General features: G+C 36.6%; 1 long non-coding RNA gene across 1 annotated transcript; it reads right to left on the bottom strand.

Moving 5' to 3' along the window:
- Positions 1 to 30,112: 30,112 nt before the first annotated feature.
- LOC145683480 (uncharacterized) lies at positions 30,113 to 132,647 on the bottom strand. Its single transcript, XR_014131119.1, has 5 exons — positions 132,585 to 132,647; positions 127,328 to 127,409; positions 100,064 to 100,125; positions 51,334 to 51,426; positions 30,113 to 30,259 (listed from the first exon to the last, which is right to left on the bottom strand). It is a non-coding gene; the product is annotated as an uncharacterized LOC145683480 (long non-coding RNA).
- Positions 132,648 to 144,179: the final 11,532 nt, after the last annotated feature.

Raw genomic sequence — 144,179 nt, 5'->3', positions numbered from 1 at the left:
CTAAAGAGGGAATTCCTCTACGGATATAGTATACATGAAGCTGCATCAGTTCCCGAAGTAGCAGGACGCTCATACTTTTAGGGATTATTCATTGAGTATGTACGAACTTACAAAGGGGGTAACAAAGCGACTTGTATTTACTTATCGACTGATACGAAAATAAAAAAGAACGCAACTGTACTTTATATCTGCATTGTAGTGCCCTTGTACTTTATCTATGACTATATGTGTGTGTGTGGGGGGGGGGAATTTACCCCATGTCTTATGCACATGGATACTTCTTACTATTGCACTACGTGGAAAATTTATGGTATTTCATGTAGAATTGGTAATGGAACACAGAACAAACGCAGATCAGGGGTTCTCATGTATACTATTACCTCCTCTACTAGCATTTTAACCAGATATTTCAATCAATACTGGCAATCTCTGTCAACGACAATATAAATATATGATATGTACTATACAAGAAGAAAGCATAGCGGGAAGGCGATTTCTTGAATTTAGTTCATTTTTGGTTTGTTTTCGGAATACTGAGCATTATTTGGCAAACAGGAGCTAATCAGAAAGAGGATAGAAATATACAGGATGTTTCAAAAAAACATCGACAACCTTTGGGAGCTGATTCCTGACACCAAAGGAAGGCAACCTGGGTGCACAAATCCTTCCTTTCGGCGCTATGACCAGCCAAAAATCTGTTTGAAAAATTCCGAAAACAGCCGTAACTCGGGAACAAAATGTCGGATCGAAGTCGGGGGAACGAAATGTATATTATTTTTAGCCATAGCCTCCATTAATGCACAACTCGATATGGTTCAGGGGCAGCACAAAGGTCACCCCAAAAAATTGAAGAATTATTGGGATATTTTATGAAACGTTGACTGAAGCAAGTTAATTACAATTAAATACAGTATTTCAACTAACAGGAATCTTAGAATACAGTGGAAGTTACAAGAACATTGTTAAAATTATAAAAAAGGGAAGATGCACATATTTGATTGATCTACTTTGTCTCAGTATAGAATTGGCTATGGAAGAAGAACTAAAATTATATGATGTCCATAAAGTTTAAATGTTATGCCTTCTAGACTAATAAAGACAGAGAGATCACGCATGGCTATGTGGTAGCGTGTGAGGCTTTCGCATAGGAGACCCGGCTCCGATTCGCGGCGGGAGCACAAGCAGTTCAGATCTCACGTTAATCCGTAGCTCCATGTCTCATGTAAGTTTGCTACAGAAGTGATGCTAAACTGAAATCTGATACAGTAATAGAGAGCGGTAATAGATGGAAGCTATATTTTGAGAAATAATTCGTGAAATGAGAATGTAGGAGAAAACAGGATAATCCCGAGAAATCTCACGGGTACGATGGTATCCACTACGAACTTTTATAGTCAGGGATCGAAGGAGGTCCATCCCGCACCAGAAGTAAGCGCTCTATCACTAAGTCACCCTGCCCGTACTTTGAAGGAAACATTATGATTCTGACTGATGTATCGATATACTAAATATTGTGTGTGATAAACCAACATACAAGAAGTACAAACGGTCAGAATGTGTGATTCGTGGAGTTTCCTTCGTGTGAAAATGGTAAGTACGTTTTTCTATATCAGTTATTCTTAACTGGATGCCCACGCCCCTTAGGGATTGGGGGAGGACACGGTGACTTAGGGGTACCAAACCGTGAAGTTGGACGTGGAAAAGGGGCCCCACTTCACGCTGTCTGCAAGGAGTCCTCCAAACCTTTAGTTGCGCTATAAAGTACCTTCGAAGAAATAGGGACCAATTGTTTGGCCTTCCACTATGCTTTAACAGAGATTTAGACACCAGATATGTTGATTGTCAATTTTACGTACCCAATAAGAATTCTCGCTGCACTAGTAGTGAACGTTGTGCGTGTTGACATCTCCATTACTCTTGAAGGTCACCTCATCAATCCACAGAACGTTCTGGGAAAACATGGGTTCCTAGCGCTTATCCACTGACGAAACTCCACACGGTTATAGAAATGTTCTTGTCGGAATTCCTGATGTAGGTGAACATGGCTAGAATGGAACGCATTATTCTGCAGAATCCTCCAAACCGTCATGTGGCTCATAGCAGCATCCCAAGCTCATCGTCTTTTTTTAAGGCTCAGGCCCGTTTTTCAGAACCGGTATCTGAAAATTGAGACATGCACGGGTTATCATCATTGCCTTTTATCTCTTTCCTTTACTTTTTTTCATTTTGGTATAGGTAAAAGGGGATTTGGATAAAGGAAAGGAAACAAAACCACCAATAGGAAACAAAAAGACAGAAGAAAACAAACAAAACAAAGAATAAACTATGCTAAACTCAACTATCAGATAATATAATTTCGAAAGTACGATAACCATTGAGCTTGACCCCAACATAATCTAATACTAAACTATGCAAAACTCAACTATCGACTAATACAATTTCTAAGGACCCTAGCATATTCTAATACTAAATTGATTACTAATCAAATCAAAATTATCTAAATTCTATCTCATTTACCCAATTATTTCCTACCTCTGTTTGGTATTTTTACTTATTTAATTCTAATCCTAGAAATGTTTAGTTAGTTACTTCTCTCTGCTTCTATTTTTTGGGTATTTATATGTGTCTATATGTTATTATTATTTTTATTAAAGATATTTATACGTTATTTCATTATTTAACTTGGTTGAGTCAATATTTATTGGCTGTGATTATAGATGCATTTCTTCGTTTAATTTTCTTATGCTTCATTTATTTATTCTGTTTCTTATTTATTTTGCTTATTTTTGATTAGATGTTTATGTATTTTTTAATTTTTATTAATTTACTATTTTATTTATTTTGGTGGACCTTTTCTCCTATCTTCAGGTTTTTCCTGTATGAGCTTGGTTTTCACTTTTTTTTCAGATTTCTCTCCTGTAATCATATTTAATTCTTTCATTATTTACACCCTGGTTTTCACCTGTGTATTTTAATTTTGTCCATTTTGCACAGTAAGAGCACTAAGAACACTAAGACACTTAATCCACATTCACCAAACCACACTAGTCTTGACTAATCCTTAAGGCGTTCCTCTTGATAGTCCTTTGGGTCTTAGCTTATTGATTGTTCTCGTGGCTGCAATAGATTTTATCCCAGTAACACAGGTTTGAGGTCCAGGGCCTACTCAGAGTACTTAGTGTGGACCCTGGTCCGTGATATCCTTCCACATGTACCGATGCACAGTGGGGCGAAAACGCAAAAAGCTGGCCAAAAGTGAAAAAAACGAAAGTTAGTAATATAGGATTTTTTTATGTAGTTGGCTAGAGTGATGTTAGAAGGGCCCAAATCCATAAATAGAATAGGGTTTTTACTTTATTCCGACTACCTGAGCCACTCTTAAGTAGACCCTTCAGCAGGTCAAATGCATAGAGAACAATAGAAGAATTGTGACGCGTCCGTTGAAACAGTTGTAACTTTCGAACGCGTTTATAGTTTTTAAATCTGTAAAGTTTTCCTATATCGTACTGATAAGTAGAATAAGTGTATGAAGTGAAAAATTAATAATAATAATGTAATAATTTATAATTTGAATCGCAAGTCAGGCAAAATTTTCACATTGTTTATATATTTTATTAACTTAAAGCGTTGAAAACATTATGTGCATCCTCGTGCACCACGTTCATATTTTGTAGAATGGTAGTATGAATATTAATTAATGCTGTCGACAAAAACGTAGCTGCCAAAACGTGCCAATTACGAAGCGTGTTCATGTTAATTATTCTTCATTTAATGTTACATTGACAAGGCGGTGCAGTTATCATAACGAAATCAAATACGAATAATTTGTGTCATTTAAGCAATAAGACATTTCTAATAAATAAGAACGTAAGTAACAAGTAATTGTTCATAAAAATATGTGAAAAGAGTGTATGTTTTTAAAGATACATTGTGGATATTACGAAGTATGTTGACATTCTTTTCATTCCGCCATTTTGGATCCACCATTTTGTTTTTTTTAAACTTTAGTTGCAGAATCGTAATCAGCAACCTCAATAACCCCTTAATACTAAATTTCATTCAATTTGAATATAGTTATCATATTTTGGCCAGCTTTTTGCGTTTTCGCCCTACTGTTCGATGTAGGGATCAATCTTTATTAACACACCGTAATTGAGACATTACATAAAGTCAAACTTGTCTAATAATGGGACATAGTCACAACCAACATGCATGCGGTGACACCAGATGAACTCGCCACCCAAAGGAAAGACACTTCAGAAAGAAAAAGACTCTAGTGCGTCCGGTTCCGCTCCAAGGCACTTATGCCTGGGAACTAACTAGCACATCCACACTCATCCTCCCCGGCAGATACGGAGTTATTGTATCTTCCACGAGACATCCTGAGGTCTCCGTTCCAGAGGAGATACTGGATTCCATTTATTCTTCCACATTCATTCTTTTCTTCTTTCCTTATATGTTTTTTTCTCTATAGAATTGTTCTTTCTTTAGTTCCAAGTAAAAATCTGTTATTTTCTTTAGGATATTGTAATGTTTCTAATTTCTCACTATGTCAGCTATCGTCTTTTGTCTTATGTCCACTTTTCCTCAAATAACTCGAGCAAGGGACATCAGAGCATATGATGCTCTGGTGTCCCCTCCTTTTTGTATCTTTTTTATTTCAATTCAACTTCTACTATTTCTTTTTTCGTCCTTCACTAATTCTTCTATATCTTTTCCTTCTCTTTTATGTTTAAATATCTTTATTGTTCTACTACTACTGTGTACTTTTCTTTATTGTTTTCGTTCTGTGTTTCTTTCTTTTTTTACTTTATTTTCTACGCTGATCTCTTTACCATATTTGCTTTGGACTTCTCTATCCTATTCTTTTCTTGTATTGTTGTTGATCTCGTATGTATCCCCTGACTCATATTAATGTGTTTCTTTTCTTCTACTGGGTCGTCGGTGTGGCGTCTACAGACCTGATTCCTCTGTTATCGATTTTCATGTTCAAGATTGTCCTGTTTTACCTCTGTTTTGTTTTACTAACTGAGTTCGATTAGTTACCAGTGGGCTAATTTTCTTCCCTGTATTGGCTACCTCAATGGATCTTAATATAAAATAATCCATTGAATTAAAGTTTTGTTCAACTTCTTCATTCGTATTTGCTTCTATGCCATCTAGTTTAGTAAGGATGAAAATCTTATTGTCTTACATCTGAATGTCTTCTTCATAACGTAATTCATAGATTCCTCTTTTGAACCTATTTGTATCCTTTTTTGAACAATATTGTCCAAAATGATTATATTCGTTACAATTCCTATATTGTACGCTGCTAGCTGGACATTGATATCTTAAACGTTGCTTTTCACATGTTACACAGCCATATTGATAAAGTCCATATTTTTCTGGGACATTGTTTTTCAATGAAACCCATTGATTTGGCTGTAGTTGTCTTGGTACGATTTTTGTATATTTCCGTTGATCTGTTGTAGCACACTTGTAGTGGAAAAAATGCTTTTGTGCACTTATTTAACAACGCGCACCGTTTACATATAGCAAATCAGGTAGAATTGCTTGAAAAAGAAGTAACCATATTTTATAAATTGGATTGAAGAGTGGAACAAGTGAATGCTGCAGCTCTGATCGCACTATTAACCTTTATTCGGCCTAATTATTTGTTCCATACTGGCAGCCTGTCGTGAACGAATACTAAAGCGTTGTAAACATAAAGCGTTGACCATGCCTGCTCAGGAATCATAAAACTCATAGTGACGTAACAATACGGAAGGGGGATATAAGAAGAATTGCTTCCCCTAATTTAAGGTAGGGAGTTTCAAGACGCCTAACGTTTTGTTTTGCACAATTTAGTACTGAACTAAAGAGTATAAAGCGTTTTCCGAAAGTAAATCTAGCAAATTAAAATGCGAATATTTTTTGAGATTCTTACAGTTTTCCTATATTGAAGCACGGGTTGTCGGGGAGGGTACTTCCGTTTGCAGATTCTCAAATGGGATACCTGCCACAACATAAACAGTGCTTCATTCCGTCTATGTATTCTGTATTTCTTTTAACGCCTTGATTTTGAAAATTAGTATCGTAAAGTTGGAATAAAATTATGCGCCGACAATATTACGTAGTCATCAATGATTCCTAGGTGCTTTTGGTAGTGTAACAAATGCCACATATTATAAAAACTAATGGGTGTTTATAATATCCATTCCATTTTCATGTCGCATTATTTTGCGGACACAACATTTATAGAGGCAGGCAACAAAAAATACTTACCTACTCATACTTCATTCAAAAAGTTAATATGGCACTGAATACTCGTTTCTGCACAAGGTTGACCCGGAATCTGCAAGTCTTCATATTACACTACATGGGTATGTCCCAGCGTACAGCTTTACCGTGTTTTGCTTCATCATTCTATCCATTAAACTTTATTCGTATGTATCAGTTCATTATGAACCTACGCTTTGTTTTATTACAAATCGCAGGAATTAAAGAAAAAAGTTTTCAGTAAATTACTTATTTTACAATACTACCTCCCAAGAAAACGAGATTTATACCACTTTCCATTTGAAATTTTACAGTTGATCCACCCTAGAGGTATTCCCGCTACGCAACTAGATATGGAAATATTATCCTTTGATTCCTCGCATGTGATTTGGTCATGGATTTTTTTAAGTGTATACGTGCACTACTACCAGAGAAAAATACCTGATCAGTGATCACTACTACTAGCAGAGTGATGAGAGAGTGGTCTGATACACAGTGTATATGTTGCATATGTGCAATTGTTGGAAATGCGTCACCCCTGGAAAATGTATTAGGTATTGTGTGCTGGAAGTAGTTGACCTGACGTGAGCAATGCAGGCACCGTTTGTTTTTCTTCGTCAATACAAGTTGATTGACATATATGTTACATTTGTGCAATCGCTCGAAGTACCCCAAATTAGAAAATCGTATAGCTACCGTGTACCGAAATTGGTTGACCATAAGTGACAAATTCTGGTACCAATCGCTTTCTTTCGTCAATACAATTTGGGAATCGCTGGAAATACCCCAGCGAAAAAATGTATTATTCCCCCATCACCCTCTAATTGTAAGACTTTTCATATTGATAGTGTGTTCTGCTAATCGCTGAAATTTTGGCAATCACTGTTGTACTCGGCTATTGTCTAAGCAGTGGATTTTTAATCCGCATATTGTACACGTGATGGAAAGAGTTGTTTCGAGAGGGTTACAACCATAAACATAATATTTAAAAAAACTCATTTTGCTGGTTTCTTCCCAGCGGGCGAAATGAAAGTCGTTTCCCAGCATTTCGTACTACAACCTTATTTCAAATATGTTAAACAGCAACGACAAGTGGAAAACACAATATGCACACATCTTCCTATCTTACTTTCAATTCCTGACTTCAAGTAATTAACAATTACAATTGATAATTACAAAATTCAACTGCTCAATTGCAATTAACAATTAAATGTTTCAATTGCACTTTTGTGATTAACAATTAACAAGTTTCAATTGACCAATTAACAATTGACGTAAATTTAATTGCAAATTTTATGATTGAATTCAATGAAATTGATATTAATTACAAAGGACAAATTGAAAACAACAGCAATTAATTTCCAGAGAAAATATTTTCAATTGATTGATCAATTGCAATTGATTTTAATTGATTTTGTCCAACACTGGTTCAGCGGAATACGTGAGCTGATAAAAAGTGTTCTAGTTCTGAGAGTCATTTATGCATTTTTGTTCCATGGTGTAATTAACTTTCCTATCACATTTTATTTTATTATTTATTTATTTCGACTTGTTTTACATGTTGAGGTTAAGGCTATATGAAGCCTTATCTACCTCTTAAACATGATACAAAATTCGTAATACAAAGATTATAATTTGCAATAGCAAAAATGTTAGAAATTAAAAAATTACAAAAAACAGACGTTCACTTACACACACACACACATAACACACACAAATGTTATAGTGCTACACTAGAATACATACGTGTTACAATATGTAATAAATGTTAAGTTTTACATCTTCATGACAAGCTTCTCTATTGACTCTTCGGTCTCTGTGTCCACTCAACCCTGCTTCGATAACAATAAATTCTAATCTGCCTTTTGAAAGATGCTACAGAGTTTGACTCACGTACCGAGGTTGACAAAGCATTCCAATCACGACATGGTGAAATTATGTATGACTTCGAGGAATAAGTAGATCTATGAACAGGAATTGCAAGCTGGCTATTAAAACGTGATGTTGTGTCCCTGTCATGGAAATCGCTTAAAAAATTAAGGTGTTTTAGAAGGTAAGAAGGTTCTGTAAAAGTAAGTGTTTCATAGTGAAATACCAACGAGTGCAATTTACGCCCTTGCTGCATCTTCAGCCATTTTAGCTTTTCAAAGAATAGCGTTATATGGTCGGGGAATTTTAAGTTAAAAATAAAACATATGCAAGCACTTTGCACTCGTTGCAAATAGTTTTGTAAATATATATCAGCGTCAGTTAAGGTAGTGTCACAGTACTCCAGATGTGGTTCCATCTAGAATTGGAACAAGAATTTTTTTCAACTGTGTTGTTAAAAAGTTTTTTTAATTTGCTGAGAGAGTGAAGAATTCCAAAAGCCTTCTTGCATGATGCGTTAATTTGATCAGACCAAGTTAAATATTTGTTACGCATGACGCCAAGATTTTTCACAGAGGACGAGAAGGGAATATTTAGCCTTCTAAAATTATATTGGGAACAAGTAAAGCATCTATGAACGTTGTTGCAGTTTGGAAATAATTAAAATTGACTTTGATGTGACTGGATTTATGATCACACAATGATCTGCTGACCATTTAGCCGAATTACCCAAGTCTTTGTTCATCTTGGTTAGACATGTATCTATTTGCCTTGGTGAAGAAGATAGATACAATTGAACATTGTCCGCATACATGTGATAATTACAGTGTTTTGGAGATTGTGGTAAATCATTAACATAAAGACAGAAAAGAAGAGGCCCTTAAACACTAACTTGAGGAACCCAACAAGGGAAGTTACACTGACCAGAAACTAAGTTGGCAACTACCACATACACATTAATTTTGCAAGCTATACACCTGACATTTGATTCAAACACAGGAAGTTTGGAAATTCTGCTGAAAAGGTAAACAAAAGGGGAAGATTTTATCATTATTGCGGGTTTTGCAGGTTAGTAGATAGAGACCCGCGGACTTAGGATTCAAATTTGATAACAATGTATTCCCGAGGTCCTAAACAGTGCCTTGTGAAAATTTCAAACCAAAAAAAGTTTCAAAAAGTTTCCTAAAATTAAGATGAAATTTACTGTCTATGGTACGAGTAGACAAAGTAACCACAGGTCCTTAGTTTAAGTTTAATCATAATGTATTTCTCAGGTTTCAAATAGGGTTTCCCAGAAATCTGAGGACGTAGAAATCTTAAAAATATTATCTATAATTACGATGGAATTTGCTATCTACGGGTGGGGTAGGTAAGAGGGTCGTTGGCTTTTCGATTTAAAATTGATCACAATGTGTTCCTGAAGTCTCGCCAAAACTACATCTACTAGTGTTTATAAAAAAGATCATTCTGCGGAAAACTCCAAAAATTGACGAAACTTACCATTAATTTACCATCTATAGGCAGGATAGATAAAAGGACTCTCGATTATTCGATTTACATTTGATCACTGTGTGTTTCTGAGGACCCAAATAGCGGTTTCAGAAAATTTTAGCCGGCAAACATAAAAATCTTGCCAAAAATGACGATGGTATTTACAGTCTACGGGCGAGAAAAGTAAAAGAGCCCAAATTTGAACACAATGTGTTCTTGTGATCAACCTAAAGCCTAAAACCGGATCTGGGAAACCTAAAACAAATGTCCATAATTACGATTGAATTTACCATCTATAGGTGGGATTCATAAAGGTCTTGAGATTTGTCGATACAAACTTTGATCACAATGTGTTACTGAATTCCCAAGTAATATTTTCGGAAAATTTCTGATCGTGGAAACCTGAAAATGTTGGTCATAATCATAATAAAATTTACCGTCTATAGAAGGGGTAGATAAAAGTGCCCACTACTTTTCTGTTTAAGTTTAACACTATGTATTCCTGAGTTTCCAAGTATATCTTCAGGGAATTTCAGATCGCGAAAAGCTCAAAACGTTTGACCAAATATGTTGGATTTTACTGCCTGTTGGGGAAATAGGTAATTCAATTTCAATTTGATCACAATGTGTTGTTCAGATCTCATTGTGTTTTTGGAAGAATTCTGACCGTGAAAACTCAAAATGCAGAAAATTTGGTAATAATTTATTTTAGATAAAAATTGTTTTAAATCGGACGAAGGTTTATGAAGGTTATCTGCGTTCCTTTCCATGCAATATGATTTTATTTTATATGTGATTTCTACAGCAGTGTTTTCAAACAATATTTTACAGTCGAAATGCAAAATTATGCTTCTAAATATTGGCTCTTGATTATATAACGGATTTTTTCACAAAGAGGAAAATATTAACACAGAAGTACAATGGCAAATACACATACACTGATGCACGAGTTCTCATAATACATCTATAAAACATTTATGTACACATCCATCCTGCAGTGAGTAAGCTATAGTACCATACTATGTGAAAGGAAATTAGTTTGTTTCTTTTCGCCCTGCTGTGGATGGACATGATGATAAATTAAACTAGAGGCTACCCAGGCATCGTATCCATATTCATATCACGTCTGCAGAACATCGATGAATTTTAAGAGGTCGATGATTTATTTGTCGATTACTTAGCGCTATCGATGATTTGGCTGCCGATGTCTTGACTGTCTATCATTTTTTGTCAATAATTAGCTTGTTGATGGATTCGTTGTCAATGTTTCGGTTGTTGATAATTTGGCTGCCAATGTTTTAGTTGTTGGTGATTTCGATATCGAAACTTTCAATGTTGATGTTATGAAACGTCGATGTTATGTACTGATGATAAAATATTGGTCTAGGAATTAATTCGTGCGGTTGGTACGCACACATTGAAGCTGTAGTACAAACACAAAATAAATAAATACTAAGAAAAATATTGTCCATCGCTAGCCACCACTTTCGCCCATCTGTCAGGCAATGTACGGATTCCGTGGCGAAAGAAGTCCTCATCCTTGGAAGCGATCCAGTCAGAGACCCATGTTTCGATATCTTCTGAAGAAGTAAACCGCTGTCCAATCAAATCGTTGTTCATGCAATCGAACAAGTAGTAGTCCGAAGGAGCAACGTCTGGTGAATACGGCGGGTGGGGTAAAACTTCCCATCCGACATTTTCTAAATAGGTTTTGACCGGTTTTGCGACATGTGGGCGAGCGTTATCATGTTGAACAATAAGTTTATCATGTCTGTTCTCCCATTCTGGTCGTGTTTTGGCCAGAGCTTGCTTCAAACGCATTAATTGTCGTCGATAACGTTCTCCATTCATAGTTTCACCCGGTTGCAGCACCTCATAGTACATCACACCTTTCATATCCCACCATATGCACAGCATAACCTTTGCACAGTGAATATCTCGTTTTGGTTGTGATGGACCTAGTTCACCTGGTTTCACCCAGGCCTTTTTTCGTTTAGGGTTCTCGTAATGGATCCACTTCTCATCACCCGTAATAATTCGATGCAGAAACCGCTTTCTGCTCTGTCGTTGAAGCAGCAATTTGCAAATGGTTTTTCGTCTTTCAACGTCTCTGTCTTTCAATTCATGTGGAACCCAATGTGACATCTTTTGAATCATTCCCATGGCTTTCAAGCGTTTGGAGACTGTTGTTTGATCAACGCCTAATGCTGCTGCAAGTTGTTCCTGCGTTTGGCACGAATCCTGCTCGAGCAATGCTGTCAATTCTTCGTCTTGAAATTTTTTTTGGCTGTCCAGCTCGCTCTTGGTCTGCCAAGCCAAAATCACCACTTCTAAACCGTGCAAACCACTTCTGACACGTTCGCTCAGCTAGAGCATGGTCACCATACACTTCCACCAAAATACGATGACTTTCAGTCGCACTTTTCTGCATGTTAAAGTAATGCAGCAGGACACCCCGCAAAAACACTTTGTCAGACACAAATTGCGCCATGTTCACTTAACTACAAACTGGTGTTGTTGACACTTTAACCCACTGGCCTATACTACGAACGATACGCGATGACAGGGGTTTGCAACACATGTGTGGATACACGGAACTGTGGGACGCTCCGTTCGTTGCGCCATCTCTTGTCCACCCGCACGAATTAATTCCTAGACCAAAGATACCGTCGATAAAATGTTATGTAAACATTTCTTGCATCGATATTTCAGTATTCGATGTTATGTTGTCGATGAATTTGCATGAAACCAGTTTCTTAAAGTGTCGAGTCCAATTTTCCGAAAACATCTAGTGGAATTTTTTCAGGGTATTTTCTAGTTTATTTTAACATTAATTTATACCGTCACATGTTGAGTTTTTGTCACCTTACCATAGGGCTTTCACTACACAAAAAGCTCATTCGACATGTGTAATACTGATTGACATGAGTATATACTGAATTATTTTCAACAGTTCTTGTGCATATGCCTCATTGAAAAAGCTCCCTATAATGCAACAATAGTTGCATTATTATCCTTAATATCACGTACTTCAAGAAGAAAAATCATAACACAATGCATTTTCATAGAAACAATTATTACATTTCACTCCCAGAACGTATTGGTAAATGCTGATGCCGTGCGATAGAAAGAGCGAAAAAAATGAAAAGAAGTTGAAGGTAGTAATTTCAATACAAATATATTTAGTTTGTTGGGCTGTGATCCGTAGAATGTATTTTTGTATCTGAGTACTTTGGGAAGCGCCAGGAGATTTGGCAAGTCTAGCAGTTTAACCATTGTATGTATTCAATTTTAAAATATGTTGTAAATTTGAATCTGAATCAAAAATTAATATTCCCTAGTAGTGATGTGGGGTGCCTATCGGCCAGTTCTCCGGAACCGCAGTCAACCACTGGCCCTCCAGGTTGTTGTGCGGGGACAATTACCCGGCACTTAAAATCTGCGATCGACTATAGTACAAAAATACGCCTCGGTTGTGGACTACTTTCCCTGTACGCCAACTTCGCTATGGCCTGTTTCTGATAATTTGTCTTGTAACTTGGAAGACGCATGAACTCGGAGCCATACACACCCACGCCCAACATAATTAGATAGAGTGGTGCCCTAAATGATTGGTGACACTCTTGGGAAGTGTATGGTTCGTAGACGTCATCTGGGGTGGACTAGCACACATCCCGGCCTCCTGGAGTTTGGAAGCCTCGTTGCTACTCAGTCACTGGCACTTACTTTCAGTTTCCCTACATTTCCGGACTACGTGAAGGCTGGTTATAATCGACCTAAAGTGTGATCTATGTCCCCAATCACCTACATTGTTTTAAATGTCCACACTTCGAGCACATTGACACGTCGTAAAATGAGAGAGTCTTTCTGTGTGAATAATGGCGAGAGTAGTCATGGTGTATACCAAACCCTTTTGTGTAAGCTTCAAGAGCAAGCATTCTGCTTGGTCTCAGGAGTTTCCAGCCTTTGAACTTGAGAAGCGTATCTGAGAGCTAATGGTTGCTGAGAAGATCTCTGCTGCTCATGTTCGGCGTCGTTTAAAGAAAGCATCCCTTCCTCGCTTTATATACCATTTACTACTGTTGTAGCTATTTCTTGTAAATCTGTAATAACGCGGACGTTTCCATCCACACAGATCTTGTTCCCTTTCGGGGACCGGTCACATCAACTAACGAATCTCCCAAAATTTCACATATTTCTATTAGTGGTGATCCTCGGCGAACAGCAGCTCATCTCCGTCAATTTTTTGTTGCAGAAATAAAGGTTTTTTAGGATATACGCCGGCTCAATGATACTGTTCTACCAAGTCTTGTCTTCTATATTTTTGACTATACTGTTTATACCTAGGTAGATGTGATAAGCCGTGTGCTCAACGCACTGCTGACAATGTAGCCACATATGTCTCTTTTCCCCTTCATTCTCGACAGATTCACATAGTTTTGTGACAGCAAACTGTTGCGGTCCTCGACAACTTATTATTTCTTTCTTATATATTCCTCAATCTGAAGCCTTTAGGAAGGCCGATCTGATTAAGCTCTATCATTAGCTTAAACTGACAGTCTTGCTTGTGAGAAATCTTAATGCTTATACCGTCTCTGGTGGTCTGTCCGTACTGACGGTTGTGGATATTAGGTAAGAGACTTTCTCGAGGAGAGTAGGTTACTCACCTCCCCACTGCCCATGGTACGTATTCCCGTATCGACCTCTTCATGTGCAGTTTTGGTCTCTTCATCTCATTGACGTGAAGAGTGCATCCTAATGTTTGTAGCAATGACTACCTTCCGTTATTCGTCGAAAAAGTCCCTGTTTTTTCTCAGTTTCTTCTGCGACACTTCAATTTGAAGCATACTGACTAGCCTAACTTTAGTTTGCTCAGTGATTTCCATTGCCGTCATGATCTTATTTTACCTACTGTATCAGAAGCTTTTAAGCAAACTATTTTCATGGTTCCATTCCTTAGTTCTTGCCGTCCAGTTCCTTAGTGGCCTGAGGAAATTCGTGAGACTATCCTAATCGGTGGATTCTTGATACTTGTAATCGTCATCCAACTGACGAAAATCTTCAGCAATTGCGTGTTCTGCGTGCTCGAGTTCAAGGTCTTCTAAAACTCTCGTGCACCAACGGTAGAAAAATTTCGTTGTGTCCTTCAATATTGTCGAACGCCTGTGTCTAGAGTGTAGCATCGTTTTCGCTCTCTGACTGAACATACTTATTCTGTAGGTGCTCTATCTGCAAATGGTTAGAGACAAACTCTTCGGAGGTAGTTAAACTTTTCTCCATCACTTTGCGTATCCCTGAGTCTGCATACTACTCTGCAGTGTTTGCTCGTTTACGGGAAATATAAGATTGGAATCCATTAAACTCCCATACCGCAAACAGGGAGCACTATAATTTCCCATTCACGCTTCTTGAGTTTGATTCTGCTATCCGTGAATCATCCAATACTGCTCCATTTCCTGATCACATCTCTTATAACACCAATCGGCCTTGCGGTACATTGAAGCAATTATACGACTGGGGTATTCGTAAACATATTGCTCATTTCATTGTGAATTTCCTCATGAGCGACATTTTTCATTGCATGTAGGACCTAATTTTTTCAGACGCTTTGCACAAGGAAATGGTGTTTTAGGAGACAGTTTACGTACTTACTGTAGCGTTGTTTACTATCGCCGACAAACTATTCGTCTCGTGTGCGTGGTCTGCTTTATATTGACGGTCTTGTAGTTTATTATCACTTCGGCACCTTCGCTGTATTACTTGACAACTTCAACTGGCTATACTTCGTCTTGTTCGCAGGTTGAACGAGACAGGATTTCGCGTCTGCACTGAGAAATCTCAATATATCAATTTCTGCCACCAACGTACCTTCCTTATTGACTCGGACTTGTATATGGACGGCACTCGTTTGTCGTTCATTGATACAGTCCGTTTTCTGGTTTTCATCTTTTAGTGTCGATTAACGTGGGCACCGCACATTCCTTCCCTTAATTACTGTTAACTCCGCGCTTTGAATCCCCTTCATGTCCTGTCCCACCGCACGTAGGGTGCTGATCTTACTCCTCCGCTTATACTCCCCTAGTCTAATCCGGTCCAAGTTTGATTACGGTTGTCTTGCTTACGCGGCTGCAAATTCTTCTCTGCTGAGACAATTTGACACAGTCCATCGCTTGTGTATTCAGCTACATACTGGCGTAGTCGGTTGCCAGCTTTAATTTGCAGGCCAACCATCTGTAATGTTACGTTGTGAGAGACTCCTACTTATTTCTTATGTACGTTGCATTCCTGACCACGTATGCAGACCTGGTCTCCGTGGTGGGCGAATTTTAGAGTGCTATGCTTCACGTTTTCGTGCTACAGGCTCATGGTAATTTCTGCACGTATGGAGTTTCTCTTCGACGAATTTGAGTGACGATCTAGCTCATTGCTTCAGTTTCGTGCTGTACCCCCTGGCTGATTTGTATACCAGGATTTGACTTGCACTTATCTTTGTATTTGAAACAACATACCATTTCCTAGAGAATCCATCATTATTTAAAATTTTGCAGCATTATTAAAGCAGTACCCCGATTTTAATGTGTTTTATACAAACAGTTCTAAGGATGGAAATTCTGCTGACTTTGCCTCAGCTAGCTATGAGGGCAGCTCAGAATTCAGTTTACATCGCCTGTGTTCAGTATATACTGCTAAATTAACTGCAATTAAGCTTGTACTCTATCATGAGCTTACGCTTTGTTACTTCGTGTTCTGTTTGTACCGACTCTTAGAGCGTAGTTATGAGCCTACATAATATCTTCAGTAAGCACACCCTGGTTCTAAACATTCCTGTGAGACACCATCCCCTACAGGAAACTTATTGTGTTCCCTATTATCTGCTAAGTACCGAGTTACGTCAGCATTGGGAGAAACGAATGTGCTTATAGAGCTGCATTTCACACCACCACCACATCGTGTAATGCAAGAGCTACCATCTGTGCGAATTGTGAACAGGGTAGTCATGGTGCGAAATTTTATATAGCGACTAAACCCTTTCGCGTCAACTCCAAGGGTAGATATTCTTCTTGGTTTCGGGACAGTACAACCTTTTAACGAGAGAAACGTATCCGAGAAGTAACGATATTGAGAAGATCTCTGCTCCCAATACTAAATGTCGCTTGAAGGGCAGCAATCCTTCCTAGCTTTCTATACCCTTCCCTACTGTTGCAACTATTTCTTCTAAATCTGTGACAAGCCAGAAATCCTACGTTTCCATCCAAACAGATCTCGTTCCTAATCAAAGTCTAGAAATTCTGAACTCAATCGCATCGACTAGAGAATCCTCTAAAACCATACTTGTTTCTCTTAGTGGTGCCGAAACTTACCTTGTTTCCGACAAAAGTTCAGAAATCCATACCCCAGTCTGATCTACTAGCGAACCGCCGAAAACCCATAATGTTTCTTTTAGTTGTGGACTTCGGCGAACTCTAGCTCAATAATACGGTTCGTTCCCCGAAAAGAGGGAAAATTTGAACCTGTTATTAAGCCAGCTACAGCTTCTTTGAAATCTGACATACCGGAAGACGACCTGATGGATACTGAATGGACGATAGAAGGTCAATGTGGAAAGGCTTGCCTTAAGCAGTGATTTCTGATTTGCTTTGGTTTTGTACTTTCGTTATTGTTAAATATATCCTCTGTTATTATTCTTACTATTTATTTTTATTGTTATATATTTTCCCTCTTATTACTATTATTAATTTTTATTGTTATTGTTACATATTTACTATTTATCGTTGTTGTTATATATTTGTTACTCACATGTATTTACTGTTTCTTCTTTTTATTTTTCTGCTTTTTATGTATTTTGCAGCAGGTTTTAAATTTCTCTTAGAGTAGTCCATGTTTTTGAGCAGTCGTGTGGGTCGTGACGGGGGCGAAACACCTCGATACTGATGTTAGATTAAAATCAAACCAATTAATCAATCTAATTTTTCTGGTTCACTCATACGACTTCAGTGTTCTCAGAACTCCCTTCATAACATGTCAAAAATCTTAAGTTTTATTTATTTGGACACTTCTTTAAGTTTTTCAAACCTTTTTGCGGACAAGGTTATCTTTCTTTTTACGAGAATTTTATACGATGGGGACAGTTTTAGATGTCACCAAAGAAAATACTCAATCCATATATTTTATTTTTCAATATAACCTTTCAGAACCTCGAACGTGTGTTTCTACTTCCCAACAACAAAGTAGCAGCAACAACTCCATGATATGGACCTCAACCTCATTAAAACACCTGCAGAAACATTCAAACCACTATTAGTTTCCGCACTTGCCAACAAAATGGCCAAATTATCCCTAATGGTCGCACAATCAACCATACGCAACAAAAATAGAGATAGAAGATAATGAAGACCGAAAGAAACAGGAACATCGATAAAAAAAGCCGATTTCATAAGAAAGTAGGGAACGGAAGAAAATCGAAAGACTAATTTACTGAGGACCAAACTGTAGTTTGTGCTGGATGGAGAAAACGGGGACATAGTACTTCAACGTGTTAAAAACAGCAAAAGAAACATGATGATGCCCCTTGATGAGGTTCCCATAGAAGTGAAGCTCCACAACTTCAATACTGGCAACACAAAATCAGTTGATAACAAATCGGGCCACATAATAGTCCTGTCCCCATAGTATACCCCCGTAAAAAATCGAGGTCCAGAGAATTTGATTTTTGATTTGTATTCTCGGATCATTATTGAATTAATTTAGCTTGGGTAGACGTTTCTAATGCGAGCCAATTAGATTCTAAACGTCATTTTAACCCTTTCGATACGGTGTGCTTTTTGATGTTTTCGTCGACGAAATTATGCAGGTACTGCAGATTCCCTAATTATCCTATTGAAACGTTTTATTGTGCGTTGTGTCGGCCAAAAACAAAAGTTTTCAGATGCTGGTATATTTGTTTCAATCTAGCTAATAAGAGGGAAATTATAGAGGGAAAAATGGGATTTTTTTCCCAAAATTTTCACCTAAAGTCGGGAATTAAAATTTTTCATAGCTGGAAACACTGCCAGTAGATAGATGCAACTCATCTTAAAATAAACTTTGGTACACCACTAATATATCCTAGAAATATCATGTCGATATCTAACAAATTAAGGATGTAATTAAAATAAATCACCATTTTCTGGACGTCATTTTTAAGAATGGCGAATATACTTTAATGATGACTTAATATTTCGTGAATCATAAGATCTACATTCAACATTCTTGTGTCAAAACGTTCATTATGAAGGTCAAATATCCTTATAAACACAGGAAATAACCTATTAGAGCAACGTTTATGTCATTTTACAAAATAGCGAATATTTTATAGGAAACTATAATAATGAATGTTATTTTTTGGTTCGTTTTAGTTTAATATTTACGGTTATACCATAGTGGTTAAAGGAATGTGGACCTATTGATTATAGAACTACTTTCTAGTTCAACTCTACACTACCGGGAATCGAACCCGGGACTATTCACTCAAGGCATGTGTGCTAGCAACTAGACTAATTGTAGGTCCAATGGAAAGTTATGATGGAGGCTATAATAAAGAACGAATAGACATATATTGAAATAAATTAATATAAATAGGTTTCAATCCTTTTATTGTGATCGGCAAAGAATGTCTAACGTAAGATCATGAATAGAAATAATGAATACAAGTAGATAAAATACATAGAAATAATGAATACAAGTAGATAAAATACATAAGTTTGCATGTGGGTACACAAGTATACAAATTCAAATTATACAGAATACTCATTATAGGTAATGAATACGTGTATATAAATTTGTTTGATTTACATTTGTATAAAATACGTGTGAAATTTTTCTTAAGCTATATTAATTCAATAATGATGCAAAATTACAAATCAAAAATGAAATTCTGTGAAACATGGTTTCTTTTTTTAGGCGTATATCGTGGAGTCTGGATTTAATTATGTCCACTTTCAATTACGCGTTTTTACAGTTTATTGCATTACATTTGCAGTATGACGAACATTTCGGAAGAGCGTATCGGCAGTAGCATCTTTCCATTGCGCAGGTTTTTGCAGTTATGTTCGTGTAAGTTCACTGGGCTTTAAAAATTTAATAGGTTTAAAAACACCATCAACGTTTTCCCATCCAAACTCACAGGAGTCTTTTGGAACATATGAACGAGTCAAAACATTTACACATCTTCTGAGTAAATAAAATGTTCTTTTAATGTGTCCATGCACGGATGATGACGTTGGCGGTACGTCACTTAGTGGGACTGATCTCTTGAACTCACTGTAGTGAAGTTCATCAAAAGTGTCAACATAACACTTTGTTTTCTACACTCACACAAGATCTTCTCGACGTCTTTAAAGTCACATTCGTCGTCATTCTCAGCAAAGTATTTTAGAAACTTTACTGGTTCAGCGGCTAAAGCTCCCCGCTTAGTTCCGATTTACCTCATAATGTCATCACCTGTGAGAATATCGACCTTGATGAGAACATTGTAAATCTCTGAGTTGAGTCTATGGTACAAAATATGAAGAGGGATGAAGCATCTTTTTTCACCTGTTTCATAACATATCCATAATTCTTCCAATCGAAGTAACAGAATAATTATATCTGTGTCATTCGATAGAACAATTATTCGCTTCAAACCTTTTTGAACTGCCCACTCTACAAGTGGAATGACACAAAGGTCAGCTTCCTCCAATTTGTAGTTCAATTCTTCCACAATATGGCCTGCACCGTTTGAATATATTTGTACCGGCATTAATTCCTCATTAACAATCATTGCACTAGCAATAATTGGAAATTCTGAGTTTGCTGAAGCATCAGCAATATTTCGCCGCATTAGCATCTTCAGCTTAATCTTGCTTGATTTAGATGACCATAATTTATTATGTTGCAAAGGTAGAGGTGTAGAATTTGTTATGCATGCAAGTTAGATCCATCCAGTTGTATACATTCGCCTGAATCTCTCACATTCTTTGAGTGAAAGTTCAAGATAACTGTCAAATATGAATGCAGTTCTTGCAGAGGGCATACTGATTTTGATATTTGTAGAACTCTCTGAACAACCTCTACAAAATTTTTCATGGATGACAACTTGACCGTTTGTAATTGGGACATATAAGTCATAATAACAGCAGTGTTTAGTGCAGAGACTTTTTAGAAATAAAAATCGTCAGGTGAAAGATATTTTTCTAATTTTTCTAACGAGTGTGTGTTTTACTGGTTTTGTCGCAGCATCTTTATCAAATAACGCGTTTGCTGGAAGAAGGTCGCGAGACAGAATGTTCTTGATAGATTCCCCCTTTCTTTTGCACATCTGTCTCTCTGTGGTATTGGGAAAGAATTTTATTTGAGATCACCAGTGGAGCTTTTCTGATTGCTGGTTCTGTTACACTGTTCCAATTAAAGCGTGCAATGTTAGCTTTATTGATTACGTCAAACAACGATTTTACTTTTAATACAAACCTCTCCTGCTTCAGCTGTGTATATAATTCTGACCCATGTGAAGATATATGTAATATTATTATTGTGTCTTTACATCATTATTCACATGGTGTTTTGTTACAAAGCTATGCAGCCGCACAGGCCCAATCATTTCAAACGGATTTCCTCGTTGCTGCATAAAATGAACAAGGCTCTCAACATTTCTATTGAACCGATCTCCTCTCTTCACCATTAACTCATGGTAAGGAACAGTTTCACGGTGGTCCATTAATTTAGAATTAGTCACTCCTCTGAAAACATTACAAATAGAAAGGACTTCGTGGTAAACTAGCTGCCGTTGAACAACATAGTCACTTTTACGTGTTTGACCGACAATTCTCTTGAAGCTTTGACTGTGATCTCTGAGTGGTTTGTTCTAATTTCATATCAGGAGCTACAGCATTGAATCGTCCTTCTATGTCTTTGATCACGAAGTGTCTTTGAACAAATTTGTTGTGAAGGTACTTGTTTTCTACTTCTAGTTTTTTATTCTTACCAAATATCAGGACCCATATCTCACATAGTTTATACAATCTAATTCACGAAACACAGGAATGAGTGACTATTGTTTTCACGTGCAGTTCCCAGTCACCTTTTCTATCAGCATGTACTAGATCCTTCACTGGAACGATTAAAATTACATTTCCTCAGTGTTTGCAAAGCTCTGACTTATCCTCGCACTCTTTGATAAACTCTTCAAACTTGGCTCTTAAGGTTTGTGATATTGAACGAAGTGTAGTGAATGTTGCCTGGCTTTTCATTATGTCCTTAAAATGAAATGCGTCCTGTACCTTGCATGCTTCTTCCATAACATCTGTGAAATCTAATTTGTTATTTTTTCAGAAGGTCATCCAAAGCAATGTTTCTATAGCCTCAGAGATGGTGAGCATATTTTGTAACGATCGAACATAATGAGTTCAGCTCAATATAGATTGCACAGTTTTGGCTCCAAAGATTTCAATCTCAGTGAGTGCATCTTCTATGCCACATCCACTTAGATAACTTCCTACACACCGCAGGGCAACCTTTGTCATGTGAAAAATGCCCACAATTGGATAAAGATCACTAAATTTTTCAGGATTGCTTATACAGATCTAAGCGATAATACGAAAGACACCTTCGTAACAGTATATTGGGAGGATTGGTTGATCTTCAAGCTGAGCACGCACATTTTGGAAAATTTTTAGAGCTGTATATACTGATGAGTAGTTTGTGACAGGAGATGGTATTACTGGTAAAAAGCCAACCTTTTTCAATGAGACGGTACTCTGGGAGATTAGAGCATGAATTCCAGTCCATGGAGGAACTGGCTTGTGCTAATCTTTCAGTCCACACCGAATAAGAGAAATAACAAATTCAGTTTCCTAGGTTTTACAGACTGCAGTATCGAGCACTACATGATGCATGTCCTCAGCCACTTTGAAACTTTCTGGTAAACTGGAACGTGTTTTTGGCTTGTAGAGTTTTGCACACACTGACAAAGTAACTGTGTTGTAAGTTTACAACTACGTTTCTGTATATTTAATGCTGACACTGATTGCTTCCCTGCATGTAACTCATTGGCACGGTCTTGAAAAAGCACCATTTGCCGTATCATGTGTGCAATATGTGGCAGACAAAGAAGAGCTGCCTTCAAAATCAACATTATAAAGGCTGCAATTGTAAATGCTTTGTTAGTAAAGTGACTGGGGAGTGATGTGCTGTAGCGTAAGCTGCTAACAAGTTCCTGCACCGCATTATGTCTTTATAAGTTGTTGATACACCTATCCTATTCATTGAAGTGATAAGCTCTCTACTTTTGCACTTGTTATAGATCGCTTGAGCGGTCATCATGTAGTTGAGTTTTCTACCTTCCGTGATGTAGGTCATAAAACATAATTTGATAAATACAGTACATTTGTACAGCCAGTCCATTTATCGGATTGCTCTGACCATCTTCGCTTATATCATCAAACCCATCATCAGTGTTGTTGACATCTGTTCCTAAGTGAAGTGAATTTGATCTTAATAGTTTTCCTTTACTGATATTAAACAAAACGATATAAATGTCAAGAAAACGTAAGGCATTCTTGTTGACTCCCATGATTTGCAGAGCTCCGATGCATAACAAAATTTGTCCGTAAGTGCAAAATCTATGTCTTTCAGGCTTCTCTTAAAATTCTTCCTGCTGATTTCACTCCATCCTGCGATCTTATATGGCTCTTCAAGGGTCAGGCGGACGAAAACGAATTTTGTTACCGTACACTCTCACTACAAACATTTTAATCTCATTGTTATACACACTTACTGTTTCATGAATGTTGGTTATTAATTCCCTGATATCACTGAGTGTGAATCCGTACCCAACACTCAAGATTGGTTCTAAAACCTCATTTGCTTTTTCAAAAAGTGCGAACTTATCAGACGCCTGGAACCGATGCTTCTGTTGCTGGGAGCTCACGGCACATTCGTACCTTCGAATATATGCACGCATACAATTCCCGTGGGCATACAAATCTGTTGCAAATGACGTCCAGAAAATAGCGATTTTTTAAAAGATAGAATGATATGTTTTTTTTTTTTTGAAAATTTCATGCTTAGTTTGTTAGAAATCGACATGATATTTCTAGAATTTATTAGTGGTATATCAAAGTTTATTTTAAGATGAGTTGCATATATCTACTGACAATGTTTCCAGCCATGAAAAATTTTAATTCCTGATTTTAGGTGAAAATTTTGGGAAAAAATCCCATTTTTCCCTCTTATTAGCTAGAATGAAACAAATATACCAGCATCTGAAAACTTTTGTCTTTGGCTGACACAACGCACAATAGAAAGTTTCAATAGAATAATTAGGGAAGCTGCAGCACCTGCATAACTTCGTCGACGAAAACATTAAAAAGCACACCGTATCGAAAGGGTTAAAACGACGTTCAGAACCTAATCGGCCCGGATTGGAAACGTCTACCTAACCTAAATTAATTCAATAATGATCCGAGAACACAAATAAAAAATCTAATTCTCTGGACCTCGATTTTTAACGGGGTATACTATGGATCCTGGACTAATAATACAAGAAATATGCAATATGGATGACTTACAAACTTCAGTAATGTGGCGCCTCAAAAACGTTAATTTGACCACTGAACAGAATATATTACTTTTACTTTTAAATTAGGAAAACAATGTGCTGTACTGGATACCGGAAGCACAATTTCTGGTTATTGACCAGAAGATTTAAAGATACCAGTTTTAAGATATCAAGAAATTACGGTATGTCACTCGTAGAACCCCGTCACCTACTGAACGTCTCTCGCGGTGTGATGTCATGTTGGGATCTCTTGATCTCCAACGAGTAGGAAATAAATTTGTGAGCTGGCTGGCCAACATGTTGTAGAGGTAGCTCGTATCAAAAGTAGGAAGTCAGATGAATGTGTTCTACTCACAAGGGAAGGGCACGCACTGGCTCCGCTGAGATCCGAACGAAAAAATTTTGTTTGTATTTGACATGTTGCAACTAGACGAATTCCAAAATTATACGTGCCACGGGTCGAGATATCGTGAATTACAACATATTTTGTAATGTAAAAGCTACAAAAAATTAGTGGCAGAATAGTTTTAACCGGGTCATTTGTTCGGAAACGGTTCGGTAGATTGAAAACTCGGCAATCATATGTCTCATCATTTTCAAGGGCACACATTCTGGGATAAAATGTTTCCCTCAGGGTCTCCCGGAGTGTCCTATACAATCCAACTCAAAAGTTTCAAACGTCAAGGGGATTAAGTAGCAAATAGTTTTTGAAACTTGTTGTTAAATAAAAGAAGATGGAGCAAGTCTCGACTCTGTACGACAATCCTGAACAAAAATGACTTTGGGTCAAAATATAAACAAGACCTTAACTTAAAAGTCCATGGTCACTACTATAAATCGGAAGCAGTGATACAAATGTGAAAACAGGAAAGAACGTGTGGAAATATTGTCAAAGGGAAACAATTTAAAGTAAAAGCATCTTGTCCCAGTGCCCCCCAGCAACTTTGGGATTCGTCTAGTTATAACAATAAAAATGCATACAAAATTGTCTCGTTCGAATCTCAGCGGAGCCAGTGCGTGTCCTTCCCTTGTCAGTAAACTATTTCTACTTTCAGTTTGCCTACACTTCCGGGCCACGTGACGGTTGGTTCTTATCGACTTAAAGTTCGTCCCTATATTCCCAGTCCCTTGCATTGTTTCAAATGTAAACGCTTCAGACACACCAGCACTTCGTGTAATGCAATGAATGTTGTTTGTGCAATTTGTAGCCAGAGTACTAATGGCGTGGAATCCTGTACAGCCACCAAGCTCTTCTGTGTCAACTGCAAGAGTGATAATTCTGCTTGTTCTCGACACTGTCTAAGCTTTCAATACGAAAAACGTATACAAGATCTTCGTTTGATAGAAAGCATCACTTCTTCGCTTTGTGCGCCTTGATAGTGTTGCAACTACTTGTAATTTTGTGACAACCCAAAGATCTGACATTTCTATCCAAACCGATATTGTTTCCGGAAAAAATCCAGAAATTTCGACCCCAGTCGCATCGATTAGCGAATCCGACATAACACAACGTGTTCCTATTAATGGTGGTCTTTGGCGAACACCAGCTCATCGCCAGTCACTTTTTGTCACAGGCCTGAAATTTAGTCAGCATATACTCTGGCTCAATGATACAGTTCCTTCCGCAAAAAGACCAAAACCTACACCTGTTCGTAAGGATCCTTCAGTTTCTTTAAAATCTAACATGGTGGAATACAACTTGATGGATATTCAGTGAACGGTATCTAGCCTACGTGGAAAGGTTCGCCCCAAATGTGGATTGGACACCGGAAGTGTCAATGTTCATCTCTGCAACCCGAAAAACTACAGATTCTATACTAATATTGGTTGTTTACGATTACATTGGTCGGCATGGAAATCCTCCCACGAGGGTGAAAGGGTGTACCGGATAGATTTCGAGACGCTGATTACGAATATCTCATCGAGAAAGTTCCAGTACGTAAGTTTTTTTTTCGGCGGGGTACTGTTTCCATAATTGACAGAAAAATCGTATTTTTCGTGTTTAATATTTGTTTCCCGTGCTTGGAGTGCATAATTTTGCATTTTAAATCTTAATCCAAGAACTGTTACTAGGCTATATTCCAGAAACATTCTTTTCTTTAGCTCACGACCGCCCGGAAGCGTACCCCTTCCCGTTGGGTTGCAAAGATTTATTGTCGTTCCACACTGCATACACTAAAACCTAGGCGTTATTGACGGAGAAAGATTTCATAATCAACTTGCGATCATTCGTCGGCTCCCTTTTGTGTAGACGACAGACAGATTGTTGAAAAAAGGCCCCAAGACATACACCACGTTGTCGCATGAAACAAATATTTCCGTTTCGAGTTGATCTTCGTGTTAGAAGGTGGTGTTACGCTCTGTCTGTGTATACCGTAGGTGAAAAATATTTCTGCGTGAAATATTGACGTTTGTGTTAAATGAACATGTCTAGAACTTGCAACAATTCGACAGATTCATTCTGCTACATATGTGGGGAAATGATTTCCAAGAGACAAAGTAGGCCATTGTCACCGTTCCTGAAGACAGCTTAACATCTGTACTTCGAGTGTAAAATCGGCGACCAGGATCGCGTTTGGGCTCCGAAACAAAGTTTTAACTCGTGTGCGCGTACTCTCACAAGATGGTTGAAAGGTGCACATAAATCGATGCCGTTCGCCGTACCTATGGTTTGGCGCGAGCCCCGTGATCGTGTTTCAGACTGTTACTTCTGCCTGACTAATATAAAAGGTTCCTCAAAAAACATGAAGCGTAAAATACAGTATCCTAACTTGGATTCCGCGAGGAGACCTGTGAAACATGATATTTGTCTGCCTGTACCCGTACCACCAGACTCATACACCCTGTGCAGTTTCAGCCGATGAAGAACCTGCTGCTTGTGAGGATGTTGCAAAATCTTCGAGTACACAGTCAGATCCGAATTACGCGGCAGTGCCTGACACTAATGAACCACATGTGATAAGTCAGAAAGAGCTGGATGATTGATTAGAGAATTAAACCTTCCCAAGTCTAAGGCCTTGTTGCTTGCATCATGACTTCAACAATGGAATCTATTAAACCAAGATGTGAATATATCAATGTATAGGAAAAGAGAGGTGACCCTGGTTCCTAATTTTACAAAGGATGGTGATTTTGTGTATTGCGGTGACATTCCATCGCTTATGGGACAATTGAAGTTGAACTACAACACTGAACATTAGAAGCTATTCGTAGATTCCTCTAGGATAAGTCTCAAAGCAGTGTTACTACACAATGGCAACTAAAAGCCAGCCATCCCTACATATGAAAGAAACATTCGGTACCCAGCTGTACATATGAAAGAAACATTCGAGAACATGCTAAACCTATTGCAGAAAATAAAGTACGAACAGTTCCCGTGGTCAGTATGCGCTGACCTTAAGGTTATTGGCATCCTCACCGGTGAGGTTACACAAAGCACTGCTGCTTCTTCTGTCATTGGGATAGTCGAGCCAAAGATCAGTACACCATCACAAAATGGCCCGCCAAGGTAGCAACTGATCCCAGGGGAGATGAACGTGGCTAATAAACGTCTTGCGGATCTGGAGAAAATATTCTTAATACCCCTTCATATCAAATTAGGACTCATGAAGGTCTTCGTCAAGGCCCTGAACCGGGATGGTGAAGCATTTAATCATCTCAGCAAACTATTCCCAAGACTCAGCGACGCCAAGCTCTGCCGTGTCGTGACAAAACGCTGTAACTTTGGCGGAGCAGTTTTGCGAAAAAGAGCCGTAAAGTTTTCGTCCGAAAATGTGATCTGTATCGTGTAGAACCAGTGTAACTAGGCAATAATGGACAAACAATCAATTTTCACCAAATTTAATCACACAACATGCATTTACGTAACATTACATGTAACCACGTGTTTCCAAAGTCAAGATACACTGGTTCTACACGATACAGATCACATTTTCGGATGAAAACTTTACGGCTCTTTTTCGCAAAACTGCTCCGCCAAAGTTACAGCATTTTGTCACGACACGGCAGAGCTGAAAGAAGGTGTTTTTACGGGATCTCAAATCAGAGACGATTTTAAGGATACTACATTTTCTTCTAAGCTTAATGAAGTGGAAAGTGAGGCTTGGGAGGCCTTTCGAGAAGTGTGCAGTAACTTTCTAAGGAATCATAAGTCACTTGATTACAAAGACATTGTGGGCAGCTTAATTACGTCATTTCTTAACATGGGATGTAATATGTCCCTAAAGTTACACTTCCTGCATTGCCACCTGGACTTCTTCCCTGAAATGTACAGCTTGTGGGAGGTCTCTGACGAACACGCGGAAAGATTTCTCCAGCAAATAGCTACCATGGATAGGCGATGCAGTGGTAAATATGTTGGCAGACTTCTGTTGGAATGTGACACGCGAGACACCCTGTAGTAATTATGAGAGGGGTAGTAAAACCAAGTGACAGGTAAGTGTTAAACTTTAACTTTTTATTCAATTTTATCTGCATAATTTATATTGATATTTAAATTATAACGTGCAAATTATTGTGGGTGGAGAATAGCATCTTTGGGCGGATATTGAAACATTCCCCTCCTCCCTGAAAACTGGTACGTCCTGGAGAGAAACGCGTAACGGATTCGAACTCAGGAGCTCGAAACCTATAGGAATCACGTATTTTTGTTCCTGGGAGCGAAAAAAGTTTCATTTTGCCGACCAGTGCTATTTCTATGTGACACACCATCTACTTCTCATTGGTGTGTTCGGGAATCTTACCCTTACTTGGGATTAAGTAGGACTGAAAGACTGCCGGAACTATCACCAATGAATTCATGGACCCTGACAACTATGGATTCGACATTAATATCAGTCCGTTTCGACCATTTATATATGTTTCTTCATTCGTCTCGTAGGTGTATGAGAGCGGTCTTACCCCAAGAATGTATCCTTCCAGACTGCAGATAATATATGTACTAGGGTTAGTAAACATTCCTCCAAATGTTGCAGAGTTAAGCTAAAACATTCACATATATACAAATACAGTGTACATATATATAATGATTATAGTATAATATATGGGTATTATATATTATTTAGAATATTCATAAAAATGTTGAGAAGGAGAATTGTATAAATTCAATAGGTAAAGAACCTAGAATTGTAAAAGTTACTATGAGTAGGGCGGTAATTAAGTAATAGATTATTTGAGAACTCGAAATGCTACTGGTGACAATACAAAAAAGTATGACGTTCGTTAGAAAGTTACAGGGAAAGTGTTTATCTTAGAAGTACACATGCCTTGACTAGTGAAATCAGAAAGAATTAAATTTACTATCTAATTCGCAAAAAATGCATTAATTGAAACCTAACGATGGAATTAATGAATTTTCTAAGGTTACTTTATAGCATTACAGAAAATTAAAATAAATTGTTAGACAACCACTAACTTTTGGGTGATAGATCTGCAGAATAAATGAATATATATAATTGACGCTATCATTATATAGAAAGATCGAGCCAAAAGTCATTAGTTAATTACTGTTTGTTTTATATACACAGTGATAAGTTAGCAGAATTTGATATTTCTTTGCATCAGGGAGAAAATAAATTGGCATTTCTCTCATTAATATTTTATTTAATGGTTTGAATACCATCAATGTCAAATCATTCCATAATCAATTTTTTGCTGTGATTAATTATGTTAATAATTCAAATAATTCTTACCAAAATTGATAATATAACATATTTATTATTCACAACTTTTCAAAGTCAAAATAATACAGTTAATATCCAAATTATAGCGTATACATATAGAATATTTCTATGAAAACAAAAATAGTTTGAGTTACATATTTTGGATAAGAAATTTTATAACACATTAATAATAATATGTTTCAATCTGAGTACCTTATGTGTATGTATCTATCTAATTACTACAATTTATTGATTATTTAGAATTTTTTCTACGAATAAACATTTATTCTCAATCTCTGTCAAGTATTCATTATGTGACACAAAATGCTATACGATTAAAAGCTGTAGATAATATGCATGACTCTTCTACGTAGAGATCATGAATGTAAAAATCACACTGGAAATTCTGGTGAAAAAGAAAAAGGAAACATTAATGCAAATTAAAATAAGTAAAGGAAAGTCACATAGTATATCAAGTTGATATATTGTGTAAATACAATTTGTACGGTGCTTGTTAAGGTGCTTTTTATATCTTATATTTATTTCTGAATATGCCTTGACTAACAATTATGCAGCCCATAATAGTCGACAGTTTTATGGCAAGTGTAAAGGAAACAATCTTATATAATGTAATTCATATTGTTAATAATGGCAATACAAATACTGTGAACGTGAAATCCGTCTTACGGAGTTTCGCGACGGTAAATGAAAGTTAAAATTATGTCTTCCTTATTATTTTCTTACACGATTGTGCACGAATGTCTATGTTATTCAGAATGGACTATTCTGAAGTATAATGAGATATCAACTAGCTTAATTAACTTTTCTGTGTCTTACGAGCCTTCAGGTTTATAGTGCATTTAGTTTTTGTGAATACTTTCTGAAACAACATTCGAATCATTATTACTGTCATAATCAAATCTTGAACCATATATGCTAAATTCTAATATTCCATTCTAACATTAGTTCCTCGTAGTTTCTACATTAGCCTATTGTTCCTGCTATATAATGACTTAGGAGTTACTAATTTATTTCAGCTGGTTAATGAAAAGCTTTTACATTATACTCACGCGTTGAACATAATTATGGTGGCTTCTGTAAAGACGATAACACGTTTCTATAGATTATTGTAGCTTTGAAAACGCAATTTGAACGTGAGCTCCCTCGTAGCTATATGGTACTTTTACACAACATCGACATGGAAGACCGGGATTCGATACTCAACGGATGCTCATGTGTTTCGGATTCCACGTTAAGATGTAGATCAAGTAGTATATAGTTAAAATGTAGCATATAGTCTCGCTGTTGGAAGAGACTGTAGACCTCAAGTCAACACTCAACTATAAAGACGTTAGATATAAAATATATGAAAATATGAAAAAGACTATCTTTCTATATTTCTGTGTTCAGTCTGCCATTTTCGTCCTTCCTTACAAATGAATGATTACCACATATGTAGAATATTAAATAGCCTATGTTCTTGTATCCTAAGTTATTTTTACTTTTCACATTGTTTACTTTAATATAAGTTTGATTTGCCACAACTATCAACTTGTTAGACGTCAGCATAATACATGTAATTTTCAATGGACGTTTACTAGAGTATTTGAAATGAACATTATCTTGAGCGTACTTTGAATTAGTGTTCTGAATTTTCGGATATACGGGTACCCTTCCATCCGCTTGTTACCCGATATATTCGGTTTTACTCGATCCAATGTAAACTCATATCTGGACTTTTCGATCTGTTTGGTCCGTATAATATCTATTTAGCTTCTTTGGCTTTTTGGACTCGTTTGGCCTACATGACCCATTAGAACCGATACCTGTTATAACCCTTAGATCCAATACTCATTCCGAATTAATCTATACACAATACAACAACTTGTGTTATAATAAGACTTACAACTATTTTTTAAAATATTAATGACTGTTTTCATACGAATGTCAAACATAGTATCAACTTGTTTATCGTAAAAAAGAAAAAGGTAAAGAAAGAAAAACATCAAAAATCAAAAGTATATATTTCACTCTTCTTCAAATATCAATGATTTTTAACGGACAGCGTTTCAAAGTAGAAGAATGCCTTCGTGTCTAAGTTACAAAACTGCATGTATGATCTTTGTGTCACTTTGGGTTTGATTTTAGATGGAGAACAAAGCTTTTCTAAAATAAAATTCCTGAGTAGACTTGCCTATGAAACAAGAGTTAATGTGTCCTTTCTCGAAAACATATTATCAAAATGATGTCTTACCTTGGAAGATGTTTCTGTTTCTACTGACAGATCTCTCCTCGTCTCGTCACAGAAATTTTTCCTCCATGTAGGAGACGGTCTTTTTCCAGGCGGAGGTGGAGCCAAGAGGGCAACTTCATTATTCATTCATGTATCACCCTTTATCTGCATGTTATTGCATGTCCTCGCAGCCGCGAATACTGCTACCGGATTCGCTGGTGGTTGGTGGGAGTCAGGGAAGATGAAGGTCAGTGGACGTCTTCCTCCATTTGAGGAGAACGTGCAGCTGCCGGGCCTGCTGTTGTGTGCGTCTAGCGTTTGTGTTGCCCGCTATGTTAAGTCTTTGCAAATATTAAAAAATACTTTTAAAAAAATTAAGAAAGAAAAGCAAAAAATTTAGAAAACAGAAAAATTCAAAATATCCGCACTCTTCTGTTTTATTTTCTTCTGGGCCGGTGGGTGTCTGTCTTTTATTTTTCCGAAATCTTTTTTCATTCCACTACTTCCTTTCTCCAGGAACAAGCGTTTGTATCGACGTGAACAATTTTTGTTGCATCTCATTCCCCTTGACTGCGTCGGCTCCACGCTGCGGGATTGCAAGTGGTGAGGACGTGCTGATGGGATACCCAAGGAAGTAGCGTATGTTATCCCAAACTCCCGAGTGCAAAGTTGCAGCGTTGACACACTTTCTTCTTTCTAAATGTGTACTTCCAAAACTACATTATATGGGTACTAAAACACTAAACATGGGTCCGGGATCACCCTCATATGAAACGTCCAAACCAAACGTGAGTGAGACAACCACTTCGGTTACAGCTAATGTGGAAAGGACAAGTATCGCGATCCCCTTGTCAACCGATATCTTGTAATTACGATAAAGACTCTGATAGTGCCAATGCTAAACTCAACCATCCGGGTGCTATCAAGGACTTGTCAACGTTATTAATGAAGCTATTATCTATATTGCCGTAAATGTTAAAGATATTTAGAAACTTCGAAACGGTACTTTATTGGTAGAAACAGTCGATGAGAAGCAAACAACGAACCTACTTAAATTGACTACAATTAGGACGGTGAACCTCTCAGTGAAATTTCACCGTTTGTTCAACATATTTCGAGGGGTGATATCATGTTGGGACTTCCTCAATTTCACCGATGAGGAGATTAATTATGAGTTTGTTGACCAACATCTTACAGACGTAGCTTGCATTAGAACTAAGAAGTCAGGTGAACTCTTTTCTACTCAGTAACTGATTCTTACTTTGAGTTCGTCCATGCTTCTGGAATACCTCCAGATTGGTTACTACAGTTTAAAAGTTCGTCCATATATTCCTAGTGCCATGCGTTGCTCCATATGTCTTGGGGACAGAAGCACGTTGTCTAATGCAAGTGCTGCTCCTTGTGAGAATTGCGATCAAGTTAGGCATGGTGCGGAACCCTGTAAAGCGACCAAGCCCTTTTCTGTCAACTGCACGAGTGATCTTCTGTGTGGTCTCGAGACTGCCCAGCCTTTTCAAACGTGAAAAACGTATCCGAAAACTCATCGAAAAGATCTCTGGTGTTGATGTTGAGCGTCGCGTCGTTTAAAAGAAAGCATTTCTTCCTTGCTTTCTGAGCCATTTACTACTGTTTCAGCTACTTCTTGAAAGTCTGTGGCAACCAAGACATTTCCACCCAATCGAATTTGTCCCTGTGAATTGTTATCCAACAAAGATTCCAGTTGCGTCAACAAGCGAACCTGTAAAAATTCCACGTGTTTCGGTTAGTAGTGGTATTTCACGTACTCCACCCCATCGCCGATCACCGTATATTGCTGGTCTCAAACTTAGCCTACATATACGCCGGCTAAACGATACGGATCTCTCTACGAAGAGAACAAAATCAACCGTAGTTTGTAAACCACATGCAGTTTCTCTGAAATCTGACATGGTGGAAGACGAACTCATGGATACAGAGTGGACAGTCCTTGGCCCACTGAGAAAGTCCAACTTAAAAGTTGATCTCTTCCATCGTGACGCTTCTTCAATGGAGCCTCAATGGCTTCAGTCGTCACCTTGAGGAATTAACACAACTAATGTCTGAGCACTCGCCAATCCTTAGCTGTTTGCAGGAAACACATTTCACACCTACACAGTCCTCCCTTATTTCTAGGTATACTACTTATAAATGTGATACCCTGGTGAAGGCCGCGCTGCTGGCGGCGTAGCAATATGTGTCTCCGATTCTTCTTATTTTCGGTAAACTCACATAGTTTTCCGACTGCAAGCAGTTACGGTGTGAATTTATTTCCCTCGGGCGCCTAAAATTTGTTCTTTATACATTACTTACTCAGAAGCCTTTACGACTGCTGATCTGCTTCTCAACTCTTCAATCAGCTTAAGCCGACAGTCATGCTTGTAGGTCTTAATGAGTAGCACTTTGTGTGTATGACCCTGTCCGCGATAAAGATCGTGGGCGACATGTCACGGAATTCCTTGAGGAGAGTGGATTGCTCATCCTTAACCATGTCAGTCCTACTAATTTCTTCACTGCTCATGGTACTTACTCATGTATTGACCTCTCCACGTGCAGTGCTGCTCTCTTCTTCATTGACATGGATAATGCGGCAGTGATTACTTTCCGTTGTTTTTCGATTGTCTTCCTATTACACCTGTTCCTTTCCCGTAGCTTCAATCTGAAGCGCACTGATTGCCATAAATTTCGTCACTTCAGCAAGTTTCAGTGTCGTCCTGATCTCACTGTCGCTGCTGTAGCAGCGGCTCTTTCATATACTGTCCTCGATGCTGATCGTGGTTTCATTTCAGAATGCGGTGACGATTATCAACACAGGAAAGTTCCCTGGTGGTCTCCGTACATCCGTGAAGCTATCCTGGCTGTTGCCAATTTTCGTCGTCATCCAGGTGACAACACTCTCCAATAATTTCATATTCTATGTGCTCAGACTCAGCGTCTTGTCAAGTTCTCGAAGCGCCAAATCTAGCATAATTACTGCTTGTCCCTAAGTAGTCGAACATGAATGTCTACTTTGTGGCGTAGGGTGCGCTCTCTTACTGGCACAACTTCTGGTCTTGGTGTGCCCGTTTTTACTGTGAATGATGTTTGTTTCATAAACTACCCTTCAAAGAAAGCTAACATTTTGAGTCATTCCTTTGTGTTTATCTCCAAACACTGCACACTACTCTCCAGCAAAGGTGCCCGAACTCATGGGGTGGGTGGTCATGAGATCCGAACTCACGCTCACTGACCTCACCCTCACGAAGTGAGCGTCAGTCACGTGACGTGATGTCGAAATTATGTTTTGAGCGTGAATTTGAGTAAGCTTGATGTTGAAAGGATGTTGTGAGTGTAAGGTCGGATTAGCATGATTTCGAAATTATGATGTGAGCGTGAGTTCGAGTGAGCGTTGTGTCGAAAAGATGTGATCCTGAGGTCGAGTGAGTGTGATATCGAAATGATGTTATGAGTGTGAGTTCGAGTGAGCGAGATGTCGAAATGATGTGAGCGTGAGTTCGAGGGGGCATGAAGTTGCAAGGATGTTGTGATTGTGAGGTCGAGTGAGCGTGATGTCGAAGGGATGTTGTGAGCGTGATGTCAAGATTATGACGTGAGTGTGAGGTTGAGTAAGCGTGATGTGCAAATGGTGTTGTGAGCGTGAGGTGGAGTGAGAGTAATGTTGAGATGATGTTGTGAGTTGAGTTCGAGTGCGTGTGATGTCAAAAGGATGTTGTGAGCGTGATGTCGAGATCATAATGTGACCGTGGGGTTGAGTGCTATAAGTTGTCTATGTAGCATTGAAGAGAATTGATTCACTTTGCCCTCAACAGAGTGGAAGAAAGGTAATAGCATTAAAGTTTATGTTTTAATTCTAGTTGATGGGTTGATTATAGCTTACCAACACTTTCCAGCACCGACTCTGTACAACTGCTTAAAGTGGGATTGTAGATTTGGACTTTTATCCTACGTTTCATATACTCATGGGCTATGGTGTGCGCCAGTAGATTTTCAGGCTTAAATTCCCTTTCACCAAGAAAATATGCAAAAATAAATATTTACAATATTAAGAATGTACACAAACACGAGGAATTATGTAAACTTGAGAGTTTGAAATCCGCTTAACAATTAAAACACAATATGGTTTAAATATGTGCACACCACTACTCATGGAATCGAACCTGCAAACACATGCATAGAAAGCACAATTGTGGCAGTCACTTGTTCATGAAATGATATCCAAAGGACAATAATTCTACAATACAGAATCATTTTTCATTTCATACCAAATTTATTTTCAGGCTATCGACATGAGACCGAGATCGAAACGACAATTTTCGACACGGGACGAGTCTATTTTTCAATTAAGACGAGAACAAGATCAAGTAAAAAACAAATAACAATTTCAATAAGTTCACATAGGATCGAAGTACAGATTCTTTGATCAGGTATAAAGCTTTTACCATTTAACCCTGATATAGGGATTGTCTCAAAAATGGAACATAATGGTCTTTTCAGAATAAAATCGGTTGTTTGAACAAAGTTAGCAAAGCGAGTGCATAATACATTTAACTAACACAAGAATAAAATCCTACAATCCTACAATTTTAAAATCCTAAATATAGTCTTACAACAATAAAAATTGTCAAATAATGATTGCTTGTTTCTACAGGTTCTTTATTAGGTGAGACGGTATTTAATTTTCCTCATAAGTCTCTTCATGAATACTAGTTTTCCCATCGAGATGAGAAATTTCTCGTCTCGAAAATTAGACGAGAAGCACATTTTAAAATTCGAGAGAAGTTGAGAAATGTCTCGAGTCTCGCGGTGAACACTACGTACTTCAACCAAATTTTACATCTCAATCCCTGTTTTAGTGTTACATAGTTCATAGATTGGAAATAACGAACTTTAAATTGACAAAGCGATTCTACAAACATAACGAAGAGCATTTATCAATATTTAATCATCCGCAAGCCATTATACAATATATTTCAATAATTAATATGGTTTAAATGTTATTATATTACACTCTTCGTGAAGTTCTCGTAACGTGGAAGATTCTCGAAACTTCTAGATGAAATTACAAAGAAAATCAGGGAATGATGAATTTACAAAATGAAACGAGAAACATAGTTTCGAGAAGAGAGACGAGACTAAAAAGAATTTAAAAATCGAGACGAGAATTCGCCAAACAATACGAGACGAGACGACCTTATTTTTCATCTCGTCTTGTCTCATCTCCTGGGCAACAATAATGAATACTTTTGGAAATTTAAGACTTAGAAACTAAAATTAGGAATGATTCAGAAATAAGTTTATGCGGAAATAAATTCGTAACTAAGATAATTTCAGATTGTAACATTGGATATTTTATGTAATGATGTTCACACTTGAAATGAAAATTACGCAATAAGTAATGCAAACTTGAAAATAAATTTCAATAACAAAGTTTTCTCCTCTTTTTGTACTCCATCCAATAAATCAAAGAAAAATATATATTCAAAAATATTATGAGCCTATAAAAGGAATTTTCCTAATCTAATTGACATAATCATCAAGAAAATTAAATTCAAAAATAAATTTACCATCCCTGCAAATGGATTATTCTTTGCATTGAAGCTTGAAGATGTGAAAATGACTTCCAAAAGTTCGAAGTCCCAATGATGATGTATGCGTAAGATTAAGTGAAGGTGAGTTCGTAATGAGGTCGACGTAAGTTTGAGTGTGTGTAATTTCGGATTACCGTGAGGTTAGTTCGAGTGAGCGTGGTGTCGGATTAGTAATATGAGCGTGAGGTTGAGTGAGTGCGATTTCGAAAAGATGTTGTGAGCGTGAGGTTGAGTGATTATGACGTTGGGTTGGTGATGTGAGTGTGATGTCGAAATGATGTTGTGAGTGTGAGTTCGAGTGAGCGTGAGCGTGAGGTCGAAAGGATGTTGTGATCGTGAGTTTGAGTGAGCGTGATTTCAAAATGATGTTTTGAGCGTGAGGTCGAGTCTGTGTAAGGTCGAAAAGATTTATGTGAGGCTGAGTCGAGTGAGTGTGAAATCGAAAAGATTATGTAAGCCTGAGGTCGAGTGTGCGTGATGTCAAAAATGTGTTTTGAGTGTGAGGTCGAGTTAGTGTGATGTCGAAATGATGTGAGTGTGAGTTCGGGTGAGCGTGATGTCGAAAGATGTGATCGTGAGGTCAAGTGAGCGTGAGGTCGAAAAGATGTTGTGACTGTGAGTTTAAGTCAGGCTAGACTAAAGTGGGTACCTTTGATCTCCACCGTTTGATTGTCTTCTCCTTCAGCTAGTTGGAACCCGTTAAATTTCCTTATCGAGAACAGAGAGCATTATAATGCCCCTTTCACGCTGTTTGAATTCGATTCTGCTGTTTGTGACTTATCCCACACAGCTTCCGGTCTTAACCTGATCTTTTACGAAATGTTGCGCAACCTGTCCCGCGATACTCAGCTTGCTTTATTGCAACTGAATAATCGCATCTAGGTAGATGAGTTTTCTCACCCGCTTGTTGTGAGGATTTGGTTTTTCCAATCTGGAAGCCAGGGAAAATCGCTACCAGCCCCATGAGGCTTAGACCCATTGCCCTCACGAGCTGCGTCTGTAAGCGCTTGGTGTGGTATTTGGAATGCAATTCACTTTTAAGTCAATATCAAAGTGGATTTTGCTCTCTCCGATCCACTACTGACAATCTCGCCTTTCTCGAGGGGAAAATTTGCGGCGCCTTTCTCAATGGCGAACATATTGTAGATAGCTTTTTCAACTTAGAGAAGGCGTATGATACACATAGTGTTACAGTATCTTAAAACAATTATATGACTAGGGTTTTCGTGGGCAAACGGCTCAATTAATAGTAAATTTTCTTGACGAGTGGAATTCTTGTCTTTTCGAGCGTTTTGTGCAAGAAAATGGTGTTCCACATGGCAGTCATGTGACACGTTATTTTCTATCGCCGTCAACTGTATTCTTTCGCAGGTCCAGTTTCCTGTCTATGGTTTCCTTTATGTTGAAGACCTTGTCACTTTCTGTCGTTCCCGACACCATCGCGTCATTACTTGATAGGTTCAGTTAACTCTCAATCGTTTTGTTCGCTTATTGAACAGGATAGGGTTTCGATTTTCCATCGAGAAATTTCAATGTGTCCACTTCTGTAGCCAACGCACTTGCATCGTTGACCCGGATTTGTATCTGGATGGCACTTGTTGATACAGTCCGTTTTTTAGGTCCCATCTTTGTAGATTGTAGTGGGTACTGCACATTCGATTTTTTAAATACTTTTGTCTCTGCACTCTGAATCTACTCCGTGCCCTTTTCCACCGAACGTGGGTTGCTGGTCGTGCCGTTCTTCAACGTTTATATTATAGTCTAATCCGGTGCAGGTTAGACTATGAATATGGTTAGAGTATGGTATTTTTTATGCATCTGCTCGCTCTTCTCTGCTGAGACAACTTGACTCTGTACACCACCTGTAATTCGAGTAGCTACTGCGCTTTCCGTACTAGTCCCGTTGGCAGACTTTATGTTGAGCCAACGAACCTTCGTTAACATTTCTTCGTTACAGACTCCTGCTTAATTATTCTGCGTACGTGTGCTGCATTCTTGAACAATTCTGTAGACTTTGCCTTGGATGAGGATGGATTTACGAGTTCTATGCGGCACGTCCTCGTGCTACACACCCATGATAAATCTGTGCGTGTAAGAGTTTTCTTTTCTGACGACTTCGTGCGTCAATTGTGCGCTATCCCATCATGTCTTCATCTACCAACACTTAATTTCCGCCTGTCTCTCATTCGAAGCAGAATAGGAGTTCCCAGGTATACCACCAGGTGTTTGCAACCTTATTACATCAGTATTCCGATTTTAATTTGTTTTATACAGACGATTCGAAAGATGGAAATTCTGTTGGCGGTGTCTTTGTCACCGATGAGGGCAGCTGAGAATTCTTATTGTATCGTCTGTGTTCAGTATTTACTGCTAAAATAACTGCTGTTAAGCTTACCCTCGAAACGCTATTACCCTTTCGTTACGTCGTATGCTGATCAGCACCAATTTTCATGACGTAGTCCAGAGCCTACAAAATGTCTTCAGTAAGCACCCTCTTGTTCAGGACATTCTTGTGAGATGCCATCAGCTACACCTACAGGACTGTGTCGTCGTTGTTTGCTGGATGCCGAGTCATATCGACATTCGAGGAAACGAAATTGCTGACACATTTGCCAAGAACGCCACTTACGCCGTGGTTACATTGGTGCATAGTCTTCCTTGCTTCTATCTTTGTAAGCATTTTTGCACCCCAAGGCGCTCTCATTTCCAAGTACACTAGGACAACGCTACTGACAATAAATTTCAAACAGTGAAGCTGCTCCTGTCCTAGTCGTCGAGATGAAGTGCTGGCACGTCTGCGTAACGCACACTCTCACCTAACGCACAGTCATTTGCTACGTAGATTGAACCGTCCGTATTGTGAAAACTATATTGTCCCACTGTGTATTTCTTATCGAATGTCCAGAATACTTAGAACTCTGAGAACTTCAGAGACTGCCTCGAACTCTAGATAGTGCCTTGGTGGATGATCCATGTGATGCACCTCCTAACACGATATTGCCTTTGCTCACGTTACCTGAGCATCTTAATATGTCGTTTTCTTTTATCCTTTTTTCATATTTTATCTCTTGAGTTTGATTCTAACATTTTATTGCCTTGTTAGTCCTTATTCTTTCTTATATTTTATCTTTTATATTCTATCCCACATTTTACTGTTGTTTGTCATTTATTGTTGTCGAGTGAATTTCATTTTTATATTTATTCTTTTATCTTATCTTTTTTCTTTTTCATTTTCTTGTGCAATGTTTTATTATTCTATTTTCCTTTCTACGTTTTAATATTTTTCTGAGAGTTATCCGTATGCAAGCAGGTTTATTGATCGTGACTTGAACACATAGCGTAGTTGCTAACGTCTAAATTAACACACATACATACATATATCACCACACAAATTTTTGTCTAATCTCGCTTCGTGGGCAATTCGTAGGTACAGTTAAGCATCATTTATGTATAGCCTCGGTGTTAAAAGAAGCGTTGTCATTAGGACCTACTCACTCTACTAACGACTCTTCACAATACAGTGAAACATTACTAAACACCCCTTAACGAGCACCTCTAAGTAGAGGACAAGCTCATAATCCGGCTAAATATTTTTGTGTCGGTAAATATATATTATGGGAAACAACCATTGCCTATACGGACTTCTCAGATACAGAGACGCACTCTACTTTTATCCCCAACTTTTAGTAACCTCTTCATAACAGACAGGAATTATCTTCAGCTCAGACTTACTCAGATCAGAGGGAATATTATGACCACCTACCTACTATCGATATCAAGCCGTCCAAGCCTTAGCAGCGTCACCTGACGAGGAATGACTGTTAGACACACGTACAGTGCATATATGTAGTATCAGTAAGGCCGTGGGTAGAATGGGGGAAGGCGCGCGGTCTATCTGAATTTGACCCAGGGCAGATTGCAATGTCCTGGAGCTTGTACTTGCATTAAGAAAACTGCACGATTTGTCGGGTTTTCGAGGAGTGTTGTGGTGAGTGTCTTCAACAAGTGATGAAACCAAATTGAAACATCTAAACGTCGAGAAGTTGGACAGCGTTCCCTCTTAGAACGTCGTAGGCTCCGCAGACTGGTAAAACAGGACAGGCTGCCAACTGTGGCGGAATTAACATCAGACTTTAATGATGAGCAGAGTACAAGTGTGTCTGAACACACAGTGCACCGAACACTACTAACGATGGACCTCCACGGTCGACGACCCATCCATGTGCCAATGTTAACACAACATCGGCAACTACGACTGAAATGAGCATGTGACCATCGCCACTGGACTTTGGTGTAGTGGCACAGCATGGCATGGTCTGACGAATCCTGACACCTTTTTCGTCATGTCGATGGGAGCAGGCACGTAGCCAGGGGGGTCCGGGGGGTCCGGACCCCCCCCTTTGAGACCAGAAATGAAAAAAATTAAGGAAGGATAAAACAAAATGAAATGACAAAAAGAAGGATCAGCGTTAAAAATTGAAAAGAAAACGGTGGCGAGGTAAGCGAGGTATTCTGGAAGAGTCAGGGAATTTGAAATTTCAAGAAAAGTTATGGAAATCTCAGAATTCCTGCTACTAGTCAGGGAGATTTCAATCTTTCGAAAGCATAAGTGCCGTTGTGTAACAGCGTGGACATTTTTAATCATAACTTTTCGTCATCGCATCCTTGCAGTATCAAACATGTTATTTCAAGGACAACTTTTTGTTGCTCCTTTAACCTGTCATTTGGAACCGACAATAGTTGACGGAATAATAAAGACAAAAAATTATGTTGAAAGAAGGTTCTGTTAGCATTTGATTCAACGGGGAAAAAACACATATATTGTAAAACTAGTTGAATATACACATGCTTCACACAGGGGCTGTATTTGAAAGTCAACGCCTGTGGGAGTATCACCATTGATCTCAGCGACCGCGAAAACTATGGATTTGATACTAATATCCGTCATTTTGGGCTATTTTTTAAATGTCTCCTTATCCACCCCCCGGTGACTCTCTGCCCGCATACTTGCAACTCATCGCTAATGGAAGTGTTGCCATTGATTTCAGCGACCGCGAAAACTATGTATTTGACACTAATATCGGTCATTTTGGATTACTTTCATATGTCTTGGTATCTCACCCCCCTCCGGTGACCCCCGGCCCAGAGCCGAATAGCGTGAATTTGGAAGTTAATGCGACTGGAGTTTCACCATTAATTTCAGTGACCGCGAAAATATGAATTCGACACTAATAGTTCAAGTGGTAGAGCGTTGGCATCGCATTCGGGAGGTCGTGGCTTCGAATCTCGCTGCCTACCATCCTGACTGACGTTTTCCAGGGTTTTCCTCAGTCCTACCAGGCAAATGTCGGGATGGCACCTACTAAACAGGCCCTGGCCGATACCTTCCCAAATCCTTTCCATTGTTAATGTTGTTGGATATCCAATGTAAAATGGCCTCTGAGCTGTATCTCGTGATTGTTAAATAAATAAATATCTGTCATTTTCTACTACTTTAACATGTCCCGGTAAACGCTCCCCTGAGACTCCCCTGGTTCGAATTTCGACAAAAACGTTTAACTCTGGTCTGGAGCCTGGACCAAGGTATTCGTAATTAAAATTTGGTAACTCTCGGTCAATTTGTCTGGTTCCCAAGCCGGTTCCGGTAAACGCCCCCCTGAGACCCTACTGTTTCGAAATTTAAAAAAATGCTTCGTCTTGATCTGGGGCCTGGGCCAAGGAACCCCTGACCAAAATTTGGTAACTCTCGGTCACTCGTCTGGTCCCCAGGCCGCACACAGACAGACAGACAGACAAACACACAAACAAATTCTTTATTTTAATTTATATTAGAAGATAGTTTACAAGACAGTTTTCAGTATGTACTTTCTATAATAATTGAGGTCATAACGAAAGGAAAATTGTGATATTTGAATAAACAGGAGAAGGACGTAAATATTGCAAAATCTTTTTTCAATACTTATTTTTATTATTTTGCTCGAAAAATCTTCATAGTTTGTTATTAAAATACTTGCCAACATATCCTCATTTTATTGTCCTAACAAACCAATATATGTTTTTAGTAAAGTAATTTAGATTGATCGAGCTCCTGGGCCTTCAGAATTTCATGTCACTCCCCCCCCCCCCGGTACGAAATCCTGGCTAAACGAACCAATAGGCCTATAAGTTTCAGTAAAATAGTTTAGAGTGATCGAGCCCCTTGATGTTATGACACAGTTTTTCATGTCACGGACCCCCCCCCTTTCACGAAATCCTGGCTACGTGCCTGATGGGAGGGTGCAAATTCGGTGTCTTCCAGAGGAGCAGCTCAGCTCCTTGATACCTGTACTGCGGGGCGGAGACAAGATTGCAGCGGCTCAATTATGCTCTGAGGAATATTCACGTGGGCATCCATTGGTCCAGTGGAGCTCGTGCAAGATACCATGACGGCCGACGCGTATCGTACACTTGGTGCAACACATACACTCTTTCATGACGACCATGTATTCCAACCGCAGTACCATTTTTCAACAAGATAATGCGCCATGTCACAAGTCAGGAGTATGATGGAGTGATTCGTGGAACACAGTGGCGTGTTACAATTGATGTGCTGCCCCCCCCCCAACTTGCCGGATCTGAACCCCATCCAATACTTCTGGAATGTGATTGCACATTGCGTCAGAGCGCATCGCTCCCCTCTCCAGAATTTACAAGAATTAGGTGACCTGTGTGTGTGCATATGTGGTGCCAACTTCCTCCAGCGACCTATCAAGAGCTCATTGTTTCCATGCCAAAACGCGTGGCCCCTGTTGTTCGTGCCAAAGGTGTACATACCGACTATTAAGTAGGTTGTCATAATATTCTGGCTAATCAGTGTATTCAGCATAGAAAGTACTTTTTGTAATATAAAAATAAATTTCCAATTGATGATATTAACTAATGCAATAATTACAAGCAATTTTGATAGGAAAATGATTTCCGCAGAATTATTCCGCAGTCAATTATTGCAGATTATTTTTCTCAAGAAATTCATAAACCATCAAGAATTATTAGTTCGATCTACATTCGATCCGCATCAAAATGTAAGGGGGGCCCGATAGAATTTAGTGGGACCTGATCCAACCATATTATAGTTCATCAATATATTTTTGTTCCTTTGCAAGCCTATCGTGAAAAATTTAGGGGTCTGGTAAAAATTCAGGGTGACCTTGTCCTCCTAGACCCTCCTTGGATACGGGCCTATTTCTACTACCTTCTACTTTCCTCCAGGATATCCAACAGTAGATTACATTTCGATATTAGCCTGTACTTGCATTTAGGCCAACAACTAATGTACTGTACACCGCATAAAATTATCACTTGAGCTGAACCTCTCTATGACATAAACCTCTGATTCACAAATATTCATCTCCCATTATCCCGTCCAAGTAGCGGACCGTTATCGACAGGGAAGGGGCGGAGCTGAGATGGCGGTTTTATTTCTCACCGATGCATCTTCATATTCTCGTATGGTCTGTCAAAAGCGAATACTGCTACTCGATTCGCGGATAGTTGGTGTGAATCTTGGAAAATGGTTTGTCTGTTGTCTGCCTCCATCTCTTGTGGTCGTCCACCAATCCCAGTCTGCTACTGTATACGTACAGTGTTTGTTTATCCAGGGTCAAAGTCTTTGAAAATATTTTTAAAAATTAAAGAATATATCAAAAGAGAAAAACGTTAAAAATAATGTAAGCACAGGAAGAACAAATCCACACATTTTATTCTCTTGCGGGGTAGTGTAGTCTATTTTTTCGTTGCAAACGTTGTATCTTTTAGATCTAGTTCTTTTTCCGGGACCATGCGTTTCTTTACACATGCATTCCCTCTTACTGCGTCGGCCCCACATTCATCTGCGGTGTGGGTGTGCATATGGAATAGCCAAGGGAGTAGTGTAAATTCTCCTTGAAAGTGCCTGGGTGTCAAGTTGTGGCGTTCACATATATTTTCTGTTTATAAATGTCTACTTAAACCAACATTTTATGAGTACTAAACTATGAAGTCCGACCTTACCCTATAGCAAAAAGCCTAAACCAAACTACAGCGAGAGAAACTTCCAAGTCGTAAATATTGTGGAAAAGACTAGTATCGTGATCATGTAATCTGATATCTAGTAATTAAAGATGCTGATAGTGCCAATGATGAAGCAAATCGTAAGAGTGCTATTAAGAGATCCCCTTTCCTCATTAATAAAGTTACTACTTATAACGTTGGACAGGTTAAAGATATCAAGAAATTACGGAATTGGCACTTTAGTGGTGGAAATGTTCCACGAGAAGGAAATAGCGAAACTACCAAATTGACTACCATTAGACAAGTTAGCGTCATGAGAATCCGATTGTCCACTGAGCGTCTGTCGCAGTGTGATATCATGTTGGGACCTCAAGAATGTCACCGAAGAAAAGATTAAATTGCAGCTGGCTGGCCAACATGCTGTAGAGGTAGCTTGCGTCTAAAGTGAGAAGTCAGGTGAACTTGTTGCTACTCAGTCACTAATTCTCCTTTTTCAATTTGAACACACTTTCGGACTACGTAAAGACGGGTTATTATCGACTTAAGAACCGTCCTTATCTTCCCAGTTCCCTGTGTTCTTTCAAATGTCAACCCCTCGGGCATACCAGCACATCGTACAATGTGAGTGCTAGTCTTGGTGCAAATTGTGGCTATTATAGTCATGGTGTGCAACCCTGTAGAGCGGGCATTCTGCTTGCTCTCGGGTCTGTCAACGTGAAAACTGTATCAGAGAGGGTTGTGAATAAGATCTCTACTGCTGATAGTGAGCGTTTCTTAAAAGAAATCACCCCTTCTTCGGTTTTTGTTACTGTTACAGCTACTTCTTGTAGATCTGTAGCAACGCAGACGTTCAACGTTTCCACCTAAATTGATCTTGTTCCCAGTGAAAATCCAGAAATTCAAACCCCAGTCGCATCTTCTAGCAAACCCCACAAAATCTTACGTGTTTCTATTAATGGCCGTATTCAGTTAACAAAAGCTCATCTCCGCCAACCTTTTGTCACTCGCTGACCCCCTATGGCACTTGGTCCATGTGAAAAGGTGCACCCAAAGGTTGATTTCTGATTTTTTATTGTTATTGCTATTGTTATTGTTATATACAATTTCTCATTACTACTATCACTATTTCTTGTTATTGTTATATGTTTATTATTTTCTCTTTTTTAGGTTTTTATATTTCTTTTTGCAGCATTGTTTCTTATATTTTAATATATTCGTTTCCAAATTTTATTTACTTAATTACTGTTTTTGATCAGCCGTGTTGATCATGATGGGTACAAATAGCCTTGATACTGAAGTTCGCATTAAAAGTCAATCAGTCAATCAATACATGTGGTTTGAGTGCAAGGAGGTTCCATGTTACGCACTACAACACGCATTTTACCTCTAAATTCCCTTGTACTCGTTCCTAGCTCATATTCTACAGCTTTTAGCACACATTCATCCATAACAAGTATTTGTACACTACGGGGTTGACTACCATCCACATGTGCAAGTAGTATAGTTTCACATGTTCCGGAAAATTGATTCAAACATTCTGTATGGTGGCTGGTGGATGTTAAGAAAACGCTCCTAATTCAGTCCTGCCGCTTTACGTCCACTGCCACCTGCACGACCGTTAATACGTAACACATCGGCCTGTTCGTGGTTTGAATAGCGGATCGTGTTTTAGTAGCACTGCCACTTTTCCTATTCAACACTCGCTACAGAATAACCACACTCCTGTACTATAGCGGCTTCAACACAAGCACCATCTGTCTGTGTGAACCCAGCAACTATATATTGAACACCAGGGCCACCTCTAGACTTTCTAGACCGCCACCTCTAAGTTTTGAACTTTTTCTCATCCTGCTTTCAACATTCCCTATCATACTCTCTCTCTCTTCTCTCTCTCTCTCTCTCTCTTTCTCTTTCTCTTGTTTTCCTCTATCATCTATATAGAGACTAACTAGTCGGGGGATTGTCTGGTGCTGGTTTGCACTTTATGGTGGTCTAGCACCGGACAATCTCCCGACTAGTTATTCATCCTTAGTACGTATGCTTTCTAAATTGAGTATTCCTTTGTATTTGAGATTTGTCTGATTCCTTTTCAGCGTCGAGGGATGCTAAACTACACTACACTAACTAACTAACTCTACGGCCTATGGAACCCGGAGGTTCAATGCGGCGTTCACAAAAGCTCTCAACTGACTTCTATCCTTAGCCGATTGGATCCAGTTTCTACTTTGGATTTCTACTTCTGCGAGATCCATCTTAATATTGTCCTGCCATCTGCGCCTAGGTCTTCCAGTTAAAACTGAAAGCGTTTTTACTTTCTTCCATTCTAGCTACATGACCTGCCCACCTAAGCTTCCTAGACTTGATGACACTAACAATGTTCGCTAAACCGTATAAATTATGTAGTACCTCATTATAAAGTTTTCGCCATTCCCGTTCCTCTTGGGTCCGAATATTTGTCTCAGGATCTTGTTCGCAAACACTTTCAGTCTATGTTCTTCCCTCAGAGTAAGCGACCATGTTTCGCAACCATACAGAACAACTTTCATGATTATTCTTTTACATATTTTAAGTTTCAAATTCCTCGACAGAATTCGCGACGACAAAGGATTTTGAACCGTATAACACGAAATCCCAGCTTTTAGTCGACATTTAATTTGTTCGTAAATATGATTTTGGTCTTTGAAACTATCCACTTTATCAAAAGTATTATTTAATATTTTAACGCATCTATAACTTGCCGTATTACGGTCCCGACGCAGTTCCATGTATTTAGTTTTCGCTGCATTTACTTCTAAACCCATGTCCTTGCAAACGTTTAATAAGACCTCTGCATTTCTTTCTATGGAGGGATGCTAAACAGTACTTAGAAATTTACCACGAGGCGAGAGTAGACAGGATATTCATGACGAGATGAGAGAAGATCTTTCAATAGATGCAGACAAAATTTCGAAGACGAGACAGTCTTACATGGTACCTTTTTCAGAAGAGACAGCCTAAACTCTATGTTCTTGGGCAAGTCTACACTGAAACTCAATTTGCGGCTTTATACACAATCTAAATTCAAACTCGGGGTGACGCGCAGATGATGCACACAGTTTTGCAGGTCAGCCGTGAAGGTACTCTGGGACACTATCCGTTAGAAAAGTATTGATATTTGAAGAAGAATATATGTTCTTTTGATTTTCATAGTTTTTCTTTATTTTTTTCGTTTTTATGCACAAACAAATCGACAGTATGAAAAAATGATTTGTCATTAATCTAAAGAAAACCTGTTTCAAGTGATTATTATAAAACGAATTGTTATATTTTGTATGTGTGGATTTATAATGAGTCTATTGTGTCTAAAGGTTACAACAGACATTGGTTCTAATTAGTTTGTCGGTCTTAATGAGCCGAATGAGTCATGCGGGACAAACGAATAAAATGAATCAAACGGGTCACACAGGCTAAATTAATCGAACGGTCTGGATCTGAGCTCGCATTGGATTGGATGAAACCGAATGCATCGAGTAACGAGCAGGCGGGTAGACATTCGTTTACCTGAAAGTTCCGAGCACTAAGATGAACAGTTTATAAAATTTTCGGTTGGTTGCGAATAAGATAAAATATATCAAAATTCAGAGAAATATTTTCTCTATATTGTTAGCAGATTTGTTTATAAATATTACGTATGAGACAGAGTTAATGATATTTGCCAGTTTTTAAAAGTTGGTGAAGTTTTACTTTGCAAAACTTCAGAAAATACAAACCTTAGAAAAAGTAATTAAGGTATTGTGTGGCTATTTGCTCCAGGATTGTCTTCGAAGTACTATTTTGTACCATATATTCAATAGAACTTGGCATTTACGATAATTCTGAGCCCCAAGCAACCCTCCATTTGGTTAGAAAACTCTAAGTTAAGAACACTTTATAAGAAAGTTGAATTTCACGAATAAAGACAATGAAAATTAAAAAGGGGAATTACTATCAACTTTGATATACTTTCACCTCAAACTTATACAAGACTATACTATATAGCAAAACTCACATATCCTTAATCCCTTTTCTGACAGTCTGTCAGCAGGAATATATATATATGAGAAGTGTTCAGCAATTATTTTCCCTGATAGAGAAGGCATTTTCCGAAAACGATGAAATTGTATATGCAGTATAATATATCCTTTGAATGTTTAGAACAAAGTTTCAGGCATGTTGGATGTATAATGTTAAGGTTCCACTTTGTTTTACAGATTAAGCTGAGTGATGATTGAGAAAATGGACAAATCTGAACAAAGAGCCGTCATTAAATATTTCCAGGGAAAGATATTAACACCCAAAGAGACATTGAAGACATGATGAATGTATTAGGGAATGGCACCCCAAACCTTCACCAAATCATCAAGAACTGGTCACACGACTTCCGGTGGGGCAGGGAGAACTTTGAACATGCATCAGATGCAGGACCATCATTACCAGTGTTCACACCAGAAAACATTAACATAGTTCACGACCTGATAATGGTCGGGAGAGGGAAGGTGGGGAGGTAAGCTGAGGTTGCTAGCTTGTTACTCGGTTCAATAGACACAATTTCACACTAACACCTGGAAGAGCACGAGGTATCAGCCCAAAGGATACCACGAATGTTTACCATTAATCAAAAGCGTGAACGAGTCCGTTGTTAAAAGACAAATTTGGCCTTGCTTAAGAAAGTCTCTGGTACCGGTACCTGTATTGTTAAATGTTACATCGCCGATGAAACCTGGGTACATAATTATGATCCAGAATCCAGGCAACAGAGAATGCAGTGTCGGCACCATGATTCTCAGCCCCTCAAGAAATTCAAGACAATGTCATCGACTGGAAAGTTTATGATCACGATTTATTTTAGATAGTAAGGGCTCACTGTGCATTGGTTGTCTCCAGGCCCAAACGATAATTACTATCATTGACTATTTAATCCAAAAGTTAGGGAGAAAATCAAGGAGAAACGAAGAGTGATGCTACAAGGGCTCACTGTGCATTGGTTGTCTCCAGGCCCAAACGATAATTACTATCATTGACTATTTAATCCAAAAGTTAGGGAGAAAATCAAGGAGAAACGAAGAGTGATGCTACACGGGAAAGTACTGCTGCAGCAGAACAATACTTCTGCTCACAGAAGTCACCTTATCGCCGCTGCTATTGCTGATGCCGGGTTCGAAATACTTAAGCATCCTCACCTTCCATATCTTGCCCCAAGTGACTTACACTTGTTCCCCAATCTTAAGCAGCAAATGTGAATGAAAGTTTGCGAATGATAAACATATTATGCAGGCTGTCGAAGAATGGCTTCTAACAAAGCCATCAATTATTTTTGAAACTTATTCGTGCTCTAGAACATAGGTTGTAGAAATGTATGGCAGTGAGCGTGGAGTATGTGAAAAAATGAAGGATCTTCTATGTCGGGGACAATATTGTTGAACATCCTACAATAGATTTTAGTATTATGTGAACTAAAATCAGAGAATTACAATATCAAATGAAATTTGGGTATATTACCGAAAACAACCATAAGTTTATTTGAAGAGTGATGATAACGGCGCAATAAAGAAGGAAACTATTACGTGATGATCTTTTACCACAATAGTTAGAACTTACCTAATAAACTGACTTCATGTGATGTCTGCATTTTCCACAATGACATCACGCTGGTTCAGCCATGTTTCACCAATCCAAGGCAATGCCCGTGAGCTATGAAAAACCTAGTTTATTACTGGTTCGTAATAATGATCTGTATTTATGCTAAACCTAGTGTATTACACAGTAAGAATACGCCTTCAACTTTTCATTCAGTATATTTCATTAAATGTACTAAACATAATATAAATTTATACAAATATTGCGATTCTTTACTTCTTTCACTTCTTAATCGTAATCTGTACTAACATATTTTCTACATTAACTATTTTCAAACATTGTAAGTGTAACGAAATTAAAATATATCTAAAGTGCTTATAACACAAAAAATTTAGAAGTTTTATAAACTATGTTTACTAGCTATTTTCACAACTTATACAAAACTGGAAACATGGATTACTTGTAAATTATTAATTTCTATTACTGTTGCCCCTTGCTTATTTGAACAGATGTTAATAAGTACTATTTGTGTTGCTAGGAAACAGGAATTGAATTAAAATTTTATACTTTTTACTTTATAATTTAGGGTTGTAGGCTGGTACATATGCTTCGAATAACTTACTAACTAACTCTATGGCCTATTGAACCCGGAGGTTTAATGACGCGTTTACAAAAGCTCTCCACTGACTTCTATCCTAAACCAATTGGAGGCAGTTTCTACTTTGCATTCCTATCTCTGCGAGATCCATATTAATATTGTCCTCCCATCTGCGCCTAGGCCTACCTAATGGTCGTTTTCCGATTGGTGTTCCAGTCAAGACTTTGAAAGCGTTTCTACTTTCTTCCATTCTAGCTACATGACCCGCCCACCTAAGCCTCCTAGACTTGACGACCCTAAGAATGTTGGGTAAACCGTATAAATTATGTAGTTCCTCGTTATGAAGTTTCCGCCATCCCCAATTCTCGTTCCTCTTGGGTACGAATATTCGTCTCAGGATCTTGTTCTCAAATACTTTCAGTCTATGATCTTCCCTCAGAGTAAGCAACCATGTTTCACAACCATACAGAACAACAGGCATGATTATCGTTTTATATATTTTAAGCTTCAAATTCTTCGACAGAATTCGCGACGACAAGAGATTTTGAACCGAATAGTGACGCGAATTCCCTGCTTTTAGTCGACATTTAACTTCTTCGTGAGTAAGATTTCCGTCTGTTAATATTGATCCTAAATATTTGAAAATATCCACTTTAGCAAAATTATTATTTAATATTTTAACCCATCCATAATTTGCCATATTACGGTCCCGACACACTTCCATGTTTAGTTTTCTCTGCATTTACTTCTAAACCCATGTCTCTGCAAGCGTTTAATAAGATCTCTGCATTTCTTTCTATTGTTCTCCTATCATCCTCTATTAAATTTACATCATCAGCATATGCCATAACCTGGTGAATACCGTTCAACTCTAGGCCCTGGTTGCTATCTTTGATTTTTCTTATAGCGTATGCTTCGAATGTATGCTTCGAATATATCTTGAAATTAAGAATTTATTGCTAAAAAATCCTTTCCTTTAATGAGATATTTGTAAGGTTTTCAAGATAGTATTTACTACATTATGTACAGCCACTAGTATACGTCTCTTTTGAGTGTTCAAACACCCTTATTTGGGGCCCCTTTTCAGTTGTGATAACACCTGGACAATACAACCAAACTTACACGAAAGTTTTCTTGGCACTTAGAGCAGTTGGTAGCACCGAGCAAGGAATTTAAACAAATAAAACTGTAGAGTAGGTTACTAACGAAATAGTTCTCCATTATAAGATGAATCTCTATGGTTCGGAGCGTGTTGTCCAATAAACAAGATATATTAACCTCAATATTACTGTGCATGTAATATTTCAGTATTACTGTGTGTTCAGACAAGTAAAAACACTGACCATGAATCAGAAAATCCTTGAAAGTAGATGAAAATATCAAATGTAGAACAATTGCAGGAAATAACTTCGTATTTCATTGTCTCCATTGACAGAAGTTCTTCAATTCACCTCATTCAAACATCTTTTTTTGTTTCTGGTGAAGAGAAGATCTTCTTTGTTACACTGAGTGTCAAATTGAAAAATTTGAAAAAGCTTGAACCTCCCTGGGATTTGAACATGAATGCGCCGAATAGAAGTTCCTTACTCTAACCACTTATCTGCGGCGTCACTTTATTTTTCAGTCAAACTATTAGCTAGTTAACATTGTTTCATGCCTGACTATATAAAACATACTAATGCTCGTATAAGGAGATGTTCTTTATGTGAGTGTTAGAATGACTTACTGTAGATTTCCTTCTTTCACTCAAAAACAAGTTATATAGCCTTTAATCAATGAGAAAAATATCACGAAACGTTCTTCAAGTTGAGGCTATCTCATGGTTTTTAACGATGTTCCCGATTTACATTACAATATTTCCTTTCCTTAACTTCTAATTTCCAAAGAAGAAAAGACGGTAACCATTATTCTCGCGTTCTTTGAAATGTATAAACACCAGTAGAAATAGAAAGTTTTATTTTTACCTTTCGTAACTACTAGTTTATTTTTTTACCTTCGCATGAACAATTTGTGGCAGAACGGTAAAGCAGGAAAATCCTATCCCAGAGATCCGGATTCCAATACAATCGTGGCATCTTTTCTTTATTGGAAAGTATTGTTTACGTAGTTGGCATTGTAAATATGGTATTATTACTGCATAGTCGAGGATTTTTTACATATCATGTTCTTTTTTAATTGTTTGCTAGATGCAAGCTAAACCAAGCCTAGATACTACACTTCATTTTTCTATATCTACGGTAAATTCGCTAAAGGTTTTGATGGTCATAAGAGAGTAAGTGAATGAATGACTAAGTCAATGAACTTCGCGTATTAACAACACCGAAAGTATCAGCTTGTCGGAAAAAGTCATGACGTATTTTGTTAAAAGATGACAAATGATGATTTGTGGATATACTAGAGTTATTCGCATCCATGGAATTGTTGCGTCATGAATAGCTAGGAAGTTGTTTGTTTTTTATTAATATTGCTCTTTGTTTGCTTTGGTTTTAGAGATTTGATAAGACATAGAAGATGGAAGACCAACAATTGCGTTTTCAGCATATTTTATTGTTTCACTTGAAGACAGATAAGAGCACGCGAAAAGTATTTGCGATTTTAACTGTCCTCAATGTTTCTGTGCTTTTGTCCGTGTTCTTAAATAGTTAATAGGAAAACTGTAAAAGTGAATGAAACGAGTAAAAATAGGAAACATAAGGTGTTGAGAAAGGATCGTTAAATTAGCTAACTTTTAAAAAAATAATCTAGTGCTCTAAACTCTAGAATCCAATCAAGAGGAATGCTTGTTAAAGGTTCGAAGCCCTGTAAAAGCTAATTCCTCCTAATGTACTTATGTGTTTTTTATGTCTTTTTTCAATTTAAAGTTACATTCTCTTCACTATCCTTTCCACGTAACACTTTACTATTTATCATGTGATTTCGTCACAGTGCTTCGTCATAATTATAACACTGGAATCGTAATAGTGTGCAATTTGCTGAATTCACTGCACATCCAGTTTTTTCCTTCTTCCTCAATAATGATGTCTTAGAGTAGTGACTAAGGCCTCGGTTTCACAATCTTGGATTCGATTCGCACTGAGGAAATTAAGAAATTTTTTAACATTTGCAATATTCATACTTCTGATTTATACTAACATGAAAAACATTCAATTTCTTTGTTTCCCAGAGTTGAGACGATTTTCGTCACAGGCAAAATACCAACCACACGAAATTACGTCACCCGTATCAACCTTGATTCGTACTGTCCGGGAAAGTTACGTAATTAGTCAACAATTGATGAATACACAAAGTTCATCCTAACTGTTAGTATTGGCCAAAAATGTGAACGTTCAAGAACAAACGTTGTTCCTTCCTCTCAATTGTGGAATTGTTCCTAACTGTGAACAAATACTAAATAGTGAAGAAACTTGAAATTCTAGTCACAAGAACGATCCTATTTAAGATTTCAACTTTCTACCTAGATGAAGGGATACAAAATTCATTACTGTTATCAGGTAACAAATATTTATACTCTACTTCTTGTTGACATAAAACGATAAGTCTATCTCTAAATCCATAACGTGATATTATTATTGCGTTCATGTGTAAACCCAATTAACATCTGACATATTTTCTATTTCTATCAATAGCTTCGAATATGTGATATCTCTTTTCTTCTTTAGTCGTAATAATAATAATAATAATAATAATAATAATAATAATAATAATAATAATAATAATAATAATAAAATTAACAATATTTTCGTCAAAAAGCCGTGATTTTAAGATCTATAGTGTAGAGCAGTGATCGTCAAACTTATAAAGTTTCTGAGTTATCTTACAGTTTTTAAATCCTACTGTAAGTTATCAACCAAATCAACTAACTTTTTTTAAAACTTACATTTGTTTACTGCCTACAAACTTACATTTGAATGTTAGCCAACCGAAGAGTTATCGCGATCTTCCAAAAATGTTCCCTAGAACTACAAGTTGCTCGCAATCGGTGATTTGGCAAACACTGGAGTAGACTTTTATCGACGATAACACGCTGGACAATGTTTATCCAAAAAAAGGAGCGAAAAACACTATTCAATAATTCATTGCCAACAATTGTTCTACAAGAAATGATAATATATCTTCACGTTAATCTGCGTACCAAAGTGGAATGTTTTCTTTGTACACAACTTGCTTTTTTCGTTTGACTGGATAATTAAAAAAAAACGTTTATTGTGATAAACACAACAAAACATACTGCTTGGAAAGGAATCAATCGGATTTAGGATTTGGATTTCTGAGATTTCGGCATCAAAGGCCATTTAGCCTGTCAAGATTTGACGGATGACGTCACTCGGCGAGCACACGATCCTGGGAAAGGGAAGGAAGCGGCTATAAGTTAGGTACTACGCCGGCATTTGCCTCGTGTAAATTAGGAAAACCTAGGAAAACCTCACTCAGGGTGGCTGATCTGTAAAAGCGTGTTATACTTTTTGACTGAGTGACCCCACCGGGAATCAAACCCGGACAAGGTACTTCTTATCGAATAGTTTTCCTTGTTTCGTTTCTATTGGTCACAAACCAGCCAGGGATTTTGTTGGAAATTCCCTCCAAAAAGTAGTTTAGAAGATTTTTTGTTTCAACTTGCTATTTGTGTATAGAGATACAGAAACAGGAACTGCACTAAAATACAGTTTTATGTCTACTTAATAAATAATGTTAATTTCATGTGAATCGCTCAATTCTATCTAGAGATATAAAATATTGTGTCTATTTATAGGTAATAAAGAGTATATTATGCAAGACTTTTACCAAACACAAAAACCTAACGTTGACGTATTATTGTCGTAACGTTGACTTATTATTACACATAGATGGATACTCAAATACAAGCAGAAATACACGCATGCTTTCTGTGGAAAATAATTCATTTTTTAATATTTTGATCTGGCAACAATGCATAAAAAGATTGATGACTCACGTAGCCTGATGACTGTTAGTAGCGTTGAGTGACGGTCCAAGCTGGACGTGTTTTAGATGTGGCCACGTGTAAGTTGAAGTGTTTGTGCATTTTAGAGTTCGAATAGATTGTGTTGTGTGGTGATGCATTGAGTTAGATTACGTTTGTGCTGCTTCATGATTGATGGAGTGTAGATTCGTGTGTGTATATGTGTGTGATACCTTACAGGATACAAGATGCCGATGAAGTATAAATCACCCGGACAATTTCTGTTATGTATGTGGGGAGCTGACATTTAATTCGCAACGTCGATATTTTACTCCACTTGTGAGGTAGTGTTATCAGTTATATTTTGGTTACTGTGTAGGAGACCAAGATAAGAATTGGACTCCTCACTACATTTGTTGTACTTGCGTTAAACGTCTGACTGGGTGGGCAAATCGTGAAAGAAACATGAATTTCGCAGTACCAATGATCTGGAGGGAAGCAAAAGATCATTCTTCAGACTACTACTTTTGTATGACACAGATAAAAGGTATAACCAGTAAATCTAAGCACATAGTACAATATCCTAATTTGCCAGCAGAAATTAGGCCAGTTCCACACAGTGCAGAATTACTTGTACCAGTACCTCCTGCTCATCTTACGGTAAATGAGGATTACATACTTGAGGCAAATATCGAAGTTCCAAATGAAGAAGATGATCCTACTTACGTAGGAAGCACATCTACATTGGATCCCCATCTGATAACTGAGGGTGAACTAAATGACCGCGTACGGGATTTAAAACTCTCCAAGATACAGGCAGAACTTCTTGCTTGTAGACTTAAAGGCTGGAATCTGCTTCATCGTGACACTAAAGTGTGTATTTTTCGAAATGTCATACAGAGTTTTAAAACTACTATTCTCAAGAAAATGATTTAGTGTATTATAATAATGTCTGTGCTGTGATGGATACACTTGGACATGCACATATAAGTACAGAGTGAAGATTGTTTATTGACTCTTCCAAAACTTGTTTTAAGTCTGCCCTTTTGCACAATGGCAACAAATTTCCTTCAGCGACTTTGGCTTATGCAACTAATATGAAGGAAACCTATGAAAACATCAAACTAGTGTTAGAAAGAATTCAGTATGAGAAATACAAGTTTACCGTTTGCTGTGATTTAAAAGTAATTTCTTTGTTAATGGGTTTGCAGCCCGGTTGTACGAATTATTGTTGTCTCTGCGAATGGGACAGCAGAAACAAAGCGGAACATTACATCAAGAAGGAATGGCCAAAGCGTGTATTAATTCCTGGACAGAAGAATGTTTCTCCCTCACTGGTGAGCCCTGATAAGATAATTCTACCTCCTCTTCACATAAAGTTGGGTCTCTTCAGAGACTTTGTTAAGGCAATAGACAAAAGTAATGCACGATTTTGTTACCTCAAGGAAACATTTCCTCAAGTTATTGACGCTAAAATCAAGGAAGAGATTTTTGTAGGCCCCAAATAAAATGTTTGATTCATGACCAAAAATTTGAGGATCTCTTAACTCCGGTTGAGAAAGCAGCTTGGTGTTTTTAATTTAATGTTTAACAGATAATTTTTTAGGAAACCAGAAAACCCCAAATTACCGTGAAATTGTGAGTGATTTCCTGCAATCATTTAAAGAAATGGGTTGCAACATGTCCCTTAAAGTTTACTTTCTAAACTTCTACCATGGTTTCTTTCCGGAAAACCTTGGTGCTGTTTTTGATGAGCATGGGGAACGTTTTCATCAGGATATTTCCTCCATGGAGAAGAGATACCAGGGACAGTGGAGTTCACATGCTAGCTTATTACTGTTTGACACTCAAAAGAGATGTTCCAGAAGCCAAACCCAGAAGAAAGTCGACAACTAAAACATTTTAGTTGAGGTAAGTAAGTGTTCATTTATTAAGAAGATACCACTCACTTCTTTTGTATTATTTATTAAGTAGACATAATGAGTCCTGGCCTCATTTCAGTAAAAAACAATGTCTACTATTAGGGGACCTAGAAATAATATATATTCGTACATTATTGTCAGATTTGTCAATATTGTCCCCTTAATTTATTTGTCGTGTATGGAACAGGCCCAGAAGCATAACTAACGAGGCCGCAGACTTTGCTAAGCGGGAAGGCCCACTGGCTCCGGGAGCCCATAAAGAGTAAGAGAAGTGTGGAAAGAGAGGGCCCAAGAATTAGGAAAACGACCTTTGCTAGGGGCGCAAATACGCGTATTACTGCATGCCCCTCCCCAAAAAAATAAGTTATAGCGCTGCCACGACGGGATTCAAACTCGTGTCTCTGCCACACGAGTTTCATAATTTGCCAATCTAGCACAAATTCCTCATACAAAGATAAAACAATAAAATAGTACTTACGGAAGATAAAAACAAAACTTTCTTTCTCTACACGTGTTGATGCAATTCAAAGATGCGAAAATAATGTTTGCTGCAGGCACGTAGCCAAGGGGTTGGTCCAGGGGTCCGAACCTTCCGTCTTCGAGACAAGAAATGATAAGAATAAAGTAAAGATGAAACAAAGAGAATCGAGGAAAAGAAGAGTTAGCGTTAAAAATATACAACTACAGGAAGTGCTTGGTTACACTTTCTTATGAGGAGTTTTGTGTGGGGGAAACACTGGGAGAGTCAAGTTAAAAATGGATATTATTGTAACGGAGCTTTCTGAATTCCATCTAGCTCCATGCTAATCCTATGGAGTACAAATGACGATCACATAGACTCTCAGGTAGAACTTAAGAAATATTAATAATCCCCAATAATATAAGCCTGGCAACATAGACTCCAGTGACACTTGTTAAAGAAATTTTCAAATTCGTGGCAACACTAATCCATTTCGCGGCAAGATGTTTTCACCGCCGAAAGAGATCTCGTTGCTAGCCTTAACGGCATTAAACGAAGACAAGAAAAAGAAGAAGAAAACAAGAAAAACCGAGTTCGAAAGACCTCAAAAGACTATATCTTTTCCAATTTTTAAATATCCTTTTACTCGAGATTTCTCCTCATTTTATTGTCCTAACAAACCAATATGGGTACGTTGCCAGTAAAACAGTTTAGTTTGATCGAGCCTCTTGTGGGTAACCACACTATTTCATGTCACGCGCCTCCTTCATTACAAAATCATGGCTAAACGAACCAAAATATTTTACCAGTAAAATAGTTTAGAATGATCCAGCCCCTGGTGTGATAACCTCATATTTCATCACGGACCCCCGCTATTACAAAATCCTGGCTACGTGCATGTGTGTCGGATTCATTTTCGCGGATTCCAAGAATTTCTGATATCCTCTGTCTTATTGACCGATAGAGATAGGACATTAATAATCTTAACCTTCATATAGTGGAAATTAAGGCCAACTGCTGTCGGCCCTCGTGGCCGACCGTACTAAAGCAACACTCTAGTAATGAAAATAGTTTTTGGAGTAGGTTCGAACCCTGCCCAAGTATTCTTTAAATTTTCATAACACTTTTTTCATTAAAATAAACTTACAGGTTTACTATACGGATCAATAGTAAAGGTAATAATAATAATAATATTGACCGATAGAGATAGGACATTAATAATCTTAACCTTCATATAGTGGAAATTAAGGCCAACTGCTGTCGGCCCTCGTGGCCGACCGTACTAAAGCAACACTCTAGTAATGAAAATAGTTTTTGGAGTAGGTTCGAACCCTGCCCAAGTATTCTTTAAATTTTCATAACACTTTTTTCATTAAAATAAACTTACAGGTTTACTATACGGATCAATAGTAAAGGTAATAATAATAATAATAGCGGTAATAATAATAGTAATAGTAGTAGTAGTAGTAGTAGTAGTAGTAGTAGCAGAAGGAACTAGTAAGAAGCCCCGCACAGGTTGGCTAGGTTCTGTTCTCTTGCTCAAAATTTTCCTGTAAATTTTACGTTACCAACTTCAAACACTTGGCTAGGGTAACGTGCGAATATTGAAACTCTTGGGATTGGAGTAAATTCTGTGGGCTTTTCTTCTTTGGAAATTAGAAGTTACGAAGAGGAAGAATAGTAGTAATATAAATCGGGAGCAGTTAAAACGATGAGGTAGCCTCAACTTGAAGAACATTTCGTGATATTTTCCTCATTGACGAAGGTCTATCTAACTTGTTTTTGGGTTAAAGAAGGAAATCTCGAGTAAGTCATTTTGACAGTCATAAGGAACGTCTTCTTCTACGAGCATTAGTATTTTGTATAGTATTACATGCAACAATTTTAATTAGCTAAAAGTTTAGATAAAAGATGAAGTGACGCGGTAGGTAAGTGGTTAGCGTATTGAACTTCTGTTCGGCGGAACAGGCTTCGAATCCTGGCCAGGTTGAAACTTTTTCAAATGTTTCAATTCCAATACATACTCAGTGTGACAAGAAAGATCGTCTCTCCTCCAGAAAGAATATGATGTTGGAATGAGAAGAGTTCGAGAAGGTCTCTCAATGGAGGCAATCATTTACAAACTTCTTTCCAGCAGTTGTTCTAGATTTGATATCTTCAGCTACTTTCAAGCATTTCCTGATGAATGCATGGTAAGTAATTTCATTCCTCTAAACATACAATATATGGAGAAATAATGCATTACATACACAGCAATATTGAGATTAATATATGGTGTTCTTTGGAAAACACGATCTGAACCATAGAAGTTCATCTTAGAATGGAGAACTGTTTCATTAGTCACCCTCTGTACAATTTTACCTAAACATCTGAATAAGGTCAACTAACTGCTGTCAGTGTCGACAGAAGTTACGTGTAAGTTCGGTTGCATCTGTCTAGGCGTTCGGTTATTGGATTTCGGTATTTGCCGAAGGTAAGCACATACCAAATTTGAGCCCCCTAGCTGTTATAGGTAAAAAGTTATCTTGTTCACCCCATTTGTGAATTCGTATCGCTCGTACAACGCCATACTATGTATATCATGCCTATAACTTCTTATCAAATTCATCTTCTTATAATAGTCCCTTTGGTTGAACAAACAGACTTTATACTGTTTATATGTATGTTCTTTGAACACAACACTCTTTTCTACATTTTTGACTTTCTTACAACACTTTTCCTTATCGAACTCACATTTAAATTCTTTGTCTGTTAGATCCATTTGAGGTGCTTTTATTTAGTACATCTTAAATCTTAAACCTACAAACCCTTCTATAATGGTACCTTTAACCTTGTCTTTGATCTTACCAAAGAGTTTCTCATTGATCTGGAGTTCTTGTATCAGTTATCTATAGAGTAATCACTTGTGTCGAAGTAATCAATATACTTTCTCATGTCCTCGTACACATGTTTTGTTTGAATATCGTTATATACCGGCAGTGGTGCTATTCTAATCTTTTAACAACCGGTTCTCTCTCTCCCTCTCTCTCTACACACACACACACACACACACATATATATATATATATATATATATATATATATATGTGTGTGTGTGTGTGTGTGTGTGTGTGTGAGAGAGAGAGAGACAGATTTTAAATGGATAGGTAGGTATTTAGATAGATCGATGTGACTCTCTTAGGAAACAAACCATGCAAGGTAGACAAAGCAAATATTTTACTGAATACCACAAAAGGCAAATAGTGACCTACAGACAGCAAATAGTGCCCTAAATACAAATTGGTGTGACGAAATTAGGTAGCACTGCGAACATCTTGGAAACAAATTATCCAAGATAGATGGTTGCCAAAAAGTATTGGAAAGACTAATAAAGTAATGAATAGACAATCGTTGATAATGGTTACAAATATAAATAACCGTCATCATTACACTCATGTAATCTCAGTTCTCATTCTTGATATCCGAGCATTTGAGATTAAGAAAAAAAACGTTTATACCTGAGAGATCATATGTTTAACCCTATAAAAAATTTTAAAAGCAAAGATAGTTGAACTAAAATTTACTGTCCTTGGTATAACTGGGTAAAATTTACTGTTATGTCTGGGTAAAACAAACGGTTCTGCGAACTCGAAATATTTTAACAACCGGTTCTACCGAACCGGAGCGAACCGGCTGAATAGCACCACTGAGTATCTGTAGAACATACTTCCATTTTGTCTTAATATTTGGGCTTCATCACATTATAATGGAAGTCATACATTAAATACTTTGGTAGATCTAAGATACTTATTCCAACATTATTGGTTTATTGAAAGTCAATTTGGTTTTATTATATTATGATTGCACATACAACAGATTTCAGATGAGAAGCGGCATGGCCTTGAGTTGGCTTTACGCGGCGTCCAATTGGCTTTGAGCGGTGTTGACAATTCGCGACAAGCAGTTCTGCACGCTGACTTCTCGCGCTACTGCGAATCTTGGCAGTAGCAGAGGCGCTTATTAGAAATATTGTATTAGCACATTAACTGCTCACTTTACGAAGTAGAGAAAAGAATTACGAACACATACGTGAAAACTACATCTTTTTATGATAACTGGTTGTCATGATACACGCTTTGAAAGGTTTCCATATAAAACAATTAGTAAAACGAGCGTTGAGTTCCGTCTAATTTCCAGTGGATTTTTCTTCGATTTGGAAATGGAGCTCAACTTTTATTAAAGGATAATCAGGGGTGTAACCAACAGGTTGTTCTAGGGGAACATTACTTTCAGGGGGAGGAAAGCTTTTCACAAATTAAAAACAGAACAAATGACCTCTTTCAGAATATGAAAGCATTTTAACTCACCATGTATACTATACACATATTATGTTTCCTCGATGCTACCTTAACAAAAGACGGATCTTAACAGTACTTTAGTTGAAAAGCGGATTGTAAGAGATAAATCAATAAGCTATTCATAAGAAAACAAATGCTGTTTCTAGCAGTCTGTTTATCCGACTTTGTGTTTATGTAGGTTAAAATACTAAAAGGAAAAAACTCGAAAAAATATCAACTCAGATATTATTATGCAATAATATAGTAGTGAGAGATCCTGGGGGGACTGAGGGAGCCAGGGCCCCTCATTTTATTTGTAAATGTGCAATATTAGGCATAATTTGAATGCAATTTGTCTTAGAATTATCATATATGCTTTCTGCATCTGAATGCACCCCCCCTCCCAATTTACAGAGAAATCAGCGTCCTTGTAATTAGGTACAGAAACTGTATTGATGATGTTTTCTTTTTCTTTTTTCTTTTTTTAAAAATCTTATTTTATTATAAACGTTCCTAATTTGCATTAATTATTAAATAAGTTTACTAAACATATACTAGATGAACCTCATTTCGGGGCTGGAAATAGTTTGGAAAGTCAAGGCCCGCTTTTCCCCCGTTTCTACACCCTTGAGAATAGTAAGCGATCGAATTAAATAACAAGCCTCTGCAATTTGATTCATATATATATATATATATATATATATATATATATATATATATATATATATATATTCGATTCCCGGCGGGAGCTCATGTGGAAGAACAGAAGGTATGGGACATTCGTAATATTGTTTTGAAATTGCCTTCATGCAAGATTCTTCCTTATTCGACAGAAAAAACGCAGTATGACTTTTTTTTCCTCCTTTCAATACCTTACGTATGTGTGGCCAATTACGTACTCCTTCTTTACTCCTCTAGCAGGGACGCAAAAGCACCAGGCGTCTGAGTGGTGTCATAAATTATTGTAACCCAAAACAAACTCGACCATATCGTGTTGCTTACGAATCAGATGGATTGTTGTTGTGAGACCTACATCAAGTATAAGAGTATGTTATTACATGGAAGCAAAGGAGCTGATTGTGTGTGTAGGAACGCAACTTCTCTTCTTCTAGCATAAACAGAATTCATCAGTGTCTAGGTTGCTTTCTTTCGTGGTAGTTCATTTGTTCTCCAAAATTATAGTTGACAATGTCTTTAAGGAAACCGAGTACAAGTGCGGAATTTTCTTTTAAAAAAAAAAGTGCTACGAAGTGAAGCTCGAAGAATTATTTTTTGTGTTTACAATTTTTGGAACTCATAATAAAAAATTTACAAGAGTCAGATTCAGACAATGGCGAAATATTAATTGACATAGACGATAGTGAAAGTAGTGTTGAAGACGAACGTTTAGCAGTTCCACTGGAATAAGTTAATAGGTAGGTTATTCAGTTGCTATATATACTTCTAGGATACACAGCCAAAATCTTTGAGTTTGCTGGAATAGTATATTTACATTGTGAATAATGTTGCCAATGTATGTGTAATAATCTCAACTAGAGGAAGAGCGAGAAGGGAAAGGGGAGTCCGAAATCCGGCAACACCGCGCGGAATATCGCACAGCATTGGCTACTGCCCGTGATGCTTTACATCTGAAAAACACAATAGATTCTCAGTATTAATAATTCTATCTTTAAAATTCTGTTTAGCAATTAGTTTTTCTACTCTTGCTCGGTCACATTCCATTTTTATAGGTTTACATCTCTTTCTAATATTTTCCATTGTCTTCCCAAAGGCTGAGTTATTCATGAGCTTATAAAAGTCGTTCTTAAAATAATTGGTTGATTTAGTTCTCATCTGTGTTTTTAAATCTATGCAATCCTTTAACGAATGTGATTGTTCGAACTCTATTACCTTAGGTAAGTTTCAATCCAAGTGATATTGATTCATAGCTCTAAGTACATGATATAAGAAACTTCTTTATTCTCATCGTAATCTTCCATATACTTATTTTTTGCTTTTACATATCTTCTCGAGCATTGACTAATACCACCTCTTATACCTTTCTATATCATTAAGAGCACATTGTAATCTGTTAGTAGCTCTAATTTTATATCTGTCATCTTTAACATTGCATCCCTAGCTAAACCTGGTGCATATACCATGCTGGATAAAGACCATAGGCTTTAAAACATGTTTCACTAAAGTTCTGAAACAAATCTGCTATCAGAAACACATCAGTTTTTAGATATAGATCATGGTATTTCCCGAGATTATTAACTTTAAATGTTTCCCATGCTTTCTTTGCATGCTCATAGTCCTCATTACTTATATGTGTTCATAAGCTTGTTGAAGAATGCTTCCTTTGGTGGTAATTCACTCTGTCTAAACTTATCCCAGTCACTAACATAATCATACGATAAACACTTCCTATTACAAGTTTGAATTGTACTGCGTCAGGATAAAAATGTTGTGTATGAGCAATTTGCTCTCTCGTTATGTTTGATGATAATTTGTCTAAACTGCAAGCCATGAATCTAAATGAAACTATGAATTTTAATTTGATAATGCCTACCTTTTTACTGAATGATATATGTCGTTGTTCTTTATTAGGTATTAATTCTATTTGTTCTTCATTACATCCTAGCTCTTTTATAAACAAGTGGGAGTCATATGCTGATGTTATGTATAATCACTGGTACAAACTTAGGTACTCTAATTTTTAGATTACATTTGTTACATAATGCAGCTACAAGCTCTCCTGTTACATGATGGTGATGTTCAACTTTATGTTTCTCTGGAGTATATATTACTTTACTGTAAGAGCAGGATTCAGATTCGTTGAACTCTTCTCCCTGTTCACACGTTAAAGGTAACTCATTATTTTTCTATATATGTTTGATATTTGTTTGGCGTGTTTCATTAACATTCTTATGAACTTCTTAGCTGCATCATTATCTCTATACACAACAGGATCTATTTTAATTCCATCACTTCATACAGTATAGTAACAGAACCCGGATGGCTTATGCTGCTGATATTTTTCGTATATGATTCGTCTTCTGGACAACATTCTTCACATCCCATAACCTTATGCAGTAAACATTCGAAATCAGCGTAAATCACATATGTCATCTTCGTCGTATATTGCTAGTTCTGCAACTCAACATATGTATCATCTGGTGGAATTTCTATTTTAACAGTTTCGTGAGTAGAACAATCTGTCTCATGTTTATCTAATGCATCTTGTGAGTAAAAGTATAACAAACATCTATCACATAACTATTTTCGAGCTCCCCCATTTAGTTATTTGACTATTAACTAATCTACTTAAGTTTTTAATCCAACAATAGTGTATTTTAGTTTTTTTTACATATAATGGAATCACATGAGTGTGTTTTTTGTTTTGAGTATGATTTAAAACGTACACCATATATTTTTCGTCCTATGTATAAACGTTAAATTATATATCGATTAGTCTTTCAATTTTAGGGATATCACTTAAATTTACAGGACAATCAATACATTTTAATTTTTCTTCGAAGTCTTTAACAACAGGCTTGTACTTTGATGATTGTTGTGGGTGTTCTTCAACAGGATGTAATGCAAAGCAATTGAATATAAGGAACATTTTGCATATTTGTTCTTTACATTAACAGCCTTTTTCCTTTTAATTTCATTTAGTGGTCCAAGGTATGATGATGCTCTATAAGGGATATATATATTAAGAGCTAACTCTATGTAGTTTATATTCGTAAGAGCCCATCCAAACCTCTAGCTTGGAAATTGTCCATTCTTGTTCGTAATATTTCTTTAGCATCAGTTACAAACTCTTTTAGATCGGTTGATCAGAATATCTCTTTGATATTATTGTTGAATAAAATTTTTGAGTGTATTTACCTTTCTTATATTGACACTTCATCTAGAGACTAACCTTTAACGAACCATGTTTCTCTAAGCTGATGCTCAGTCTATTTATTAAAGCCTTTGATGTTGAAGTGATATTTTGTTCTAGAGGATCATGTTCCTTATAATCTATTTTTAATCTCTATGTTTCTAATCTTGATTTAAATGCTGAGTCTTAGAGTTTTACATCAATTGATAGCGGTCCAGGTTTTACTCTTGGTTCTTCAGTTATTTCTTCTTCAAATGGGAATAGTTCTAATACTTTCTTTCTATCTAGTCTTTTAGGTTTCGGTTCTTCAATTAGATCTTCTTCAAATGGGAATAGTGTGAAAGCTTTCTTTCTATCTAGTCTTTTAGGTTTCAGTTCTTCAAAGATGTCTTTCGCAAATGAAAATACCTTCTGTCTTCTGTTTTTTTGGAATGTTTTAAGATCATCTTTCTCTAGCAAGTAACTTTCTCTAGTAAGTTGAGCTTTCTGCAGTCCGGAGTAACCTCTACGACCATTTTCTCTCCAGAGCTACTTCAACTAAATGACAGTGCGTCTGTTATAACTCATCTTATTTTTTAGAACAAGTAAATTTCTCTCAAATTTCATTTGTTTGATTACCTATGGACCCTGGGATCCATCTGCATCTTGACTTCTACCATACTGTCTGTCTGCGACTGCTTATTGAGTATATCCCATGCCGTCTGTCTGCGACTGCTTATTCAGTATATTCGCAGTTGACCTCTCTATCTAGAGGCCGTTCCTCTATCCACAACCTGAGGACGCGCCATACTGTGGTGACACGAACCCACATTACATAGATGATATTATCATAATAGTGTCACATACTATTAATCAGTTGATGAGTGACACACTGTTGTTCAGTTGAACTAGCTCTAACAATCTTTGATGAATGATATACTGTTATTCAGTTGAACTAGCTCTAACAACACTTAATCTAGTTTCAACGTTTTGATTCAAAAAATATTATATGTTTGGTCAATCCATTACGTCGTACTAAACTTTTTTAAGCCTTCATTCTGCATAAAAATTTTCATCTTTTTCAATTCACTCTGTACTCTCTCAGTGTCTTCGTTGTATCTATCTGGTAATATGGTTTTACGTGTTTTATCTAAATGTACTAATACCTTTCAACCATTTCTCGTTTAGATAAGATTCCAAGCTTTGATTTCATAGAACCTTGACTTGTCTAGATCTGCAAGTTTAACAGGTTGCAGCTCTTTGTGTTTAAATTTTTTAGTTAAGTAATAGGTTCACATGTTTAAATGGATACTACACCTGTTATAAGACTTTCCACAATTTCATTTTTTCACATCCTTCTAGTTCTTCGTCAATGTCGTCGTCGCCTTCTTCGTCTATTTATATTTGTATTCTGATTCTCTACTGATTCATTTGCACTTTAAGTCGCATCTTCTCCTTCCATTTCTAGGATGTTAGACATTGCCGTAAAAGTTTTCACTGCATCATAAAACTCTATATCATCATAAAATATATCACTATGTTCAATGACTTTGGGATACATTCTAAATAACTCTTCTACATAATGGACAGTTAACGTTTAAACACAACCACTTTCTTAAACATCTCTTACAAAAATATGATTGCATACAGTTTTAACTTTGTAAATATTCTTCCGAAGACAAATAGAACAATTAATGTAATCAGATAGGTCTGTCTTATCATAAAATCCATTCATAAGTTTACATTTAAAATCAGAAGAGAGTTTTTGATATCTTACAATCTCAGACCAAAAGACTTGATCCCAAAACTCTAGAATGAAATCTCCAGATAACACTTGGTCACGTAATGTGATAAACCAAGAAAAGTTGTCTTTGAAATCTCTAATGAATTGTTCACTCAACTTACCTTTAACTGCCAAGATGTTCCAACTTTCACTGTGTTATATTTATCACAAGATTCTCTAATAAAACCTTCTGATAATTTCTGAAAACCCATCAACTGTGCCCAAAAATGATCATGAACTTACATTCAAATTCTCTTATAAAGTCTTTTCATAACTCTTGTTCACTGGCAATGTAAGGCCAATGTACGTTGTCCTTAAATTCTCTTATAAAGCTTTCTGAATTTTTTTGTCTAGATGAAACTTCCAGCCAACCAACTGTTTCCAAACTCCCTCATGAAGTCTTCCGATAACTTTTGATTACATGAGAACTCGTTCCAATTCACCTTATCTTTAAACTCTTGTCTTCTTATAACTTTTGGTATTTGCTTACATTATTTTAATTCACCTCCTTAACATGCGAAAGTCTAGTGATACCTTGTCTTAAATCTTTGCCTTCATACATTTTGATCAACTTATAAAATGGAACTTTCTCAAACAGCTTATTTGCCATAGATTTGTAGCTTTTGTTTCCTTACTGGGTTGTTGTGATTTATATTCTAAGCATACTTTTTGTATCAGGTCATCTTTTCTTAAACGTTTCAACTTTGATGTAGTTTTCATGGTTTTCTAAAAAGTTTGTATAGTTTTAAAAAATAATTTCATTTTATAGAGCTTTACAAAAATGAAGTTACTCATATTTTTAATACAGAAAGTCATAATCGAACATGCCACTTGCTAAAGAAGTATTATCTCTTACACCTGTATTCAATCTTGTGTGTTATTATTTAGATAATGATTTTTAATGAATGTAGACTATGACACACTGTGACCAAAATGAATATGATAATCTGCATAATAATGATGAAAGAATTAATCCTGATTTCATTACTTTTATTGTTGCTATTGTTATGTTAGATCATTTATTTAAAAAGACGGTTAACAAAGATAACGAACGCCTTATACAAATTATTATTCAGAAGTATATTATGAACTTGTCAGAAGAAACATTGGAAACACTTATAGATAAGCAATGGTCTTATATGCGTTTAGTGAAAATGTTGCAGAAGATTTTATACGTAAATATAAGGATAAGATCGATTGGGAGACTTAACGTACAACGACTTTATCAGAAGATTTGCAGATAGAGTTAACTGGTTGACTATAACATGCAATGACTTATCAGAAGGTTTTATAACAGAGTTTGCTGATAAGTTGATTGGGTTAATATCATCATCATCATCATCATCATAGGTATTCTGCCTTTATTGGCAGGTCACTTGCCGCAGCTGAGAAGCTTCCATGCTCCATGGTCCTCCGCTAACCTTTTCGTCTTTGCGTATGATCTTTCTGTTTTAATATCATCCATTAATTGTAGTCTCTTTCGCCCCCTCCCTCTCTTTCCCGCCACCATACCCTCTATGACTTCCCTCATGATACAATCTCTTCTTAGGCAATGTCCCAACCAGTTTCTCTTCCTCTTCCTAATAATATCTAAAAGTGTTCTTTTCTCACCCACCATTTCTAACACTCTCTCATTCGTTTTCCGCTCGACCCAACTAATTCTTTCGATTCTTCTCCACACCCACATTTCGAAGGCTTCCAGTCGATTTTCGTCACCTTTACGTAATGTCCACGTTTCCGCCCCATACAGTACAACACTCCACACGAAGCATTTTATGAGTCTTTTTCTCAACTCTTTGTTCAAGGTCCCACAAAACAGACTTTTCTTTCTTTTAAAGGCTTCTTTCGCCATTCCCATCCTTGCTTTTATTTCACGTTCGCATTTCATGTCATTACTAAGAACACTACCCAGGTATCGAAGACTATTCACTTGTTCTATTTTCTCCCCTCCTACTTTTATACTTGACACAGACCCCTTCGTTCCAATCACCATGGCTTTTGTCTTTCTAACATTTATTTTCATCCCATATTCTTCCAAGCCCTTTCTCATTTTTTCTAACGTTTTATTGATTTTCTTTTCAGATTCTGCAACAAGCGCCATACCGTCTGCAAATCTTATACATCTAATCATTCTACCTCCTACCAAAATGCTATCATCATAATGTAGGCTCTTTTTCACTATTTCTTCTACATAGACATTAAATAGTGTTGGCGAGAGGCAGCATCCTTGTCGAACTCCCCTTCCAATTGCACTCTCTCCTGTCAGTTCTTCCCCTATCCTAACACTTAGTTGTTGGTTCATGTATAAGTTTCTTATGAGTCTTCTATCTTTCCATTCCAACCCTATCTTTGTTAGAACTCCCAACAACAATTCCCAATTCACGCGGTCAAAAGCCTTTTCTAGATCAATAAATACAGCATACACCTCTTTCCCTTTTTCTATAAATCTTTCACCGATCACCATTAATAATCCAATAGCATCTCTTGTGCCCTTGCCTCTTCTGAACCCGAACTGCTCTTCCTCAACATCTTTATTTGTTCTTCTTTATAACCTCCTGTTGAATATTCGGAGCAGAATTTTAGCTGCATGAGATATGAGACTAATAGTTCTATAATCCTCACATCTCTTTGGGTTCGATTTCTTAGCCATCGGTATCGTGATTGTTTTCAGAAAGTCTTTTGGCCATTCTCCTGTTTCATATATTTCATTGCATAGTCGCCACAATTCTTTCTTTCCCTTGTCTCCTATATTTTTAATTAATTCAATTGGTATGTTATCTATTCCTGTTGCCTTTCCATTCCTAATCTCGGATATAGCCTTTTCAAACTCATCCCGAAGAATACTAAATCCTTTATCATCCTCGCCTACTTCATTTTCCACTTCAACATTTAGGCTACACGGTCTATCCCTACTCTCATATAAGTCTTCAACGTATTCTTTCCACCTTCCTATGACCTCATTTCTCTCGCTGACTACCTTCCCATTCTTATTTTCAACTGCCATCATAATACTCCCTTGTTTCCTCCGAAATTCCATAGATTTCAGCTCCTTGTACATTTCCTCATATTTCCCAACTCTTTCTAATTCTTCTATGTCCTCGCATTTTCTCTTGTAAAACTCTTTCCTCGCTTTGTCTGTTTCTCTTCGTAATTCATTATTTAACTTTCTGTACATCTTTGTGCCCTCTTCTGTATCAACCTGTTTCCACATCTTCCTCCCCCTCATTTTCTGCAACATCTGCTCCGTAACCCATGGTTTCTTAGCAGTTTTGTGTTCGCGGTAACCTACTGCTTCTTCTGCAGCCTGCTGTAAGCAACGTTTAATATGTTCCCACCGTGCGTTACTACCTGCGCCTATCCTTTCCTCGTAGCGAAAAGATTTTTTATTTCCTCGTTTTTCAACTTTTCAGTATTCAACACTTTGTTACCTACTTTTCTTCTGCCTACATTTTTCAGTTGAATATCTACTTCGGCCAGCACAAGATTATGATCAGAGAAAATACCAGCCCCGGGAAGGGTCTTTGCGTTCTTTAAGCTATTCCGATACCTGTCCTGAATCATAACATAGTCTATCTGATATCTTCCGCCGTCTATTGGTGATTTCCATGTATATCTTCTTCTCTTGTGCTGATTGAACTTCCCATTCTTATTTTCTACTGCCATCATAATACTCCCTTGTTTCCTCCAAATTCCATAGATTTCACCTCCGTGTACACCTTGTCTCAAAAAGGTTGAGCGCATTCTTTATTGGTGTTTTGAGGCAAAAATTTTCAAAGTCCAACTTCGGGTATCTTCGGGAAATAGTAAACCAGGTTCGAACCTCCAAGCCAGCCTTTGCAATCGGGAAAAAGTTTGCAGATGTGTTTTTCTTCTTTTAAATATAATAAGACTTGTTACCAAGTGTACAAAAAAAGGAACATTGATTGAAATATTTAATGATACAATATTTCGAAACTTTGTATTAATGTCAGCTCATGTTTGTTTGTCATTTAGCTCTCCATACGTGATGGGACATTTAGATACGTAAACGAATCTTTCCATATGTAAAAAATGCTCAAAGTTAAGACATAGAATATAATTATCACCTGAATACTAAAATAAAAGTCAAAGTAGAACAAAAACAGCGTTTGTAGTGGGTATGAATGTCATAATTTTCTTGAGAACCGTTATACATCGCTAAAAGTACCTTAGCAGAAGTCCTTGTGTTAGCTCACTGGTAAGCTGTCGGGTTTCAAATCATAAGGTTGTAAGTTCGAAACCCATCTGGGTCAATGCTCTTTTAAAAAATTATATTTTCCGCAATGCATGAAAAATTATATAAAATAATGACATTAAATACATCAGTTGTATATATATAACATAATCATTGCAGAATGTAGTAATTATTATGTTTAAAATATAACATCTGAAATAGGTAGGTGTTCACAGTAGGTCTGTATTATATATATGAGAATGTTAAATACAAGTTAAGAAACTCGTTCACTAGCAATAAATAAATCATGTAGTGTATTTATTTGCAGCTATTTGTTATACAGATGTAACTTCTCAATATTCTCAATACAGCATGTCATTTACATTCGTGAAATACAGTATATTCCTACGGATATAGAAAGTGTGTAAACAGAGTATCCAAAGTCGGATCCTGCTTCAAGACACATAACTTTTCCCGATCCCCTTAACGTCACGGGAAGAAACATAAATTCTCTTTAGAACGGAATATCGTTACTTAGAGTCTCATTCGAATACGTTGAATATGCTTTTGTATATTCATTTCTCTCTCTCTCTCTCTCTCTCTCTCTCTCTCTCTCTCTCTCTCTCTTCCGCTTTGTTTATGTGTTGCGGAATATCCCAAGTTGAATACAACATTTGCAAAGTATATGACCATCAGTGTCATGGAATACCGGAAATTGAAAGTCGTGTTTCTTCAGGTTGGATTTGCGTGTTCATGTTAGCTCACTGGTAGAGTACGGGCTTGTTAATAAGGTCGTCTTGAGGTCAAAGCCTGCAGAAAATTATCTTTTTTTTTTAGTAGAATTGCACAGAAATCGGATTCAAGGAGTGGTTTACTTCTAGAAATATTTTCAGAAGCGTTTAGGTAGCCCTGAAAATGACTGTTTTCGGGAGTTAAGGCGGGGATATTAATATTGTGTCCAATACCCTTCTGAATTTATTACACGCCCCATTCTTCTGGGCATGGAAACTATTAAATGGGTGACAAATTTATCTCCTTCCCCTACCTCCAGCTATGCTTCGGAAACAAGATGCCACAGGTCACCCTGGGTTCTTGGTGGATCTGCCTCAGACCAACTGTCCCTTAGAGTACGCTTCACTTCTGCCCACATATTTTCCGTGAGATTGAGGTCTGCTCCACGAGGCGGCCAGTCAATTAAATCAATCTCAGGCTGCCCTGCGAACCATTCCTGAACCACACGGGAAGTATGTATTGGCGACTGGTCTTGCTGGAACTGAATTACATCATCAGGCGGAAATACTCGTACAGATGGCACCATGATATTACTCATAATATCTAAGTACTGAGCACTGTCCAGGTGTCCTTCAATTCTGTGAAGCTGTTCTGCTCCGCGCCTGAAAATCCAACCCCAACATGAAATAGATACATGGTCACTGCGATTTCAAGCAGCAACACATCCAAGGTCATATCGGGTGCCTCTCGGGCGATACACAAAACGGCGTCCCTCATTTGATGTTGTGAATATGGATTCATCTGAGAAAACTACGTTTTCCCAATTGCGACCCACATTCGCCTGTGCAAACGCGAGACGGCAAATTTTGTGGTCGTCTGAGAATTTTTCCTTCACGGCAGCAACACAGCCACGTAACCCAACATGACGAAGCCTTCGCAGAGCTGTATGCTTACTACCAGGAAAGAGAGAAGCTTCCCTTAGCTGTCTAGACGTCCGTAGTGGGTCTAACCGGGCTTCGTTTACTAATCTCGCATCTTCTGCTTCGGTTGACACATGCGGACAACCAGAATATCGTAAATTACCAGTTTGACGTGTAGGACCATATTTCCGAATCCATCGCCTTCCTTAGAGGCCGGGACACCTACTCGCCTGATAGCTGCAGCTGCAGAATAGCCTTCCAACTCCCATAAAGTAATTACTGCTGTACGTCTATCCATAGTTACCAATGTTCTGAGCTGTGAGCAGGAAGCAATAGGTAAAAGCTAGTACCTGACGTGTGGTTGGTTGATTGCACGACACGCCTATTGTGGGGAACGACTTGGTCAACGACTCGCGAAAGAAATCTGAAAATGGTGCGCCGTAATAATAATATTAAAAACAGTTTTTATAAAGGAATATTAATACATACGAAAAGCTGTTTAAAGAATGAATTTTTATACTGACTTTACACGTATAAAAACATATACCATATACCAAACAGATTGAGCGATATGATGATAGCTGTATTGAGACGAACACTTTCGAAGTCCAACTTCGGGTATCTTCTGAAAACAGTAAACTAAAGCTGCTGGTTCGAACCTCCAAGCCAACCTTAGCAATCGGGAAAAAATGTACAGGTATGTTTTTCCTTCTGTTAAATATAATAAGACATGTTGAAATGGTATTAAGTGTAGAAAAAAAGTAAAGTTGATTGAAATACTTAATGATACAATATTTCGAAACTATATATTCGTTTCGTCATTGTGATTTCCATACGAAAAAAATAATTTACGTATGAGCTCAGTTATATTTCAGAAGCAGCTTCCGAAAAGCGGTCATGTTAGCTCAGTGGAACACCCCCGAGCGTTTAAATCGTGAGTTCGATACCCGTTCAGGTGAGATTCTTTTATGATATTCTACTTTCCTCAATGCATGAAAATTATGTAAAATAGTTACATTACAATTCATCAGCTGTATATATCAGTTGAATATATATATATTCATATCATTTCACGACATAAGCAATTCTTATCTTTAAAATATAACATTTGAAGTATTGACAGAACGTCGGTATGTTATATGTGAATATTAAATACAAATTAAGAAAATCGTGTAATAGCAATAAATAAGTTATGTAATGTATTTATTTGCAGCTATTTTCATACGCAGGTAACTTCTCAATATTCGCATTACAGCATTTAGGTAGAGAATATCGAAAATCGGATCGTGGTTCAAGACAAAAAACTAGCTAGCCCCAAACTGTCACGTAAGAAATTCACCAATCGCAAAAGTAAAGTGAAGAGATTGAGAGCGGTAATATCTTAATCGCTCTCTCTCAACTCTCTTATCTGCATTTATGTTCCAACATAACTCATGTATGCCTAGAGCAGGGTTTCTCAACCTGGGAGTCGTGGCCCCTAGGGGGTCGCGAAGATAAGCGGAAGAGATAAATATAGTTAGAATCTAATACCGGAAATTATTTTGAATGTTGTTCTGATAGGCATACTTTTATTTTTTATACATACTGTAAAGAACAATAAAAATTAAGTCTACTGAACATTTTCAAAGGGTGCAGAGTTGTTTAAAAATGAATTTAAATGAAAGACGTATGATATGATACTAATGAGAACTGTATATAGAAATACTAGAAAAATACACATGGAACAAAACCTGCACATTGAAATACAATTAAAATTGAAACCTAATGAGATACCTAAGCATGGTGTAATTTCACTAGTGCAGCAATGCCCGGTTCAATCTTCGTGACGAACATTATGAAGCCATTTTCAACTGATAAGCGATTTCTTATCTTTGTTTTAATGTTTACCATAAAAAACACACTTTCGCACAAGTACGATATAGCAAATGGAATTATCACTTTTAAAGCAGCAGATACCAGACCAGGATATTCTTCTCTCCTCATCAGGCAGAACTTGTCCAAGTCTTCGTTACAGAAAACCAGTTGCAAAGACTTGTAGCATGATCATTCTATTATTTGGTCAAGAAGTTGTGGGCTTAGATCAGATACGTTAATGGCCTCTTCAATGAAGGAGTTTAACATCCCTCTTGAACCAGCACCTTCGTCGTTAGGAATATAGATAGTACAGTTACTGTATCCACTGTCAATGCCGGGCGCCGAAAAAAGAGGCACAAATTTCGGAGGAAGTGTGTTACTCATGTTAGGAAAGTAGGGATGCACGCGAGACAAGACGAGACGAGAAATGGAAAATTTCGTCTCGTCTCGCAGCCTCAAACGTTGGTCTCGTCTCGCGTAAGGTCTCGTCTCGCAAATGTGAAGTCTCGTCTCGCGTCTCGCATAAAATTTTGAGTCTCGTCTCGCGTCTCGCGCGAGACTTTCTCGCATGGTCTCGCAGTCTCACATATATTCTAGGTCAAAATTTTGCAATGTGTTATTCTATGGCTGTTGAATGATGATGTGATATTCTGTCCGAAGGCAGGTATTTGAGCTAAAAGTTCCTTGGCTCATGGTGACTGGTGGTTTGCCATTGCTTTCCATGGGATGAATGTTCATAACATCCTAAGGAGACGGAACCTAGAGTTCAACATGGTATTCGAACTTGTGTCCCCTCCGCTACAAATTAAAAGAAAAGTTGTGCTGGAATTTGATCGCTGGACCATTAATTTTCGTCAAATTAATAGCATAATTTACAGCAAAACCAGCATAAATTGTTGCTGGATCCAACATTGTTTTCCAGCTTAGAGGTGTCAAGCAATGTTTGGCTCTTCTAAAATATCGTCGCCACTATCAACATTTACACGTTTTGGTCGTTTCCTTGAAGGGTGATTTTTCCAGTATAAAGATGTTTTTATACCACCAAAAGCGCTTGTACACAACAAAAGAACTCCTCACAACACAATACGACCCAATTCTTTTGGTTCGTTCGTGCTTGTAGCAATGTTGCATTATCGCATTTTATCAACTTTCGCTTTCAACTTATACTGCCAGATCTAGAAAATAAAATTACTGACAGATATAGGGCCATTCCTACCATCTCCCACGAAACCTATAGGGACATCCTGCCAAACCAGTATTTGAATTAAACTTCCGAGCTAGAGGGGGATGTTTTTGATAAATATATAGAAAGAAAATACTTATTCCATGTAAAAATATCATGTTATTTCTGCGAGCCGGGCCGGGGATAAACTTTGAGAGAGGGGATTTCCCCGCCATCCCCCAACATTAATCGCTAGTAGTAATGTGAAAAAGACAGAAACAACAGAAATAACATATTTCGCAGCAATAGGGAGTCTTATTCGCTTTTCAGACCAAAAATAGAAGTTCATGTATTCGTGCGCGCCCGCGTGTGTGTGTTTGTGTCGCAAAAAAAAAGTCCTAAATCTATGCTGTAATAAATATCCAATTTACAAAGCTTTTCTTTTTTAGAAACTAAAGAAGGCTTTAATTCTGAAAATTAAGCTTGATTAATAATAAATCTCATAAAATGTCTATTGCTCCAATCACTTTTTTTGTTCCTGGAGGCATTAACGCTCAACTTAGAAAACTCAATAAATGTAAAATTACTAAATATACAATTAAATGTAATTCATAAATGTTGCGAGACTGCGAGAAGTCTCGCGAGACTTCTCGTGCGAGACTTAACCGAGTCTCGTCTCGCATGGTTTAGTCTCGTCTCGCGTCTCGCATAAAATTTTCACTCTCACTCACGCAAATGCGAGACGAGACGTCTCGCGTGCATCCCTATAGGAAAGTGCATGTGCATATGTATAAAATAGAAGGAAAAACGTAATAAAATGTGCTCAAAATCAAGGAAAGGCAGGGTTTACTTTTGAAAATTTTATTGAGCTTCGTGCCAACCATGGTGGCACTTCGCAGCTAGTCTGTCGACCTCACTCATATGTACGGAGACATCGTCGTATACTCTCACCCCGAGCGCTGATTTCCATGCCACGGCACTGTTCACTATAAACAAGAAATGGATTCTACTATTATAGAAATAGGTATGTTAAAAATCCCACACAAGCTTATTATAAAACACAAATTATAAAAGGGTCGCTGGCAAGAGGATGTGATAAAAGGGGATCGTGATAGGAATTAGATTGAGAACCACTGGCCTAGAGTAATTTTAACCAAATTTCTTATAGTTTGAAAAAGGATGCTGTCGGGTTACCTATGGTGAATGGGAGGGGGATACATATAAAAGATTGCTAGAAAATGATCGGTATTAGTGTCGAATTCATAGTTTTCGGGGTCGCTTAGATAAATAGTGTGACTTTCGATTTCGCTTAACTCCGATTAAGCTCTCATTAGTAGGGATGGGCACGAGCGATTTTTCTTTGAAACTCGACTCGACTCGAAACAGACATCTTTGAGGTCTACTCTAGGACTCGGCGCGAAAAATATCCTCCAACTCGACTCGGATTAGAGTCGAGTCAAACTAAAACGAGCCAAATCCTGTGTGTAGTCCTACCGAGACAATACATAGACAATATAATTATTCTATTATCAATTATACTACTATTACTACAAATAATAATAATAATAATAATAATAATAATAATAATTATTATTATTATTATTATTATTATTATTATTATTATTATTATTATTATTATTATTATTATTATTATTATTATTATTATTATTATTACAACACCGTGTATAAACATGAACGATAGATGGTTAGTAAAGGAATACTAAAAGCTAGTTGACTGCCGACGTCGGTAGTCATGACGTCTACAAAGCAAAGACATCGTTCATTACCCTAAGCTGTAAGCGTCGGTGTACTACAGATGGTCAACTATTGACCTCTCGCCAAAAATTGGTGGCCCCGCAGCGACAATCCGCGGTGGCCCCAGTTCCATTTTGAAAACATTACTACCAGCGGCAGAGACGCGATGAAACGACAACGAACCACAAAATTACTCTCCCAAAATATGTTAAAATGCCTATATGTGTGATTTGTTTATATTTAGGTGAGTCAATAAAACAAAACAAATACCCCGGGGTGGACGCGAACTATCAATATTACGATTACTAGGCACGTGTTCTTCTGATTTCCCCACGAAAACGATCATAAAAAGCTTGCTTGTTGATGGATAAATCATTGACGTCTTAATTTAGTCAATCAGACAAACCCCTACATCTCGAGTTCTAGGAGGTGATACTGTGAACCGTTTCAGATTTATTGCTTTCTGGTGGGGTACTATCTATGTGCAAAATTTGAGTATAATAGCCGACATGCATCTTCGGTGCCTCTTATCTTTAGTACAATTTTAACCAGAGATGGTGTGGGTCAATGAAAATTTGATCCACGAACCACCATGATCCAGTATCACCCACCACCCAAATGACCCATTGGCCCACTCTGACCCATCATCCATCGTGATCCACTCTGACCCACCACCAACTATGAACCACTCTGAACCATTGCGACCAACTCCGACCCACCAACACCCATCGACATCAACTCTGACCCATGATCCACGTCCTCTTCTCCGTTGACTAAAAAGGCTACACTTGTAATAAAACAAGACTGTGAAATTATCACTTATCGGAGTTTGAATTTTTACCGTCAATGGCTCAAGCACCTCTCTGTTACAATACTGGTGGATCTGACCTTTACGATATATAATGGCAAAGTGTTTCTCAACTTCCGAATTAAAATGAATTTAAATTTATCATATATAATTATTTCTTTGTTGCCTTACAGACATATTTCAGTAGAAAATAGGATGAAATTTGAAAGTCTCAAATCAAGGAAAAGTAGACCAACGTAAAAAAAGAAAGAAAAACTAATTTTCTATATCATTAAGCACCTGGAGTGCCACTCTTTATCTAATCCACCTCGAAAATTATGGATTCGACACTAATGTCGGTCTTTATATATATATATATATATATATATATATATATATATATATATATATATATATATATATATATATATATATATATATAATTTTGATGTCAGTCCCTTTCATTTCTCCTAGGAGAGCAAACGGATACTGCCACCGTTAGGACTAAATTTGGTCTTAAATGACATTAAAATTTCTACCAATTAATTTAGCGACCAGTGTTGCATTTAAAAGCTGGGCGCCCCTACGCACTTTTGCTCTCGGCGCCCCCAATAACTACATATTTCTCCGCCCCTTCATCCCTAACTTAAAAATAAAACTTAATTCAAATATGCTTAGTTAGTGAATTTATTACATTTAAATACCACTCACTACATGCTACAGCTAGAACTACGTAACAAAAAATAACAAATGTGAAACGTGTTCTGAATTATTTTTAGATTTCTTACGCTATTATTATACATATTAGAACAGTAAAAGAGGATTGTTCATGAAATAGTATATTTGCTCTTGATTTTTAACTTTTTCATACGGAAAAAATTAAAATATTATTCAAGTTTTAAATTTTGCACTCTGCAAATATATTGCCCTCTAGGCAGTGGGACTAATGTGAAATGTGGACTAATGTGGACTAATGTGAATTGCGGCGCTGAAAACTTACGATTCGATTCTAATATCGGTTGATTTCGATATTTTTATGTCGCTACGTAACCACCCTGGGTGCTAATGGGAGCTTAATTGGACTTGAATTGAAAGTAGAACTGTTTACCTAAGCGACCACGAAACTATGGATTCGATACTAATATCGACCCGTTTCTAGCATTTTTTATATGTATCCCGACAGTACTCTTTTCCAGACTGTAAGAAATATAGTTATAATTGCGCTAGATATATCAGAATTATGTTGAAACACACACATACATCCACTTTTATATTCTGTATAAATAGAGAGTGAGCGACCGAGCGAGAGAGAGCGACTAAAGGCATCACCACTTCCACATTGCAAAAGCATATATCAGGAATTGAATTGAAAATCTATGTAAAGACTTTCTGCTGTGGCGTGCTTCATAAGGACAATTCCAGTCTGCTCACGTGACCTTTGGGGTTCATGAATTTCTTGCGAGCGTTGCGACTTCGGATTCTCTGTTTAAACCCTCGGTTTATGCATCGAATAAGTTTTCAAGAACATAAATGACATGCTGTATTATGAATGACGAGAATTACCCTCTATATGACAAATAGCTGCAAATAAATACACTACATGATTTATTTATTGCTAGTGAACGAGTTTCTTAACTTGTATTTAACATTCTCATATATATAATACAGACCTACTGTGAACACCTACCTATTTCAGATGTTATATTTTAAACATAATAATTACTACATTCTGCAATGATTATGTTATATATATACAACTGATGTATTTAATGTCATTATTTTATATAATTTTTCATGCATTGCGGAAAATATAATTTTTAAAAGAGTATTGACCCAGATGGGATTCGAACTTACAACCTTATGATTTGAAACCCGACAGCTTACCAGTGAGCTAACACAAGGACTTCTGCTAAGGTACTTTTAGCGATGTATAACGGTTCTCAAGAAAATTATGACATTCATACCCACTACAAACGCTGTTTTTGTTCTACTTTCACTATTATTTTAGTACTCAGGCGATAATTATGTTTTATGTCTTAACTTTGAGCATTCTTTTACATATGGAAAGATTCGTTTACATATCTAAATGTTCCATTACGTATGGAGAGCTAAATGACAAACAAACATGAGCTGACATTAATACAAAGTTTCGAAATATTGTGTCATTAAGTATTTCAATCAATGTTGCTTTTTTTGTACACTTGGTAACAAGTCTTATTATATTTAAAAGAAGAAAAACACATCTGCAAACTTTTTCCCGATTGCAAAGGCTGGCTTGGAGGTTCGAACCTGGTTTACTATTTCCCGAAGATACCCGAAGTTGGACTTTGAAAATTTTTGCCTCAAAACACCAATAAAGAATGCGCTCAACCTTTTTGAGACAAGGTGTACATTTCCTCATATTTCCCAACTCTTTCTAATTCTTCTATGTCCTCGCATTTTCTTTTGTAAAACTCTTCCCTCGCTTTGTCTGTTTCTCTTCGTAATTCATTATTTAACTTTCTGTACATCTTTCTGAGGATCAATATACCAAACAGAAAATTATAAGAAATAAATTACTAATTCTGATTTTATATTTAATTCATGTTTCTTTAAGTATGGATCTTCAAACTTCTTTCTATCACTTTCTATTTTTTCTAAAGTTAGTACAACTTGTTGATCAACTGCATTAGCTACATTAACAAGTCTTTTGTTTTTGAAATCAACCCATGTCGTATTATTTGATGTAAAAACTTTAAAGAGATCACTAAGGTTTCTAAGCTCTTCTTTTGTACTTAAAGTATTTAATACTTCTATTTACTCTTGGCCAATATTAATATCTAAAGTCTTAGTTTTGGTATTATCAAAGATATTCATATTTATTATATATAAAATTTCAGATTATTTAACAGCTGAGAGAACAATGATACGAGTTCCACCAAAATCAATTAAATCACCATTCTTATGTTAAATTGAAACTTTCATACTGTTAAATATATTACGGTGTATTGGGAAAATGTCTTTTCTTTAGGTTCATATATGATTGATTCTCTAAAGGCTGCATTTGTTCTAAATGTTGCGATTACATCTGTTTCGTTGTGTTGTGATATTGTGCTTTAAAATCATACCTTCTGCTAAATCACAGTGATTATTTATAGTATCAAATGGATGAAATTTTGGTAGCTTATCTCCAATATGTTCTGTTCTGCCCGTTAATTTCTTCTTACTAAAACCTAATACAGTATTAATAGTATCTAAGATTATGTCACAATAACTTTCGCTTAATATTTTAACTCTATTTCCCTTTCTGTCTTCAGTAAATTTAACATTATGGCACTATAACTTTTGCTTAATACTTTAACTCTATTTCTCTTTCTGTCTTCAGTAAATTTAACATCATCTCCTAAAGTATTGGCCTGCATTCGAATTGTAATACATTCTGCTAATTCTTTAAAGCTATACTGACCAGGCGGAACTGTATTTTGCTTTTCAAAGTCTGCCTCTCTACTAACTGTTAATTTATTATTTTTCTGTCGTATTAGAAGTTAGATATGTTGTGTAAAATACCGCAAGAGCTATTTCTAAATGGATAATGTAGAGACATGCTTAGTACAAATGAATAAACATTTAAATTGAATGCTTTCCTTTATTATATAATAAAAATAAGATGGGTAATTGGGATATTAAAAAAAAGTTAACAGAACAAACAACGAAGGAAAGAAGAATGATGTATTATTTCCTGATGATATAAGATGTTTAATAATTGAGTCTAGTGGATACGGAAAAACGACGTTAATGATTGATAATTTCTTGTTAGAACCTAACTGGTTAATTTATGGAAATATTTATATCTATTCTAAAATTCTCAATCAACCTAATTACCAACAACCAATACAACTTTTTCGAGATATAGAACATGATATTAAAGAAAAATAGCAGTAGTAAAAGGACACAACGAAGAGTTTGTTCCACTAGATGAATGTCAGGACGCTTCTGTGGTAGTTTGATGATTTCATTTTAGAAGAACAAAACAATGTAAGAGAATACTTTACTTGAGGTCGTTATAAATGTTTAAACTGTTTCTATCTCGGACAAACTTATCCTAAAGTTCCCAAACAACTAATTAGAGACAAACTTTCTTTGTATCTTTACAAAGAACAATATGATTCTAAAATATACATAAGATGAATTTATTGGATCTGATATGTCTTTCGAAAAATTGCAATCGTTATGCAATTAGTGTTAGATTGAAGAGAATGGTTTGTTAACTATAGATATGACTAGATATAACTTGTAAATATAGAAATAAAATTAAAGCATTTCTAAAAGTGTTAGTTAAACGTATATAAAAGTAGGTGAACGTAAATGAATGTAGATGTTGTGTTACATTATGTTTTTATATAGAAATAAATTAAAGATTTATATATACATGAACGTAAATACACGTACGTGAATGCGGATGAAAGCAGATGAACGTGTGTGTTGTGTTACGTTTTTTATTTTTTCGTTACATAATAAATGCATGTTAATAAAGCTAAGAAATACATAAAGTTAAGAGAAGAACTTGTTAAAAGATTTAACGAAATTAAACAGGATAATCGAAGTAAATATGATGAATATAAAGAACAAGATTCGCCTTTTATGGATGCAATTAAAGATTTAGGACAAAATATATAAAATTAGGGGAAAAATAAAAATCTAATATAAGAGTTAGTTCCAGTTGTATATAAAAGTGCGAGAGTAGATTCAAGCTTATTAGTGACATCTTTATGTAATATAGCCCTATAAGTGAAAATGAGACACCTATAACAGAAGAAATAAAACAAATGAAGAAACAAATTTAGTATATAGTAGAAGGAGTCTTTAGCAACTACTCATTCTGGTAAGATTGCCTCAAGATATTATGCAACTAGAGATGACAAAAATTCTGGAATGCAACCATATGATAAAGATAGGAGCATCATACATATGGTAGGGGTTACAGAAGTTAAAATTTATGGGGACGATTTACTCAATAATCGACATTACACAAGAACAGGTTTATGGGAATTACTAACAAAACATAATCCAACAAACTATAATGATGATGACCTAAAAATATATATACAAATAGGCATCGATTCTAATGTTGTATTTCGTAACAATGATCCAAGTACAAGAAAACACCATTCTAGTAAAAGCGAAAAATATATTTAAAAAATATCGAATCTATTTGGGATAAATATATAAAACCAATTTTTGCTCCAACACCACCAAAAGACAAGAGAGGTAATCAAGATGTGTAACGAATTTCAAAAAAATACATATGGATGGGTGATGTGAGAAATCTAATTCATCGATAGAAAAGAAAAAACTAGAAATAATAACTTTTATAATGAGAAAGTAGGTATAATGGATATGATTAACTCTAAAATCTCACAATTTATTTCTATTGATTCAAACGTTATACGTTATTTGATAAAGATATTGAACACGCTGCCAACAAAATTTTGGAATAATAAGAAGTATGGAAAAGGATTACTAAATGATTTGATTAATAAACTTCCATTTGAATTACATATTCCAGGATATAGTTACTGCGATCAACTTTGGGCCGCTGTCATGTTTTAAAAGAGCCTGGCAATACACACCGCGTTGCGGGAACATCCTTAAAGCCTAATCTACCACCTCTATTTGGAAACTTTTAGGGGTAACTCGGGTAATGATCGAACACAATGGTAACGATTAGGATTGGATAATCCGCAGGCAAGTTCCTAAGTTAGCAAAAGTGGCCAGTTTAATATAGAGCCGTCTCAGAGACTGAATGGGTCTGGTGGTGAGGAGTGTTACCAACTCCAATGATTCATTAAGATACGGCCCAGCTTTCAGGGAAACTTGAGGGATTAACTGCCAGGAAATAAGCTACAAGAAAAGTTAGAAAGAGCAGACAAAGTTATTAACCCATTAGATGAAGCTTGTAGAGAACGTGATAACTTCTACAGAGATAATAGAGACACAGCATCTAGACATATTGCACACAAAGAATTAGAAATTAAAGCTTGGGAAAGAGCTTTTGCTAAAAATGCAAACTTGATAACTGAACGTTTACCAGCTTTGGGTACTGCATTAGCGATGAATAGCAAAGTAAGGTTTGGTTTAGGTTTATAAGTATGCATTGTGTTTAATTTTTATGAAAATATTATTTCTACTTTTATAATAAATATAAATATGAAGTTGAGTAGTTTTATATCTACAATTCCTCACGCGGAACTTAGGGAGTTAGATATTGATTACATTTTAACCAAGAAACAAATCAAACAAAAAGAAGCGAAACTAAATAAAGGGCAATGTATGTCTTTAACTTTTTCTCTACCACAAGTTAAAGAGATAAGCAAAGAAATGAAGACAAATCATAATAAAGTCCATTATCGAGGTTTTATATTTACTATTCCAACCATTTCAGATTTAATTGGCGCTTTTGGTTCTAATGCTATTGGAGTTGCTGCTGTAGCCAAAACGGTAAATGATGTGGAAAAAATAAAAAGGAATTAGAAGAAAAAAGAGACATAACTTACTTGTAGAAGAGAAACAAGTTAGTAAGCTTCCAAGAAACGTAAAGCTCAAAAAGGTAATGTAAAATTTAAAACTTTAAGTAATTTGCATCTAATACATCTTGTTAAACAGCTTAAGATAAGAAACTTTTGGAGGTGTATTTGTGAGAGATGAATTGCCTAAAACAAAGAGAAATGTGAGTGGTATTGTTAATTTTGATACATCTAAAAATATAGGAACCCATCCGAATTGTTATTGGAAAGAAGAAAACAGAAAGTATGTGTTTGATTCATTCGGAGGTAATCCACCAAAAACACTCATAAAATATCTTGGTCATAGTAATATAGATTACAACAGCGATCGTATACAACATTTTAGCAAGGTAATCTCTGAATCTTTATGTACTACATTGTTAAAACCTTTACAAATTGATATAGTTTACCGGATATTATTAGCGAACTAAATAGAAATAAAGATATTTGGAGAAAGCATAGTGAACTTATAGTTTAATTCATAAATTATTTTTTCTTTATAATAAAAATGGATAAAATAGAGTCGTATGAATTACATTCCGTTAAGCCTAATCAAAACAAAGGAAAATTTACATAAACAAAACAGATCTATTGAGTTTGATATTGATGTTGGAGACGGCTTTATCCTTATTATGCTGATATGTATGTAACTTATGAAATACGTGGGAGGGCCGCATACGGTGAGTACAGCGGTAAGCCAAATGTTAAACTCATTAACAAATTCTTTCCGTATCGGTTTTCGAAATACAAGTTAGTAAACATGAGTAGATATTGGATATTATAGATAATCCTGGTTTAACTTCGACAGCTGTAAATACATGTACGATTTCTAAACCAGAAGCAATCATTATGATGAAAGTTAACGGGAAGAAATGAAATGGTGAGAAACAGATAAGGAAATAGTATTTCTATTAAGACTTTTACCATTATTTTGTTCTGATTATAAAGATATTCTGTGGAAAGGTAGATTATAATATACAGTAAAAGAAGTGGATCTGATGATAATGCGTTTTTCATTTGGAAAGCGAAGAAACAAGAGGGGCATTTGAGAATGCTCAACCACATCCAGGTAAAATTAAGGTGAAAAATATGGAGTTGAGAATGTCTGTTGTTAATAATGAACCTAACTGTGCTACCTTACTAAGATCTAACATGTAAAAGAGGGCAAGATTCCTATTTCCTTCAATACATATCAATGTTTACAGAAGGCAGTTACAGGCAAATATTTATTATTCGACTTAACCACACAATTTAACTCGAGCGAATTTTATATGCCTAATTTCGTAATTGCCTTCTTTCATACTGATAGGAATGATATTCAAGAAAAAGACTCAAGTAAATTCGATTACTGTAAAGTCTGGAATATCCATTTTTGTAATTCTAGAAATGAATCTTTTCCCTTAGAATCTTTGAACTTTGATTTCGAAAAACATAAATATCATAAAGCTTACGAAATGTATATGTACCATATATAAAAGAGCTACCATGTGATGTATTACTATCAAATAGAGTTCTTAAAACATAGACCAATGCTTGAAATTAATACAAGCAAACATAAATTAGTAACAGTATGTGATAGAACTAATTTGAAAATTGCTGTTAATTTTGAAAGCGATGTTCCAGACAAACGATTCCTTTTGTTTATATGTTTTTTAAGAAAAATTGAATACAATATACAGAAAGCAAAATGGTAGAAAAAGTGTAATCAATTATATGTTTATTGGTTTTCGTTTAGTTTGTAAGTGTTCTTTTACGAGAATATCATAAAAATTCATTTAATAAAATAAAATTATCAGATAACATTCCACGAGAGAATCTTACTGCATTAATTGAGAATACTATATTAACTTTTGAGAAATTATTAACAAAAAACAAGGAAGTTCAAGAGAATAAAGTGTATCCCTATTACTCGTATTACGTTATCTATTCTACTATCAGCTTTATTGATGTCTTTATTCCTGTTACTGTGTATTCAATTATTACAACTGCTTTCGCTCCCGGGTCAGCCATTCTCACAGGCCAGCTATAAAGCAAGAGTATTATAAAAATATGGTGAATCAAATCGACTCGTTTAAAGATGAGCTTAATGTAATTAACTTAATGAAAGGTGAATTAAAAGATGAAAATGTCAGGTCTATTGTTAACAGAATCAATGCTATCCTTAACGAAAATCGAGACTATTAGAAACAAAAATGAAATTCATAAAAAGTTGCTAGAGAGAAGTGAGATGCTAATATGGAACCTCATAGAAGTTTATTCTTATCAACACATCCTACGTAGTCATCAAAAACGTTCAGGATCATACTAAATTCCTTTTTGAGGTGAATGGCTCTCTATTTTCTTTAAACTATTGCCAATAGACTGAGTATATAAAGTCTGTTTCTCATAGAGAACGAGATATTCAGGAGATTTCACTATAAATACTCAAACTTGTGATCATGTAAATATGTAATACATACTCAGATTTTAGATAGTAAGTTTTATGGTCATCATAAAAGCTACCCTCCTATGTATATGCATCTCGTTAAATGCTGTTCAAATATATATATACATTGTTATATTTGTGATTAATAGTTTTCGTGTTTTTAAGCATTATATCAGAAATATACTAATTAACCAATCCTCATATATAATCAAATAAATTCACTCGTTAAAACGAGCTCATATATATATATATATATATATATATATATATATATATATATATATATATATATATATATATATATATATATATATATATATATATATATACTTCGTTATGCTTCAAGTAGAACTAGGAACAACAATAATTATAATTATATGAATTTACAACGCTGTTCTAGAGGCGGAACCATATAGCAGTAAACATCTTTCTTTCGACTGATTGACTATAGCTGACATCTGGTACAATTTTCTATAACCAGTTTCTCGCGTGATGCTTGCGTGGAACCTCATTTATATAGCTGCAATTCTTCGTCTAAAATTTGCATTAACGAAGACTGCAAAACAAGAATTACCAGCCAGAGACCAAGGTAGTTTGTTTGGCGGAGTTTTAATGCTTTGTGAGTTAATGCTGTCCTGAGTTGAGTTGCATTTTAAAAAAGGAATGAAAGAAAATATATTGACTGGAATTATGCAAGATGAATTCAGCTAACATACTTTTACTCTCTTTGCCTTGAGGATGCAAGTCACGTATGCATACAAGGCGCAAATTCAACTCATACATATATGTAGATGAATGTGAGCAAGTCGCATATTATTTTTTCTCTTTGTCTTGAGGAAGAATGAATGCAAGAGCGTATATATAGATGTATGTAACTGCGAGTCACATGAGAGAGAATATATACAATTGACTGTGTGCAACATTCTAAACTTCAACTTCTTATTACAGATCCATCTGTGAACCGATTTGGTGAAACAAGAACTGGAGTAAATGGAGTTGCTTTCCCTGTAAACTCTATACTATTTTCATTCCTTCTCTTCAGTGGCTTATTGATCAGTGGCAAATTGGGTAATATTGATACTGTATAATTTAACTAAAGTACTGCGGTCAGTCAGGGGTGGTCCAGTAGTTATAGGAGTCAGAGATGGCAGAGAGGGGTGGCTCAGAACTGAGGTTTTGATTCTACTTAAATGGTAACGTTTTTCGAGCTCATAAATTTTCGAGCTCGATACTCATAAATTTTCATAGATCGTAAGATTTAACAACTTCAGTGTTCTGTAGCAGCTAAGACATGAATAATTCCTACACTAAAATGTAAATACTCTTTCTGTTCTTAGATTCAAAGTATTAGAGTTCGTATAGTGGAAATAGACTTGTATGTATATGAGATAACTTCTAAGAGTGAATGAGGCTTGAGGCTGACAAGGGAACCTTCCGAAAATGATAGTTGCAGTAAAAGATGTGATCTATGCCAATTGAAAGAGCTGTAACAGAGATGTTCATTCCCAAAAAATTAGCTGCCCATAGCAATAGGTTCAAGAAATATAAGGGGTGGAAGTTCGGGAAACAGCAAGGTTGGACAAGGGGGAAAAAGTGCAAATTCCGCAAAAAAGGGGGCACGGCAAAATACAATGCTGACAAGTGATGTATAGAAAGAGACTTGCCACAATAGGAAACATATGAAGGCCACAGTGGGGTTAACAGTGTTGCCAATTGCAACGAAAAGTACATGTTTTGCAAAGAGCACTATATGTAGTGAGTGCAATATTCAGTGTCAACCTGCCATATAGAACATAAGATATGACGTGTATAATCAGTGGTACAATCTAACAAAAGAGAACACAATAAACAGAAGTACGAAAAATACGGAAAAGGCGAAGTTGGCCATAATGCGCCACATTTGATCACGAGCTGTGCATATTAGAATGAACAAAACAAGAAAGCACTGAACCGACCGCAGGAAACCGACGTACCTAGAGTCGAAAAGAAAAACGAGTTCCAAAGTTGGCAACACTGGCCATGAACATCCAGACAAGTCTAATATAGTTAGGCCACTCGCTTCACAAAAAGAAAATTCCGGCAACAGGCATTAGCCTTTGCATCATTTGTACATGCTCGTCTACATTGTACGTACAATTGTTCGATGAGACAATGGTCCAACAGAAGATACATTTACAGTGAGCACAGTGGAATACTGCCAATCCGTCACACATGGTACAATGATCGCCTGTGAATGTCTCGAAACAGTACTCTAGAGGTGTCGGAACCTTTGGTGGTCTTTCTATCACATATCCACACATGTAGAAAGCAAACATAATCAAAGGCTTGATCTGCTGTGTGTTGCTGTCTGCAGTACTATCACCGCCTATATGATATATCCAGAGTGTCTCACCTAACTCTGCGACTGAAATAGTTTCAAAGCGAAAAAAAAATGTGACTCATGTCAGCAGGCGACAAACTTCTGTGAGACGCAAGTGCCTCCAAGTCCCCCATAATAGGGTCCCAGGGGCCAACTTCAAAAATTCAAATAGCACGATCGGTCGAGTTATATTTCTTTCGATAAATCTTGGAATATGTAACAACGCATATCAGAAATATTTACTATATGGGATTTCAAAATGGCCGCCAAAAATATCTGCTCGGTGACAAGAACAACGTGCATTTTTGGCGGCCATTTTGAAACACGTGCTTCATATAGCAAATGTTTTTTATAGGCGGTGTTGTATCTATCCAGAGAAATATCATCCGCCCCTTGTTCCCATTTGAAATGTTGCGGTTGACCCCTCGAGCCTTATGATGGGGGCCCTGGGGGACTTGCTTCTTACAAAGTTTTCTTGGCCCTCGACATGAATACATTCCTCTGCAATTGGATTTGCAACATCTCTTTTCGCTTCGCAGCAATTTGAGATCACAATGTTCGATGCCATGTTAAGACACAACACATATTTGTGGCGGCCATTTTGAAAAACACGCTTCATATAGCAAATGTTTCCTATAGGTGTAGTTGCACATTCCATGATCTATCGAGAGAGGTACCACTCGGTCCCTGTTGCCATTTGAAATTTTGAAGTTGGCTCCTGGGGCCCTATGATGGGGATCCTGGGTGCACTTGCTTCTCACAGACTTTTATCACCCCCTGACATTGGTACATTCCTGCACAACTGGATCCGTCACATTTTTGTTCGTTTCGCAAATCTTTCAGATCACAAAGTTTGGTGGGACACCCTGTATATTCCCACATAAGACCCAACCATAACATAATGTTCACTACTTCTATTATCGGTTGTTGGCTCAACCCAACCATTTCATGTTCCCCGGCTTGACATTGATGCATTCCCCGGCTCAATCACTCTAGCATTGATGCATTCCGAGTGATGCCTGTTGCCGGAATTTTCTTTTTGTGAAGCGAGTGGCCTAACTATATTAGACTTGTCTGGATGTTCATGGCCAGTGTTGCCAACTTTGGAACTCGTTTTTCTTTTCGACTCTAGGTACGTCGGTTTCCTGCGGTCGGTTCAGTGCTTTCTTGTTTTGTTCATTCTAATATGCACAGCTCGTGATCAAATGTGGCGCATTATGGCCAACTTCGCCTTTTCCGTATTTTTCGTACTTCTGTTTATTGTGTTCTCTTTTGTTAGATTGTACCACTGATTATACACGCCATATCTTATGTTCTATATGGCAGGTTGACACTGAATATTGCACTCACTTCATATAGTGCTCTTTGCAAAACATGTACCTTTCATTGCAATTGGCAACACTGTTAACCCCACTGTGGCCTTCATATGTTTCCTATTGTGGCAAGTCTCTTTCTATGCATTACTTGTTAGCATTGTATTTTGCCGTGCCCCCTTTTTTGCGGAATTTGCACTTTTTCCCCCTTGTCCAACCTTGCTGTTTCCCGAACTTCCACCCCTTATATTTCTTGAACCTATTGCTATGGGCAGCTAATTTTTTGGGAATGAACATCTCTGTTACAGCTCTTTCAATTGGCATAGATCACATCTTTTACTGCAACTATCATTTTCGGAAGGTTCCCTTGTGAGAAATTTCTCTACATGAAACATTTTTGATGAGATTTTTTATTTCTAATAAAACAAAGTATGAATTATCGTTAATAATAATAATAACAATCAAAGAATAATATAATTACAATACCAATTATATAAACAATACCTTCGAATAAAGAAACAATAATTGCCATTACGGGATTCGAACTCGGATCGCTGTGTTAGGAGACTCCTGATTTCACACTTCGCCACAAATTCTTCATACAAAGGTGTAGATAAACTACTAGTCATTGCAGATAAACATAGAACTTTATATTTCTATACATGTTGACAGAATTCAAAGAATGTGAAAATAATTTTTGCCCTATTTTCTTGTTTGGAAATTGGAAGTTAAGATGAGGAAGAATTGTAATGTAAATCAGGACCATCGTTGAAAACGATGAGGCGGCTTCAACTTGAAGAACGTTTCGTGGTATTTTCCTCATTGATTAAAGTCTATATATCTGTTTTTGAAAGAAGGAAATCTAGAATAAGTCATTGTCACAATTATATAAGGAACGTGTTTTATAAGATCATTAATATTTTGTGTGTAGTCGTCCATGGAACGATTTTAACTAGCTAATATTTTGGGTGGAAGATGAAGTACGCTGTAGATAAGTAGTTAGCGCGTTGCACTTCTATTCCGGAGACCCGGGTTCAAATTGTAGCCAGGTTCAAACTTTTTCAAATGTTTCGATTTCAATGCATACTCAGTGTGGCAAGCTACATCTCTCCAGAAATAAAAATATATGGAATAAAGAGAATTGTAGAAATTCTGTGCATAGAGACAGTGATTAGAAACTTTCCAGCACTTGTTCTAGATTTGATATTTTCATCTATTTTCAAGCGTTTTCTGATTCATGCGTAGTCAGTGTTTTTATTTCTTTGATCATACAGTATCTAATGAAATTATACATTACATACACAGCGTTGGACAACACGCTCCGAATCATAGAGATTCATCTCAGAATGAAGAACTGTTTCCTGCTCCATCTATCACAATCTTACTTGCATCAAGACCTGATTCACTGCTACCAACTGCTGTCAGTGGCGAGGGAAGTTACGTGTAAATTGGGTTGCATCTGTCCAGGTGTTTTCACAACTGCAAATGATCTGGACTCCAAATAATGGAATTAGAACATTCAAGGAGGGGATGTACTTACGCTGGTGGCTTTACAATATAACACTATTTCGCCCTAGCTTGTATTTGTCATGAGAAAGAAGATATATATAATTTATTTTAAATATCAAACTTTGATTTTGAAACGTGTACAGTAAAATGCATATTATAGATTTGCTGAATGGTCAATGTACTTGGTGGTGTGCATGAATTGATATTTCGGATATTATTTCATCTCACTTGGCAATACCTAATAGCTGACTCATGCTGCAAACCTCAGTGTGACATCCAAGTCACATACATTGCATAATTATCGGAGTTGTTGGTAAACATGTTTAATTATTTCTTATGGAATAAACAGTTCTGTTAATATGTTTGTGTTATAAATATTTACTGCCAGCTTTCATTTAAGAATAAAGCTCTAATTTTTAATTTGTTCCAGTACTTGAAAATCTAAAATGGGGACCTAACCCTCAATGACAGATAGAAAAATACACTTTGCACTGTTGGCAGCTTTTGAAAAAATTACATATTTTCAATTACTGGAATTGGTTTGACAATTTCGCCATGATATTTGTGTCTCCTGTGTTTCGCACGGTCTTAAATAGTTAAATACCCATGCATCTCTTTCTCGATCATTATGCTCTGATGCTTTCTAAAAGTACTGGAGAGGTTAGAGAAAAACCTGTGGACCTCATCCTAAACGAAGTGAAAATACCAACCTACACCTTCTCGCGGAAGAAAGCGTGTAACGTATTTGGCGGCTAAGGTAAGTGGAGATCGATTGACTCCTGGGATAAGAAGTCACCTTCTGCCAAATGCCAACGGCCTTCTCGGAGGACGGATGAGTGGGTGTAGATCAGAGCACATTCTTGTCCTTAGAAGAAGCTGTCCTAAAACGTTAATGAATCACGAAGTGGACAATGGCTTGGAGATGTGGAAAGAAAGTGGGAATTCTACCACATTATCTTTTTCCCAGGGGGTGCGAAGGAGGATAATAAATAAATATAATGGTGGTTCTTCCTAGAGGTAAAACACTCCGGAGAAAAAATAGTCCCTCGTTCGGATCTCCGGGTGGGGACTACTCTGGAAAGAATCATCAGAGGAGAAAATAATAATAATAATAATAATAATAATAATAATAATAATAATAATTATTATTATTATTATTATTATTATTATTATTATTATTATTATTATTATTATTATTATTATTATTATTATTATTATTATTATTATTATTTTAGCATGGGAACATGGAGCGTACGAAGTTTACGACGTGAGGGTAAACTTGAAAATTTAAAAGTGAAAATGGTCAAATGTGGACATAATGGGCTTGAGTTAAGTGAGATGGCTAGAAAAAGATTAGATAGTTTCGGGAAATTACACAATATCCTATTCGGGTGGGGATAAGGCCAAGAATGGTGTCTCGATAGCAACGAAAAACGAATAGCGAGAAATATAACCAAAGTGAAATGCTGCAGTGATCGTTTTATATTTGTAAAACTACATACAAAACCAGTAAATATTGTGATAATACAAGTGTATATGCCAACAACCGATGATGATGCCAATGAAGTAGAAGTAATGTATGTTTATATTAGTGACATATTGCATCAGGAAGCAAGAGGTAAAGTCAAAGCAATAGTAATGGGAGACTTCAACTGCGTGGTAGAAGAAGAAGCTGCAAATAACGTAGTGGGACTGTTAGGACTAGGTAGAAGAAACAAACGAGTGCAAATGCTTATTAATTTCTGTAGGCAACACAATCTGGTGGTGATGAACACTTGGCTTAAGAAGAAAAAAACAAGCTCTACGCATAGAAAAGTCCAGGAGATAAGAAACGCTACTAAATCGATTACATTCTAACGAAGCAGGTTTCAGGAATAGCATACGAGACGGTAAGACATTGCCAGGAGCGGACATTGATTTGGATCAAAATCTCCCAGGGGCGGAAGTGCAAACCTGGTAAAAGTCGAACAAGAAAAATGGGAGAAGAAATCAAAAATGGAACTTAGAGTGACTAAGAAATATCGACAATGATGTGAAACAAGAGATTAAAGAAAAATTTCGTGCAATGCGCGATATGGTCGACAATATAGATAACAGTTGGGGAAAAGTTAAACAGGTTCTGTTTGACACAGTCCACAATAACATTAGCAGGATGGAAAGAGCACCGAGAAAATTATGGATAACTGAAGCGATGCTTAAGAAGATGGAGGAACGCACAAGAGCGAAAAGCACGGAGATCAAAGAATACAGATGGCTAAATAACGAATTGAGAAGAGAAATGGACAAAGCCAAAGAAAAGTACATAGGGCAGATATGTGAAGAAATAATGGAAATTCAACGACGCGGCAGATCTGGTCTGATGTACCAGAAAGGACAAGAATTAGGAGGGGGAGGTAGGAAAAAGTATACGAATGTTTGGCATGGAAGATCAACAAGGTAATGTAATAACTGACCATCAAAGAATCCTTAGAATTTCGGAGGAATATATAAAAGACCTGAATGAGCCGCCCCACACATATTGCGATCGAAGGAAAGAAGACGTGGATGATGATGTAAAAGGACCCAGTATATTGAAAACTGACATGCAAAGGAGAAAGGCTACTGGAGACTACGACATCCCGTAGAATTATTCAAGGGATTAGGAGATAATGCAATGAAAGTGCTGACTTTACTTATTAACAAGACCTAACTGAGTGGAGAATGACCATAGGATTTTCTTGATGTTACAATGATTACAATGCTAAAGATAAAGCACGCAAAGAAATCCAGCGAACACAGAACCATTAGCCTTATTTCCCACGGTGGAAAGATCATTGCACGCATACTAAACAGGTGGCTGGAATGTAAGATAGATGAGAGGTTGGAAGAAGATCAGTTTAAATTCTGGAAAGGAAAAGGCACCAGAGATTCTATTGGAATGATGAGAATTATAACAGAAAGAGTTCTTAATGTAAAGGAAGAGTTGCGCTCATCGACTGGCGAAAATCTTTCGACCGGGTCAATTGAACGAAAGTTCCAGAAATACTTAAAGAAATCGGAGTCAACTGGAGAGTTCGAAGACTCATTTGCAACCTGTACATAGGACAACGAGTAAGGTTACGCTTAAATGATTGAGAAATCAATAGTGTGGAGATTGGAAGAGGAGTCAGACAAGGATATAGTATGTCGACTCAATTATTCAACATTTACAATGAATGTTTAATGAAGGAAGCATTAATGGGAATTGGGAATCTCAAGATTTGAGGGCGGATCATTAACAAGATTAAGTATGCAGACGATACTATAATAGCTAAAACCAAAAAAGGACTACATGAGATGATTGACAAAATAATTGACCCTGGAAAATTATATGGAATGGAAATCAACATCGAAAAATCGAAATTCATTAGACTATCAAGTGGAAACACGCCCTTACGGGTCAGAATAGAACAAAGGGAACTTGATGAGGTCGATCATTTCAAGTATCTGGGAAGTATTTTGACAAGAGACGCTTACTGCACCAAAGAGGTCAGGGTCAAGAATTGCCATAGCTAAAGTAGCATTCAACAAGAAAAGATCACTCTTAATTGACAGACTCAATATTGGATTTAAGAAGAATTGGTCAAGTGCTATATATGGGGCATTGGACTGTATAGTTCACAGAGCTGGACATTACAGAAGTTAGAGAAGAAATATTTGGATAGCTTCAAAATGTGATGTTAGAGAAAGATGGAGAAGATAAAAGGGACAGAGTCAGAAACCAGCGAAGATGTTTTAAAACGGATAAGACAGAAGAGGACACCTATATCCAGTCTCCTTCGTAAGAAGGCCAATTGGATTGGACATATCTTACGAAAATATTGTCTTCTTCACACCGCCATAGAAGGAAAGATGGAAGGGAAGCTAGGAATAGGAAAAAAAAACAACTGATCGATAATTTGAGAAATAGAAGAAAATATTGGCAGTAAAAAGAGGAAGCTGAAGATCGAGAAACGTGGAAGAAATATTTTCAAGCCCAAATCTGAACTGAAAAGGAAACAAAAACATCCTTATTAGGTCCAGAACCTGAGAAAAGGCAGAATACATAATAATAATAATAATAATAATAATAATAATAATAATAATAATAATAATAATAATAATAATAATAATAATAATAATAATAATAATAATGCTTTGGTAAGTCATATGCTAACAACTTGCTTGTTGATGACTGATCTGAAAGCTTAAAAAGCTGAATTGTAAATCGAATTCGAGTTAGAGTCCTTCAAGCAAAACATTTATTTTAAAATTTTGAAAACAGCTAACAAATTTGTATAATTTTTGCTTCAGAAGATGAGACGGACAAGTATTGTTTCCTTTTTGCTCAAACATTTACTTCTTATCATGCCATGCATTTTGGTTCCTCATCAGTACAGATTTATTTTTTTTTATTATTATTTCATAATTTTAGTATAGTCAACAGCAGAAGTAACTGCATTTTAGTCATTATTGAACCTATTGACTTAATCCTTTATATTATTTGATAGGTTCTGTGTAGAAACCTCCCCGACAAATATAGAAAGCTCCTTCAAAGGTTTGTGGTGGTGCAAAGAAAGTGGAAAGTCACTGAATCACTGAAATATGAGTCAATATTTTCTTTGTTCTTTGTACGGTTTAGCTCTTGATCAAGGGACAAGAAACCTAATATTAGCTTATTTTCTAAAGAGAAGAAGAACTAGAAGATAGACTAATAGACCTATTAGTTCACTTAGATTATGAATACTGACCTCACTTTTTGCATATTTAGTGAATTAGGTTTTCATACAGGTTTCATTTCTTACATCGTCAGGGTTGCCAGTTCAAAAAATTTAAAATTTTAAATTTTGAGTATGTAAATAAAATTTGTTGTTAATATGTAGCTTTTCTAGTTTCCCTCAGGTACGTAGCAAGAAATGTAATACCAGTTGAAAGCTTGTCCATTTATTGATGCGGGCAAAACAGGTTACGTATACAATTGCACAACAGTTTTGTTAAAAAAAAAAAAAAAAAAGATACATATTTCATTTGCAAATAGCATGATTATAATATCAATGTACTCGTTACATAATCAAAGTCTGATGTAAATAAGCAATATTTTCTACTACTGTAAGGCTATATGAATCGGAAAATAAATATAATATTCCAAGCCAGAACTGAAAATTAATGACTGTAAGATTATTGTAATATTTTTATGTCAACAATATACTGTAAAAATTGTTTTGAAGTCATACTTATTTAAGTATTATTGGGTTGCAGAATAAATAATTGATCATAAAACATAAGGTTTTAATTTGAAACTTATATAGATTTAAAATATCGTTGGAAACTTCAAATATATTTGAAGGCAAACATACCGGTTTACACTGGTGTTTACACTCACGTGGTATGGGAAGATACTTGCTACATATACACATTTCTGTAAAATAAACAAGCACATTTATATCTTATTAATTATTCAATTTTATTTCTTATAAATTGTGGCTTAATAATTTAGTTATATTCCTTAAGATAATTGTCATAATGAATGATAGCTTAAGCTATCATATGATGATATGATAATGAATATTATTTTTCATTTTCATTGTTTCTTAAGAAATTTTGTATTCTTCATTGGTTGGTACAAATGAAATGCCCACTTTTATTTGAAGTAGGAAACATTTCCTTGAAATTCGACACACCAGTGATCCAAGATCAAGCATTTAAACAAACTCAGTACATACCTAGAGAACAGGGCGGAATAGTCAGAAACTCAAGTCGCATTTCCATGTTAAATAATGTTGCATACAAGTGTATAATGCATAATTGCGAGTAATTTTTTTTCTTTGAGAGCACCAAATGGGACATCTGCATAAAAAAAACACAACAAATGCCAACATTGTATTTGGCCTAGAATTAACTAGTGAAAGCGGATATCGTCGTTCGAGTTTCATTTTTTTTTTTCGATGACACAGAATTGCAAAATGATCCCCTTGTCTTCGACTAACATCATGTTTGGATGAGCTCGTCAGGAACTATAAACCTTTGGAAAGCTTTTCGTCCAGTGTAGGCGAGTTAGATACAATACATACCCCTAACATTTAGCAGACTTAAGAAGTCGGTCTGATCACTTTTTGAGGCTCATCAATTGTTTTGATCAAAAGAAAACAGAAATTCCGAATTTATTAACCAAGCCTCGTATGGAAGATGGAAGAATTCCTGGTATACTCTCTCTTACAAGCTTAGTATGGTTGTCTATGTGTTTGTGTGCTTGGCTTCGCTCAGAGCACCTTATATGGAGAAAACAATAAAGGAAATTGCCAGCGCACTGCATTCCTTAGTAATATACTTGCGATTTGGTTCTGTAGATAGGAACTTTCGGGAAATTTTCTTCCTCATGACGCTTTTGCTGCACGAGGATTGGCAGAGAAGCAACGAGCATTCGGATGTTGACTCCGAACTAATCAGTGCATCTGTGTTGAAATGCGGTCCACACCTTATTATCAAGAAATGGTGGGTTGAGCATTAAGATTAGTAAACTGTGCGAAAATTATATGTATTCGGTTGATAACTCAGTGTGTCGAAACGCGCTCCCCATTTTATCACTAGTGTTTCGGTGGGTCGAACATTACGAATAGTGAATTAATTTGAATTTACACATGTTTCAACGTTCTTTCGTATCTCCATATATAAAGTAACAGTGTGTTGATTACGATATCAAAGGAAAAATTCGAAGAACCGAATGTGAAAGCGCATTCCAAATCGGCGTGGACAATTGTGGATCATCACCTATACAATTAGTTACGGGCCCCTGCTACTGCTTGTGACTTAATGGCAGGACACTGACAACCTCAAAGTAGATTGACCAGTCGGAGATTGTTCTGAGTATCATAAACACATTAATAATATACAAAAGATAGAGCTCATCAAAAGGCAATAATAATTCGTGTAAATCGAAAAGTAGTAAGTCTTACATATTTGTAGGATTGATGTAATCTGCATGTAATTTAATTTATACATACGATTATATGTGTTATATACTCTCTAGTAGAATTTTATTTTCTCACAAAGTCATTTGTATCGAGTCAAAATCTATGTACTTGTTCACACACTTAACGCTACTTGTATTCACATTTGTTGTCCCCAGCTTTGGCGGAGATTGAGTATAGTTATGATGGAATCGGTGTTTGTTGTGGCAGAGCTGGGAAAAGAGAGAGAGAGAGAGATAGAAGTATTTAGAGAGACAGAAAGAAAATAAGTAGCATACTCGTATTATTTAAAAATCAAGCCATAACAAAAATCACGATTTCATCGGTAAGATGCAAAGATGCCCATGGATGCCTCATGAGCTGTCTTTAAACATCAAGATTCATTCTCTGGAGGTGTGGAATAATCAGAGTGTTTGGAATAGTTTGGAAAATTACCTCGATCGGATTGCCATTTCTAATGAATCATGTATCACCTACGACAATCATAAGTTAATTGAAGTACTGGTCACGATCAATGTCCAAAACCGTGACTCGTATTAGTCTTTCCCACCAAATGTATTGTTGTTATGGTGGCTATGATCCATTATGTTTTTTGATGACTACATTAGGAGCTCACTTTATACTATTACATTTTTGAATCCATGGAATGCAAGCGAGACATATCTAGAATTTCCCTTACATTTTCAGTAAGTATGGTGTCCTATTGCTTCAATAAATCACCTATATGTCGCTTAAGGGATATGAAGACATGCCAAGAGATACAGCATGAAACCCTTAATCACACATCGTATTGTGCTGAATGTTCCTCTATATGCTGTCTTTTCCTGCATATCAATCATTTCCAGCGAGATGAAAAATCTCTTGGTGATTACATGTTGTAGCATATGTTTGGGTACCTTTACGTACCGCCGTCTCTAATTTTTTCTCTCTACAAGAACCATTCATTCGCTGAGCGATGGGTAAGTCTACAGTTGCAGACAGTGACCACTTCAACTGAATATATGTTGTAATTTATACCTTTTTGTTATTAGTTATGGCACTTCTGACTATCATTTTATTCATTCCAACTTAATACGAACGAATGAAAATATCAAATATTACTCCTCATGACACCAGGATAAATGTATTTAAATTCGTTAATAATGTTGATCGCAAAGCTTTCAATATAATTTCTAAAAATAGTGTATAATAGAATTGTATTGGTAAGGCAGTGTAATGGTAAAAAATATTGTATAATGATATGAAACTTATGATACAAGTTAACATCTACAAAAATGCGATCAGCATTAAGAGAAAATATATCAGAGATATGCATTAATATTAAATTCGTCTTTGATATAGGGTCAATCCATGCAAAGTGATCGAAAAAAAAAGAAAAATTGTCGCTAGACCATCTCCAAAAAATCTAATTTTTTCATAAATGTTTATTCTATATCAGGGTACTTCAAAACAACAATTAATTATTTTTTACAACATCCCATGGCGACGCAACAGCTGCCGCCATTTTGCGTTTTTTTCGATTTTAGGCGTTTTCGTTGTTTTGAATATCTCAGCATGTATTTGTCCTACCAAATTGAAACTTGCTGGACGTTTCCAACTCGTGCAAAGCTACAACTTTGATCTGTTAAAATTTTAGCCTAAACCCACTTGAAGGGGGTGAAATCAGGGTCTGCAGTAGCAACATTTTTGGACATTGAAGACATGTTTGGGAAGAGGAAACAACTGACGTAGAGGTCTGAATTTGTGTGTGCATATAGTCCAGGGTCACAAGTTAATACACAAAAATTTACGAACCTGTAGCTCCTCCCAAATGTCTGAAAAAATCGTAAAGTTGGGGAATTGTGCCAAATTAGCATACTTCACTGTCCAATATCTCAAACGGGCCTGGATAAAAAAAATCTGAAATTTTGGGGATAGTTCGTCCTTTAGCATACCATAACACACAACAAAGGACATTTTATGTTTATGAGCAGAAGGGGGTTAAAGTATTAAGGAATGACGTTACTCGAGGAGGTGTTTTGTTCATAAAATCTTTTTTGGACAATGAAAACATGTTTCGGAAGAGGAAACAACTGACGTAGAAGTCTGAATTTGTGTGTGGATATAGTCCGGGGTCATAAGTTAATACACAAAAATTTACAGACGTGTAGCTGCTCCCAAAGGCCTAAAAAGGTCGTAAAGTTTGGGAATTATGCCAATTTAGCACCTTTCGGTGTCCAATATATCTCCAATGGAACTGGATAAGAAATTGAAAGTTCACGAATAATAGTCCTTTAGTATATCATAACACACAACAAAGCGTGTTGTGTGTTTTTTGATCAGAAGAGGGTCAAAGTATTAAGTAATGACGTGTTTTGTTAGGAGGTGTTTAGTTCATAAAATCAACTGAAAATTTGTTGTTGTGAAGTAAAATAAAGTAAGATGAATGGTTAGTCCAGTCAAGGCTCTCAAGCTCGTTTCTTTCCTCTATTTAAGACACTGTATTATCACACCAACAGCAACACTAGCGAAGAATCATCAGCAGAAGGAGAGGAAGATCAAAATTGCACTCTTGACAAAAAGCCCGTAAGTACTCCTTGCTCTTGCTGGTTGCTATATCAATTATACTCAATCATGTTTATTCTTGTTTTAACTGTCAACTCATGCAGGAGACTGTTGTCCTTTCGTTTGATCTACAATCTGAAGTCAGTGAACACTTACTCGCTGTAAACACTGACTGCGGAATGTAAACGCCATTACTTAATACTTTGACCCCCTTCTGTCCAAAAACACGAAACGCGCTATCTTGTTTGTTATGATATACTAAAGGACTATCTATTCCCAAAATTTCAGATTTTTTTATCCAGGCTCAGTGGAGATATTGGACAGTGAAATATGCTAATTTGGCACAATTTCCCAACTTTACGATTTTTTCAGACCTTTGCAGCAGCTACAGGTTTGTAAATTTTTGTGTATTAACTTATGACCTCGCTGTACGTGCACACACAAATTCAAACCTCTGCGTCAGTTGTTTCCTCTTCCCAAGCATATTTTCAATGTCCCAAAATGTTGCTACCCCAGACCCTGATTTCACCCCCTTCAAGTGGTTTTAGGGAAACATGTTAAGAGATCAAAGCTCTACAAAAGTTGGAGATGTTCAGCAAGTTTCAATTTGGTAGGACAAATACATGCTGAAATATTCGAAACAACGTAAACGCCTAAAATCGAAAAAGCCCCTGTATCGTCATGGTATGTTGTAAAAATTAATTAATTGTGGTTTCGAAATACCCTCATATAGGATAAATATTCATGGAAAAATTAGATTTTTTTTTTTTTGGAAATTTTCGATCGGCACATCCTTGATCACTTAGAATGGATTGACCCTGTAATTAAATATTATTATATACTATATGATGAGCAATGATGTTTACAAAAGTTGGACACTTAAATTTCTGTCGGATGATGGATCTGCTCAGAATAATCTCTTCAAACTCTTCCACGTCTAGTGTAACATCTCCTGCAAACTTAATATTATGCTTAGACATTTCCAGACAATATTCTTCAAACACAAAAATGAATCGTTGTCGTATCTGAAGATACCATAGAAATATATGAATATTGCATCGTACGAACGTTCGTTTAGTGTTCTGTGTAGAATCATGTATATAACGAAAGATAAATCAGATTACTTTAACATATTATTTGGATGCATAGAAAAAGAGATATCTGAACTACAAACTGGCTCAAGGAAATACTGCAATGGTATATGCGATTCACTTAGATGTTTCGTGTGTTTTTGCAGTTAAAGCTTAGAAACACGTCAGGAATATTAATCTTCTGGGACAGCTTTTGTAGTATGTAGAATATCACTGATCCAATATCTTTACGTCAATTTAATAGTTATAAATATCATAAATTAGTAGGAATATTTGGTATAACTTAATACCAGCTTTCTTCACCCGATAAATGATGTTCGTGAGGATCCTTTTAGTATAGAACGTGTGGTACAAGAATTGTTGCATGATAAATTATGAAAATGTGTATTATATTTCACTGAATATTGTAAATCCTGGCTAGCAATCTTTTACATGGTTATTTTAGTCATTTTCATCACATGAAAATGACTCCTTCACAATGTGGTGTATTTCTTCTTATCAGATAGTTTGATTTCAGATTACATTTACTGTGTTTGGACTGTGAATTTTTTCACTTGCAACTACTGCAAAACAACTGCTTTCTATGTCTGTACACTCTGATTGAATTCAGTGACATTGGTTATACTATTGTTATATATTGTTAGATCACTCGAGGAATTTTGTTTTCTTGGGCATTACAGCAGTACTATATGTTCGTAATTAGTATAAGGTGCCCATTACAAAATGGAATTTTAGATATTCTAGGTGAAAAACCTTAATGCTCTTATCGTGTATTTTCTATTATAGATATAATTACATAATGTTCTGTGTATGCCCTTTCTTGAACCTCGAGATTACAACACTCTCAGGAAACGTTCTACAGGGCGCGCGGATCTGATTTAAAATTATTTATTTTGTTTTCATGGGTCTATCCGATTCTTTGTTCACTATTTCTTTGTTCACTACTTAAATTCTGTGTACACGCCTGTATTGTCTGCCAGGTGATGTAAATGGTTTAATATGTTGTCAGTTGCATGTCGAAAGAAATTCTGATCAATATGTTCTAGCACATAATTGAGATGGTCCTTCAATTGTTTCAAAGTGTGGTTGTGTTTGGTACTTTGGTACCTCTAGTCTGAGGTCTAACCCTATAGTAAATATTATATGGATTGAGGTTATGATTTCTGGCAGGCTTCTTCCCACATAATACACTTGGGAATGCAATAAGCTTCTCGTAAACAAGTCTAGCGAAATGAACAGAATCTCGTCCATTTGGTAAATTAACTTTTCATCATTGTTTTATTGGAAAATCACAGGCCAGATATTGTTTCACCATAATCATTAAAGATTCAATTTTCATCTTTCGAAATGAGACGTTATTATAACAAATCCTGCAATGTCAGTTTCTTCGCCACTTTCACTAATCAGTCATTTGCATATTGATGTTATGTTTTACTATTATTGTGCTTTAGGTTTTTAAGAGAATACAGAAAAATACAGAACAATAATTTTGGTAAGCCATATAAAGTGATAGGACTACCGAAATTTAAAATGAGATGTCGAATTTGTGTGAGCTCTATAGCATATTTTCAGAAATGTAGAGACAGTGTACATTATCCTCGGCTTCTATTTATACCCACAAAAATGTTATATATCTACAAGGATTATGTCAAAAAAGGCTGATATATTTTAGAGTAGTTAGCAACATTGATGAAGTTAAGAATACGGAGGAGAATAACTAGTACTCTCTACTTACGGCACAGATATAATTATCCGAATGAAGTTTCATACATGCGAGTAGCAGTAAGTTGAAGTGCCTGCCGTAATACAAAATCCCGTCAAACGTAAAGTGAGATTTGTCGTACGCTTTTTGAATGCCAAAGAACACAATGCAGTTGATATGCATCGGAAATTGTGTGCCATTTACGAGCCGACAGTAATGGCTAAAAGCAAGGCGGGGTAACGGTGCAGAGAGTATCGAAAAAAGGTTCGAAAGGTTCATGACAATGAGCTTAGTGAAATTCCCGTATTCAGATGGACGATCTGGTGAAACGCATTAACAAGAAAGAGCGATCCAATCGCCGGTACACAATAACTGAACTCACCAAAGAGTTTCCAGAAGTATATGAAAAAACAGTCCACTGTATCTTGACTGACAAATTGGGTTACTGCACAGAATTGTTTTTGACAAGCTGGGTTATCGCAAACTGTGTGTGAAGTGGGTGCCAAAAATGCTGACATACTTTCACACAGAGTGAAAAATAGCAGCTCACATGATTTTCCGTCCATGACAATAAATAGACTCCATCTCTTACATTGTGATGGGAATAAAACCTGGATATTGTACGCCACTTCATAGTTGAGGCTGGAGTCAATGCAATAGTTGCACTCTGGTTCCTCTAAAGAGAAAAAAATCAAACAAACATCATCAGCTCACAAGATTATGGCAATTGCGTTTCGGGACAAAAAGGGTGTGATTCGTGTAGATTTGTTGAGACCAGGAAGAATCATTGCAGAAAATGTGTATTGTCTCACTTTGAATTATTATCTGTGGCGTGCATCCAAAATCGACAGAAATGAATGTTACACAATGTAATTCTTCTGATTCGCAGCAATGTCTACCAGACATAGCTGTCTAATTAAACTATTTCGATGTAAACTATTCAATCATCCCACTTTCAGCTCTGACTTTGTCCCCACAACGATTTACTTCTTTTTTCACCTGTAAAAGGCGATTTTCATATAACCGTTTCAACTACAGTGAAGTGCTCAGGAAATCAATTCTGAACTGGGTGCACTCTCAGACGGCAGATTTTATACAGAGGGTATACGGAAGCTTGTGTCTACTAGAAATATCTCGAAGTTCATGGACAGTAAGTTAAAACATAGGTAAGGTAGGGCTTGTATATAAACCACAATACACTTCTTCTCCCATTTTCCTGTTTTAATTATTATTAATAATAACATAGACTCTTTCTTGACATGCGCCTCGTATACATCATGTGATTTAGAACTCCAGAGGCCTGTGAACTTTCGTGGATATATAGTATTTTATTTTTTATCATTCATAAAGTTGAAAAATTACATTAAATTGTTAGGTTCCTAGCTTTTGCCATTGGATGTTTACTGATAAGTTGTTTACTTTTATTTGGATATACGTGTTAACTTATCTGATAACATTATTATCTGTGCTCATTCTGATCAATAGAATTTCAAGAGTGGCATCTTTATCACGAACTAATTGATTATATTGTTACTATCATGAACATCCTTATACAGTAGAGCATCTTTAAGTAAGACGTTCGCTTGAAATGAACCTTTTAACACATTGAACAGTAAAAGCACAGTGAGGTAAACACATTACACATTTTTAAATACACCAATCTGTTTCAATATGTACAAAAAGACGTAAGATTCATTCCAGAACTGAAGAAAAGTATGATTAGAAGAACCAAATGTGTTATTATTTGAGAAGAAAATGTATTCTTAAACATATGATAGAAGGTACACTTATACGTACTCTAGATAGAGAATAATGTAAAGATTTACTGACTTTTAATCTGCAATCATTAAGTTGAAACGAATATATTGGAGACTGAATATCATGCATTTCATCGTTTTCATCCGTTGATGCGTTGTGTGAATTTCTATTACAAGAACAGTCAGCTGAGTTAATCGTGAATTATAAGACGCTTATTAAATCTAATTCGAAAGAACAAATCTTGCAGTATACTACACCGGGATTTATCGCTAAGATAGCTGATGTTTCATTACGCGATAATTCTCATGTTTCATTTCCTCTCGAAAAACAACAAGAGAGAAAAGAAACGCTTGCACGTTTGCATTGTGATATCCGCTGGGAAAGAATGCGGTGATCAACAGTCTGTATATTATATTCTTCCTCATCAACAGAAATGGAATTCTTTTTCTTCTTTTTGTTACCTTGAATGGAAGAGTGCCAATAATAATAATAATAATATGCATAATAGAATGAGCTCCGCAACGAATACTTCTGTTATCGCTAAGAACAAACAGAACAGGCGCAAAGAGAATCATAGTACGTCTCACGCGAATAATTATATACACTGTCCGGCTAAAGTATTAGTGTGCAATATGGCACAATTCAAGGCATGTGATAATTGTAATGTTTTACATAGCGGAAATAGTTCAGGGAATAGTGAGAGACCTGCTTTTAAGACCCACTCGATAACTACGCCTTTGTTAGGGATAAGATTCTGCCTTGTATCAAAATTACTATTGGAAACAAAGAGTATAAGGCGTCGTTGGACTCTGGTAGTCAAATTTCTATTTGCACTAGGGAGCTTCTTCCTCCTAACACTAGACTTGTTAAAAGACGTACTATAATCCGTGGCATCTCGGGTAAAGGACTTGAAACTAACACGTTAGCTGTGCTGAAGTTCAAAATTGACGGCTATTCATTTACGCATACTTTTAGAGTTGTAGACAAATTTGCATCTTCTGTTTTGTTGGGGAATGATTGGTTACTTCCTCAACATGTTACTATTAACCAGGATATTCACGTAGTTCATATAGTTAGGTTTGGGAAGCCCACTGATCACGCGCTACCTGAGAGTCATGCTATAGGTACAGTTTCCGAACAAACAGCAAACCTAATGCAAGCGTATTTCATAATGGCGAAATCTGTTACTTTACCACCAAATTCCAGTGTTTCAGTACCTGTTCGTAAAATTAATGATTTAGTGGGAGTTAAAAATATTTTGCAACCCAATGAGAAAATCTGTTCTAAAGTCGAAATTTTTGTCAATGAGTCTAAAGTGAATCCTGTTAATCCTGTTATTACAGTAGTCAACCCAACCAACAAAAAGTGTTTAGAGAAAAATCTTCTTTTAGGTGCAGCTATTGACATTAGGCCGGGTGCACATTACCCAAATGATACAGATAGTGTTCAAACTCATGGTTTAGCCAGTAAACGAGACAACACTAACTTTCCTGCTGGTTTTGATATCAAGCGCGTGGACATTAACCCTCAACTTTCTGACGATCAGAAGCAAATGTTTTATTCTGTTATAGAGGAGTATAAGGATTGTTTTTCTTGGTCAGAGGATGATTTTGGAGTGGCCAAGGATTACGTACATGAAATTAAAATGCTAGATAACTTCCCAGTTCACACCAATCAGTTTCCAATACCCTTCCACTTAAGAGAAGAAGTTAAAAAACTGGTTGATACTTTGCTCAAACAAGAGGTCATTAGGAGGTGTATTTCGAGTTATAACTCGCCTATTCTTCTCGTGAAAAAGAAGTCTGGATCCTTCAGATTTTGTTTAGATTGTACAGGTATTAATTTACACATTGCACCAGACAGTTTTCCTGTACCGTCGATAGAAAACATTATTTTGCGTCTCAGTAAGTGTTGCTACCTGTGCTGCACTGACTTGCTCAGCGGTTTCTTCCAGGTGAAAATCGCTGAGGAATGCCAACATGTCACTGCCTTTTCAATCCCAGGAATTGGTTCTTTTTGTTTTACAGTTCTCACACAGGGTTTTATCACTAGTTCCGCTGGTTTAAACATACTAGTGAAAATGACACTGGTAGGATTAGAATCTTAACAAATTTTAGGTACATTGATGATTTTTTCTGGGATGGAAACACTTTTGAGGAGGTTATCAATCTCACCAAGAAGTTATTTCAACGAAATTGAGAACGTGGTCTTAAACTTGCACCAGAAAAAACGAAATTGGCTTAATTTTCATTAACGGTTTTGGGTTTTGGGATACGATGGCTTGCGAATTTCCAAGAAAATAACTGACTCTATTAGTAATTATGAACGTCCGAAGACGAAAAAACATGTGAAAAGTTTTCTAGGATTTGCTAGCTTTGTAAGACGATTCGTACCTAATTTTTCTGAGATCGCAGAGCCTTTGAACTCGCTTCTCAGAAAGGATGTACCGTTTAAGTGGACACAAAAACAGCAAGATGCTTTTAAGAGAATTAAAGACCTTATCATATGATCGTCATATTTAATACATTATAATCCGAAACACCCTGTATACTTGTTCTGTGATGCATCAACACGCGGTCTTGCTGCCATGCTCAAACGATCTATATGTTCTTCAGATGACCCAGAGTTAGCACCTATTGCTTATTGTAGCCGTAGCTTAAGTAAAAGTGAAAAATCTAGACATCCTTATGAAATTGAACTTTTGAGCATTATATATGTCTTGAGATCCTTTCGTTATTTTTTGTTAGGACGTCACTTTTTTTGAAAACCGATTGTAAGAGTCTTTTGTTTTTGAAACAAACAAAAAATGTACGTAAATTTGCTAGATGGATTAGTTTTATTGAACAATATAACTTTACTGTGACACATATATCTGGGGTGTCTAACATAGAAGCTGACGCTCTTTCCCGTTTTTATCGTGCCCCCAGGGACATTTCTGATGAGCAACAAAATGAGGAAGACCCTCGAGTATTTTCTTCCACTGTTACTGAGTGTAACAATATGCTAAGTGATGAGCCTTCTCTCAGATATGAACAAATAAAGGGCCTGTTTTATAAGGATATTTTTGATTGGTTACAAAACTAGGAAAAGAAAAATCCGAAAATTGAAAGACAAGCATTTTGTTTCACGGTTAAGGAAGGAATTTTGTATAGAAAACAAAAAAACCTTCTAGTGGTATGAAATTTTAGTTGCTGTACCTGTTTCATTACGCTATAAAGTTTTCGATGCGGCTCATACTTCTGCCGTTGTTTCAAGTTACGGAGGTTTTTCTAAGACATATGATCTTTTAGTGAAATCTGTGTATTTCCCTAATTTGAAAATATATATGTCAAAAATGCAAGGAATGTTTAATTTGTCAGTCAAGCAAAAATAAACCTGGTTCTGCTTATGGTACATTGCAAACGTATCCTCAAGTGCCGCCCTTCTATCGCATTTTCGTAGACATTGAGGGGTGTACCCCTCGAGTAATATTTTGAGACAAATATTTGATTGTCGTTGTCGAAGCTGCTACTCGGTATATTATTTGTGGTTCATTAGCAGATATAACAGCGTCTTCTGTAAGTAGTTTTCTTTATGAACATGTAATTTTGAAATATGGTATTTTTAAAGAATTAGTCACAGACAAAGGTCCATGCTTTACAAGTATCCTATTCAAGGAGTTATGTGCAATGATTGGAGCTAAGATTCGATTTGTAAATGTTCAAGCTCATTACGCTAACGGGACTACTGAGATAGCTATCCGAAACATTGAACAGAGACTGAAATCTGCGTTGTGTAATAAGGATCAAGGAAAATGGGTCGAACTGCTACCATTTGTTGTGTTAGCCCACAATGTAACTGTCAACTTATCCTCTGGATACAGCCCTTTTGAACTTTTGCATGGATTCAGATGTAGGATGCTACACGAAGCAATTTTGGACACCCCCTGTCAATTTCAGGACAATGCTGAACGTTTACGCCAACTTGGAGAAATACGAGTCAAAGCCCATGATAAATGGTTCCAGAGACATAAGACGGCAGCGAAATTTTGACAAACGTCATTCGAAACCCAATTCTAAAGTCGGAGACAAGGTATGGATTTTGGACAGTACCATGAAGAAAGGATCCACCAGAGCTTTCAGTGGACGCTATTTTGGTCCAGGAATCATTCAAGGTATTGACCACTCAAATTCCTATTTTGTTAAGTTCAGGACTGCGCGAGGAAGATTCAAGGCTGATTCGCTTGCAGTACAAAGATTGAATAAGTACTTCGAGAAACAGGAGAAGGAAAACGAGGAAGGGAGAGAAGAGGATGACGTTGACTTGGATATACAAGACGTTGTTGAGGATGCTACTGCGAATGCCTGCTGTGCCGAAGTGCAGGGGGAGAAACAGAAGAGAGAGAAAGAAAAAGAAGAACACTATGAAATTATTTTTAATCCCGCGGTGAACATGATAGAGAAAGAAAATTTTCCATCTGTGAATCTTCGTGAGGTTGTGATTGCCAACCAATTACTCACTTGGGCCGAAACAGGGAAGAATTGTTCCGGTCTGAAACCGAAGTTTGGTGCCAATTCTGCGATCGACAAGCAAATCAGTGTTTTTCGAGGAGATATTGCTATGATTAAAGCTGACACTGTTTTCAACCCCACGAATGAATTACTTATTCCATTAGGAGGAGCAGACCGAAGTATTCAAGAGGCTGTAGGAAAACAATTTCGTAAAGATAGCGAGAAAATACGTTCTTTAAAACCAGGACAAGTGAAGATTGCTCCAGGCTATAATCTCTCCGCTGATCATATATTATTGACGTGTGGTCCCAGAGATGCAAATAAAAAGACTTTGGAGAATTGTTATAACAATTGTTTTGATTTTCTGTTGAAAAATCAGTTTTCAACTGTGGCTTTTCCTTGCATCGCTGCTGGTGCATTTCATTTCCCTAAGGAACCTGCTGCGAGAATTGCATTGTTAAATACACGAAAATTTTTAGAGGATCATGTGGACAACGTAGATTGTATCGTAAAACAGATCTAATTTGTAATTTCTAAAAGGAACACAAAATAAATCAGAAAAGAGTAAAAAGGAAATAAAGATACGCGATTATTCTAAATTTAATTTTACATTGCATAGAAACGATTTCTTTTCGCGTCTCATGCAATTAGCTTGCAATAATTCAACATTAGCCGGAAGCAAACATGCAGATAGAGCAGAATAGAAAAAAAAACACACAAGGAAACTGCAGACATAAGATGGAAACACACTGAAGAGAACGTTCTCATCACAGGCAATTGATTTGCTGAGATAGGGACGCCAGATCCTTCGAACAACGCCGAGCGAACTTACAAATAGAAGCAAGGACTTGTAATACTAAGCCTTTTTCCTCGGTATTTCAAACTCGCAACACCTCTGTGCGCGAGCTACTCCGCTTTGTGTTATTTTGTTATCCAAACATATACGAATCTGAAGAAGAAAATACCTAAAATGATAAAAGGACTATCATAAACTTTTAGGGTACTTCAGATCCTTAGAAGACACCCTCGTGGTCCTCCCAAAAGAGGGAAAATCATCGAAAACTTCGTCCATACCCAAAAGAAGGAAGAGATAATTGCCTAGCTGTCTACGATGCTGGAGTCCAGACTCATAATTGGTCGTCGCCCAGAGTTAATCTACAATCAATCTAGATGCTTGATGGACTAAAGACCTTCCCACTTCATTTTTCGGACTAGTGTCACTTAACAACCTTCAGGAACTGAGTATTAGTGAAGTGCTAGTGTGTGTGTTAATACAGACTACTACGAACTGGAATGGTTGGAACCAAAGCCGTAAGTAGTATTCATTTATTGGCAAATCCGAGTAAGTTGCAGTTTCTATACATACATTCTCCATCCTGCTCTCATATCTGAATGTTTCCTTTTAGGCTGTGTTGTTTCCAATCTAACACCAACCCAAAATTTTGTCGGGAATTAAATTTCAAATTAGATTCGTTTTAAGAAACAAAGGCACTCGCATTAAAGCCTCACACATTGCCTTTGCTGTGAATGAATATTTCCTTTCTGCTCGCACATTTCCTCCTCGAAACTGTGTACCTTTTCATTCACCCAGAATGCTCTCCCAATAACTTAAAAATGAAGATACGTTCTAGGTTGAAGGTACGGAAACCTCATCTTGACAAGAACGTTTAATGTGCGCTGTGCCCTGAGACCAGGTAAGACTCAGGAGCATATGCACACAACGTGGTGCCGAAACCCGCTCGTACACTTGTGGCCGCTGGCTCACAACGTGGTGCCGAAACCCGTTCGCACACTTGAGGCCGCTGGCTCACATCGTGATCCCGAAACCCGGTCTACTCACAACGTGATGCCAAACCCCGATTTACACGAACCGTGGTGCCGACAACCTCTCTTCTACCGCTAGGACTTGAACCCGTGGTCCTTCACTCACAACGTGGTGCCGCACCCCGCTCGTACCCTTGTGGCCACAGGCTCACAACGTATTGCCCGAAACCCGCTTTTCCCGTAGTGGTCCTGCGGACAAACAACGTGATGCTGAACCCGATTTATCCACAACGTGGTACCCGTGCTTTGTATGCACCTTACTTTTGTAATGCCATTCGTACCTAGGGTCTTTAGTATACTTTTACGGCTCTTCGCCCTTACGGATTTTCGCCTTGTTTATGGCTGAACATCAGAGTGTTTCTTTTACTAGAACGACGCACTCCCAATTCTCTTGGTTTTTGTGGCCGGGGTTCCCCGTTCATTCCCCGCCAGGGCACGAGTCCGAACCCGCTCAACTTTTTGGTCGTTGTCGCCCTTACGCCCTAAACGTGGTTTTGTGCGATGTTCTGATACTTCGTTATCATGCCCCCCCTGGATCCCCTTTTCTTGGCCGCACTAGTTTTTCTATGGATAACTCGTCTCGAGTTCGACGTCCGCGTACGCACTATTTTTGTGGTGTCTGTACTTCTCCAGGTTTTCACTGAACTCAGGACCATGTTTAATACGTTATCCGTAGACAGACCATTATAGTTAGAGTAAGTTTTATCCCGATTGTTTACTATGCCATATTCATGCTGTCTAACCCATATCCTGCAATTCTCTCGTTTTGTCGTGTCAGCTTCAGCTGAGTTACGTGCAGACGCATAGACTTTTACTTGCTTTAGGTGAATAACCTTCTTATCATCATGAAGCATGTCATCTTGCTTGTTTGTGTAATTGTCTTCATAGTTAGTACTGGTAGTTCTTTCTCAGTTCCGCTGTCCGCGCAGTATTCATTCCCATCTCTTGGAACAGTGTTTCAATCCCAGGGCTTGGCCCTTCTTTATTCGAACACCTATTTTGTACCTGTTCGTATCCATTTGGATTTTGGCTTCCAAACTTATCGATTGTCTGGTTGCCCCACTTGGAATAGACATTTGTCGTCTCATAGAGAAGTGGATCGGGAATTTCGTGATAGGATTCTTTCTCAAATCCCTTGTCATTTTCAACTCGCGGAAAAACAAGACGACTTAACTTGTTCCAATCGTCGTACGAAAAGGGCTGTTATTCCCTTGATAAATGGTGTGGTAAACTCCTTAGAAAAACATGATCAAATTTTAGCGTCGGAAATAGACTCTCTTAAACGTACGCTTCACAGGGAGATTTCTATCATGCATGATGTTGTCCTTACTGTTAGACGGACTTTGGCCGGAACTCAGTCTTCGTTAGGTGCCTTGTATTGTCATCTTGCGAATACAGAAGGCTTCCTTATTGCTAATTTGACTCATGTCTTGACTAGGGAAGACATAATTCGTATGTTTGAAGACATATATGCCAATCGTTTAACTATGCGTTTGTTGCCATCCCATGTTGCTCGCCAATACATACAGGGAAACAAACAATTACGTGATACTGTATACCTTTCGGACATAGGTTTGTTTTACTCCGTTACGAAGGTCTCCTTATTACAATACTCCCTTGACCATGATGTAATTACCATTCTATTGGAGATCCCTCTCGTATCCCACACGGATATAGCTCACCTCTATTCCATTGTTAATACCGGAGTTTTATCTGGAAACACGTTAACATCTCTTGTTTTACCACCATTTGTTTACCTGCATAACACCCATTTTTATACTGTAAATATGGCCCATTGTCAATGGCATAGTCATATCTTCCTTTGTCAGATTGATGTCGTCTCTCCGGAACATCCTTCGCTTTGTATTAATGATTTATTGTTGTCCAACTCTACATCCAATTGTGAATTTCGTTCCGTTCATACTTCGGAGAAATTTGTGTATCGCTATACCTTGGCTGGTTTGTTATTTACATCTCTGTTGGATGTACACCTTATTAAGGGCTCTCACAATCGACCGTTTTATACGAACATGTCAGCAATACAAGGTTTGACCCAATTTCTCCCTTATGACAATTTTACTACCCTTATGGCTGGATCCTTTCTTTTAGAATCGAGAACCCCCTTGGACGTTAATCATACCGTCATTCCTGTTGTAATGCCGAATTTCAACTTTTCTGCTAATTTTGACGAGTTTACAGTGAAATTGGATCTTTTAAGTTACGAACTTAGTAACTTGTCAGTTAATAGTCAATTACCAACTTGGTCCAACTCTACGATCGTTACTTATCCCGCTTTATCATTGGCATTCATTTTCATAGCCATTTTAGCAGGTTTGTTGGTCTATGCATTTATTCGCATTCGTTCCATCACTGTCGACCTTCTTCAAGTTATGAAGACTTATAATGAATCACATCCTATGGCGGAATCGCGCGATGTTGAAGCGCAATATCTTTCAGAATGTTCATAACCGTTCCTCCTAAATTCCCCTTTTTCTTATTGGCTTCGAAAGACTTGATTCTGTGGTGAATAGATAACCCTTCTTTGGTACCACAATGCTAGCCCAAACTGTTCCTTCAGTTTTGGAGGTGAACTTTGGATTTCCCACCCATTGTGGCGTTCCAAAACCGTTCCCGCTTGCCAAGCAAGGTTCCATTTCGAGTGTTCTCTCTTACCCACATTCGTAGTCTTTCTTACGTTTGGTCTGGTTTTCTTCGTAACGACATGGCGGTTATTCGAATAGGTTCTTAATTCCGTTATCTACAGGTTCAGCTGAAAACATTTCCATGAGAGGTTAACATACTTTGTTCAACGACATGGCTGGTTATTTTTGTCTTTAAATCATCTCTAGTTGTACACTTTCGAATGCTTGGTCATTCTCGTGTAGGGTGATTTTATTTAGACAATTCTTATACCAGGTTCAGCTCGTGGATTTTTCGGAGGTTTTCCTACTCGTAGGTTATACGACATGACCGTAGGGAATTTACCATTTCGATTATAACACGTTCAGCCACGTTAGTATGGAGGTACATCGTTCACATTTCGTAGTGAGGGTATTCAGGCTTACTCTTGGTTGTTCCTCTTTTCAAATACTTTGTGGATGTTACGAAACTCTTCAGATCATACACCTATTTTTCTTTGAAACTCATTTCGATTGATTTTTTTTCGCGTTCATTTTCAATTCTTCCGATTTTTTAATTGTTCAGACTGACGTTCTTTTGAACATTTCGAAATTTACTAGTTCCTTCAGTACACCGTACTTTTGCCACTGTTTCGACTTTGTTCTTTTCTTTGAGTTTTGTTACTTTGTTTACTTCGAATCACATCATACGCCGTAATCTGTGATCCAATTTTTACCCCAATTTTTGATCGGTTATGCGCTCCCCTTTCTTTATGCGATTCCTTACCTCCTAGGTCGTTTATGTCATCTTTGCGAATCAATTTTTTCGTTATTTTGTTCAGTCACCTGATTTTATACTTCGTGTTTGGAAGACTTTGGACTATTCGAAATTTGCATTTGGGATATAAATTTCAGAGTGCACTTAGGTTGCCTTGATGGTACCGTGTACGATTTATTCCCCTTTTTGATGTATACCACGCGTGCCCTTTGTCCACTTTGTATACACTTATACAATTTGTTTTGCTCTCCGTTGTCTTCCTTTCCCGACTTGTTTAATAATTATCCCATGTGGGAATGACATAGGCACTTGCATTGTATTCTCTGGTAGGAGCAAACTGATCATGTATAGAGGTTCCATTCTCATACTTCAGTTTACTTCGTAAATATATATGTTGTCAGGTTCTTTTCCGTACCTTTCAATATCCAGATGAATCTTACATGTCATCCTCGTGAGCACATTTAAATAGGAATGACATGGTGATCAGTCTTACTCAAATGCGCGCATCCTTTTGTTAGTACGTATGTGAGTCCTACTATGGCATTACCGAACACACCTCTCGACTGTATCACGCAAACCGGAAACTCAACTGTGCGAATGTTTGTTTGTGTATCTCTCGTTTCCTCTCCTTTTGTGCACATCCCCGTTTGTCTATCGGGCTGGTCCTGTAGTCAGACTTTTCTTTCTTCTCCTTTGAGAGACCGGAATACGCAACCCTACATATTCGCCAGTTTTGCAAAAAAAAAAAAAAAAAAAAAAAGGCACATGCATAACGTAAAAAGGGTGTTAGACACACTCAGTAGTCAATGCACGCCATACAGTAAACTTCCCAATCCCAATCGACGTCACCGACTTTTGACAAGTCAAACAAGTATGTTGGGAACGCAGTAGTTTCACGACGCGTTAACTGGAATATTTACCCCTGGTATTTTGAACATACCTACGCAGTCTTTTAGTTTTCGTTCCCAGTAGCTTTAGTTTATTTAGGTTAGTTTACAGGGATCGCACCTTCCCGCTAGTCATTTGCTCATGTCATTCTGCTCTGCTTCCACATGTGGATACTCGGACGTACTCGGTGAACTTCGTAGATCCTCGTTCTGTTGTGTTTACGTTGTTCCTGTTCTGGAATTCCGCGGATACATTTGAGTCTGTTTCTGTTGGATACGGATACTCTTTCCTTAAGGATTTTTGTTTGTATCCTTACCTTTTGTTTCCGTTCCGTGTGAATAACCTTACTCGTCTGTGGTCGTTTCCATTCAGACTCGCTGACCAATTTGCTATTCTTAGGATTTTGGTTCTTTTGTAAGCATATTCACCAGAAACTCCTATTATATATATATATATTAGCCGGCTTTTAGATAAATACTTAAGTCTCACAAGGTGCCGACTCAAATAGGTAATCTGCCGTTTTCTACGAACCCTACTTGGATTTTCCATAACCCTTTTAATGTTTTACGTTTGTTGACACTACTTAGCGTATTAATTTTTACTTGTTGTTTAGGTTATGATAGGAAAATCGATTCCACGTTTACGCGTTGTTTATTTACATATACGTTTTAATACTCTTCGTATACGGGAGACTAAAACGTTTGTTACTTTATGCGTTTTATTTGTTTTAGATTTCCTTGGAATCCTTCCCTTCCCCTCTCCTTATAATGGGGCTTTAAGGAAACATTTATTTACGCTATATATATGCTTAATTTGTAGCAGCGCATGTTTATCACAGGAAGTTGATTAGATACCCATGTGTGATGATCTGTTTGCTGTTATACACACACACATGTATCGCATCATTTTCTCTCCATGCAGCACTACCGTGCTCCTCCTCTCTTGATGCAGCGCATGCGCATTTATTTATCTTGTCATATGTTGCCCTTGACACAGTGACGGAGTGGAAACATCTTAGCATTTAAATCCCTCCTCTCCTTATAAGAAACTGTAATTTGATTTTGAGGATTCTTGTCTTTAAATGATTACTAATAAGAAATATGTTAGTTCCTCAAACAGACATTGAATCTCCTTAATAGAGACTTGATTTTCAGTGCTACAGTAATATACAAAATGACATTGACATTTTGCACTTAACAGCGAATTACTTTTACTCCATTTGTGTAGGATTCGTGTTTTGAGTGTGTTCATGTAACACAGGACTATAGAAGCGAATATGATTTCACTTTATTTACATGTTCTTTTAGTTTGATTGATTTTAAACTCATTTTGCATTTTCTTTTAGTTGGTTATATTCATTATCCATAACTACGTAGTGCTTGCTGAGAATTTAACTATGTACTCATATAATTTTCATTTCAGGTACATTGATTTAAAATTTTGTCGTACCTTACGCATATATTTTATGTTCATTTAATGTTTACTTTTCAATTTCCTTTTGATTATTGAATGATACATATATTATGCAATTTTAGGAATTCATTTCCAGATTCATGCATTATTATTTTATGCAATTTTAATACTTTTCATTACTTTGAGATTTGATTTTATATTCAATATTTGCATTTATGTTTTGATTTTGCTTCTTGTATGTTTATGTCATAGTTAGCCTTGCACTCAATTTACGTGTTTACAACCTGAATGATATACAGGGCTTTCCATTTTAATTCGCCCTTATTTTGAGTTTAAATTTTCACATATGTATATGTTTCAATTTTGTTTTAAATTCAAGTTTCATTCACTTTGTTATGTTTCAGAAACTCATTTTTTTTTTGTTTTACTCCGTATTGCATATTTTCAAGTTTTCAATTTTGTATTTGAGAAAATTGCAACTTCGCGGAGGGAGCGTAAAACAGATCTAATTTGTAATTTCTAAAAGGAATACAAAATAAATCAGAAAAGAGTAAAAAGGAAATAAAGATACGCGATAATTCTAAATTTAATTTTACATTGCATAGAAACGATTTCTTTTCGCGTCTCATGCAATTAGCTTGCAATAATTCAACATTAGCTGGAAGCAAACATGCAGATAGAGCAGAATAGAAAAAAAAACACACAAGGAAACTGCAGACATAAGATGGAAACACACTGAAGAGAACGTTCTCATCACAGGCAATTGATTTGCTGAGATAGGGACGCCAGATCCTTCGAACAACGCCGAGCGAACTTACAAATAGAAGCAAGGACTTGTAATACTAAGCCTTTTTCCTCGGTATTTCAAACTCGCAACACCTCTGTGCGCGAGCTACTCCGCTTTGTGTTATTTTGTTATCCAAACATATACGAATCTGAAGAAGAAAATACCTAAAATGATAAAAGGACTATCATAAACTTTTAGGGTACTTCAGATCCTTAGAAGACACCCTCGTGGTCCTCCCAAAAGAGGGAAAATCATCGAAAACTTCGTCCATACCCAAAAGAAGGAAGAGATAATTGCCTAGCTGTCTACGATGCTGGAGTCCAGACTCATAATTGGTCGTCGCCCAGAGTTAATCTACAATCAATCTAGATGCTTGATGGACTAAAGACCTTCCCACTTCATTTTTCGGACTAGTGTCACTTAACAACCTTCAGGAACTGAGTATTAGTGAAGTGCTAGTGTGTGTGTTAATACAGACTACTACGAACTGGAATGGTTGGAACCAAAGCCGTAAGTAGTATTCATTTATTGGCAAATCCGAGTAAGTTGCAGTTTCTATACATACATTCTCCATCCTGCTCTCATATCTGAATGTTTCCTTTTAGGCTGTGTTGTTTCCAATCTAACACCAACCCAAAATTTTGTCGGGAATTAAATTTCAAATTAGATTCGTTTTAAGAAACAAAGGCACTCGCATTAAAGCCTCACACATTGCCTTTGCTGTGAATGAATATTTCCTTTCTGCTCGCACATTTCCTCCTCGAAACTGTGTACCTTTTCATTCACCCAGAATGCTCTCCCAATAACTTAAAAATGAAGATACGTTCTAGGTTGAAGGTACGGAAACCTCATCTTGACAAGAACGTTTAATGTGCGCTGTGCCCTGAGACCAGGTAAGACTCAGGAGCATATGCACACAACGGTATTGTATTGTGTATTTTCGACAAGGAGAATTGGGATCTCCATCAGCGTCTTTTACCTGTGTATTTTCTTTTGGAAGAAGGAAAAGAAGCGGAAGCTGTTTCTCTCAAATGGAGTTTTTTTAAAAAAAAAGAGGAAAAAAAGAAGACGGTTCTCAAAGAAAGATTTGATGGATTAGGAACATCTGTGAAGTTGCTGACGAATTTTGTTTTGACACTGGCCATATCATTATGGAATTTGTTTTGGTTTGTTTGTGTTTCTAAGTCTTGCCGGCAATAACAATTACAACGAAAAGAAGGAGAAAAAGGGGTATTCATATAGACATCATTGTTTCTTCAGTTACTTAGAACCGTTGGTTAACTTTGTAGAACACGTTCTTTTTCTTGGTCATCTTATTAATAGCTTATAAACTGAATAAATTAGTATCTAGGCGCCAAATCAACATCTCATTGATACACCATGCTTAGCAGAAGAAAACAAGGGAGATAGATGCAACTGTGAATTGATATTTATATGCTCTCTATGTCATGATAGTGATGATGAAGGAATTCCTACGTTTTTTTTTTTTTTTTGCAATTTTCAAGATGCATTTTATGACCCAAATGTGGATGTAAAGAAGAATGAAGTTTTTCTTTCCCTGGATTTTTTATTTGATCCTACGATTTGTTATTAGTTATTGGGAATATATTCAGTCAATGTATTCTTTTCAAAGGAATATACACTGTTATAACCTCTTGTGTGATTTTAGTGATCTTTTTGAATGATTAACTTTTCATTGCCTGCAGTGTACATAGTAAACTTACGTATTTAATCATGAAGATGACTTGGAATTTATGTACAACGAAGATTTGTGCCTTATATGATATATATTTCTGTATATTTGAAGAATTGACTTGATTCCACATTTTCCTGTGGGTATATGTACTTTTACTTTTGTACAAGAAAGAAGATTTTTTTCTCTTTTATGTTAGTTAGGGATTTAGGAATGTGTTTGGTAATAGTCTCTCATGTTGATTTCTTTAAGGTTTTAATAGCCAGTGCAGAGGGCTATAACTCTGCCAATACGTCGGACATTGTGGAACTAAATTCTCCACAATTCGTTTTTCTAAAACCTGAAATCAACATTCTTTTGTGTTGTTTTATCTGTTCTTTTCATGGGTAGATAGATTAATTTTTCTTCTACCGCGTAATGATTATTTTGATCATAGTGTTACAATTTTATTGGGATTGGAGTTTTTATTTACTATATATAGATATATACGTATGGATTATGGTTTAGTTATTACTTTTGCATTTCCCCCTGATTTTTCGTCGATTTTATTCATTCCATTGTTTTGTCCAATTATTGTCCCTACTCTCATATCTTACGTGTTTTGGGCAGTCATTGACTGTATTCCCCAATTTTTGTGATGTTAGCATTATAAACCTGTCTACCATACTCCTATAATCTACTTGTACTGAATGAACTTTCCAGTTATGTGATGTGTTAGGACATTGTACTTGTGATTTCCAGACCTACATTTTGTGCTTAGTGATGCTGTGTTTACAACATCGACGTTGCTGTGTTTACGTCATTTGGCATTGACTGTTATGCTATCAACTGTGTTAGTGGGTGAAAATTTATGCTGTACTCATCATTTCTCACCATATAATTCTTTCCAGACTATATTTTCTGCTATGTCTTTATTATGAAGACTGAATGGAGCTACAAAGATGCTATTGTTTTTTTTATTAGAAAAACTAAGAAATGATTTTTTTGTTTGTCTCCGAAATGTTTTCATTCTGGACTTTGATTTCAGGGGGGATGTGAAGATATGTGTATTTAGACACATGACAAATTATTTTAATTTGAACTATGGGACATTTTATTTTAAAAAAGCATTACAGTGAAAAGGATAACCATTCATTTAAAGTTAAATCACTTTTCGAATTTTTTTCTAAGTTCATTTGCCTTTCCTACTAGGAAGTCTTATTGCTGTCTGTCATTTACTTCTTACATTTGTAATTTTTCAATTAATAAAAACAACAGATTGCTTCCCCGTCCGCATTCCTACCATCACCTTACTTTGGTTAATCTACGAGCACGCACTTTTTCATCTAGACGGAAAACATAGTTAATGACTGAGGATATGATCCCGGAAGGGACGCTAAACAAAACGAGTGAGAGACTTTTGGAAGAGACAGTCGACATGGGATTAGAAAAGAGTTAAGATGTAGACCGCGAACTTCATTTTGAAACTTACGGCTAATTTAGCCTTGCTCTGTCTTAAAGAGCACTTTTGTTTCAGCTAACGTTACATAGCTGTTAACGACGATGAATTGTTTTCTGAAAAGAAGTTTCGACTCTGACTAAACTTGCGGTCTTCGTAAAGTTGGTTTTCCTGTCCGGGTTTCGCTAACTCTTAACCCTTGTTTACTTGGACGACCAGCCACCCAAACAGAGAGATGGACGGACGTCAGCCCACGGGAAGAATCGTCAAAAAGGCAACATCCAAATCTATAAGTAAGTGCAAGTAGGTTAACCTGTCCTAAAAGTTGCTCCCTTCTCACCCCTTTCAACCCCATCGACATCACAATCTATTTCTTTTGCATATGTTTGATTTTATTTAAATGCAACCCAGGTCTGATCCCGTGCCTTACGCTCTATCAAGTTCAATGTGTACAAAATCCTGGGCGCAACTTGTCAGTTCTGACATCCCCAATTACATTATTTATAAGCGCACTATCTGAGTTCTCAGACCGACAAGGGGTGACTGCACAATAGTTTTAAATATGACAAGAATAACATTTCTATTTTAGCAAAGGAAGTTAGATAATTAGAACGATTATTGTGGGAAATGATATGTTGATGCTCTCGTTTTACTGAATTTCATACATAATAATTTAGTCCATCATTATGTTGTACCAAGGATAGAAGTTTTGTAAGTGGAAATAAGAGTAAAACCCTTAATTTTACTTAAAGTCAATAAATTAGCAGAATATTAGTTTACCCCCTACATTTGATAGTGATCCAAACGTTTCAAGACAATATGTATTAAAATTGTATCACTAGTCTTATTATATGTATAAACTAAAGAAGGAAGACAGATCTATAGCTACACAGTAATTACACAAAGGTTTCTGGAAGTGTGTCTGTAATCAATATGATAAAAAGAAGACATGTGAAATTCTGAAAATTGACTTCTCGAAAGTTGATTATCGACATATTCACCTTTAGGATCAAGAAACTTGTACATATATTGAATTCGATTTTGAAATCAATGCATAACTTCTAAAAATAGCGGTACACTCTGAGGCTGCTACGTCAGCCACTGCTGTTCGAAATGCGGCAATAGCCCCTTCAATCAATACAAATCACTCACCACAGAACTTGGTATTCATTTGTTTGAATAAAAATAAGTCATTAAACCAAAGATGCAAATAAGTAACAACATTTTACTAGCCCAAGGAAAAAGCTAGTAGCCTACATCTCATAATAGAAATCATTTACTTAACTTCGGTTATTTTAATAGTGATATTAGAAACTCGCTCGCACCAATGAACCACTCGCCCAGTTATTTGCATTAGTGTATTACGATAAATCAAGGGAGTATCAACAATGAGTCATTAATGCAATATTTTACTGGACGAAAGAATAATAGTTTGGTGAACTAAGTCGGAATTGGTATTGTCGAAGCTAGAAATGTTGCATTGGTTTGATGTGTTTTACGCAGTTCAATATCTTATGGGAAACAAATTGTTATATACTTCTAAGCATTTAAAGTCATTCAGCAATGGTTGTCACATGCCCGAAGAAACAAGCAATCATTTGCTTGGTAGCACTACTTAAACGAACAATTTTGCTGATTTCGTTTTACGTTAAAACATCCATAGTAAATTATTGTTATGTTTCTGGTTCGTATGAATATATTTAAGCTGCGCTCCTCTAACGATGTAATACATCGAATTTGACTTGCCTCAGCTTTTTTGAGCATTTTGTTTACATCAATTGACAGAGTCTGTTTCTGAACAACATCAACATTATGCCAAGTACAGATGTGGGTGAACCACATTCACGATTCATCACTGAGAATAGTGCGGGCATGCTGGAATTCGAACCAACATTCGTAAACAGTCCTATTGGATGGTACTTTATTCCCAAAAGTCAAATAGTGTAGTCCCATAATGCCTTGTTTTCAGTGTTGAACTACATTTGAAACCTTAAAAAATGATTTCTCGATCGTGTTACGGAAAACATTTCCGTTTGTCGTGCGTACCTACTTCTTCAAACTGCTTTAAAATAAATAAATATTCTTAAACCAACTATTGAACTTTAAAGATCATATATTCTTCCGAATATTGTAATACCGGAATAATAGTGTCATTGTTAGTAGTAGATTACAGAAACTTTTCCAGTGGCCTTCGTATAAAACCTATATTTTGAAAATACTTTAATGCAAATCTTTCAATAATTACTTAGTTAAAATCACAGGCAATTTGCAAGCTACATATAAATATTCTACAACATTCTGGTGTGCATAATTATTAAATGTACAACTTCTTTGCTGTGGTGTAATTTCTTTGGTAAATCATTAAACATGTCTTAAGGCAATACATAAACATGTATTTACATTAATTATTGTCTCTTCTGTCTATATGTAGTTATCATTATGTAACATGTGTGTATCAATTTCATTACCAGCGTTAACAGTGATGGAAAAGCACTCAAATTAAATATTTATTGATAAACCTTGGAATTGTTTACCTCTCCGGGTAACGAAAAGGTAATGAATAAAAACATTTATGAGATACCTTGCGTGATTTGATAAGTAATAATTAGTTAATAAAATCGATACTTACGTCTGTTAGCCTTACGTCTGAAGTTCAAACTCTTCGGCATTTGAAATGAAAGTTTATACACATCTAAGTCCTTTGTTATTACCTAGAATTAATATGTGGATACTTATGTAATATGAGGAAATTGACTTATCAGTTATGAGATTAGAAATGAGTGATTTATACTAAACATTTGAAAATCAAACATTTACAAAACTTCTCTGTAGCTAACTTCTTTGCATCATGAAACACATAATGCTAATGTGCTATATCAAAATTATACTGTAATACCAACATACGTATTTAGAAACACCGTTAAACAATAATGATAGTCAACTTTAAAACACTATCTCTTTGAAATTATATATGACATTAGTTTTCCTTATTCATTCAACATAATGGTAAGAAAACAATTTGGCTGAAAAGAATTAGAGTTTTAAAAATTTCCATGTTATAGTGGATAATATTTACTTTAAATATTGGAAATGCAACTTTTTAATTCATCATAACTATAGAAAATTTGGTCACAACGTTAGGTGTAATAAACATTTCATGATCTCTATAATGAGAAAATATCAATTTGTTTCCTCAGAATGTTGTATGCCACCATCATTTCTTCTATGAGGGATATTTATTGGGAAGTTACATTGTACAACAAACAATATTTTACAAAAGTAACAGTTTATCTATATCAAAAAAAATTGAAGTATTCCATCGTAACCAAGCTCAAGTATGCATAGTTTGACTTGATTTTATACATTATAATAATAACGACAAGAACTATGATGCTTCACTTGTATTATTCACTTGAACCAAATATAAGTTGATAAAATCTGTTGCAACATTAATTATTTGAATAATTCAATTATTTTCACTGCACAGATTTCTTCCTAATCAAATTTTGTTATAAATTTATTTTGCAGGTCCTTAATAGTAGGTTGTAAGAAATAAGACTATGATAATAATTCCGTACACATAGAGCTTCAAAATTTTACAATTTTAAATACATCATTAAAATATATTTAATAGGGCTATGCAGACAAATATCTCTCTCTTTATATATATATATATATAATCCATCAACACCGAATAGCTAGCGTAGTTTCTTATTTATATTGTGGAATTGCTTGACTTTAACCAAGAATAGCGTATGTACAACAGGTTATAAATACGTAGCGATTTGGAGGAACGTTCTGGCAATAACTCAGTGTTGTGTATTTTCGAACAGTGCAAATTCAATTTCCAGTGAAACGCGACGTTCAGTTAGTAGTGCTTGAGCATGTGATTTACTCACCTGAAAAGTTTAAGTGTTTGTAATTTTTTAACTGAAGTTAAAATACATATGTTTGTATTTATAAAAATACAAACATAACAGTGGTTATTGAACTATTTAGTCATGTCCGAGTCTTATGCATGATTTGAGTTACAATATATATCTTTTGTGTTATGATGTCCTTCTTTTACTGGACAAGGGTGCCACCATAGTTCCTTCTTGTTGGTGCAGTATGGGTACAATGTTACCAGACATGGACGTGTTGCTAGTCAATTCTCCGGAATGCACGAGACTAAACTTTATAGGTTTCAAATCACTGGAATCAAGTTTTATTATATTATCCTTTTATTTTTTCATAGTACTACTAATTAAACAAAAGGCGAATACGGCTGACTATGCTACAGTTTCTGTTGAGCGCTGGGAGTTTGGACATAGAAAGCTACTAACTTCAACTTACGATATGGTAAAAGACTTCCGACTTGTGCCAGGAAGAAATACTTCAAAATCACTTACAGTTAAGAAATCCATACATCCTATTATCCATCTTCTGGTCTTAGTTCTTCTGACTGGTGATAGCGAATTAAATCCTGGCCCTTTAGCAAGTGTTCCTGTGTTCTCGGTGTATTATCAGAATTTACAAAGCGTTGAAAACCAATTGGCCGATTGCACAATACATATAAGTGAATTAATTAGTTATGACTGTTTGATCTTCACTGAAACCTGGCTAAATGAAAAAGTTGATAACAGTGAACTTCCCATAGACTCATATTTTAACATCTATAGTAATGATCGAAGAAGTCGTGGTGGCGGTGTTATGATTTATGTGAACACTAAATCGGAGTGTAATTTAAGCACTAATCTAGCTACAAACTGTAAAATAATATGGGTTGAAATTAAACTTACAACAGGAAAAAACTATTGATTGTCTGTTACTATAGACCGCATACAAACTCTCCCATTTCTATGCGTGAGAATTATAGAGATGCTGTGCTTGAAGCCCTTAATGAATGCGATATTGTTATTTTTGGTGACTTTAATTTATCAATAGAATGGATTGACCCAAGGACTGGTGTAGACAAATGTCCTAGCGACGACTGGTTTTAGATATGTTTATCCAAGGTTTAGGGGCCATTCAATTTAACCTATTTTTTACTCGTCGCGAGAATATTTTTGATTATGTGGTCTCCTCTCTTAATGAACTTGACATCACTTCACGCAGAAATTTGTTTTCATTTTATCATGAATCTTTGGACGTCGATACTCCTTTATCTAGCCGTCATCGAAAAACAACAGCTTCGAGCCTAAACAGTTTATTTGGTTGTGGAAGAAAGTATCGTGGAACAGTATAAATCACGCCCTTGAATCAATTCCTTGGTGTATACTGAATAATGGTAATATCAACGATGCGGTCACACTTTTTAAGGATATTATTTCTGCAGTTGATAAAGACTTTGTCCCGCCAAAACTGAAACGGCCCCGTCAGTTCCCATACCAATTGGCCCATTCCCATTCCGTGGTTTGATGCAGAAGCTCGTTTTGTTCTTCGAAATAAACTCCGCACTTGGATGCTGTGGAAGCAGTTTCCGAGTAAACAAGCCCATAGGTCTTTTTGAACATTAGCCGACATTCGAAATATCTCCTTCGCATGAAATATAAGAAATATGTCGAAAATCTATCATGTCAAATCACTTTTGAATCAAATAACTTTCGGACTCTCATAAACTCCCGGAGGCAACAACAACGAATATCTCAAGAAATAGACTACAACTCAAATATCTTCGATGGGAAGCACAGATCTGCTGCTTTCGTTGAGTACTTCTGCAATAGCTTTTCTAAGCTTGGGACTTCCTCCTCTTTACCTAACTTCCAATCTGTGTGTTTGCTCTCACTAACTACAATTAAAACCTCCACTAACCAAGTCAAATCAACAATTTCTTCACTATCTTATCTCCGTTTTTCTGGTCCAGACGATATCAGTACTATTTTTCTCTCTAACATAGTGCACTCACTTGCTAACTCTTTATCGTTGTTATTCAATAGATATTTCTCGGAAGGTATCTTTCTCAATCTGTGGAAGGCTGCCAATATCATGCCTATCCCAAAATCTGGAGATAGAAAACAAAGTTTCATCTTATAGACCTATTTCTCTTGTCTCCTCTGTGTCGATTCTTTGTAAGAAAGTAGTTAGAGTGTACAGCTTTGTCAAACTTTTAAAACTAGTTTTCAGCATGGTTTCCTACCTGAACGCTCGTGTCTTACAAATTTGTCAGCCTTAGTCACTAATGCGGCTCAAAAATTCATGGCTAGCTCCCAGCCAGATGTAGTTTATTTTGATATATCAAAGGCATTTGACACCATAAACAAGTTGCTTCTTTACAAACTCTACAATAGATATAACATTCATGGTAGGCTCCTCTCTTTCCTAGATTGTTATCTCTCAGGGAGAGAAGAACGTGTCACTCTACCTGGAATCTGTCTCTAAATCCCAATAAAGGTAGTACGATCTCTATATCCTTAAAAAGAGTGTGCTTCGATATATATATATATATATATATATATATATATATAATATTAACAATGTACCTATAAAATGTGTTTCGTCTCACAAAGATCTAGGTGTTGTCCTTCATGAGAAACTCTCCTCTGCCTATCATTTAGAGCTTTGAAACTACTTAGTCTACTTTACAGACTTAAGGAAATACAAGGTCTTCCTGCCCTTACAATGCTTTATAAGGCTTTTAATTCTCCAATTATTGAATATTGTTCACCTGTATGGAATATGTCAATTCCTACTAATCTATCTCTCATTGACTCTGTATTAAACTTGTTTCTTGCTATAGTTAGATTCAGAACTCCCGAGTTCCGTAATTACTCGAAACAAGAACTAATGTCTTTACGTTTCTTTGACAAACGACGCCGCGGAGCTGATATACTTTACCTGTATAAGATCATCAATGACAAAACTGATTATGAATTTTTACTATCGGAAATTAACTTCCGTGTTCCTCAGCGGCGAACTCGCTCTCTCAACTTGCTAATTTATGAGATACCTAGGTTATCGATTGTGAAACGCTTCTTGTTTTACAGGCTAGAGCACGATTATAATATATTGTCAGCTGGATATAACATTTTTACTTCTGAGAGAAATTTTAGAACTCAGTTGATGAGAACTTTGTATATTCACAGTTGAACCTTTCTTTTTTGTATTTTATTCTTTTATATTGAGCGTTGAACCTTTTTTGTATTTTTTGTTTTATGTTTTTGTTGTTTTCTTTGTGTCTTTAAGTTATTCAGTTTCAGCTAATTTGCCTAGTGCTAAGTGCTATATGAAACTATATATATAACTCTATGGCCTATGGAACCCGGAGGTTCAATGCCGCGTTCACAAAAGCTCTCCACTGACTTCTATCCTTAGCTAACTGCATCCAGTTTCTACTTTGTATTCCAATCTCTGCAAGGATCCATCTTAATATTGTCCTCTCATCTGCGCCTACGTCTTCCTCATGGTCGTTTTCCGACTGGTCTTCCAGTCAAGACTTTGAAAGCGTTTCTACTTTCTTCCATTCTAGCTACATGACCCGCCCACCTAAGCCTCCTAGACTTGACGACCCTACCAATGTTGGGTAAACCATATAAATTATGTAGTTCCTTGTTATGAAATTTCCGCCATTCCCCATCCCCGTTCCTCTTGGGTCCGAATATTCGTCTCAGCATCTTATTCTCAAATACTTTCAGTCTATGTTCTTCCCTCAGAGTATATATATATATATATATATATATATATATATATATATATATATATATATATATATATATATATATATATATATATAGAGAGAGAGAGAGAGAGAGAGAGAGAGAGAGAGATTTATCTACATATTATATATATTTTAATGATATACTTAAAATTGTCAAATTTTCAAGCTGATACATGTATACAATTATTACCATAGTCTTAGTTTCGACAACCTACTATTAATGATCTGTAAATTATATGTATATAATTACCTTCTCAACAAGACAGAAAGAAAGTAACAGAAGCACCAAGAACATTGGCTGTTTACCGCTCATTTTGCTGACTGAAACTGATAAGGAGCATCTTATATGTAATTTTCCATGTTAGTATAAAGGATTTAACGGCTACATATCAAAATAAACTTATAAAAAGACTTATTGATTTTTACCTAATACAATGCAGGAATGTTATACCAATCAAAAGATTGAAAGTTATCTCTGAAATACAGAATACATGGTGCATATTGAATTATATTTCATAATCATAGTTTCATTTATATGAATCGAAATTAGTTCTGATAATCATTCCTGTCTTGTGAAACATGTAAAACAATTGATCATAAAAATATCTATGATTATTAGCTTTTCTTTGTATTCTAGTCTCTTGGTATGTAAATATCAACAATTAATCTCGATTTAAATTTTTATTCTCTCTCATTTTCTCTTAATAACGATTCGGAATAATCCTTTCTGACGAGTTGAAATGGATACATTTTACATGAGAGATTCATAAGCCAATGATTGTTTTTGCGTATGCCTAGTCAAATATTACTATTAATTAGTTAAATATAGCTAATTTCTTGCATGCAATAAAACATTTATTTTGAGTTATGCTTATAAATGACACATACTCAGCAATCAAACTGAAGTTAATAGTTTGACTGTATTTACAGTGAAATTCAGTTGTCTAAAATGCAATCGGGTGAGGAGAAATACAATATGAATTATTATTGCTACAGTATAGCACATATACATTTCGTTATAACCATAATATTAGTATTAAAACTATAAAGGCCTGAAAGCTAGACAGATGTTACATGAATTCGTGCAAATTATATTATTGTTGCATTCACAAATTATCAAGTATCATGATATAAAAATAGTGCTTAATAAATTTGTTCGTACGAAATGTTGTTCTTTTGTGCATTTGCTGCAATATTCTAATTTTACATTTATTTCTTTTTCCAGATATGTCACAAATATTTTCAAGCACCACATGTAGTTATCTATTTTACAATAGTACCGTAGTGGAAGAATTAAATAAATGTGCGAATTAGAAAATATATTGCAAAACTCTGTCCCGTATAGGCTGTAGGTAGAGCGTTAATAAAAAGAGTGTCCGGAATGGACTCCTACTACTGGCTTTTATTATAAAAATTCCACTATAAACAATATTTTACAAAAATACTACAAAGATAATTTCTCTCTATTTGTAAGGTAAGTAATAGGTAGTCTTTGACCGTGAGGTCGCAGACAGGATCTCCACAAAGTCCCGAAGCATGCTAAGCAGAGTGGCGAAAGGAACCCAAAGCTCCGAAGCAAACAGGGGGTTGGTTAGGTGGTCACATAGCCCCGAAGCAGGCTTAGCGACTAAGGTTGAGATTCCCGACAAAGCCCCAAAGCAGGCTAGGCCAGAAGAAAGAAAAGTCTGAAGTCCCGAAGCAGACTAGAGGCTTGGGGTTAGGTTACTTCTAATGTTCCGAAGCAAAGAATAGGAGTTGCGCCAGAGAAATGGTACAGATCCGCTTTCGGCCATCAAATTTATAGGGTCCCCAGGCGGTGGTGGCGCTGATGCTCCGTTCCCGTCGTCGGCTTCGTGGGAGGAGCCTGAAGTTTGCCGTCTGCAGGTCGTAGTGGTGTGTAGTATCCTCTCATAAAACAATGTGGTGATGTTTATAAACATAAGCGTGACGAGTTGGTTGTACACAATATCACGTGGGACATTACAACATATTTAATATATCTAAGTAATGGAGTATCCTGTATGTATACGGAATTCAACTGTATAGCCGTACGATACATAGTACGTATACGAAATTCAATTTAAAAAAAAAAAAACAAAGAGTATAGTAGATAATATAGTTTAAAACGTTTGTTAATAGTATGATACATATAGTTTCGTCATGGAGGTTTTAGCATTCTTACTTTGTTCTAATATAATATCTTCAATATTTCTACCTCACTTCTGATTATTGTCTCATTATTCCGTAGCGTCTACTCTTACGAATACCAACCATGTTTAAAAGTTACTGGCAGTGCTACAACGTGTTGTAAACTAGTTTATATGAAACACATTCATATAGAGATAATGTGTCTTAGATATTCATCCACGATATATACATTATATATAAATTCTGCTGTATGATTTTTTGTTAAAAACATTTCAAGCTGTATCATCTTGGCGCGGTTGTCATGTGAATGCAGAAAAAAATCCAATTGGTCTGAGTCTCAGAATGTTCTTTGTACTTTTCTTTCTTTTCATTTTGTAATTTCCTCGTAAAGCAAGATATGTTTGATACATAAAGGTAATCGCACAAAACTGACACACTTGGAATTTCGAATATTCATATCCTAGCCAACCTATATTCACCGTCATACGTTAATGTCCGAAATGACTAAAGGATAATCTCTCTAGTTATACGTTGGATAAATAAAAAGGACTTCAAGAAATCTCTTACATGTATGAGATACGAGACATGCTTATATACCCACTCTTAGAGTCAACTTAGCATTAAAATGTTAAGGTGCTGGCTGCATTAAATAATTTGCCCAAGATAATCGCTTTAGCTTTTATTGAAAGAAACTGAATCCAAAAAGCTGTTTACATGTATTGAATATAAAATATAGACGGCCACCGTCAGTTCAACGTTATAATCGAAAATGATAAAGGGTTGAATCCATTAACAAACTCGATTGAGATAATTGCACTAGTTGTATACTTCAGACCCCTTTCATTCGGATCATTATCGTCTGAGAGAGAGTGGAGCTCAGAAAGCGGCTTCATTTTTCATTCATACATAATCAATTATCCGCATGTTATAGCATGCCCTCTCAGACGCGAATACCGTTACCGGACTCACGGGTGGTTGGTGGGAATTTCGGGAAGTGAATGATCCGTGAATGTCTTCTTCCATCTCGGATGAACGTGCATCCATCTAGGCCTGGTGTTTCATACTTCCAGCGTTTTTCATTATGCCCGTCAGAAATACAAAAAATATGCAAACATAAAAAGTAAAAAATAGCAACACAAAAAGAAAACTCTGCACCTTTTGTTCTCTTGTGGGCTGATAGAAATCTATGTTTTTTGTATGAGAGGTTCTTTCTTGAGTTCCAATCCTTTCTTTTTCCAATTCTTCATGTGTTTCTGTCAACAGTAATGGTTTTCTTGTATCCCACTTCCGTTGCCCGTGTCGGCCCCATACTAATCCTGGCCAGGGGAGTAGTGTAAATTCCGACCCGAGCACCCAAGTATAAAGTTGCTGCGTTCACATACATTTTTAATTTTTAATGTACACTTGACACCAATTTTTATGAGTACTAAAAAGTCTTTAAAATCGGATCTGGGCTCACTCTCTCCTAAAACGAGCAAACCAAATGACAGAAAAACAAACTCCTAAAATGTAGATAGTGTGAAAAAGACCAATATCGTTATATCTGTAGTCCAATTACTTATGAGATAGCCAGGAGAATAGCGTAAATTCCAACGATAACACCCAAGTATAAAGTTGCTGCGTTCATACACATTTTTAATTATTGATGTACATTTAACACCAATTTTTTTGAGTACTAAAAAGTCTTTAAAATCGGATCTGTGCTCACTCTCTCCTAAAACGATCAAACCAAATGACAGCGAAACAAACTCCGAAGTTGTAGATAGTGTGGAAAAGACGAATATCGTGATGTCTGTAGTCCACTTACTTTTAAGTAAAGATAAAGTGCCATTGCTGAATCTAACCGTCCGAGTGTCATTCGCGGCTTGTTCCATTTGCTTATTAATGCAGTTTTTACTTATAACGCCATACAGGCTAAAAATATTAAGAAATTACGAAATGGCATTTTATTGGTGAGAACGGTTCACGAGAGCAAACAGCGAACCTACTGAAGTTGACCACTATTGCACCAGTTAACGTGTTGGTAGAAAGAACCCCATCGTGTATTGAATGTTTCCCGTGAAGTTCTAAATGTTTTGACCTCCTAAATACCACTGAGGTGGAAAGGTGGATCTGGCTGACCAACATGCTGTAAACTTAGCTCGCATCCAAAGTAAGAAGTAAGGTGAACTCGTTGTCACTTAGTCACTGAATCTTACTTTCAATTTGCCTGCAATTCCTCACCACGTGAAGCCTGGTTATTATCGACTTAAGGACCGTCACTATATTCTCAGTCTCCTTCGTTGCTTTAATTGTCAACACTTCAGGCACACCAACACATCGTGTAATGCGAGTGCTGCTCTTTGTAGTCAGAGGAGTCATGATGTGGAACCCTGTACAGCTACCAAACCCTTTTGTGTCAAGTGCAAGGGTGAGCAGTCTGGTTGTTCTCAGAACTGTCCAGCCTTCAAACGTGAGAAACGCATCCTAGAGTTGATGGTTGTTGAGAAGACCTTTGGTGCCGATCCAAACATCGATTAAATGTACTCACATCTTATGAAAAGAATGAACCGATGTACTCAATCTTCTAACCATATAAGGTAATAAGGCCTCATCAAAGAGGATTAATTACATCAAAATCCTTCGAAATTAGTATTTTTGGCAATTTTTACCAATAAAAGGGGTGCAAGATGGAACCCAAAAACTTACAGAAGTACATACCCCAGTCCTATACTATCAAACCAAATTTTTAAGATATGGGGTGGGTCCTAGGTATTCGTACCAAAATTTAGGGCTGGAACAAGCTATTCCTTCAAAAATTTAGAGCGGCGTTCCTAGGCACCCCGAAGCCATTGATCCCGGGATAGGGACCTGGGTCCTGAGGCAGGGGTCATGGGGCGAAATATCGCCACCGTCAATCAGGACTACTATATACTTATTTACACTTATATACATATAACTCTGTATGAAGAAGGTTGGTGTCTATCGTTTTTGGGATTGTGCCATACCCTTCCTTAGCATGTTATTGTGTTCTTTCTATCATTGATATACTTTTCCATTGCGATAAAGCAACATTTTCCATTACCACAACAATTATTTTCTTACAAAATACGATATGTTCTTTTTCAAATAAAAATTCATATTAATAGTGCGATTTTTAGCACAGGACAAAACACACAAAGTACTTGAAGAAGAAAACTGAAAATAAAAAGGGGAAGAGGAAGAATGTTAATCTGATGGACAAGAAATGAAGTGAGAAATTACCAAAACACAAGTTGATATTTTTGGTGGCTAATAGGTCAAAATCATAAATCTTGGTAGGAAAGGGTATGTTTTGACCTAAAAGTGCCAAGAACCGTACTACATTCACTCAAATCTTAGTAATCATCAGAAGTTGGCAGAGGTGTTTAAGTCTACCTAAAATGGGGAGGAAGTGCTTGGAAAATGAATAGTTTATTAGAGGAAAGATATTAATTTCCTGGCATATAGTTTCCTACTATGACGCTTGCTTATGACTTTTTCTGAAATTTCTAGCAATTGGTGATGGATTATATTAATGGCAGTGTTTTATAAGATGAGGCAAGCAGCGCAAGATACAACAAAGTATAGTTAAAATTTATTTTAGTTGTCCTCCGCCTTTTTATCTCCTAGTCTAAAGTTATATATTTGTACGGCTGAGTTTCGCATTCCAAATTCATGTTTACAAATTGTCTGTAACAGAAATCATGTTGAAATTTGCACATTCAATTTGATCTGACGTTCACGTATTGCAACAAATGTAACTAAATGTTTGTTGGTAAGTTAGCCTTTGTGATTTACAATTTTAACTGAAATTATATCATAAAAAACTACATTAAATTTATGTGTTTGGAATCACATTTTTAAATGAAAAGTCATTCTGTTTCATTAATTCAGTTTTGCTTGTAAGAATTCATTACATTGGTTAATGTTTAGAAAGATTCAAATAAAGTCGGTGATTAAATAAGTGCTTTAAATTATTAAACATAGGTTGTTAATCACGCAATTGCAAGGAGTATCATAAAAATTTAATTGTCATAGAAAAAAATCAGACTACAGGGATTGTTGTGATTTGTAGTTGTTTACCCCTCTCTAGTCACCACCCATGTTTACACATTTCTCCCAGCGTTCCTTCACTTTACGAATACAGTCATTCTAGAAGTCTGCACATTATGCTTTAAACCACTCTTCCACCTTATAAATGACGTCATCTGTCTTGTCAAAATGGCGACCATCCAACAGATTCTTCATTTGGGGAAGCCACACGCTCTGGTTCTGTCGACAGCAACTTGAGATGAATAAGCTGGTGCATTATCAGATACGAGAAAAACGGCTTTCGAAAGCATGCAGCGACGTTTCGTTTTCAGAGCACCGTGCAATTTGTCCAGGAGATTGCTGTAGTACTTCCCAGTACGGTTTGTCATTTTGCAAGGCAATCTGAGAGGATTAACTCATGAAAGTCCCGAAAACGGACAGCATGACCTTCCCCCTGATTCTTGCAACTATGCCTTTTTGGGAGGGAGAAATCGGCATGCATCCACTGCATGTTCATGGTCCTGGTCTCTGTATTATACTGATATATCCACTTTCATCCATGGTTACCAAATGCCCCAAAATATCCTCTTCATCAACAGCATCAACATCTGTTGGAAAAGGTTTCCTTGCTTCTGAAAAGACGCCAGCAAACGAGGAACGTAGTGTGCAGATAGATACCTTAGACATGTGAAGTTCGGCATGGATAATTTTCCACACACTACCAGTCTCATTCATAATTGTTTGGATGGTTACATGTCTGGCTTCGAGAATTAACCACTCCACTTTCTTTACAGTGGCCGCACTGTCCATCAGGGATCGCCTTCCAGACCTTGGGTCGCCTGAGAAGGACATGTGATCATTTGGAATTTTCTTTTCCATTTTACAATGGTATCATATGATGAACAATCATCACCATACACAATCTTCATCTCATCATCAATTTGTCTGACATTATTACCCTTCAAATGCAGGAACTTTATCACACCGCGAGCCTCATTCTTATTCATATTGTACTTCGGTAATTTTTGGCACGCCCTGTAGAAAATAACAATTATTTAGAGCTAATTTCCTTAACACAATATCATAAGAACCAAACACTACACTGATAAAATTCCATAATCATATCTTAATAACTTCCCGGTGATAATTAAAACTTTACGATACCCGCTAAGTTTGATTCTGAAGACCAGACTTTTTAATTAACTGTTAGCCGAAGGTGGTGGAAGCCACCCGAGATATCTCCCTTAGAATTTGTTTAAATTTGATTATATGCATAGTGGAACACCGTTGTATCGTTAAATGAGTTTCACTGATATTAGATAGGTGAATCTCGTAACCTTTAAAATATACTGTTGAAAACGCATCACTGCATATCAATGGAATGTGTTACGAAGCCATTCACTTCAACGTCCCTCGATTATGCCCTTTAAGTTAAGAGAGACAGACGACTGATGCAAATGAAGGATGATGAACGAATTGTGGAAGAAAACGAGAGTACCCGTAGGAAATCCATAGATAAGCGACCATAAACTTACTTGACCGGGGATCGAACAAATAACCTCTTGCCCCAGAAGTAAGCACTGAGCTGCTGTGTTCCCTAGGAATGCATAACGTGTAGGAGTTGTACTATATATATAGTAAAAAGGGAAATTCCGTTGTATAAGTGTCCACAAAATCTGACTCAATGTTACAGAAACGGCTCAATGTTAGAGATTTCCACTAAACTTATGGGTATAGTGTGGGAACCCTCCGTTTGAAGTGTTCGTGATTAGTGGGTAAATTCCAGAGGCCCCTATCTCCTAGCGGACCGACATCGTCTGGGAGTGTTGAAGGCGGCTTCATTTCTCATTCATGTATTACCTTTCGGCTAGATGTTGTTGCATGCCCTCCCAGCCGCGAATACCGCTACCAGACTCTCGAGGAGGTGGTATTAGTCTTTAAAAGTGGATGGTCCGTGGATGCGTACTTTCATCTTAGATGAACGTGGACCCATTCCATTCTGCTGTTGCGTGCTTAATGTGTTTGTGTGTTTCAAAATATAAAAATACTATATATATATATATATATATTAAAATATAAAAAAGTAAAAAAAGTAATAGAACCACAATAAGAAAAATCGCACATTTTTCCTCTTTTGGTTGGTGGGTTCTATCTTTTCGTGACACAAGTTGTTTCTTTTAGTTCTAATTCTTTTTGTAGACATGTGTCTCTGTCGACGGGAATGATTTTCTTGCACCTCCTTTCCCCTTGATTACGTCGGCCCCACGCTGATCCTACAGTAAAGGCGTGCTTGGGGGATAGCCATGGGAGTAGCGTAAGTTCTCCTCACAAATGCCCCGGTGTGAAATTGAGCGTTTACACACATTTTTTACACATAAGTATTATATATAATATTGATATTTTATGGGTAATAACAAAAAAATAATAAATTTGGGTCCGGACTCCCCCTCTCGTAAAAAGCCCAAAACAAGCGAGAGCGATACAAACTCTTAAGTTGTAGATAATGTAGAAAAAACATATATCGTGATGCCTGTACACCAATATCTTGTAATTAAAGATAAAGATACTGATAGTGTCAAGCAGAAGCAAACCATCTGAGTTGTTATTAAGAACTTGTCCCCTTTCATAATAAATAAAGTTATTAATTGTAACAGCGACGCTAAAAGTATGAAGAAATTACGGAATGGTACTTTATTGATGGAAACGCTCAACGAGAAACAAACAGAGAAGCAACTCAAATTGACTAATGTAGGACCAGTGAACTTGTCTGTAGAATCCCGTTGTCTATTGAAAGCCTCTTGTGGTGTAATATCATATTGGGACCTCTTAAATGTCATCGAGGAGAAGATTAAGTCGAAGATGACTGACCAACAAATTGTAGAGGTAACGCGCATCAAAAATAAGAAGTCAGGTGAACTCATTGCTACTCAGTCCTGGCTCTTACTTTCAGTTTACCTACATTTCTGGACAACGTGAAGGCTGGTTTCCCTCTCGTCATGCAATGCGAGTGCTGCTCATTGTGCGAATTTTGGCCGAGGTAGTCATAGTGTGACAACTCCGAGGGCGAGCATTCTGCTTGGTCTTAAGATTGTCCAGTCTTTCAACGTTAAAAACGTATCCGACAGATAATGATTATTGAGAAGATCTCTGCTGATGATGCAAGCATTACTTAGAAGAAAGCATCCGTTCCTTGCTTTCTGTGCCCTTTGCCAGGGTTGCAGCTACATCTTGTAAATCTGTAGTCATCCAGACGTCCAACCTTTCTATCCAAACGGATCTTGTTCCCGATTGAAAGTCCAGAAAAGGGTGACCAAGCGTCCAGTAAAAACGGGATTGTCCCGTTTTTTACTACCATTCCCGGTGTCCCGAAAACTTCTCCCGGGACGCCAAAATGTCCCATATTTACGTACATTGGGTACAAAAAACCTTTCGAATCACTAAAATTTCCTAATTTATATTATTTTCTAAGCTATGTGATTAAATTGGAATATGTCTAATTACTGAGCAACGTCATTACGACGTTTGCAATATTGGATGTGGTGGCTGCACTGTTTTCACTCCTAGGCCTCCCCACTCTGCAGACGGCAGTGCAAGGGGCTGAAAGTCTTACGGAGAATAAATGTAACCTGTTTTTACTCTCTGTTTCGGGCGGTGGAAGATTGAGGCGCTGTCATCAGTACAGTACAGTGTTTCCGTTATTTGATTAAGATGTAACATACTTCCATTTACGAAAGTTGAACAGAAATATAGAACTATAAAAGTGAAAGTAAAAAGGAAATTAGTTGTAAATGAAATAATGTCTAAAAGTAAGATAATGCAAATAAAAGGAGTTGGAATCCGATGCTGAGAGTAATTATAAATTCTGTCGGTGATAGATTCGAGCGCTCATATTTTTAGTAATGTTTTCAAATATTTCACTTTTTGGTAGCTGCTGATAGTTACTTATTATCTAATTAATTCCACAACCTTTTCAATATGTTTTAAAAGGAAGGAAAAGGTGTAAATTCGCCCTTTTTGTGAGAGATACGGTACAAAGAAAGAGAGAGAGAGAGAACGGAAAGGCTAAAAATATATTTAGGGGAGCAACCTATCCAGAAATAAAATGTGTCCCGTTTTTTTTCTAGTTTACGATTTGGTCACCCTAGTCCAGAAATTCTTAACCCAGTCACATCTACAAGCGAATCACCCAAAAACCCACGTGTTTCTTTTACTTGTGGTCTTCGGCAAACTGCAGCTCATCGCCACTCACCTTATATGACCAGCCTAAAATTTAGCCAGTAAAAACGCTAGCTCAATGAATCGATTCTTTCGCCGAAAAGACCAAAATCCATACCTGTTCGCAATCCACCTGCAATTTCTTTGAAATCTGACATGGTAAAAGACGACCTTACGGATACTGAGTGAACGGTAGTCGGCCCACATGGTAAGGTTCGTGTCAAGTGTTAATTTCTTTTTGTTTTTATTTTTACGATTTATGGTTATTGTTAGATATTTTATCTATTGTTACTATTATTACTATTTATTATTGTTTTGTATGTTTTATGTTGTTACTATTATTACTATTTTTCATTGATTTCTTGTTATTGTTATATATTTATTATTCTTATGTATTTATTATTTTATCTCCTTTTTTGATTTTTTATTCCTCTTTTCCAGTAGTGTTTTTAATTATATTTTGATACGTGTTTTCAAATTTTCTAGTTGTGTTGATCGTGACGAGAGCAAATAACCTCGATGCTGACGTCCCCATTGAACCTCGATCAATGAATCATTTAAATCTCGAAATCTGTAACCAGGAGCGTAATTGCAGATTTTCCTCGGAGCGGGCAAGACCCCTTGATATAAGTAAAATTTCGCGTTTTTCACTCGTTTACTACTATTTTATTAATAAAAGCTATATAAATCTCAAACTCAGGGCGGCAATTGCCCCTCCCCCCTAAATGAAGCCCGTTTGTAACGAAAACAAAAGTAAAGATTTAGAATAAAGATCTATTCAATTATTCATTATGTAAATAATATTTTGAAAGAGCAACAAAATGTTATGATGGTAATTTTTGAAAAATATTTACACTAGATAAAATACATCAAGTCACTAAGAATTGGTAAAAAGTTTTAAACATAACTAAAACTGGTGTGCTACCTTATTGTCATCTATCTGGTGTGCTATCTTATTGTCTGCTGTCTATCAGATTTTTAACAACATTCGAATAATATTGACTGCAGCGAATGTCCTTTCTTCTCTATTATTAACAATGTTATATTTTAGAACAAATCAAGTTCTTCGTCTTGTCATAATAATTATCTGTTTCAATATATTCTATTCATTTTTGGACTTTCCGATCCTTTCTTGTTTTACTTTACGCCATAAATCTATCACAGTCCTTCCTGAGTTCAGTTTATATTCCTCTTTTATTACAACGATTATCATTCCGATACCATTGTAGCCGGTAAGTTAATTTTCTCTGTTACTACCTATACTACAACAACAATCCGATTCTTAAGATATTTTTATTCGCATGTAGGTCAGAGCGCGGAGCGGTTGAGTGAGTGAGTGAGTGAAATTACAGTATTTTTATTTAGTAATGAATACTTATGTCCATTTATTGAATATAGAAGTAAATCATGAAAATCCCAAAGAACAAACAATCGGAATAAAACTGGACAT

Source organism: Thermobia domestica, chromosome 4, assembly GCF_964235325.1.
Source record: "Thermobia domestica chromosome 4, izTheDome1.hap1.1, whole genome shotgun sequence".
Classification (NCBI taxonomy): domain Eukaryota; kingdom Metazoa; phylum Arthropoda; class Insecta; order Zygentoma; family Lepismatidae; genus Thermobia; species Thermobia domestica.
The sequence above is the reverse complement of the archived record's forward strand: the minus strand, read 5'-3'. Positions and strand labels throughout refer to the sequence as shown.